This window comes from Thermobia domestica, chromosome 10, assembly GCF_964235325.1.
Source record: "Thermobia domestica chromosome 10, izTheDome1.hap1.1, whole genome shotgun sequence".
Lineage (NCBI taxonomy): Eukaryota > Metazoa > Arthropoda > Insecta > Zygentoma > Lepismatidae > Thermobia > Thermobia domestica.
This window is the reverse complement of record NC_137463.1, coordinates 34,169,020-34,303,923: the sequence shown is the minus strand read 5'-3', so window position 1 is coordinate 34,303,923 and position 134,904 is coordinate 34,169,020. Positions and strand designations below refer to the sequence as shown.

General features: G+C 35.3%; 1 protein-coding gene across 4 annotated transcripts; it reads right to left on the bottom strand.

The window, feature by feature from the left end:
- Window positions 1-16,011: 16,011 nt before the first annotated feature.
- Cndp2 (Cytosolic non-specific dipeptidase 2) lies at window positions 16,012-97,826 on the bottom strand. 4 transcript variants are annotated; one of them, XM_081727992.1, is made up of 11 exons: window positions 97,728-97,826; window positions 62,555-62,611; window positions 50,336-50,510; window positions 48,746-48,865; window positions 46,888-47,043; window positions 35,905-36,134; window positions 32,236-32,434; window positions 31,199-31,420; window positions 29,473-29,622; window positions 28,119-28,220; window positions 16,012-16,475 (listed from the first exon to the last, which is right to left on the bottom strand). In XM_081727992.1, exons 2-11 carry the CDS (start codon window positions 62,587-62,589, stop codon window positions 16,431-16,433), a joined length of 1,434 nt encoding a protein of 477 aa, XP_081584118.1. In that variant the 5' UTR covers window positions 62,590-62,611; window positions 97,728-97,826; the 3' UTR covers window positions 16,012-16,430. The 4 variants fall into 4 exon arrangements, with proteins under 4 accessions (XP_081584118.1, XP_081584115.1, XP_081584116.1 ...); XM_081727989.1 differs by lacking the exon at window positions 97,728-97,826 and adding an exon at window positions 77,919-78,154; XM_081727990.1 differs by lacking the exon at window positions 97,728-97,826 and adding an exon at window positions 77,818-77,938.
- Between the last annotated feature and the right edge of the window lie 37,078 nt (window positions 97,827-134,904).

Sequence of the window (134,904 nt, the reverse complement as noted above, 5' to 3'; positions counted from 1 at the left end):
GGCAATGATGTCCAAGTTCAGGATCAAAACAATGCTTATCATCTTATTTGACAACAAAGGGGTACACAAAGAATTTCTGCCTCAAGGGAAGTCTGTCAACGCGTTTACTACGTAGAAGTCCTCAGACGCCTGCGAGACAGAGGCAATCGGTTCCAACCGGGCCTTGTTTTCGAGACTTGACTGGAGGTAGAGGAAGGAGATAGTTTGTCGGCCATCTAATAGATTCCATGCTCAGAAGAATGGTACGTGTAATAAATGCAGAAGGGTCTTGGACACAATATTAGTGTCCCCACCTAAACTCCCAAAACAGCCTTTTTAAAAGAGCTATCTAAACTTTTCTAAAAATGTTTTGCGTAGCAACCACCCCTTGTATTATATTTTTATACAATTCTATTAATAATGAAAAAGTCTCTGTTGAATTTGAACTCGAAACCTGATGTTTGGGAATCCTGCGCTCTACAAGTCAGCCAACATAAACACATATAAACCCATTTTGAAGAAACATGACTGTATTCCCTTTGTTCGATGACAATGTTATCTGTTGAAAATATTGTATTAAACTTGGAATATTCCGAAATTCTGAAGTCTCGATACAACAAATGTTGGAACGCACTTAAACAACAAATGGCAATGAAAATATTCGAATTTACTTTCATTACTCAATTAGTGAAAGTGTGGATTTTGTCACCGTCATCTGAGGCTCATTTATTACTTTTCATCAAAGTGGAAAAAACAATGCTTACTTCGAACTTATTAAACAAGTCTCGTATATAAAAGAACTGCTTCTCTCACAAGTTTGGTATGTTTTCCTATGTGTTTGTGCGCTTAGCTCTAATCTTAAAACCTATGGCCAGGAAACAGGGAAGTCGCCCACGCAGTGTCTGCATTCTTTGTGACTGTTTCTCTGGACTTGGCCCCTAAACTGCGACTTTTCGGGACATTTTCCTTCCACCCACGTTCTAATATGTTAGAGATGGTTGGAGAAACGAGTCATTTGCGCGCTCGCTCGTTTGGACGTAGGACTCTTGTCTTTGTTTAGAGCCACCCATAAGTAGAGTTCCGGTATGCTGTTCCAAGTTAATTCGCACCATTGTACTGAAGTGTGTTCCCCTTGTCTGGATTGAGCATTAAGTTGAGAGATTATCTAGAAATCGCATATTTATATTTGAGTGCTAAAGATTTAGTGTGCTGAAGCGGACTTCCCCGCCTATCATTAGTGTTGTAATTAATTGAGCATCACGGACAGTGGACTGTTCAGTATTCGTAGACACCTTGGGATTTGCCATACTTTTACATTTGGTGCAACGTTGTGCCGTCTAAGACACCCATAAAGAAGATTCAGAGCATTAATTGTGAGAGTGTAAACGTATCGGCGTAGATGAGCGTAGATTATCGTTTACGGAACCTGTTGTAGACCCCTGATTACCCAAAGCTCGGCCCTGGGATCACAATGACCTCCAAGTGGATTGACATGTCGAAGATCATAGTGAGTACTACAAACATATTTCAATCGATAATTAAGCCACCTAATATATAAAGGTTGAGTTTACTAAAGGCTGTAGAAAGCAAAAAATAGTAAGTTCTGTACACTAGTATGTTTGATGTTATTTTGTATGTAGTTTGGTTCGTATTGAGTATCATTATATGTGTTATACATTATAAAACAGGATTTTATTTGTTTACAAAATGAATTTCAGATTATTGTTTGCGTTCGATTAACATATAGGCCTATACTTATTTGTATCTTTTACGGTACTTATATTAGCATCCACCGCTCCCAGCTCCAGTCGTGATAGAATGTAATTATGACTGAATCGATCTTCGTTGCGGCATAGCTGGGAAACGAGAGAGAGAAAAAGAAAGATACAGAGAGACAACAGAAAATTAAGTAACATATCTGTGTGTTTACAGGAAATTTCAACCACAACGAAAAACCACGATTTCAATTTATACGGTTTATTTCCTACAACCCTGTCCAAGGGCGCCGTAAAGAAGTGTTTTACACTTAATCCTCAGATTTTCTTTGAAAACAAAATTCCGGCATAAATGGGTTAACATAGCTATATTCGTAAAACAGTAGTAAGTTAAGTTAATTTTTAGTTTAAGGTCCTTTTCAGCAGTGAGGCTATGTGAAACAGAACCTGCTGATTAATGTGGAATCCGAACTACATGAGCTTCCGCCGGGAATCGAACCCCTATCTCCCACGCCAAAGGCATAACAGTAGTAGTTTTACTAAAGGAGCAATAGTAGTAATATTTGGAACATCAATTAAACAATAGATTATCCAAACAGTATGTATGAGGGGCTGTCAACTGAAAACCGAACAATCTCTGTAAAACACATTCCTCGCAATAGTTGGCAACATAGTTCTTAATAATCGATAGTTTCATCTCTCAGAGAGGACAAATACATAGTGACAATTCACAGGAAAATACAGTTTGTCTATTGGTCTATAGATGAGCGTAGTGAAAATTGTGTTCGCCCAGCATTAAAATTGGAGGCAAGCAAAAAAGATCAAAGAAGTATGGTTCGTTTCTTGGTGGTTGAGGGTATTGTGACGCGAAACTCATCGTCGCATTGCTGTTGTGTATGACAAAAACAACATTTCACTGATAAGTGTGCAGGAGTGGCATAAGATATTCCAAGAAGGACGTGCATAGCTGCAAGACGATTCGAGCCCAATGTCTTATACAACCCTCCACACTTGTCAGTGACATGGGAAAACGACAGCCTGAAAAGTCCGTATTCCGACGGATTGCCGCGGCTTTTTTTCTCCGAAGAAAGCGTTTGCAACGAGCAAATTTTGAGTGCATAGAACAGTGGTGTTCCTAGTGGTTCTGATAGTGAAAAATGTGATTTCAGGGGGAAAATGTATTGACTGTTATAAGTTTTTCACATTACGCACACAGACGTGTTGATTGAATTTATTCTTAACGGGCATTATTAGCTGCTTATATATTTTTAGGTCGCTTTCAAGCATTTGTAAGTCATTCCCAGATACTTTCCCTCTATATGGCCACTTAAATCGTACTGAGAGTTGTAGAAATGTACTGCGTATGTACCGAGTGCAACATTATTGGTGGGAATCCGCCATGATTTTCATTGCATCGCTACGCACCTTTTCTGCTGTTTGCCGACTGCTCTGAAAGGCTACTATCCCGAGGCGGTACCGGCGCATTGTATGCGCCTTTCCGGCTGTTTGCCGACTGCTCGAACGGACCTCTTTTCGATGTCGGCTTCCCGATTCTCCCACAGGTGGCATCCGACCTCTTGCCGCAGTCGAAAAGTAGCCCTTTGCCGACTGGATATCAACCCTTCAGGAATGCAAAATTTTCTCCACGATTTTCGACCTTCCTTATGAGGATAATATGTGTGTCTAAATTTATGCCGCCTTATGCAGAGTCGTTTTCACCAATGATTAGCATCCTACTAAAAACCTGACTACTACAGGAAACATATGTTAGTCGAACTCTTTAGTATGACACTAATCACGTTACAAAACGACTCTGCATAAGGCCCATGATGATTAGTTAATGAATCAAGTTGTTTATATCTTCTGTCTCCAATCGTTCGTACTGCAACACCCGAGACCAGCTTTCACCGACCACCACTGAAATGAATATATATAATAATTATATATTTATATATAATTATATATTTAATAATTATACACTGAATAATTATATATATATATATATAACTGTTTCACTGTAATATAATTATTTTAGATATTCATTGAGGTCTATTTCATTACATATATAAATGTTCGTTCCAAACGGAATGGAACTTACGATTAGCAGTCCAGCAATTTACCACTGAACTAACATGAATACCCCTGCTGCTCTTCTAAACAAATGTACCTAAATTTGCAAGACAATGAAATTTATATTCAAGTAAATGTTTTTTGTTTCCTTTGACTTTTTCATTCTACTATGGATGTGGGAACTATGTTCGCTCTTTCATTTCATTAGAAATTTCCTTTTACGTATGGAAACGTAGGTGACAAAACTATAATGTGCTCTCATGTATACATACGTTTCGAAATACTGAATCACTACGTATTTCAATGAATATTGCTTTTATTACATTTTAGAAAAAAGAAAAACATATCTGCACAATTTTACCCGATTGCAAAGGTTGGCTTTGCGGTTCGAACCTGGCATTTTTTGGTTTTCTGAAGATACCCGAAGTTAGAGAATATTCAGCTAAAAACAGCCATAATCAACGCTGTCGTTCTGGAAGGATGTACTGTGCCAACAGCTTATCCGTCTTGTCACACTATAACAAACTGTCAGCTAAAAATCATGTTACTCCCTTCTTACTAAATGACGTTGCACTTCCTCTTCCAGCTCTTGGAATACTATTTATGATGGAAGATGTGACGCATTATACACAAGTAGCAACTTATTCCTTAGCCTTGGGGTTTCTATTCAGATTCTACTCGCATGTGAGTATGGGGGCACATTCCGTATTTGTTTGCGTCAACGCAACGCAAACTTCGTGTTTTAGTTTCCGTTAGCAATCATATAGTTGTTTATAATTCAGCCCCTTGGGGCAAGAAAATGGTAACCCTCATGGGGCGTTTACACTTAGTCGATTTGCGTTCGATTCAGTTGAATTGACGTCACTTTCAACTTAATCGACCGTGTAAACGGGACTTCAACTTAATCGCTTGTTGATCGAAGGCGACTAATCGACTGGCAACTGAATTAAAAGACGTTCTATTTTCTGTGGTTGAAATAATTGAACACATCCATCAATCTGATTCGGCCTAGTTGCTTCGATTTAGTGGCAAATGCAGCGAGTCGATTTAGTCGTGCGACTAAATCGACTAAGTGTAAACGCCCCATCAGTTGTGCACTTTCGAGAAAACGCGAATGAAAATTTCAAGATTTGCTACAATTCGTAAATATGACTGTCAGCTATATTTATCACTGGAAACTGCATTCCTGATATATTGGTAACTTAGTTTAACAATATGAAGCACGTGGGTTACTTTAGAGAAGGACAATAAGTATATATTTGGAAGCCTCAACAAATATTCCAAATGTTGGTTACAATTATATTGCAGGAAAAGTGAGGTATGCCATTTTATTGCAGAAATAAAACAGATTAAATATGAAAACGAAAGTGAAAATATATAAAAGTATCTAGTAAATAATAAATGAAAAGTAACACTATTGAGTATGCTCTTAACTCTAGAAAATCATGATTCTTTTCCCATCATTGTTTGTAATGAAAAAGAACACTATTGCTTATTGATTCATAAGCAGAAATACTTTCAATGTGTCTTTGCACAGAGTTTAAGGTTTTATCCTCCAGTCTATTTGATCTAGTTTCATGACGCTCCCTTTGATTTTTCCGTACATATGACTCCCTTTCATGACCATACGCTTTTGAATATTTTCAACTCTTCCCCAGTGACATTGTAAACCGTGTATTAATAGAAATGCTTTCTTACATACATATATCACTCCGTCTTTCGTTTTAACGAAATATTGGAACGAGTGGCTTCTTCTGTTCTCTGCTTTAATGTATGTTCTTTTCGTATTACACACTTTCATTATGCCGGTCAAATATGCAGTTTGGAGATCAAAGTCTGATAAAGCCTAAAAGTCTTCAAACAGTTTCTGCTGCTCGTCATCCGATATCTTGGAAAATATTTTCTAGCACAACCATATGTTGGCCCAATGCTAGCTGTTGCCACTTCTTTCCCTGTTTCTTGTTTCTTGTTTCAAGTTTCTAGAACCACTTTTGTGGTTATATATAGATTAAATGCCGCAGCCATTAGCCATGTCGACTATTACACTTTAAATTGATTAAAAGTAGAAAATTGAATTAAGCGAATTGATATACACTATATATTGTCTTGGTAATAACCGAAATTATTAAACCAAAATGGCGCAGACATGTTGTCCGAAATCGCCCGTGTTAAACTAATTGTTATACAGCTTAAACATTGTAAGTAATAAGATTGTCGTTGTCAGAAATGTCCACACTCATTTAAAATTTGTTTCACACTAAAAAGAACTACATAATAACATTTATAAAAAATTAATATTGTATTAAACCGGGGCTCGAGGTAGATCATCCTCTATCGGTGCCATGTAATCTCGAACCCCTTCTTTCCCTGCTGTGGCCCTGTAAGACATCCCACTTTTTTCTCCTTTGTTTCCTCTCATTACATTTCCACAGTGTTCTTGATGTTGTTTTCTTTTTCTCTTTTTGGGAGATTGACGCTGAAACTGCTGAGCAGTACTTGCTGTGTCGGAATTGGTGGATACTTACCATGGTTGTTTTGCTTCTCTTGGTCATTATTTCCGACCGAAATAAACAATAAGGGACGCTTTACAACACTTTGTGGAATACCATGAGCAAATATAGGATACCATGCTGTCAAGACAATGCGCTCCAATGCCAAAACCACGAATGTGGAAATTTTGTTATTTTCACCTAAGTGCAGTTTGATGTTTTTGGGACACACAGATTCCAATACCAAAGTCCCATTTGCAGTGACGTATTTAGGGGGGCTTCCGGGCTTTAGCCCCCTCCCGAAATATTACTTACTATAGTAAAGTATATGAAATATCTTACAGAATTTTCACAGTTTCAGGCAAAACCCACCCCGAAAGTTAGCAAAGCCCTCCCCGAAACAAAATCGTAAATACGCACTGCCCATTTGTGAAATATGAGTACGGTATATTAGAAGTTATCGTCAATTCCTGAAACATGTACCTAAGTTTATATACTGATTATTCGGGGTAAGTTGAATATTAAAATGCTTATAAGTTTTAACTCAAAGTCAAATTTAGCACATTCGCGGTTTTGGCATTGGATCGAGTAACTCACATGAATATATATATATATATATATATATATATATATATATATATATATATATATATATATATATAATGTCCGTGCAATATAACGGTAACCCACAGTATACACACGTATTTCAAGACTATCTACTTTGTATTTTGGAAATTTCGTCAATCTTATTACACTATAATAATCTCTGTTCCATATCGAATATTGTACATAACGTCTTGTATTTATTATCCATGCATTTATCCGATGGAATGTCATTGAGAGCTTTCAGAAACCTACCGTTTCTGTATCAGGAGACAACTCTGACGGCTTATAGATACTTCCACTGCAGGCACTTAAGTCATTCTGTTCATAGTAAATAGCATCTCCAAGAGTCGCAGCGTCCCGAGACACAGACGTCTTTTCGGCGGCCATTTTGCTTTGTGGCTTACCATTGTGTTGGCAGTAACATGTTGGGGTTACCATAATGAGTACCTTCGCATTTTCCCATTAGTTATATTTTTCGACACAATGTTAATAGTTGATTGAGTAGCCACCTATCACCAGATACTGTAGTTGCTGTATCTCAAAAATTCGAATTTTGTGGGTATTATCTTGCCCCAAGGGGCTGAATTGATTTTTCCAATTTAGATGTAAACGTAAATGTAAATGTAAAAGAAAAACATTTAAATTTAAATCTGCATCTTGCTTCTGAAATGTTTTAGTCAAAAATCCCACGTGTAAAAGGAAACATCATACCTTCAATGAGCTAAAACAGACTCTGGAAAACACGAAATGTAACAAATCCTGAGATTTTTTTTTTTAAAAAGAAGACTAAAAATGATTACATAATACTTGAACAACTCTATGTAATGGAAGATAGTAAATTAGTATAAAACATTTCTTTTCATTTTAAGCATTTCAAAAATTCTCGCAGTTTAGTAGCGTCTCGGATTTTCATTTTTGAAATATGGCAACCCTATGCGTTACATTTCACAATTTCTGTGGTAGCTTGTAGGGAATAAGGCCCCATGGCTTCTCTCCCCATTCCATGGATATTGAAAACCAAGATGGAGATATTAGTGTTAGCCAAACATAGACACGCATCCAGAAATTCTAATTGCTTTCTTTTTAGTAATTGAAAAACAATTCTTGCATAACAGCTGAGAGTTCAATTTTAGGCGTCGCGGACCATCTGGCTACGTCCCACGGACCCCATGGGTCCGCGTACCCCACTTTGAGAACCATTGCAAAACATTACATCTGTGTAGTAATGAGTCAGTGTTATTCTACACCCAGAATGACACTAAGAAATTGTTTGTTAGTACCAACTATTAAAAAAAATCGTTCTTATAAGAAGAGTACGGATGAAGTGTAAAATTAAATATATATGCTAAATCAATCATTTCTCTGCTAAACCACGGGTTAAAGGGGGGAACGCCATTACCCCACTTCCAAAAAATTTCTATGGCGTCCCACTTTATTAAAAAATACAATGGGCACGGAGGACAGCGTGACGTCATGCGTCCCCCTACATTATCAGATGTACTTTTACCCCTGTGCTAAACCAACATACGTTTTATTAAGAAAGTGTACAAATACACGTCGTTACAAAGATTTATTCTTTTTGTGACGGGGGAGTCCTAACCTGGTTGACCCTCCCGCATGGGTGCGCCTCTGACCAAGCATATAGATGATCTGCCGCCTTATCATTAGTAAAAAACACGAGTTCAACTATGGATAGGCTTACAGCTTACGCTTCTACGAGACCTGGATAAATAACAATGAAACTGGTGCCAAAAGTACAGTTTGTCATAAAGTTACAAATTATAAATGATCTTCAACATATTATCCTGCCCTCTGTACGCATATTTGCATAGTTTCCATTGTTGGCAGCCGTTGTGCAAATCGTCATGCATCGCCGTCCTGAGTACTTCTGCCGTTTTCTAATTCACCTTTTCCACAATCTGAAAATGAGTTCCCTTATGAGTGCCAAGTCCAGTGATTAAGGTGGGTGTTCCAACACTGGAGTCTCCTTAACTGCCAGACAGTAGAGTACGTAGGAATTTATTTTGAGAGGGATCCAAACTCAATATGAGGGTATTTTATATTAAAATTCCTAAAATTGCCCCTAAAATTAGGCTAAATTTACACAAAAGTCGAAATTTCGGGGGGTCCGGACCCCCTTCCCCTGCGTACGTCCTTGCTGCCAGAAACTGCTTAACAGTCAAAGTAGTATGCGAAGAATTATTGTCGTGATGCATAATCCATTCCTGTTCTTCCACAAGAGGATCCTTTTCTTTCTCACGCATTCTCGCTGCTTTACCTAAACCTGTTTATTCACTGTCTGACCTGATGGTACTCATTCAATCAGGAGCAGAGCATTGATTGATCAAAACACACAATAAGCATGACCTTCGATTTGCCTTTTCCGTTCTGGATCATACTGAAAGATTCGCGTCTCGTCACCAGTGACATTTTCGTTAACAATTCCGGTTAACGTTAACAATCCTTCTGCTCCTATGTTTTTTTTTTTTTTTGTGCCATTTTAGCGAAAAGTTAGCGCATGTTCAAATAGGTTATGCAGAATTCCGTGGACAGATTCATTATTGATGTCCACCACGTCTGCGATCTTTCCGGAAGTCAGTCACTTCTGCCACATTTTCCTGTTGTTGCTGTAACAGGAAGACCCGGTCTTTTATCACCATCAACGTTCTCGCGTCCCTCGCTGAAGCGTTGGTGCCACTAAAACACTAGCGAGCGTGACATCATATTATCACAATATACACTCAGTTATTTCTTTAATTTCACAAGGAATTTCAAGTTAAGAAACCTAATCAATGCGAAATTAAAATACCGCTAATTTTAGACTAATTATGTGATATTTTCACATAGATAAAAGAAATGCACTAGACAATATTATTTTGTATGAAGTATCTTTATCACGAGTCACCTAGTAGCTTTCCGTTTGCAGACATTTAGAAACGTAAAAACAAATGCCGATTTTCTAAATGGCTGGAAATCGAAAGCAGATAAGTTAGTCGTGATAACGGTATCTCATGTAAAATAATATTGTCTAGGGAGCTCTTATTCCACTTTTCAATCATCTTTTATCTATTTGAAGATATCACATAATTACTGTAAAATTGGCGGTATTTTAAGTTTGCCGTGATGGAGCCTCTTAATGCGCTGCTCAATTTTAATTAATCGTAACTTTTTCTTCAATTATTGCTCACAGACTAAACCCGACTGACAGGTGTCAGTATATCATTCTCTTCGCGAAGGTTCAACGTTGCTCTATGCTCCCCAGTGCTCCACATATACTGACACGGTGCCCGTTTTTATTATTATTATTATTTTTTAGCCAAGCCTCGTAGGATGTGGAAATACAAATTGGGTTTTTGATGGTCCGATTGGTTCATTCATCCTTGATTGATCTTAGATTTCCGATTTTCTTCCGATTATACACCCGAAAATACTTCGAAATGGAATACTATTTCAATAGTTGTATTTATGAGCATATATTGTATTTTCAAGTTTTATGAAAAAAGTTACTGTTAATTTAAAAATAAACTACCTCCTTGCCAAGATGGTGAATGGACACAAAGAGATCACTTAAGAGAACCCTAGAATCAGTACCCAGCAATTAGGAAATTTATGTCTGGTTCATCACCTTTACCTGCTTTGTTTTCGCTCCAGGTGACCCCGGATGGTCTCCCATGTATTGAGCCTACAGCAAGCTTAAGAACGACATGTCACACACTTTTGAAAATTGCTGCAAAATCTTTATAATAAATCTTTCTAGAATTTTGAAATTACTAGTGTGAATGGCCTTGGCCAGGTTACGGAATTCGTAGTGGTTCTAACACCTTATTGTGTCCATGTAGAAATTAGAGGAATACTGTCTACTGGGTGATGATGATCATCTTTCCCATGGACAGTTATTTTATTTTACATCCCCAAGTTTTTGTACTGTATGTTAAAGGAGACACATGCCTAACGGAAGTTAAATATGGGAGGAAAACGGGAAAATTCAGAGAAAACCTACGGACACGTTATTGTTCACAACAAATCACAACTTGGAATCGAACCAGGTAGAAAAGCGCCTGATGATAGCACTTTATCATTGAACCGTTGTTAGTGAATAGGCTTTTATTATAACCAGGGTGGATTGATTTAAATCAGTCTGATTTAAATCACGATATAAATCAAGATTTAAATCACTTGATTTTTTAAATAAAAATCGTTGATTTAAATCGAATTCCGAAATAAATTAATTTAAAGTGAAAATAAGTAAAAATCCCGTTTGTTCTGTTATTTCGATTATGGAAGTTAATAATCATAATACAATGAGACTCAAATGTACAGTATAGTATGAAAACAAGTGTCATGCAGGGGATGATTAGGGAAAATCCCGTTTTGAACAGGTAACGGAGCAATTCTACTTTCTTCTTTTCGTAACATTGGGTTTGGGTTTTAAAATCGTTAACTATTCCAACGGGGAAATCACCATCGACATTTAAGATAAAAATTCCTTTTTGTGAGTGTCTGTTTGTTCCCAGATAATAGGGCGTATTTAGAGGGTTCCTATCCCCTCCATTTTTTTTGTTAATTTTATAGCTTTAGGCGAAATTTGTGTATTTCATGCGGCAAGCTAGTTCCGAGTTTTTAAAGATAGGCCCTTGCCAAATATCAGTAACTTTTGTGATAAAAGGTGTCATTTTGATAAAGTTGTTGTGCTTTTTCCTTAATGCTTAACCTTTTAAATTATATCGCCTATTTTTAGGTGATAGGGTAGAATCTTCATTATTCGATTAAAAAAGTACCAATAAGGCTTTTTGCTTCGTTTTCTTCAAGACTGGAGGCATTTTAGAACACGTTACATATGTTTTCACGCCTTTCGGCGTTGAGGCATAGTATGTGATGACGTCATAAATTTAAAAAAATATTTTTTGTTATGCGTATTATTGTTTTTTGGTGGCTTACATTTTGCATTCAGAAGACTGAAATTTTGCACACGCGCTCAGCGCACCCCTTAATAATTTTCAGAGATAGTTTTTTTTCGTGATTTTCCCGCCTCAGATGGAGACATATGAATGGTACCGTTTGAAAGGCTGTTCTGTTCTGAAGAATATGATGTAGTAATATGCTCCTAGGATAAATAGGGATGTGTCAGGAAACTGTTACCTGAGATCCTGTTTTATACGGGAATCTGGGATATTTGGAGAATACTATTTTTCGCGGGCTTACTTTTGCACCTACAATTGAAATTTGCACATTTACTCAATGCACTCAGTGTTTTTCAGATTTGTTTCAGATCTCTGCCTTAAAACAGGGGAGGGGTCCACAAAGGCAAGAATTTTTTAAAAAAATATTTTTAACAGAACATTCCTTTTTTCGTGATTTACCCGCCCCAGATACACGATGGAGACATTTGAAGGGTACCGTTTGAAAATTTGTTTTATTCTGAAGAGAATAATGTACAAATCATGATCCTAGGATAAATAGGGATGTCTGAGGAAATTTTTATATTACATCCGGGTTATCTGGAGCATTGTGGGGATGTTCTTAGCTCATTGTTAAATAGTTTCCTTACCCTTATTACTCAAGATAGAAGCTTGAAATTTTGTACACACATTTAGTACATCCCTTAGTATTTCCCAGTTGATTTTGAGATCTGTGTGTTAACACAGGGAAATCCAGAGGGGATAAAAAAAAAGTTTTAAAAAATGCCGATTACTCTCAAAATTTCTCGCTTCAGGTACACGATAGGGAAATGTGAATGTTACCGTTTCAAAAGCTGTTCTATTCTAAAGAGAGTGATGTATGTACCATGATCTTAGGATAAATAGGGATGATGCTGTAGCTGCTTGACTGAAAGTCTATAATTTACCTTTGAAAAGAGCTTTAATTTAAAAGAGTTAAGAAACATTCTTTGGGATTGATATAGGTTAACGATTGGGGATAATTCAAAATTCAACCCCAATACTTTCACTTAAATGGTATAATTAGCATTTAATACTAACTCCTAATGCTTTTTCTTCAGTTCGCAACTTGTATTATACGAGAAGCAAGATTTGATTTAAATCAAAAAAATCAACGAAAATGATTTTTTTTTAATCATGATTTTTTTCCACCCTGATTATAACTATGAAATAGAACACGAGAGTTGTGCTCTGAAACGCTGACCTTATGATTCAGTCTAGTATTAGATAGGTGCAGAAGTTCTACTCGTGTTTGGTATAAAAGCGAAGTACACAACATGTAACTGATCTAGAACTGTGTATGATCACCAGCATGATCACTATCCTTTCGCCATTTTTCTGCTAGATGAATCATCCCATGCCAATAAAACTCCGCAGGTTTGGAGTTGAAGAACTCACATGATGCAACTTTCACAGCCTCCACATCAGCAAAGGTCTTCCCAGTGAAGATTTGCAAAACCCAAAAAAGGTCGCAATCAGTAGGGACCAATCAAGAGAATAGTGCATGTGAGGTAAAACCTCCCAACCAAAGTCTATTAACTTATAACGTGTCATTTAGTAGTACCGTATGTGGCTTAGCGTTATCATGTTGGATGATAACTCCTTGGCAATTGGCAAACTCTGGACGCTTTGTCCGCAATGATTCCTGTCTGTATATCTAGTGACAGAAGAAGGACGCGTTAACGGTTTGATTAGATTCTAGGACTTCCCAATAAATGCCTTGAACACCCCACTATTACTGTACAGCTTCGCGCGGCCCGGCATGTCCCATCATTAGACGGTTCCCGCAGAGTACGCACAATTCTTTACCTCCAAGTAATACAGCTTTGCACTATATTACTAGTAGGTTCAGAAGGCTCGTCTCTCCGTCAATCGTCCAACGATCCAGGAAGGCGCAGTTTACTTTACCGTAACGGTCCAGATTCGGACGGTTTCACCTGTGAGAAGACCTATGATGTAATAAAGAAAATAGGTGAAAACATCACCCACTTTCACAAATCAGTTACATGAAATATTACAGTCGTTTTCCCTAAGTCATGCTTCCTGGAAAAGGAACAAACAAACATAAATGCTTTCAGTGCCATTTATTAATAATAGTTAAAGGTACCTGAAACACTGTATAAATTTACGAAGTTACCTTCCCCAATATTGTTGTCGGTTCGTAAAAATACTTCGAAATTTTTTGCAAGAACAAAGTCTTAGTCCGACGAAGCACGCGAATGTTCGTGATCATACGGTGAGAGTCCTCTCATTTTCTAAATCTGATGAATCTTCTCACAATAATCGTTCTTTACGTCACTTCTGACGATTTATGAAGCGATTCGTCCCAAGAAACCTGATAACTGTAGTATTCCACAATTAGGTCGAAGAAATTCGAAAAATTCAGTGACTTTGACGGAGATTTGTCTATCGTACACCTTTTCTTAACATAGTATACCCGCCGATTACTTTGTTCACCAAAAATTATCTCGTCCTCCACCACTTTCTACCACGAAGTACGTTGTGGTATAATTTTATCTTAGCAATAGCTGATAAAGCAGTTGGCAATATACGTTAATATTTTTTAATCACCACTTTTGTAAATGACTTGTAAAATATTAAGTATAACTTCAGCTTTTTAAAGATATTACGTAGTTCACATTTTGAATAGGTTTTGGTGTTAAGATGTAGTTACGTTCAAAAAAATTCTGCTGATTCATCATACGCCCTAACACATCGACAGAAATTCTTCGTTTTTCTACATAGACTTCTCACAACTTTCCTTTTCCTTTTCTTCTACTCTTCTTTCTTTCACTACTACCAGATGGCAGCACAATTATCTGAAGGCACACACAATACGAACTGTACGAATCCAAATGAACGTCACAAAAGTACACTAACGCAGAATTTGCGTTGACGCGAAAAAATATATCAAGCAAAAATTTGGATCAGTTACATCACTACATACTCACGGATGACGGGATGAAGTTCTTGTTTAGACGTTGATGGAGGCAGTTCAGAAAAGCGCAATACAGTTCTGTGATGCGTCACGTACCGGTACATAACCCACTTCTCATTTCCTGTGAATATCCATGTCAAGAAGGGGACATTCTTGATCAGGAAAGTAAGGAAACATAAGGTGACACGTTCCTCTCGTTGAATTGCACTCAGCTGATGTGAAACCTAAGATAAAACTTTGTGGTGAAACCCAGCATCAGATGCCTTCTTTCCACTGTGTACCTGAAGATTTTTGTTAATTCCTCTTCTGTTGGATTCGGACTGACTATTACAGTTTGGTCCAGATTCTCTTCAAAAAACGCTGATGGAAGCCCAGACCATGTTGAACTTAACAGCTTCTGTCGTCGTTCCTGAATTCTCGCTTTTAGCAATTGCATCCTCACCATACACTTACCTAATGTTGCGGCAGACCAATACCGCACTACTGCCCTTATCGAACTCAGAGTAAAACTGTCTGATGTGTTTCTTATTGGTGTCCATTTGATCGGATTACGAGCTACTAGTACACGCTCACTGCCTGCTGCTGCTTTAATATTTTTCCGATATGACTACCGATTCCAACTCTTGAAGCGCTATCATTCGGGGACATCTTTTACCAGCGACCTACCACAAACAGGTAGAACTTCGGCACGTACGCAATAAATTTTACTATATATATATATATATATATATATATATATATATATATATATATATATATATATATATATATATATATATATATATATATATATATAAAGCCATTTCTTGTATCGACCAGATGATTTTAAAAACTATAAGGTTTTAGAAGCTGTTTCCCAAACTAGAAAGGCAAGACAGTAAATCAACGCCAGGCAACATTTTGTAGTTGACGGGCCAAATTAAGATTTGTACAGCTTTTGAAAGTACAGTTCTTCACTCGGCATATTTTTAAGATATTGTAACATTCACAGAAAATGGATGCATGTTGTCATATTATAATCAAATAATGGCTCATTTATATATGACACATAATGAACTTCTAATTCAACTCAAAACTATTCAGCTATGATGTATAGCTCAATGAATTTTCTTACTCTTTCCGGTACATTAAACTTCAAAGATTCGGGGCATTGCAAAATATCGGTCGTTCGGCCGCCAATTGGACATTTCCTTGACTTAGGCATACTTTCTGTTCTCATACTAATAGTGAAGCAAGCATGATGTATTGAACAGAAAAACACATGAAATAAAACAACATTTTGCAAATTTGTAACAATTTAATATAAAAGAACAATTACCAACATTTGAATATAAGCTTTAATTATTATATGGTAATATAGCTCGTTCCAGTAAATAATAAAATTAAATCAGAACACCAGTTGTTGTAACTGCTATAAAAATATAAATTCATTCAGCAGATACATGAACCACAAACAGCTGCAATATGGTCCAGAAAGTTTAAAAATTGGCACAAGATTATGGAAATTTAAATCAACACAATCTTCATTCAACATCATGATATTTAATTAATCCAAATGTATTACTTTCGAATCTTCCACCATTTTTATTTATTTTCAACGCGGATACATTTCTTCCAAGCTCTTCATATAAAGCTGATATAAATCATTTATAGACACCGTTTGATTTGCTTCGAGACCTTGAATACTGGTACCTGTTTATAACTGAGCAACTTCATACAGATAGGCTCCCAGAAGTTTGGACTAAAAAGAAGACAAATTGAACATGTTAAAAGCAATACAGCTTTTGGTATGTTAACTTCTTAATGTTAATGAATTATGTGCTTATATTCCTATATAACGGTAACCAAGAAAGGTCTGTCGCTTTTTGTGGAGGTCTGTGTTTCATCGACCGTGAATTGAATGCGAATGGAGATAAGGCGACGGTCAGTTTTTGGTGTTAGTATATCCGACCTATTACCTGGTTTTGAAAGTTCAGTTACACCGTGAACTTGCGTAAGGACAAAGTGAACATGGGATCTCCACAGAGCGTCATAAGGGCGTATATGTTGTGGATGGGAAACATTATTGCATCCGCCATACTCTCTGAAGACACTGCACTGTTCGATTTTTACTTGTTTCATTCCTTGCACAATTACCTTAGAGGACGTCAATTCAAATCCCTAGTAGACGTGCAAAATGCACTTGATATCTTCTTCGCTTCACGGCCCACCAAGTTCTACAGCGATGGAATACATGGCCTTCCAGAACGTTGGCAGAAGGTCGTCGATGCTGATGGAAACTATTTCAGTTATCATTGTGACATGGATTGATGAACAACGTGCAGTTGAATTTTAAGCGTACTTTGAAAATGATAATTCTAGGAATAATGGAACTTCTTTTTCTTGTTTTGTAGATTTACTTTTTTCCTTATATTATTATATATACACACAAAAAATGATGTGAACGATAAGGAAACATTCTATAAGTGATAATACTCTATCAACAATGAAATCTCTATGGAAATACTTTCAATATTATCCTCAAGTTTTGTTTGGAACGAGCGTAGTAGTTTCGAATTTATCCGCTAGGTGGCAGTGATTGCAGAGAGAGCAAGATGGCTGCCTGTGGTGCAGAGAGAGCATTTTGCGTTTTACAGTTTCACGTTTGTCGGTCTGTTGTTAGTGTTCAACGCGAGTTCCACACAAAATTTCATGAAGATCCACCATCAAAGAATTCCATACGTAAGTGGTATGACAAATTCAACAGAACGGGATGCATTTGTAAAGAAAAATCGCCTGGCAGGTCGTCCACTTCTGAGGCAGATGTCGAAAGGGTTCGAACCAGTTTTCAACGCAGCCCACAAAAGTCAACAAGGAGAGTTAGCAAAGAGCTTCAAATGCCTCAAACAACTGTTTGGCGTGTAGTGCGTAAAAATTTAAAGATGCATCAGTATCGAGTGCAGTTGCTACAACACTTAACACCTAATGATCACACGTGTCGCAAGATTTTTTTGTAAGTCATTTCAAGAGTTGTGCAGTGTTGATGATTTTTTGGACAAACTTTGTTTCAGCGATGAGGCTACGTTCCATGTGACAGGAAGAGTGAATAAACAAAATGTTCGCATTTGGGGAACTGAAAAGCCTCACCAAATCTGTGAAATTGTGCGTGATTCACCGAAGACGAATGTGTTTTGTGCAATTTCATCTTCAAAAGTTTATGGTCCGTACTTCTTCGACGAAGGAACTGTGACTGGACAAACATTTCTACAAATGCTTACTACGTGGCTTAAGCCACAGCTCGAACATGACAGTGCAAACTTCATCTATCAATTGGATGGAGCTCCATTTCACTTTCATCACAATGTCAGAAATTTCCTCAACATCAGACTGCCACACCGCTTGATTGGGCGGTCAGGTAAAAATGATCATCAGCTTCTACGTTGGCCACCAAGATCACCGGACTTAACCCCCTGCGATTTTTTTTTTCTGTGAGGACATCTAAAAGACATTGTCTGCAAACCCCCTCTACCCCAAGATGTGAATGAACTGAAAGAGTGCATCACTGCTGCAGTGCAAACATGTTGAAACGGGTCTCGGCGGAATTGGAATACCGAATAGATGTTTGCAGGATAACAAAGGGGTTCCACATAGAACATTTGTGATGTACTATTTTCATTTTCTATCACAAAAACTTGGAGAGTTTTAGCATTTAACTGTAAGATTTGAAGCTATTTGGATGATTAATAAAAAAAGTTATAAGAAGTTGTAATCGTTCACATCATTTTGAATCACGCTGTATATTACTGTTGGCATCATCGTCGGAGTACCAAAATTCCTTGGGGTAAAACTTTAAGTTTCTACTTTTTATGCATCCTAGATTTTCAATTTCTTACGCAGGTAAGTAACCATTTCTTTATTTCATTATTTATACATAGTAGCGTAGTAGTACATGTATGGTTACAATGGAGCGATAATTTTTTGTACCCATTTTAGGTAGGTCGACACGATTTATGGTGGGAAAATAATACTGTTATGTGTAAGAAATTTCAGGCAAACAGGTTCAATTCTTCACAAAGAAATTGCCCGGTAGATATCGCAGCGGAACCAAATGAAGTCACTGCATTTCTAAGAGGAATATTTTAAGGACTCTATATTTCACTATGTGGTAACTTCGCACAGGCAGCATCTCCCGCCAATTTGTCCTCTTGTAGTTTTTTACCCTTCAGAAATATGTAAATACTGAAGTCTTTGAATAACTTAAAACTGCTTTTCGTACTGAGATTGCGACAAAACCAGAGGTGATGTCTATACTTCTAGATGAGGATTCGGGAATGCACACATTGTGAGGGCAAGCACGTAAACATCGTGAAACATCGTTAAAAACCACTCATTCTGACGGTGGTAGTGATGTGAGGTGGAACATTTTCCATTTCGGAAAATTTTCCTCTATATTTTTCCGGAAAATTTTCCGTTCTAAAAAAAAATGTCAATAATCAAGTAACAATTCCTCAATAATCATAAAATGGGTTGAATTCATGTATAGAAATGTTAAAAAGTGAAAGATCGTTTAAAGAATCTGAAAATTTTCATAGGTCAGACAATTTTCAGTACTATGTAGGAACAAGTTAAACAATTTTTCATGAATCGAAATATTTTCTGTTTAATATGGGAAAATTGAACTTTTTATGAGTCGGAAAATTTTCATCATTTTGAAGCAAAAAGTAAAACAACTTTTTGTGAATAGGAAAGTTTTATTGCTCTGTAGAAACAAGTGAAAGGAATTTTCATAGATCGGAAAATTTTCATCACGATGTAGAAACAAGTGGAAAAAACTTTTCATAATCCGAACAATTTAGGATATTATGTATAGTGATGTTTGGTGGAAAATTTTCCACTATGTTTAACTGCACACTGAGCTACAAAATAGAATTTCTGTGGAGGAAAGTTAGTCAGCAACCAATTATAATTTTCCAATTAGCTTTCGGGAACAAGAATAGTTTCTAATATTTCATGTTGGGAAGTAAAATTTTACACAATGTTTCTCCGTCTCATCGGAAAATTTTATGAATACTGAGGAACTGTTACTTGATCACTGATATTTGTTAACAACGGAAAATTTTCCGGAAAAATATAGAAGAAAATTTTCCACCTCACATCACAGTTAAACAACGATGTATGAATAAGTGGAGTGTTTTTATAAATCGGAAAATTTTCCGTTTCAAAATTTTCAGGAAAATTTTCATTACTGTACAGAACAAACAATTTTTCGATTCATGAAAAATTGTTTCACTTGGTCCTACATAGTACTGAAAATTGTCTGAGCCATGAAAATTTTCAGATTCTTTAAACAATCTTTCATTTTTAACATGTCTATACATGATTTCAGTCAATTTTATGAATACTGAGGAATTGTTACTTGATTGATATTTAAGAACGGAAAATTTTCCGGAAGAATATAGAAGAAAATTTTCCACCTCACATCACGGCTAAACAACGATGTAGGAATAAGTGGAGTATGTTTTTATGAATCGGAATATTTTCATCACTGTAAATTAAAATTAAATAAATTAAAATTTGGTAAATTAAAATTTGTAATATGGTCTATTTTGCCATCTAAAATTTCCTGTTATAAATTTGGCAGATCTTTCTGCTAAACTCTACATACAAACTTACTAGAAAACAAGTAAAAATCACAACATAATTAACAGTAAATATAGCTTCATCAGATAGGGAGAAGAAAGGTATTGAGAAAAGAAATATAGGTGTGGCATCTACTATGCGTACGAAGCCTTGGAGAGTTATGTTGCGATACTATTTGTCCAGAATACCCAGCATTCTCATGGCATATAAATGACATACAGACTGTAACTTAATTAACGTAAACGTCAGGAGGCGATTCCTGACGCCGAGATAAGCAAAGAAAGGTCCTATAAACATATAACATATCGGCATATTGGCAAAGTTGGCGAGGGCCAATAGCTTGGAAACTAGTGTTGTAAAAAAACGTTTTTTTTTCTGTGAAGTTTTTTTTTCAATAAAAAACGTCGTTCTTTTTCATGTTTTTTTTCAAATGTCTGTTTTTTTTCTGGCAACTATTATTTATTGATTTACGTTGCAGATTATTGAAATAATCAACAGAACTTGAGTCGAAGCCCTCGTAACTGACAAATCTTTTGTTTCTTTGTACCTATATACTAGCAAAATTGTGTGATTATTCCTTTCGGCCCAAGGTCATTTTTGGCGTTTTCCTACATTTCCAGTTAGTGACATATTGCTAAAAACCATTCATTTGATTGATATGGTTAAGGTCTTGTTTTTTAGAAAAAGGATGTGACTATTTTTTGGTGTAAGTTGTATTGCAGTGTTGCCAATGGGCGGGAAATTATTGAGGGAAATGTAAGGATGAAAATTTACAAAAAAATCCCTAACCGAATTAAATTTTTTTTTGTATCTAGTACCACTCCTGCTATATGGGTTCAAATCACCTAAAAGAATCTTTGATGCACTTACAAGGTACAGTGAAATCCTGAAGTCGCTTGCTTCCATCCAAAGAGGGAAAGAAAAAATTATGTCATACACATAAAATTTTGACACTTTTTACGCCTCACAAGCAAAAATCAAATATGCCGGGGCTACAGTTTCTCTAATTATCCTATTGAAACTTTTTATGGTGCGTTCTGTAGGCCAAAGAGGAAGATTTCAGGCAGTGGTACGTCTATTTCAATATAGCCAGCAAGAGGGTGATAATAGAGGGGGAAAGGGAAATTTTCCGAATTTTTCACCTAAAAGCGGGAATGAATTGTTTTGGCTGGAAACACTGCCATCAGACAGACGAAAACTATTTGAAAATAAACCTTAGTACTCCAAGAATATATCCTACAAGTATCATGGCGGTATATAACAAAGTAAGCATGAAATTAAAAAAAAAAAAATCTCATTCTACCTCAGAAATTCACCATTTTCTTACCATTTACAGAACATGGTTTATTATAAACCTCAACTGTACTTTCCCTAATTATTCTAGTGAAACTTTTTATGGTGCGCTGTGTAGGCTAAGGATGAGGCTGTTACACACTGTTACGTTTGTGCGAATGTAGCCAACAAAAAGGAAATAATAGAAATAAAAAAGGTATTTTTTTTCCAAAATTTGCCCCTAAAATCTGGAATTAAAACTTTCTGTAGCTGGCAACACTACTATCAGACACACACAAACTGTCTTAAAATAAGCTTTGGTATCCCTCTAATATATCCAACAAGTATTGTGACGATATCTAATAAAGTAAGCATGTCAATAAAAAATATCTCATACTACCTTTAAAAAAATCACAGTTATCTTCCCAATTAGAGAACAAGGTCTACTGTAAATCTCAACTGTACTTCCCCTAATTATCCTATTGAAACTTTCTATAGTGCGTTGTGTAGAGGAAAGACGAGACTTCCAGATACTTGTACGTTTGGTCCGATATGGCCAACAAGAGGGAAATAATAGAGACAAAACAGATATTTATTCCAAAATTTCCCCCTAAAATCTGGAATTAAAATTTCTTGTAGCTGGTAACACTGCCACCAGACAGACGTAAACTATCTTAAATTAAACATTGGTACACCACTAATAATTTTGACGAGATTTAAGGAACAAAACTTCTAATTACCAAAAATATATTACGGTAAACAGAAAAGTAAGGAAAAACTAGAAAAATCAAGGGTTAGAACCTAAATACGAATTTTTCGTGCGTTCCCTAATCACCCCATTGTAACGATCTGAACTTGCATTTGTTAAGTAAGGACAAAGTTCGATTGGCGTAAGTTGACTTGCACTCGGACGTATAGATACGGATTTATAAACAAAAATTTCTTATTTTTTGCCCAAATTTAGGAAAATTTTAATTTCCTTAATTGGCAACACTGCGCGCAGGCCCGTCTAATTGATGTCAACAGTTAGGTATCCATCCGAGGTATCTACCTGGCAAGTCTAAAGGAGGTCTTTCTACAACAAAGGAAGCCACAGGGAAAATAGTAGTAAAGGAAATTCGAAATCAGAAAATTCTCGAATTTTGACTGGGGTGAAATTTGAGAAGGAAATTCGACAGCAGAAGAAAACAAATTAATATGATAAACTATAGTCCAACCATATTTTGCAAGAATAATATCCCGATATCTTAATTAGTATCCACACAGGAGTGGATTAAACAAATGACACACCCGTGTGTGCCACTTTAGCCACCTGGGCCACCGAATATACATTTGATTACATTTTTTTGACTACTAACTCGTGTTGTTGTTAAACAATAACTTTATAAGGAAAATTTTCTCTCCTTTTTACATCTTAGTTCCAACACTGTTGGTGAGAAATGCAGGGTGTTTCAAAATGAATTTTGGGGTTTTAAGTCTTCGTAGTACTTATTACATTTTACGTACAATTATAAGCAATGCATCAAGTAAAAGAGTACCTCAAGCAGTCTTTGCTACAAGTGTTCAATGTGAGATTCATTCGTCACACGGCACACATCTAGTGGATAGGCGAGAAAGGCCCATAAACTTTTCGCCATATGGCACAAAACATTCAATTTAGGGGAGTCTCGTTTCAAGTGTATCATCTGAGGATTTGCTGACGGCCAGATACAAACATTATGAGTGTTCACATTAGCTCTTAGGTGAAATGTCGATTTATCACTGAAGACGACACGATCCAGAAAATCTTCATTGTTATGCAGCAATATTTCACTTGCGAAAGTGGGCGCAAACCGTAGTCTGTAGGCTTTAGACCTGTAGCAACTGCAAACGATAAGGACGTAGTTGCATGCGTCCCCTTAATATTCTTCACACAGACCGTTGCACTGTACAGATTCAGTCCTTATTAAAACACAAAAAACTTTCTGCTCTCTAGTCTACATCTTTGCTGCTTGCTCTTTCTAACGGCAGACAGAAGAAACAATGCATGTGCATGCGTGCGTACAAAACTGCTTGAGTTGCTCTTTCATTTGATATAATATTTATAATTGTAAGTTAATTGTAATAGATACTACAAAGTTTCAAAACTCTAATATTAATTTGAAACATCCTGCATTACTTCAAATTGTGTCATCCTATATTCATGTCTTGTATATACATATCATCAGGGCCGGCCCATGCAATGGCATAATTTGCCGCCTCTCCCTTTCTCCAGAAAGAACAAATCTTAAAAGTCATGATTTTAAGTATGCTACTCCAGCATGAACAACAAAGGTGAGGGTAAGTGCAGTTGCACTCATAAAGGCTTAAATAGGCCTACTTACTAAAAATGCAATCTCGTTGTGTCTGTTTTTTTTTTTTTTTTTTTTTTTTTTTTTTTTTTTTTTAATATTAATCTATTATGTTAGTGAAAGATAAATCAAACACACCTGCAGAGGAAAGATCGTAATCCTTTTTACAGAATTCACTATCGAGCTTCAATCTCAATGTATCAGTTTGCAATTCCAATGCAACTAGCTCTTTTATCTTTATTTCTTGATTTCTCTTCTATATCTGTTAACATTTTTTTAAAACAACTTGTTTCTATCTTCAATGATAAGGAACTTGTTTCTGACAAAAACAAGACTAGTTGTCATATCAAAACTGTGATAACTTACTAAATGGAACAGATATTCACTACTATTCGAGAATTGAATTCTTGCATTTGGCAACAATCAAGCAATTTGTGCTCGGATTTATTCGACCATTTGCTTTAGCATTGTCCATGTGGCCATTGTGACTAATGCAACCTAAACATAATTTATGAATGTAGTATTCAAATAGAAGGTCAGCTTAGTAAATGTAACTACCATCATCATGAAGTCTGTTCCCAACAAGAAATATTTAATTTAAATAATATACTTATGACAGATTTTGCCGGACCATCCAAACTTGCCGCTCTACGCAAATGCACGTGTTGCATATATGGTAGAGCCGGCTCTGTATATCATATATTTTTATTTTTATATGACATTTAGAAAAATACTATTAGGCAAATTAGTATTAGTTTTTACCTTTAGACAACTTATTGGAGTTTTATACTGTTCGTGACATTATTTTCGTACTTATTAAAGGCCTGCGTTCACGAAAAAACAAAATTTCAATTCTACGTTTATTTCTTAGTTGATATTGATGAAAACTGCTGAAACCCGAATTGTTAATAGGTATGGTATTCATGTAAATTGTAAAATATTTGTAGCGTATCAGTATCTAGCGTTTAATTTATGTTGCATTTTACGGTGATCATACCTACATAAAAATATTTAATACTTAAATAGACGTAAGATGCATTACAAATGACTATTTGAAAAAAAAAAAACGAAATTTAGAAAAAAAACGAGAGGCAATGTTTTTTTCTAAAAAAAAGTACATTTCTGAAAAAATACGAACGTTTTTTTTTCTATTTACAACACTATTGGAAACAGTTAGTTCGAAAAGGTAGATATCAAAAATTTAATAAACTTAGAGATGGCGCTCAATATGTAGTTGCTCGGTTCACACACAGAGGTGGTGTTTGTGTTCCAGACGGTACAGTACAGGAGTGCGGGCAGTGTGCTGAGAGGGTTGAATAGGACACATGGCAGTGCTCGACTAAGACATGGTGCGTATTCAAACCGCGAACAGGTCGACATGCTATTCATATACGATCACGCAGATGGCAATCTGACAGATGGCGCTTTCCTAACATATGCCAACCACCATACAGGATGTTTGTAGCAATTTATCGGCGCGTGTATGAAACAGGAAATGTACTACCTGCCAATGTCGATGCTGGTTACCTCGTCGTGTATGAACAAACACCTGTATTGGACTAACGTATTAGAAGCTGTGGACAATGAAGCGTAAGAGGAACTTAGCCGTCAAATCGATATTAATCACATGGCCGTGTGGCGTGCGTTACATCAAAATGCCTTGTACCTATACCACCTGCAAAAGGTACAAGGATTGACAGAAGCGGATTTCCAACCACATGAAGCTTTCCAGCAGCGGTTCACTCTTCATACCACTAGGCATCAGTACTGTTCAATGACAAGGTCACGTTTGCAAGAGATGGCATCGTCAACACACACACACACACACATATTATATATATATGGACAGATGCACATCCCCATGGTACGGTTGTCACTCATCACCAACATCAATTTGGACTCAATGTATGGAGTAGTATTGTCCATGATCAACTGATCGGCCCATACATGCTACCCCGATGACTGAATGGAGCACAGTATTTTATCTTCCTGCAGGATACATTGCCCGAATTACTGGAAAATGTTCTTCTAGCGATTCGTCGCAATATGTGCTACATGCATGATGGAGCTCCAGCGTACTTCAGTGTGAATGTCCACTCGTGGTTGAAAAACAACTTCTCAAGATGTTGATTCAAGGGTGGGAGTCCAGTACATAGATCTGTTCGGTCTCCGGACCTGTACCCACTGTATTTTTATCTGCGAGGACGTATTAAAATTGTCGCTTATACTATTCCCGTCGACGATATCAACGACTTGAAACAACATATCCATAACGCCTGTGCACCTGTTCTCCATGACCCAGGTATCTTCGAACAGGTTCACCAATTCATGATTTGGTGTTATCATGCACGCAATGCTGTCCTGGCGGACGCTTTAAACATCTGTGATGTGCCCAACGAACGTACGTCTGTCTCTCTCGGCGCGTCGATATCTGCCGCTTTAAACGTACTGTTTCCACGTTTTCAGACCTGGCTAACTCTGTTAATACTCATAGGACCTTTTTTGCTTATCTCGGTGTCAAGAATCACCTCTCGACGTTTGTTACATTAAGTTACAACCCTGTATACGTAGATAGAAATCAAAACCCAGCATACTGGGTAATGCGGGATGATTCAAGCCTATAAGAAGCAGGATACACACAGATGGAGCACTACCGAAGTCGTGCTTTCGTGGTTTGGTGGTTAGCGTCTCTGAACTCCGTAAAACTACTTATTTTAGCATAGGTTCGGTTCTTGTCTGCTAGGTCTTTTTTTAAAATTAAGAATCTGCATTTTATTGCAATGAACATACATGTTTCATGTATCATCTACGGATACAAGACAATTATAAATACGTCACAGCTACGTAATACAGGAAATTAATCATATATATTAATCCAAATTACAAATCCTTCTCGTCTTGTTTCTAATGTGCACGTGGTTCCGGGCTTGATTTTCGGTAAGCAGGAAAAAAAATTACAATCATTTACTTTCATTAAGCATCCGTCTTCTTAAGTATGAAGGTCGTAAGTACGGCACGTTAAACTAAATAATAATAATAATTTCTTTTTTACTTTTTTTTAACATATATTCTTGAACAAAAAACACTATGGAAAGGCGTTAATTAAAGAAACTACTTGTTCAGTATTTCGAACAATTGTTCAGAATTTTATAATGTAAGAAGATAAATGGTCACTAAATTACATCTATATTATAGGTTACTTTAGCACTACGAAACTTGTTAGTTGCGTTTGCTAATAAAACACTGGCGTTGCTTGCAATCTCTTAAATACTTGTAAACAAAAATAATTTCACCTAAATTCGATGAGAGGTGGTAACGTAGTGTTGTTCTTTATGGTTGGTTTACTAATAATAGGAAAGATGGTTTAGTAGTTACCATTTGATTTATCAGTGCTTATTATTATTATTATTATTATTATTATTATTATTATTATTATTATTATTATTATTTACAAATGGAAGCAGTATCATCAGATATTTAACATGCTAGAAAACTTTAAATTCAAGGAAGTTTAAAATCCAGCGATATTATTTAACTTTTTATAGCAACGAATACGATAAGTCTGAAAAACTCTAGTCGTTAATCATGGTCTTCTGTAGCGTTCGACTGCAGATTACAAGGCGCAGTTCATCCTGAGTTCGAGTTACACTGAACTTTTTTTTTTTTTTTTTTTAACTGTCTTCGACGTTTCTGTGATGTCTCAGTCATTTGCATAATATGAAAAATTACAATAAAGATAAGTCAAGTCAATGTATTAAAAGAAAACATGAGAAAAAATGTTTCTAAAATAAAGACAGAAGAAAGAAAAGACGGGTATATTTAGTGCTTAAAAATAAAAATAATGCAGAAAGTGGGTAATGCGCATATCCCCCAGTGAATGAGGTTTTGAGTTCAATTCCTGGTGTTTGCATTGGAGTAAATTGTATAATGGGTTTTGAAACTTGAATATCAGCACTGGTTTCATTTTGAAAATCATCAAAAAGATGGCCACAAACCCTTTCAAATTTGTAACAGTATCACGATTTAAAAATTTATTACTTCACCGTTCTGAGTTACATGTCTTAAATTTAGATAAAATTTCTGCGTCAATGTCACGTGACACAAATTTGTATAGTTATAAAATTAATTTAATGAGAAGCTATTAATTATACAGTTTTACTTACACCTTCGATGTAGTTTCTAACATCGATTTTCTCATTTTGAGAATGAGCTCCATCGTCTCCTGCACCCACAGGAAGCAGGATTACATTCTTCCCTGTAATTTCCTGGAAAATAAGAGCAAATGTAATTAGAAAATACAATAATATGTAAGTGCATTATATATGTAATTGGAAAAAGTGAATCTCGACGAGGAAACGAAAAATTGCAGAGAATTGTGATAATCGCACATAGCGCTCATCTGAATGCTTCACAGTTAATTTCTTGTTCTTTAATTTTTTTTCTCTCCATTTCTTACCTTCCGTATCTAATTGTGAATAGCGGAAGAACGTATACTGTACTGTTAACATATTAATGTTTTTACCGTTTTTTCACGCCTTGACGATTTCGGGAAAGTCATGTGTTCCACCATATTGTTCTCAACAATTGTCTGATGATCCTCTCGCCACCAGTCTCCAATAGAGAGTAGTTTCTCAACAGCATTAGCAAAGAATTCACTAGTGAAAAAAGAAGAAGAAAAAAAAACTCACCGAAAAAAAAAAAAAATAGTGATCTCCAAACCGTAAAATTGTTTACTCCTAACCTCCTTACCCCACACTATCCCAGCCTACATTTCCGACAGAAACTAATGAATCATTCTAGCGCCTTACCACCTGGACTGAAACAAACAAACAAACAAAAAAGTTTCTTTGTCCAAACCTAAATACCACCTCGACTGTATCAGAAAAGCTTTCTTGGACCAAACTCAATTACAACTCGACTGAATCCAAAAACACTTCCGTGAACAAACCTAAAATCATTTACCAAAGGGCTCCAACTCTACACCCTCATTACGAGAAATGGTCCCTTGAAAGAGTCCGCACTCCACTAATGAAAGAAACCCATACATAAAACCTGTTCTATGTTTGACATCAATTTAATCTTTCAATACCTTATAATAAAGATCATAGACAGTTTTATGACTCTGGTAATGGCAATTCTTCCACACTAAATTCCCCCACTACCCAGTCCTCTACATTGGCGAAACTAACTCCTTTAAATTACAAAATCGAAGAAATGTTCGAAGTATTTGCCCTGCTGATAAATACACAATTGATATTAACCATGTTCTCAGACACCATGCGCAAAGTTACAGCGTTTATGATTTGAAAATCCCAAGTAATACTTCTTTCTGGTCCCCAACATATTTGTATCATTTTTTGTACATTTTTAAAATTGTAGTTTTGTAATTGCCATTTTTGTCGCTTTTTCTAACATTGTCCTCTACATTCGAACGAAGATTATACTTTTTTTTTTATATTCCTTTACGGTATTATATTTATACGAAAAATACTCCATTGAATTTGTAAATATTCTTACCTGTAAAGTTAAAGTAACTGGAATGGATCCACCCTCGCGAGTCAAATCCGGTTCCACTCCATATACATGTTTAGTAGCCCTCCTGCCAGCTAAATAATTAGGGTGATTTGGATCGGATAACCATGGGGAACCACCATGGTTCATGTAAGCCTGAAAAATAATTTCCGTAAAATTATAGAAAGGACATATAGAAACAAAAGTTTCAAAAGCGTTAATGTAACATATAGCGAGTTTATGAGTTTGGCGTTCCAAGAATAGTGTCTATGTATTTCCTTATCCCTTTATTAAAATCGGTTCTACGAGCATATTGGCTCGTAATTTAGCAAAACCATATGGAACAGCAAGAAATGGTTTTTAAACACCTATCCAACGTCCCCAAAATAGGTTTCATCTCCGCCCTTATGTACTAAAAGAAGAAGTACTACAATCCAACACTTATGTTTTCAAATAATGAGTTTCCAAAATAAATAAATAAATTTACCTCTTAAAATAAATAAATAAATAAATAAATAAATAAAAAATAAAAATAAAATAAATAAATAAAAACTAAATAAGATTAGTTAACTATCAGTCAGTTAAGATCATATAATGCTGCACAAAATTTGCCGCACGAAAACTATCTTCCTGCATAAAGCAAAGACCGCTTTTCAGCTGTTCGTTATCTGACGATGGAACTTAAAAAGGCAAGTTAGTGAAAATTAAATCTCTCAGTTTAACGTCTCACGATTATGTCCTTAAGGCTAAAGGAGACGGATGATTAAGGCAAGTGAATGATGATAGAAAAATACTGGAATGAGAATGTGGGAGGAAACGGGAGTACTCCGAGAAAACCCACGAACATAATGTTGTTCATCACAAACTTACTTGGCCGGGGATCGAACCAGGGGCCTTACACACCAGAGGTAAGAGCTTTACACGTGAGCCACCGTGCTCCCTGGAAAGGCGAGTTAGTACCAACGTAATATTTTTATTTATTTTATCTTGCATTACAATATGCAATATTCACCATTTATACTTTACTTGGAACACAAGTGTAGCAACTACATTCTGAATACGTGAAAAAATACTACTTAGTCTTTGAGCTGATGTAATACCTCTTCACTTTATATCGTATGTTTTTTCCAAGAGGACTCAAACTTCGAAGCGAGGATTAATTTTACCTATTTCTCTTGAGAAATGGAACTACAAGGTAAGGAAAGAATCCACCTACACGGAATGTAGAGAGCAATAGATTACTTTAGACAAGTTGCCAGAGAGCAACAAAACCGTAAAGGAGACTCTTCTCCCTTCCTCACCTCCCCTCAGATAAAAGATAAGGTCTTTTTTTTCTCATCTCTAAGTAAGTGTGTACATTGCTATGTATTAGATAAATTAGAGAAGTAAGTAATAATAATAAAAATTGAGAACACAAAAATGCTTTGGTATTAACAATTAGTAACTAGTCTACACTCCAATTAATGAGAAAATGTAAAGTGAAAAGACAAGAGGGTAAGCAGTAGACAAAATAGATTAGAACAAAGCCTAGGACAGTAGACTGCTAATTAGAAGATAAGAAAGAACAAAGGCTTTAAGAATGAGGAGACTTACAAGAAAAGAGAAAAAAGCTATCCGATCTAATATTTTACCTTCATCTTTACTCAAAAGTTCTTATCACCGATAAACATTTACAGTAATAGATCTAAATGTATCTTAGTATTAATTAATATGAAATACTAATTATGCTAACCCTCATTGTGTTGTGGCTACCTCTCTCCTGCCATTTTCTATTCAAATACGCCAAGACGCACTTCTCTACCTTTTCTGGAGTCTGATTAGGAACTATTCGAATAGAAAATTTACCCATTACTTTACATGGAATGACAGTCTTAAATCCAGGTTCACTGAAAGCTCCTTGGATACCATGGATTGACAAACTAGGGTTACGCCACCTGGACATCAGGATTTTCACCTGAAAGAGAAAAAGATTTATTACGATTTATGACAACTACTAAAAGGAAGCTATAGGCTGAAAATTGTATATTGCTTTCAGATAAACTTTATTGTGATAACTTTAAAATATATGACTTAAATTGCGCACTTTTCTGTAACTTAGGCACAATGTTATTTTTTTAATGAGTAAACTACCTTCATGAGTGATTATCCTTATTCTATACTGCGAAAGATTCGATGAACACTATCACCTTTATTAATCGCCGAATCTTCGTGCAATTATTATTCACATCTTTGTATTTTATGTTATCTTCCTCATTTCAATTGTGCATTTTTATTATTATTCTGCTAAATGTGTAGAATTGTTCTACTAAATACTAAACCCTGTGAGTAAATTATTCACATCCTTCTAATTTACGTAAGGGGCGTCTCACTTGTAAATGTTTGTTAAGATGAATGTGAGGACTTATTAAACTAAATGTTAAATATTAGACACTGTATAACTAAGAACGTAAAATACTAAACATTTACATAACGTTACTTAAAAACATTACTTTTTCTATTGTTTATATAATTTTTGATTGATAAAGGTGGTAGCGCTCACCGAAATGGTCTTGGAATAGAATAAAAATAACGACGCATTAAGTTAAGCATCTATTTTCTTAATGTTAAGAAAATTACGAGCTAGAAGTACACATTTTTTGACTCAATATTCTATCAAATAGTGAATCCTAGTATTTCTTTTGTCTCAGGTTTCATATTATAAAATAGACGTAATTGATGCAAAACTTCAAACAGAAGAAATCAGCTTATATGAACATACTGAAAACTAACCTTATCTTCATTATGACACAATCTTGAACACCCGATATCACATTTGTAATCGTTCACATCGAAATCTATGTCTTTGTAGAGCTTTTCTTCCTCTGGTGTCACAGGCAACACGTCATCCAACAAACCTGTGATCAGAATGTGTCCTTCTTTGTCCACAAGAGTGTTCAACATGTAGATAAGGTCGGCCATTGCTTCGTAGCTGTAAAATGTGTGTTCGACTTTATTACAGAATTACAGTTTGATATTAATTTAACTCCTTTAGCACATATATATTGTATTAAATTTTTGTAAATTGAACATAATACAATTACGGATCATATGTGTTTTAGATGACAATTTGACATAACAAACAACAATTTAATTTCAATTATTTATATAAGATTTACTTTTAGACGTTTCTGTTACAATCATAAATCTGTCACATCGAATATTTGGATTTCCTTATTTAAGTCCTCACTTAAGATCAACAATTAAACTTGGCTATGCTATTCTCAAATTTATTATAGAAACTTAAAAAGCTCACAAAAGCAAAATCTTACATTGGGTTTACTGTAAAACAGCTAATAAACACAAAAAAGTTTCAAACACGACTTTGTTGATCACGATTCTCACTTTGGAATCTACAAAACTAAATGTGTTACCACGTAATTAATAATAACTAAGATAACCTAAGAACCAGAGACAAAGAACACATTACATATTGAAAAGAAGGTTAACGCAGCCCCACTGGGATGGTCGAACATTTATTTCTTAATAACCACAACATCAAGAATATTACATACAGATACTACACAAAGAGAAAGAAAGGTATTTGTACAAAGAATCCAGGATCAAATGCTGATCAAGGTTATTTGGATGAGGATTGGAAACTTACATAACCAACTTCATAAAAAACATACAAAATAAAATTGCACGTTTTTTTTTTAACATCAATGTTGTACATTCGTGGCCGTTTTAGAAATATATATAGAGTATCCCAAAAGAATTAAAACCCAAATTTTGATGGAGTATATTTTTTGAAGTAAGAATGATAGAGACATGATTTTTGTGACAAAAGTCAGCGTTATCTATGGAGACATTTTGAGAATAAAACCAATGAAACAAATCGTAACGTTGAATTTCCGTAATTGTTTAAATGACCAGAAGTGACATTTAAAAAATTTGCAAATTGCTTAATCGATTGCGATGAACAGAGAAAGAGAATTAATCGCGGTAACTCTTAATGTAAATGTTTAGTACACATCAATATTTATCTGATGGAATAAAAAATGCATGTTGTTTTGCAGCGTTGACAGTTGTAAAGACTATTTTTTACGTGCGCATCCTGGCAACAATGTTTCAGCAAAAATGCAACCCAGGTATAACATCCTCGGCAATGTGATCTATCAATAAAATAATAAATTCATTTTTTGCACTAAATAAATAAATAAATAAAATACGATACAAATCATTACTCACTTGCAGCTGGCAACCCGCACTGGTTTGAAGAAAGGAAGGCCCTTTTCAGTAAGGGTTCAAAGTGGCTCCCACGTTCTTGGAGACAATTTTACGCGCCCTATCATATTCCGTGAAACTCTCCGAAGGGTGACCCTTGTAATTGCTTCCACTTCTGTTTCAATGTTTCTTTTCAATTGTTCTATCGTTCTGGGATTATTTTCGGACAACTTTCCCTTCAAGAAACCCCTCAGAAAAAAGGCTATGTTAAGTCTGGAGTGCGGGCAGGCCACAAGTTTCTGAAACCTCTGTTATCACCAAAGAACTCTGGTAACATTTCTAACGTTTCATTACAGGTACAACAAGTGGCCCCGTCTTGCTGGAACCAGCAGTCTCGCTTATCGTCTTTTAATAAGTAAATAAATTGCATAATTAAATCTCGATAGACAATACCATTCACAGTTGTATTAAAAGAGGGTATCGCGTCATCGCACACCAAATACTAACTTTCTGGAGGTGAAATGGAACTTCATGTAACACACGTGGATTCTCGGTAAACCAATAACGAGAGTTCTGGCTACTTACCTAACCATTCAAATGAAACCATGCCTCATCGGTGTAAAATACTTTATCCAATATATCTACACCATTATCTCTAATTAAGGAATTGAACCAATGACAGTACCTCACTCGTAGTTTATTATTTTTAACTTGTGTATGACTCTGTGGGTGTTAGTTTTAGGTAAGCCGGATTGGGTTGCAAGTTTTCGAACAGACATCCTGGGAGAATTTGTCATTTGTACCTCTACCTTGTGAAAGGCCTCTTAGTAGGTCTTCCTGGGCGAGGCTTCTCACAAACAGAACCAGTCTCACGAAATCGTTGCACAAGTCGCCATATTATGCTTTTGTCTGGCACTATTGAAGTGGGAAAGATTTTTTTGAAATCGTACTCTAACCGCTTCAAGGGAATAGGTTTGAAAATTACACTCAATAATGCGTGTTCTCTCTTCGACGGAATACAGCGTTGTACCAAAACAATGAAAATAATCATCAACACAACTCAACACACAATGAAATTCGATAATAACTTGACCCAAAGCAAAATTCCACCGCCAATAGTTATATATTTTTCTCCCTACCAGTACAGGTAGCCAGCCCAGGTAAGTAATTATTTTATAGTTTTTTTTTTTCAAAAAATCCATTTATTATATTATTGATAAACTACATGTCTAACATGTGCGAGGATGAATCACACCTGTAGTAGTATTTTTACTGAAACATTGTTGCCAGAATGCGCTATTTTATTTTAAAATTTTTTTTTTCTGAATATGTAAAAAAAATAGCCTTTACAAAACAACTAGCTGTTTTTATCCCATCAGATAAATATTGATGCGTACTAAACATTTACATAAAGAATTACCGCGACTAATTCTAATTTTTTTTTTTTTTTTTTTTTTTTTTTTTTTTTTTTTTTTAATATTCCTCGCAATTGATTATAAGCAATTTGTAAATTTTTTGAATTACACTTCTGGTCATTTAAACAATTGCTAAAATTTAAATGTTACGATTTGTCTCATTGGTTTCATTCTCAAAATATCTCCATAGATAACGCTGACTTTTGTCACAAAAATCATCTCTCTATCATTCTTACTTCAAAAACTATACTCGATCAAAGTCCGGGTTAATTTTTTTTTTGGAACATACTGTATATATAACACGATTTGTTAATACTGCTGTAGTCTTTTGTGTATCCTTTTCATATCACTAATCGTCATAAATGACTGTTCTACTTAAATTTTACAAAACCTCACCAATTCCGTTGACGAAGACTACACAGAGGTAATTGAAACTGTCGAATCAAAATCTAAATTAGGAAATAATAATATCACTATCAATAATTAAGGCTTACAACGTGTTCCTTGAGTACAGTATCTAGTTAAAAAGCTTCAAAATACTAGTAGTTTCATTAGGATGTTTTCTTACATTATTTGTCTTAGGTTAAACCTTAGCTTAGCATTTAATGAGCCTACCATTCTACGCGAATCTCAATCGTATTCTTTGTAAGGGACAGTAGCTCCTTATCCAATATTAGCAAACTTATGCACAAAGCGAAACAAGTGAAACATTAACACAGTACAATGCACGATCAAGACGACAAAATAAAGAGGGTTGGTAGAACTTTAAGGATTCCATTACACCGATCATCATGCACAAAAGAATTACCCAACAACTTACACAGTTCCACCAAATACTCCGCTATGGAGATCCTTATGAGAGCAACTTATTTCAATCGTGAATCCACATACTCCACGTAAACCGTACGTTATGCATGGCTTCTTTTTACCAAGCCAATAATTGTCTGATATGCACACATAATCAATGTTGCTAAGAAATGTGTCCTTTTTGGAAGCAAGGAGATCATCTAATCCTTCGCTACCAGACTCTTCCATGCCTTCTAAAACAAACTGGAAACAAACGCTACAAGTCAATAGAATACAAAGTAATTCATCGAACAAATATTTCACCATGTATAAACCAGGAAACAGTGTTCGGTCAGATAGAAAACAGGTAAAGGGAGATAATCTAACAACATGGCGGCTGGCTAAGTTTAATATAATTTTCACTATTTAACAATGTTTATATTATAAACAGTTTACGTTTTGTTATTAATTTTGAGGTTAATATGAAGATTGGGTGGAACATATCCGACGTAAATATCAATAATTATTTATAACAATTTAAATTATAAAACATTTCAACTTATAACCAGTAAATCTGGATTTCGTCCGTCCCATTTTAATTGCAGCATGTCTTGTAGAAGTATTGATGCTTTTTAGTCTCTAATACAAACTTTTTTTTTTTACACAACAAACTTAGTGATATCATTGATGTGACCTTAGAGCTGTGAATTTAAATTTGGTAATTCGTCAAGGTTGAGAGAAGAAGAAATAAACACATGTAAATACACAGAAAAATGAATTAAATATTGCTAGGTATGAATATCGTATGTAAATTAATTTTCCCGAGAAATTAATATATTTTTTTTTAAAAAAAAAGACAACTTAGATACAGGATTGAATCTAGTAATTAGAAAACAATTATTTAATTAATTAATAAAGTAAAATACAATAAAAAAAAACAATGTAACAGTTATATGGAGAAATTTACTTCCAATAAACGAAGAAACATGAGTGAAAAATTAGACAGAAAATAAAATGAGGTCGCAACGAACAGGTACAATTTTCCTTTCCTTATTTAGAACTTAGTTGTGTAAAACATAAAATACTTAAGATATTTTGAGTTTTTCATTTAATACAACAATCGAGAATGATGATACTTATTGCAATTATAATGTCCAGGAAATTATCAAAAACAAACTTAAAACCTTGATCACCTGCGTATCTGCAAAAACGCCACTGCTTTTCTTCAAATTTATACGCGTGTATTAACACAATTTTCGAGGGGAGGGGGAAGGTCAATTTCTTTCTACGGTTATGGAAATTAGGTAAGTAGAGACAAACTTCCTTTTACGTGAAAAATATAACAGGGTGTCTACTGAGTTTCATTTTCAAAATTCCAGTATATTTCCAGTATATTCAGTATAATTATCAGCAAAATTTCAATACCTAATTTTTTTGTAACGTTCTTCAGGAATGATCACACTCTTGATTTCAGGTTTGTAATTGTTTTACCATCAAAAGAATTTTTAATAAATTTAGTTAGCCTCGATTTTCTGAAATACTTTAATTTAAAAGAGCCTCCCAACTCCCCTCACAGCCCTCTACTCCACCCATTGCTTTAAATGTCTAATTACAAAATGTATACAACTCTTGCTTTGGAAAAATTTATAATCTCAATGGATACAATTATTGCTAAGACTATTAAAACAATTACAAAAAAAAAAAAAAAAAAAAAAAAAAAGGACTGTTGACAAATTACCAGTTTTATGATTTTTCCAGTATGTGGATCAAAATTCCAGTATATCTCCAGTATTTACAGTATCAATAGACACCCTGTATAAGACAATAATGGACAGAAAAGTAACAATATTTTCAAAATTTTTCTCTTTGTGTAGATACAATCACGTTTAACTAACCATAAACAATCTGAATAATTTATACGCAAAATTGCAGTTCATTTAGTGTACCTGCTGACTATTATTTTGCAAATCTAATAAAAGACCAAAAAACTAGCCTACAATTAAGGAGAAAAAAAACTACAAACGCCATAAAAGTACACATATTTGTTTCAATTCTTAAGGAAATGTAATACAAATCGAAAACAAATTTCATGATTGTAGGAACGGAGTTTCACATTTTACTCTGGATACCACGGAATCGCTTCATACTATGGTATGTACAAATTTATTTTTTTTCTGGTCTACTTATTTTCAAACAAAATTTTTATTAATCACTGAAAAAATTCTATCTGCCAACATGAAATACATTTTTACGATACTTTTTAATCTACTATTATAATTAACAACATACATAAGTACCACTTAACATATCCATCTACGTACTATAATAGTTGTTCCCTCAGGTCTCTAAAGTACGTGCACAATAGCGACATCTCTTGACATCAGGTAGGACGCAGCATATTGACAGCTATTAGTCTGACTATGAGTGAACTATTGGGAACTAGCGAGATTGAGGCGTTGTGTGTTCATAACAAGAATTAAAAATATCTAAATGTTTTCGCCTAGATGTTTATGTAACCTGGAACTCTTAAACGTTTTGAATTTCGCATATTAGTGTAACTCACAGACTGATATGTTTTTGCTTTAGAATAAGGATATAAGTCAAAAAAGAAAATGGCCAATTATTGTGATTTAACGACTCCTTTCAGCACTGAAATTACGAGGTGTAATAAAAAAAGTCGGTGAATAATTTTATTAGAATCAAAGTAATAAGATTACATGAAATTTGATTTAACTTCCTTCAAAGTATTGTCCTTGGCTAACAATGCACTTATTTCAACGTTGAATCCATGACTGGAAGGGCGTTTCAGCTGCTGTCCTAGCTCTCTCAATGTCAGGAATGGTGTTAAAAAGTTTTCCTTTACGCACGGTTTTAATTTTTGGGAAGAGCTAGAAGTGGCATGGTACTACATCCGAAGAATACTGTAGATGTGAACACACACTAATATTTTTATCGACCAAAGACTCCTGTTCATCACTCGAAAGTCGGGGAACGAGTTTCGCACCCACTTTTCTCCTTTGCAAATCGGATGCTAAAATGCTTTGCACGGACTTAGACGAGATGCTAAGTTCTTCGGTAAGCTCTCGAATAATTATAACGCCTGTTTGAATGAACAATTTGTGATTTTTTGCACGTTTTCTTCTGCTTTAGAGGCTAATGGACGTCCCGAACGTTGCTCGTCTTTTACCAACTCATTTCCGCTTTTAACTCGCTCATACCACTCGTAAACAGTCTTCAGAGTTACAGCATACTATCATACACCAATTTCAACATTTCACGAGTTTCTTTGGCACTTATTTGCAACTTGAAACAGAATTTAATGCTCACGCGTTGTTCGATATCCATGATGTTCGACAGACACGGTAAACACAACTTCACTCTGGTGGCTTGGACGCTGACTGACAAGTCAGAACATGTTCCAACTTGACGCTGCCTGTCTTAACGGATCAGGCTATCGGACAAATTACATCAAAGGATTGTAGCGTCAGCAGTTGCTGCTTAAAAAAAAAAAATATTAACCGTACTTTTTGATTACACCTTGAATATGAGAATGGATCTAGCATTTACCATGAGAAGTTCATACATTTTAATCTGAAATTTAAGCCAGGTCTTCCGCATCAACGAGGAGGGAAAAATTTAATCAAATTTCGTTCTTTAAATGACCAATCTGAATGATAATTACAAGCCTTCATTCTGATAGTGCCAGTTATAAACCAAAGATTCTCTTCTTTTGACTAGACTAATAGAGTGCGAGTAAATTTACAATTCGTGCAAAAAATCGAAAAGAATAGTGAAAACTAGAGACCCATGGATCACAAAATAGTTACGTACAATTCACTTATCCACCAAAATTATTTCTGAGGCATTATTTATTCAGCTAGAGATTTATTTATCCCTAGCTTCAATGTTTTAGTTTATATTCTTGGACAATAATTAGTCTCTAAAGACAATATGTACGATGGATTGCCGGTAACCTACTTGACCACGTTCAGAAATGCTCGATCACTTGTAAACAAGTTCAATAATTGATGGTTTGGCTTCAAGTCTAGCTGAGCTGGTTTGTAGTAATTAATCCCTTGATGTAAGAAGAACATATTCGCTTATCTTTCTGCTGATAGATCCGTAAATGAAATGCAACTGGCGCGCAGGTAACATACTTGTTTTCTTAGAAGTTTCCTGTTTATATGTTCTTACAAGTTTCATTTTATTCTTCTCAGTTAATTTCTGTTTGAATCACTCGATGAAGATTGATGTAAGTTTTTGTTTGTTTGGAGTTTAACCTTCCTTATTAACACAGAAGGGATTAAAATCTACAGTTTAACGAGGAATCCGAATCATACGTACTTTCCCAATGATTTAGCTATGAGGTAGCCAGTGAAGTAACTTTGTACCTGGAATATTACACACACACACACATATATATAAACAGTTTACAAAGTCAGTCCAACTTTTGTTGTGCCTAAGCTTTCGGCCCGCTGTATACTAATTATGGATGGGCAAAACCGGTTTAAAAAAAATAAAAACCGGAAACCGGTTTCTAGAAAAAACCGAAATTTCGGTTTTCTACAAAACCGGTTTCGTTGAAAACTTTTGGAAAACACATAAAACTATTTCTGTGGAAACGGAATTGCTTTCCGGAGAACGAAAAAATATTCTGGTCAGAAATAGAACAAATTTTGAAAAAAAAAACGGAACCGGTTTAGAAGAAACCTGAAACCGGTTTCGGTGAAAAACTGAACCGGGTTTTGGAGAAAACCGAAAAACGGATTTTTGTGCCCACCACTAATACTAGTAGATTACATCGTACTTAATTAAAAATTTTAATTGTTATGTTTAACAAATTTATTTTTTCTGAATTTGCCCATTGATCACCCTAAACTTCAACTATATTTTTCATGTAATTATTCAAGGACTACGTTATAAACAATAATCCAAACAAAAATCCAACATGAAGCGCCATCTATCAGCATCAGGCAGGCAAGTGATAGATCATGTAACAACAACTATTAGTGTGACTGTTTACTATAGGAATCAGCATGACGCATTGAAACGTTAGGCGTTAATTATAAGGAATTCTCCCTCTACCCCTTGTCTTTCTACAACCAACATTACAAATATCTTAAGCAAGGTGGCATACCATTCCAGGATAGCATGCTCCCCTTTCATAATTAGAATTTATACGCGATCTATGCCAGGTCCACTTAACAATTATACAGGGTGACTGAGGAGGAATGTCACAATCTGTGAGTTGATTCTACATGTGAAAAACCGAAAATGTCTTATGAACATGTACCCGATTTTCGATCGTTACGAAATTGGAGCAGATTGAAGCGACACCCATCCATGAATGATTATAAAGACAAGTGTGAATATTACTTACCGAAATGCTGTGGTGAACAGAATAATGGTGTGACAGATGATTGATCCATCCTATAAGAAGTTTTCACGAAGTCCCTTACCCACCTCAATGCACTTGTCAACGCATTGGAGGGTGTGTTGTGTTGCACATCGATCATCACCTCGGCGGGCTTTAATGTGGGCAACAGCATCGGTAATGCGAGCGACAAGTTCTTCACGTGTATCCACCTTCGCAGCCTACACATCCCCCTTTAACCAGCCCCATAAACAGAAGTCTAATGAGGTTAGGTCGGGTGATCTGGGAGCCAGTTAATGGGTCCGCCATGGCCAATCTACCGTTAAGGAAATGTGTGTTATTCAGATATTGGGATACTTGTCAAGTACAATGAATAGGTGCAACACTCAAACACGACATGCACACGGCCTCACGACTGCTCACTGATCCAACCCACGATTGCACACTGGGTACGCTTGCAGCTGTTGCCTCGGTGCGACGTCACAGTGCTGCCATCTGTTGAACCCCCATACCTCTTGTAGAACGGATCAGTCATCTATCTCATCATTATTCTGTCCATCACAGCGCCCACACAGTATTTCAGTAATATTCACACTTGTCTTCATAATCACTCATGGATGGGTGTAGTCTTCAACCCGCTCCAGTTCCGTAACGATCGAAAACCGGACACATGTTCATAGGACTTTTACGGTTTATTTTCACATTTAGAATCACCTCACAAATTGAGTGACATTCCTTCTGAATCACCCTGTATATTAATACTATTTTTTCTCTTTTCACTGTGAACTCGTAATAACTGATTTAGAAAAGAAAGACAGAAAGAAAAAAACTCGTAATCGATGTCAAGTTGAACTGACCCAGAAAATCGTGAATAGTTTGAAGAAGTTGTGCTTAAACGTCTATAAAGCCATACTTGTCTGATTCTACACAAATTATAATTTAATTTTACTAGCGAATATACATTTTTGCAGCGTTGTACTTCAACTTACACAGATCCGCCAATTACACCACTGTGAAGATCACATTTCGCACACTGTAATTCAATTATAAATGCACAAATTCCACGTAAACCATATGTAATGCAAGGCTTCTTGGTTCCTAGCCAATAATTATCTGATATACATACATAATCTATGTCGTTTAAGTATTCATATCTTTTTAAGTCAAGTAAATCATCTAGTCCTGCGCTTCCCGATTCCTCCATACCTTCTAAAATAAACTAACAGAAATTACAGAAGTAGAATGTTATATATTACTACACACTTGCTACGTAGTTTCACTTATTAAGAACTATATTGTAATGAAGCACACTGTATCTTACAGAACAGCTCTTAAATAGCACATTACGTAGACGCAAGATTCTGTCAGAGTATCTTCTTTAATGACAAGCAACTGATCACATATGAAATTAAAAGGAATCTATTTGTTCCTGGTTTGAGATTGTTGATTAATTTGAGTAACTATCACAAGTATCAACAATTTAATTAAGAATAAGAAAAGTTGATTTAAGAATAAGAAAAGTTGATTTGGCAATCATCTCTATTTAGCATTTCAGGTCTGGCGAAACTTTCTATAACAGTGGTGTCCAATTGTAGTGAGCCTGAGGGCCATCACCGCCTTTATTAGTAAGGTGGAGGGCCGCAGCTAATAATAATAATAATAATAAATAATAATAATAATAATAATAATAATAATAATAATAATAATAATAATAATTATTATTATTATTATTATTATTATTATTATTATTATTATTATACTACAAAAGAAAAGAATAAAAATGTATTTGAAATATTACATAGGCCTATCTATTCAGTGTGACAAATGAGGGTGACTCGCAGCGTTAACAAGGACTGGAATATCTACATCCATTCCTGTTGTTGCGAGTCGAAGGAGATGTAGAGAAGAATAATCTACAAGACAGCTTCTGAAGCGATTCTTCACAATCTTGATGCTGGAAAATGCACTTTCACAGAAACAAATGCTACCAAACATTGACACTGTTTTCCGACCAAATTCACAAAAGTAAGAGAAACGTTGCGGCGGATGCCCGCGCCTTTCTGTGGTACAGAAGCGCTAAATGAATGCCTTATTTCGAAAGAAGAGTGGAAACATTAAAAGAATGAATATATGAAAATAATATCAGTAATAACAATCGTAAATCGCGTAATCTGTGGGCCGCAGTAAATGGTTTGGAGGGCCGCCATTTGGACAGCACTGTTCTATAACATTGAAGGGTAAGGGGAAAAAAGAAGGAATGTCACAAAATTGCATTTTCAAGAAAACGGCGTTTTAATATTGAAAACTTCGTACAAAATGAATAGGGTTATTCAAATCTTTTGCCCTTTTTAGATGCACTTTTCTACATCTACGCATGCATGGTGTATACAGAGAAATAGCACCAAGAGTGATCAACAGATAGGACAAAGCACACGTTAAAGCACACACATGGACATTCCTTGTTTTTCCCCCTTACCCTTCATTTGTGATTGAAAGTAGCATGTCCTTAGTTATTACCGTAATCTCAATTCCGACCGCTTGATTCCATTTGCTACCTCCTCTGACTACACTAATCTCCTCCCTGATGAATCAAACAAAACCATTTTCCAACTCTTATGTAATATTTCCTGTGACACTACTTTGGTATCCCTGTCTTTGCAGATTTTTAAAGAGCATGTGAATAGAAGAATTAGGTGATCAGAGCGTGAGTGACTATTTCTTCAGTAAAGGTTCCTATCCTATCTAATGATGTGTTGAACATCTCAAACCAGGAATATTATTTATTAAATAAAATTAAAATATATATATTGTAACTTTTTTGTAACTGCCTAAATTTTCAGCTTGTAAAACCAACTGCAATTTCACGATTAACCGGCCTAACTTTTTAATCTAGCATTGCCCTGAGAAATGAGAATCATTAAGAAATATTCCTTTAGGACGAAACAGTGTCTAAAAATTATGGAAAAAGTCGAGAAACGTATGATGTATTGATATTACCTGAATTGTAGGCATTTTCTTGCTCCTTTTCAGTCACGATATCGCTAATGCACCAATAGTACTTCATATAATGATAAGGATTACCACCTTTGTGAATATATTTAAAAAAACTGACGCAATGCAGATCTCATTAAAAAATTGCTTTTATTGAAGAGAACTGAGGTCACTAACTTGAAACCAGATTATCTAAGCCAGCGTTTCCCAACCGGTGTGCCGTGAATGGGCCGCTGGTGTGCCGCGAGGAAATCGAAACAAAATTATTAATTCTATAGCAGTCAAATTACAAAACGTAGGGAAAAATGTGCATTTCTATTTCACACTACTATGAACCTCTACTATGAATCTAAAATTTTAAGTTTCATACCGTGTTACTTTTTGTACATTTTTAATGTTGAAAGAAGTATTTATTATTGTTATTACCATTATTGCTTCTTTATTGTTGCAGACTATTTCGTAACTTGAAAATTTAAAATATCATTAAATCTCTTCGTCAAAGCAAACATGCATACAAATTGTTTTAAAAGTAAAAGAGATTTGTTTGTTCGTTCGTTATTTAGTGATCTTCCTTCTTAGTGAAAGGTTGGATACAGTTTTCTAAAAAGAAAGCGTATTTTTAAAAACCAGAGTCCAATATTTCATTGCAATTGTTTTCTATTTTTAAATTAGAATGAAGAATAAGCATAATGATTTACCACTAGGGAAAACTAGTGATCGAGCTTTCTTCTCTGTGAGATGGAGATTAGTAATCACAAAAAAACACTGTTTTATATTTACAAATAATAATGTCTATAAGTGTGCCGCGAGAATTCAAGTTATACCCGTAGTGTACCGCAAGTTAAAGAAGGTTGGGAAACGCTGATCTAAGCTGTTATCTGTGCATGCAAATTAGAATTTTCATACATTTTTGTTAAGAGATACCAATACTTTTAATATCTGAAACCTCTCGTTATTCCTTACAGATCTCACAGCAGGCCGATCTGACTCTTGACTCTGACTTAAAATTCGCATAACCTTATTACCTACGCTAACTTGGCCATTTCATACTTGGGCTACCTTCCTCTGCAGTTTATTTACATGCAGCTCACCCACAAGACTTATAAAATATATTATGCAATATAAATAACAAAAAAAGTTGAAAGAAATTCTGCTCTTAATATCTGAAGTGGGTAGGGAAAGTTAAATCATCGAAATTTAATTTCACGATACATTGATCCACAAGTTCCTACTAGCTGACTGGTTAGGACGCACGCTTTTGAAGTATGGAGTTCTGGTTTCATTTTCCTGATCTGTCAACTTCATAAAAATAAAGGCACATTCATGAAAAAATAATTCAATAGAGTACAATGAAACTGATAGAGGTAACATGCAAAATTTATTTCACGTTAAATTTGTTTTCCACAATTGAGTTTGCTAAAACATATTCTATTTTTCTGTACTCTAATATAATGCTAATGAATCTACAACTCGTACAAAATCGAATACGATACTGTACTGAAGAAAAATAGAGGTCATTAGATTTTTAATTGAAACATACAATTCATTTGTGAATGAATTCTGCAGCAAAATTTATTTAGCTTAACATCGGTAGTTTTAATATTTTAGCCTGCCTAGCTAATGATAAGTTTCTACACACGATATAGATACCTGATTGTGTATCATTAAACTGAAAAGCCTCTATTCACGGTAGCACCTCTGACCAGTAATAGGTGTCTCCGCTTATACACTGAGTTGATTCGTGCCTATGCATTAAAAAAGATAGAAAAAAATGCACGACTAGACCGAAACAGAACCTGAGTCTTCTGTCTTACCGTCTCGTGCAGTAATCGCTACACTTCTCAGTACGCTTCCTGAACACTCACATATCTTATAATTTTTAAAGTCGGTTATTTCCTCCAGTTATAAAATATAATTCAACTATTAAAGGTGTTATGGTAGACACTTGAGACACTAAATTATCGAACATAACAAGAGTTGTGGCACAGTCCATGTGGCTGATTGGCTGGGCACAGACTTCAAGAGTGACAAAATATATGATTATTCAGAGAGAAGACTGGGTAGCATAATAATTAATAGATCAACACGGTTAAGTCACAGAATTAATTTCGATTAGAGGTCTAGTCGTGAATTTTTCTCACTGTCTGTATTTTTTTCACTGAATTCGTACCTATAGAGGAATTATTGTGCTATACAATCGGTTAGGTTTTTCATTTTAACCCTGGCACTACCTAGGTGTTTTCTGTAATGTGGACTACCACGGGCGGGTCATTTTGTACCCACCTGTTAAGAGATTTCTCGCAAAAGAAACGAATTAGAAACTCTCACAAAACTCTACATTGATAGAAGTGAACAGTACACGGTATAAGACTAACAACTATTTATTATACTGCCATCTAGGAGTGACACTACTAAATGTCAGTCACATCTCCTACCAACAGGGGGTACTTTGTGCATACTATAGTGGGCATAAAGTACTCCCTATTGGTAGTGCGAGGGTTAAATCGAAAAAAAGTTTTTTCGGGAGAAGGATTGGGGAAATCGAAATATCTGACCACCCACTAAGTACAGTTATTAATTTCCTTGTATTCCTCTCGAAGACACTTTGTATCATCGTATTTTGTATAGCGGCTTAAGTGAATATGAATTTACCTTGAGGTTAACGGGAACGTCCACCCCTGTTGCAGCATAAGCATCCAGTGCATTCAACCATCCAATGACAGGCCCTTTGTCATCAGTAGCTCCTCGACCATATAACTTCCCATCTTTCTCTGTTAGCTCAAAGGGCTCAGTATTCCATCCATCTTCCTGCAGAAATAGTAAATTTATACATTAACCACCAGTTAAGCATACAATAAAACATTTACTGTCCATTTATAATGCTTTATTTAAAATTATTAAAATATCAAATATAGGGTGGCCAGAAAATCTCTTTACACCCAAACTAAATGCGTGTAACAATGTAAGATGTTACGATATTTAAGACTTAAACCACTGTGGCCCAGGTTACTTATCTGGAGATGCTGAATGACTGGCTTCTTTCACAGCTATAAAATCTGGGAGTCAACAACATGGTTGTTTACCAAGACGATTGAGCTTCCGCCCACTTCTCACTTGCTGTTTGTGAATATCTGAATGCACTTTTCCCTGACCGGTTGATAGGACACGGGTCCCCAAATTCACCAATCCCTTATTCTTGGCCACTTCGAAGTCCGGACCTTACGACACCAAACAATAATTCCCGTAATAATATATCTTGCAGACCAAACATAAATAAAATAAATTTTAAAAAATGATAAAAATTTAAAATAAAAAAAATGGAGGTTTCTGTTAAGGGGAATTTCACTGTATCACTAGTGTAATTGGAAAAATAATATGAAACAGGAAACACATCTTATTGTTTGTAGTTCCAGTAGTAGAACATTTGCCCAGGGAATGAGAGATTGACGTTTGAGCTTCATCAATTCAATGATGAGACTTTTGGTAGTTCCAGCTTAAATACAGAGATTCTGAAACATATATTAATTGTAGTACAATACTGACAATTATGGCGACGAAAACAAAAAAAATTGCCCCCAAGCCTAAAAAAAAGTGAATAGATTTTTTTTTAAGGTTAGTGGCACATAAACATTTAGAATGACCCACAGAAAGTAAACATTGCAAAACAAAGGAATATACGAAATAATACGGTAAAATCGTATCAAAATGTATATCGAGTCCGTCAAAAACTGTATACATAATTTTTAATAGATAGTGTTTGTATATTGTTTTCTAAGTCAGATTTGAATTAAAGTCCATTGTAAAATGGTATTTGAAATTTAAAAAGTCGATGAAGTTCAATGTCAGTGAAGGCATGAGTTTGAAATAGAACCTCCTACACTACACACATGACAATTACTTGACTTTGTGACAAGTCTGAGAAGAATGGTATCATTTGTAATGTGCACAAAGGAAGTTCCGGAAGACCTCATACAAAAAGCAGCTGTTTCCGGACGAGCCCTACTTCTTGACTACAGAAGTCTGTAACACAATGTTCACGTGAGACCTATATTTTCCAATATATTTGTATGTATTAAACTTGGGGTGTTTAAATAAATTTAGTATTAAAGTTTATCTTTTGTTGAACTGTGTTTACATTATTTTGAAGGACTCTACAAGGTAATCAGTACTTCGATTACCATGAATATGAGAAATACGAATACAAACACAGACTAATGCCCACCTGCAACATGTAATATACCATAAAAGACTGAAAAGTTGACTACAAAACTACAGATGATTCATGCGATGTTAGAGCAAAACTAATAACGGTATTATATCGAGAAAAATTCAACAAGAAGGTCAATCACTGGCATTGTACCGTGGAGAAGTTGATTTACTCTCTTATATTCGGTACGCTCCAGTTTACCCCAATGGAAGACCTCTCACTTTCATATTATGCGAAGTTCTCCTGTTTCGTTACGAAAGAATGTTCACTGAGTGCAGACTCGGAAAAGAAACTGGTACTTACTTTCAAAGCTGGCTGCACATCCAAGTGACCATATACGCATACAGTCTTTTTCTTTGGGTCGCTTCCTAAAGTAGCTAAAAGAACAGGTGGCAAATTAATTTTTTTTCCATCCGGGAGTGTCTGAAAGAGAAAAAAGATAAAACGGAACTTACTTTTCATTTACCATACTTTCATCCACACTAATATGTATAACAATAAGTCTATATTATATACATATTTTATATATATATATATTGATATACATACCGCACTCATATATAAATGAATGAGTGCGGTAGGTATTTGAGAACACAGTATCCTGTACGTCATAGTAACAACTCCTTTCTCTTGCAGGTAAACATGGAAGAATCTAGATTAACCCGGGAAATGAAAAAACACACTGTCATCGTCTCCTTGGCTACAGGCCACCCCAATTCACAAATCGCTACATTCCTAAATTTCGCGTGGTCATTCATCCTCAAAATTCGAAGAGAACTGGGGCTGTCCGAGGTGATGTGGCCACATTTGTACTACACGAAACAAAATAGGACAATACTAGAATAATATAAATTTATATAAGTTAGAAGAATGTTCCTAAATATCTGCATTTCAATGGGATCAAACTTGATCATTAGTATCACTACGTCCATATATAAGCTAGTTAACTAACATGACTAATTGACATAAACAAAAACTTGGAATAATTGGTAAATAATAATTATTAACATATGATATTGGTAACAAAACCGGATTATATTATTAAAAAAATAAATACTATAGTTAAAATTAAAAATGAGATTCCTATAAGAGTGCGCAGAACGACTATCAACATCTAGTACTGCATAGAACATTTAGCTGGCGAATGAACTAATCCAAGTGAACAAGAGGTTTCAGTCGATGAAATGGCCGGGGAGCTTTACATTAGATATCCACGAACACATGCAATCACTCATGATATTCCGCAGCACCAGAATGTTTCGGTGTGGTTACTGCCTCGCCAGTTGTCTCCCAATAAATCAATGTAGGTCATCTCCCTACAGAATCAGCTGCGTTACGAGCAGGAGGACAACAGGTTCCTTAGTCAAACTATCATAGGAGAGAGAGAGTGTTTTACCCACCACTCCATTAGAAATTCAAGGTAGATCAATCGGCAGGTAGTGCTTCTCACCGGCTTCTAGCACATGAGAGGCGATCTTTTGCTACAGTTCCTTATAGAAGGAACCTTCAATGCGCAGCGGTAATGTGAAACTATGTAGAGATATGGAGAATATATATACTTACTTCTACACAAAATGCAAACGTTGTAGAATAATTACATGAGCAATACAAACATCGGGAAACTTATTCATGAGCTAACCCTCGTAATAGTGTTGTTTTACTTTCTTTTATAGTAATTGAAATGTATTTTCTACAAGTGCACTTTCAAAGGTTACGTTTCTATTTTCACAGAAAGTCCAATACTATGTGTACGCATGTGTTGAAAAATAAAAATCACCATATTAGAAAATGCATCTTGCCCTATTGCCTATTCGATCGAACTCCCTAAATAAGTTTAATATCGTCACATCAAACTACGAATTGGATCTAAAACAAAAAGAAAAAAATTCATACCTGTAGTCCCACATCACACAATTCAGTCTGAGCACCAAACCCTTTGAGCCGGTTCTCCGTCCACTTCACCATCTTCACGATCTCTGGTCGCGTTTCCGGCCATGCTGACACAGATTTGATTGCTACAGCTTCTTTCAGCGTCTGAATGTATTTTGCTTGATTGCTATCAATATGTCTGCAGAAAGAAAAAACAAAGTATATAAAATACGGTAAAGAGAAAATATAACGAGAAATTATTTAAGTACAGACAATACATTTCTTTGAGTTTCAATGAAACATCTCCGCTAATTGTTAAAAAAAAAAAAAAGTTCTGTTGAAAATACGTATCTTACATATACACCGTACCGGTACTGTTGAGGGAACATTTCTTCTAACATAGAAAGCTTATTTTAAGATCAATTCACTACTAAATTATAAATTACGTTCCCACACAATTATATTACTCATTTATAATATTCCTTGTTACAACGACATTATTTAACATAATCTTATTTTCTTCTATAGTTAGATATCTTCGAAAACACAAACCAAACTAAACTACTTGGAGTACCAGCCCATATGAGGGCTTGAGCCGCTCCAACGCCATCTGTTAGCGACCGGTTGAACTACGTCTAGCCTAGCGACGAGCACGTGGTCAGAGCTACGTCGACCTGTCACATCTTTCATTCACGTGACTCCCCAATGCCGAAAATTGGGAAGCATCGGCCGGAAATCGAACTCGGGACCACGTGCACTTGAGTACACCGCTCCAACCACTAGACAACGGTATCCCCTTCTTCGGAAACATAACAATATGATAATAACAACTTTCTCTTTTCTATTTGAAGCGTATGCTTCATTTTTAAACATTTTTTTTTTGCCTAACATATACATCACAAATTGAGTTTCTTTTTTTTCTTTTTTTGTACATAAATTTAATAATATCTAAAGAAAATTTTTTGCGGGACCTCAAACGAAAACGTTTTATAACAAATCGAGTTTCCAGGAATAAGAACATCTCGGAAATAAATCAAAGATCCTGGATGGTATCGCCAATTATAACAAATACGTTTTTACGGTATTGAAAAAAAAAATCAAGGTTATATTAGATTTAATGTTCAGTTTGCATTAGCTTTAGCAAAAGAAAAGGAAAACACAACGATAAAGCTATTATTTATCATCAGAAGTTTCCAGATTCTTGTTTTGTGGCCAACCAAGAATAAGAGTCAACATTGTTCAGCTTAATTAGTACTTTTAAGAAGAGAAAAAAAACTTCATAAATTCTAATTGTATAGATTATATTTGAAATTATAGAGCTAAATTTTTTTATGACTATTTATTCGTGCCAATTTATTAACAATTTACATCATAACAGATTGAAAGAGAGAAAAAAAAAAAATTAAAACATTTGCCTCCATTGTGGTATCTCTAAGATACTTTATCAACATTTTATAAAATGATATTGTTATATTGTTTAACATATCTAGTCTCCAACATGATTCTCGAACATATCTCATTAATACATATAAAACTCATTATCAATCAAAGAATTGGCGATCCATCCACTCTACTTATGTAGTTACAGAAGATTCTTTTACTTGGGCGTTCATTGCTTATAATGTCCCTGTCATTCATCAAACAATATGCAAGTTATGCAGACATAGGCAGTATCATCGCTACTACAATTCCATTTTTCAATTCAATAAAAAAAAAAAAAGTACGAGTAGCATCATGTATTACTTTACGTTAGCCTATGCATCATTCGCATAATACATCTACTATGAAAGCACTACTATCAATGAAAATGATATATATATATATACAAATGTCTAGCGAGAACGAAAGAAAAAAAAAAACTTCTACATATGCTCGACGGGGTCCAATTACTGAAACGCCTCTTTAAAGGATTATTATTATTTTTAACTTATTATCTCTGTTTACAACTAATTAAACTTATAGAGGGATGGATACGCTCTACTGGAGAATAGCAAGTTGAAAAACATTCCAACGTTATTGGTTTCCAACGAGGCAAATATCAATGTAGGCACGAACATTTAATTCTGCACTGTAATTATGGCACGTTCAAAGTAAATATCTACCTAACTGAAAATAAACAAACATAGCACGAAATAGTATTTTGCAAATAGTAATGTCGAACTCCGGAGGTATGTCCAGAGTAAAGTTCTCCCACATCGGCACAGATCTATTACTCGCACTCATCAAGATACGATATTAACATCGGAGGATATGTTATATTCAATTTTTCCTAACCTACAAAACTAAATATATGGTGCAACGAAATGAGATCATACATACGAAATAAGATTTTAAACCACTAATGTATTACGAGATACTATAAAAGGGCACACGACAAAATAATAATAATAGACACGTTTGAAATGCAATTTTATCAACATTACACGTCTTGAATATGCACATGACAAAATATGGCAAACACGGATACAAAATACATTACAGATTAATATCAAAGGGACACACGACAAAATATAGGAAAGTACGCTCACATCACAATTGTTACCGGTTCTACACGTAAGAAATGGAAATTTTATCTAACCTACATGCATGTATTACAAATACGATTAAAAGACACGTTAATATATATATATCAGAGCACTCTCAAAGAAATTTCATCTTAATGTTTACGACTGACATATGAAGCAATATTGAAGCGAATAAAATGAATTAAGAAATACTTAAATTTCTATTAGTGTAGACTTACACGTAACAAAACTGGGCACAGTAATATTATGCGGGAACCAACTTCGACTTGCGGGAACCAACTTCGACTTCAACCGGTACACATAACAATACGGATCCAATGTAAACAAACCGGTAATTGGTTTGTTACATTTTTTCCCGGCGGCTTAGCAAAAAAAATTTTTTTTAACTATTTAGAACATTAACAATTTTTTTTATTTTATTTTATTTATTCATTTTTTTTATGACTGTTTAAAGTCTTTTAATAATTCTTCTCTCTTTTCCGGAGAGCAATTGAACAATTTTACATTCGATAAATTTTGAGTCGGCACTTCTCTCCCCTCCAAATCTTTTAAAGAAACGGAGTTGTGATGCACTCGAGTCACAACAAAAGGCCCCGTGAACACAGGCATGTACTTGTGTGTGACCTTCTTAAATGCATCCGATTGAAAATGGGTTTTAACCATAACCAAATCCATTTCCTTAATTTCAATCACATTATTTTGCGACTTTCGTTTTCGTTTTGATAACAAACGGGGTTCCACCTGAATATGCCGTTTAGAATTTTCTGTTGTTTTCAATTCAGAAGGCCATGGAAATTTTTCTCGAAATCTATCGGCAGCTGAAAAAGAAATAAACACCTCAGCAGGCGTACATCCAATGGTGCTATTATGAGAATAGTTTAGCAGATCTTGTGCCGTCTTTAGCACTGTTTTCCATTTAGTGTGATTATGGCTGCACAATAATCGAATAATTCGGTTGAGTTCTCGATGCGAACGTTCGATGATGCCATTCCCAGAAGGGTTGTATGGCGAGACCAAGATGTGCTGAATCTGGTGATCATTACAGTAATTCTTCCACGTGTTCGAGAGGAACTGTGGGCCCTGGTCGGATACGATAAAATTTGGATAAGGGAAGAGATAGAAATATTCCTTTTCTAGAGTCCGAATAATCTCAGCAGCTGTGGCAGTCCTCAACGGCAGATAACATAGAAACCGTGAATAGACATCAACAATTGAGAGGATGTAGTAGAATCCATAACTACATGGCAATTTTCCCACGAGATCTATGCATAATTTGATATGTGGCTTATCTGCCTCAATATGTAGATCCTCACGAGCTATAATTCTATTGGAGAACTTCGTCCGGGCACACAATTCACAATTATTGATGAACTTTTGGAACGTACGTTTTTGTCCTTTCCAGAAAAACAATTCCTGAACTAATTTCAAACATTTACTAACGCCAAAATGCCCCGTTTCATGAACCTTCCTAATCGTCCTCCCAATCAATAACTCTGGGATTACTAGCAGCCAACGTTTCGTTTTCGAATTTTGAATATAGACCAAATTATTCACTATACGAATTCGAGAATCGGCACTGTTTGACATTTTCGCTTTTAATTCGTTACAGTACTTATCACCCGCTTGCATTTGCATTAACTCATTTACAGTGAACCACGTACTCTCATCATAACAAACAAAATTAACAAAATTAACAGAATTAACATGGTATTCTTCAGGTTCGGCAGGGAGTTCCGGAGTATTGCGACTCAATATGTCGGCTATTTTATTGTCCACCCCTTTTATGTGCTCGAACCGAAGATCGAACCTCTGTAACTTCCACAAAATTTTTGTGGTTCGGGGATCTAGGTTCTGTAACGTAAAAGCGTATGTCACTGCGCTGTTGTCACAATGAACCGTGACTTTTCTACCTAAAATGTAATACGAGAAATGCTCGCACAGAAACAATACTGCCAGCAACTCCAATTGGAAGATCGAATAGGAAACATCATATAACTTTAATTTTCTACTCGCATAGCCGATAACAAGAAGTTCTCCAGTATCATCATACTGAGCCAGATAGCCAGCCAAATTTTCTAGTGACGCATCCGAAAATAAGTGAAAGGGTTGATCGAAATTAGGTTGACTGAGCGCTGGAGGCTCACTCAACAACTCCCTCAATTGTTGGAATCTATTCAGCAATTCCTCAGTTAGACAATATTTCTTGTCTTTCTTCAACAAATCGAAAAATGGCGCTGTTAAGGCCGCAAACTGAGGAATGAATTTCCTTCGCCAAGAAAGAATGCCTAAGAAAGATCTAAGTTTCTTCTTGGTTTTCGGTATCGGAAAGTACTTTATCGCTTCGTTGTGTTTGGGATTCGGCTTTAATTCCTTCCCATTCACAATGTGTCCCAAAAATAAAATTTCAGACTTGACGAACTGACATTTCTTGAAATTTAGCGCAAAATTTCCAAAGGTTAGAATTTCAAAAAGTTGTTCTAAATGAATGAAATGCTCATCGAAAGTAGAACTAAAGCACATTAAATCGTCAAGATAGACTACAACAAAATGTCTAGTATCTAATCCAAAATATGAGTTCATCACGTTTTGGAAGATACTAGGACTCGACTTTAGACCCATTGGAAGGACACATAATACATATTGTCGACCTAAATATATAAAGCTTGTGGATGCGAAGGAATCTGGATGCAGTCGAATACCATAATATCCCATTGTAGCATCCATGGAGCTAAAAATTTTAGCTCCAGAGATGCGAGTAAGAATTTCGTTAATGGGTTCGACCTGTATTTTAGGACTTACGACCTTTAAGTTCAGTAATCTCAGGTCGATTACAGGCCTAACACCCCCTGAGGATTTTCGCACGCAATGAATTGGGTTGCGATAACTGCTGGGATGTTCCTTAGCTATCCCCAACCTCATCCATTTCTTCAATTCTTCCTCAAACTCTTTTTGCATAGCTTGAGGGATCGGATAGATTTTTCCGACCACAGGTTCTTGGTCTGTCAGTTCTATTTTATAAGGTTCGCATCGGATTGGCTTAGGATATTCGCAAAATAAGTGCTTGAATTTAAGGAGCAAATTTTCTAGTTTTAATTTTGTATCATCATCCAAATCATCACGACCTTTAATATGTTCTTTAATTTCTAATTCCGAAATCTCACCATAATCCTTACATTGTTCGCTAGAAAAAGAAAGAATTTGGTTAGGTTCACATGATTCAGAATTAGTATCTAAATGAACAAGGAGTATCTTTGGATAAGAGATATCCAGAGTTACTTCTTCCTCACTATTATTTTTCAAGATTAACTTTCTGTGATGACTATCCAAAGTAACTCTAAACTTAGCAAAGAATGGCGAGCCCAATAACAGTCCAGCTTTCATGTCCTTCACTACAAAGACTGGGACATTAAAAAGATTATCTTGTATATTTAAGGTTAATTCAAGCAATCCCTTAACAGGAAAATTATCTTTGCCTGCAAACGCAGTTAAGTGTACACTTGGCACTGGTTTGAGTTTTGCCGAACGAAAGGAATTTTGTAGGTTCTGCCAAATATTATAATTTAAAAGATTTAACTCAGCGCCCGTGTCAAGGATACACTTAATTTGCATTTCCTCCACCTTGCAATCTATAGAAGGGGAAGGAAATATCTCGAAATCTTGTTTGGACATATTCCCTTCTTCCTCTTTTAACACAAAATATGTTAGTAATTTCAAGGAAGACTCATTTTCAATCGACACATTTTCTTTCTCAAAAGAATAAAGTTTACTAACATTTTGATTCGGGGAGAGAAGTTGGTTGGAGCAGCCGTCGTCTCCCCTTAGTGACGACTGCTCAACATGTTTTCCGAAACAGCTACCGGACTTGTTGGTTCCGCAGTCACCGAAGGGTACGGTGGACGTAAAGCGGAAGTGACAGTAGTCACAACAGGTAAGTTTTGGGGAAACGAAGAAGTTACCATAGTAACGGAAGGACCTGGCATCATAACCGGTTTCATATTACTAAAGTTATACATGCCCGGTACCGTATATGGTACTGGCACTGGTACACCCCCATACATCGGAACCGGCTGAATACCGTTCATGGGTCTGAAGTTATTATTTCTATTTTTATCCCATCCTTGTTTTTGGTTCCGATTTCTTTTCCAGCTATTACGGTATAATTTCCCGTTAAAATTTTGAGGTTTATTTCCAAATTGTACACTACCTTCATTGCAAATCGGCTCGGTCTGTACTGCATTGTCAGTTCGACTAGAGCTATTAGGTAAAAAGAATGTTTTCCTAACCTGTGGTTTCCTAGGTTGAAATTTTTGATTGCCCTGATTTCCTAACGAGGGAGTCGGACTACACTCTAACTCAGCTATTCGTAACATTAAGTCTTGCACCGTGCTAACGGAGCCTAGTTTCAAAATTTTTGCTTCTTCCTCAGGAAGGCAGTCTAAAATCAGATCTTTCAACTCTTGATCTGACGGCGAAGTTACAATTGAATTATATTTTTCTACAATGTGCCTCACAAAACCTAACAAGGAAGCATGTTTTGACTTATCATACCGTAACGAGTAGAGGTGGCGCTTTTGTGCCCTCTCTAGTCGTTCCGATATGTATTGGAGCTTGAAAAGCCGCACGAAGTCAGAGAAAGATTTGATTTGAGAGGCGACACTACGATACCAAATTTTAGCTGACTTTTCTAGAACTCGTCCCACTATATATACACGATCTCTATCCGTGAGAACGTACATACTCATCGTTTGTAAAAGATCATCTAAGAAAATTTGTGCTACCCCTTGCGTCAATTGACCGTCAAATTTTGGGAAGTGATGAATTTCTTTGAGATACGTGCCAGCCCCCCTTTTATAAGAAGGACTAGTTTCCCAAGGCTTAATCTTTTGATTTAGCTCCAAACTTATTGGATTGTCCTGATCGTTAATGACCAAATCTCTATGACCACAATGATTCTCACTCATACCCGTACGAACCGATTTCTTTGTCTTTTTCATCTTTTTCAGACGATTAGCCCTGCGAAATTCCTTGCGGCATTTTTCAGAATCCGACGAAGGAGATGAAGAATAATTCATGTCATTCTCGGTATCATTTGCTAAAATTTCATCAAGTTTGAATACCGGAGTTCTCGGAAGTGCCTTATCATCTCGAACCGATCTACAACTTTCAAAAGGAGTTTCAGTTAAATTTAGATTACCACGGTTTTCGATCAAATTTTTCAAGGTTTCGGCATTTCGTTCACATCGATCACGACTATGACGATACGCATCAATTACATCTTTTTCTATCGATTGTATCATGTTGACTGTCTTTTCATTAGTTTCCCGAAATTGTCTATGTTCCTCAACTTGCCTCTCTTTTACATTTTGAAGTTCACTATTTAATCTTACATTTACTTTGCTAATGTCACCTTTCAAAGTTTCGATATCTTTAGCCAAAGTTTCAACCTTACAATCTACAGTTTCGGCAGTTTCTTTACAAATTTTACTTGTATTTTCCAAGTCTGACCTAACTTTGGTAATTTCAACATGCAAATTATCTACTTCTCTACTACAGAACTCTTTGACATTTTCTACAGTTTGGCCTAAATTTTGATTACTCTCCTCCAATTCAGTTCTTAATTGTGACACCTCACGTTTCAATTCACGTTTGACAGTGGATAAATCCTCCTGTACCACGGACAAAGATTCTTTAATTGTGACAATGTCTACCTTCAATTCATTTTTGTTAGCATCCATTTTATTATTCATAACTAACATTTCAGTTCTCAAATCTTTAATGATCCCAATTAAGGTTTTAAGTAATGGTCCCCCACCAATTTCGATTTCGGGTACACCTTTCTTTTTCGGATTTCGCACCACAGGTGGTTCAGTTTCTGTATCCAACGCACCATCCAATTTGCAGTCAAAACAAACCCATTTATTGTTAGTGGTACGTAACACTTCCTGTTCCTCATCAGGAATGTTCAAACAACGGATGTGGAACCATTGATCACAAGTTTCACAGCGTATGGATACACTGTCACTAGTATTACACTTATTATCACAACATTTAAAATGTTCGGTAGAACCATCTACACTAAGACTTTCGTCACTCATTTTTGCATTAATTGGGTCACGCGTCTAACAACTTGTCATCGTCATATCCACTCATTACTCTATCCACTCATTACTTCACATGCTTATCTCAATTTGGCACACAAAACAATAATTATAAAATATATTAAGACATACACAAATTATCAACTTAACAAATATCCTAAAGCTGAGGTCGCCAATTATAACAAATCGAGTTTCCAGGAATAAGAACATCTCGGAAATAAATCAAAGATCCTGGATGGTATCGCCAATTATAACAAATACGTTTTTACGGTATTGAAAAAAAAAATCAAGGTTATATTAGATTTAATGTTCAGGTTGCATTAGCTTTAGCAAAAGAAAAGGAAAACACAACGATAAAGCTATTATTTATCATCAGAAGTTTCCAGATTCTTGTTTTGTGGCCAACCAAGAATAAGAGTCAACATTGTTCAGCTTAATTAGTACTTTTAAGAAGAGAAAAAAAACTTCATAAATTCTAATTGTATAGATTATATTTGAAATTATAGAGCTAAATTTTTTATGACTATTTATTCGTGCCAATTTATTAACAATTTACATCATAACAGATTGAAAGAGAAAAAAAAATTAAAACATTTGCCTCCATTGTGGTATCTCTAAGATACTTTATCAACATTTTATAAAATGATATTGTTATATTGTTTAACATATCTAGTCTCCAACATGATTCTCGAACATATCTCATTAATACATATAAAACTCATTATCAATCAAAGAATTGGCGATCCATCCACTCTACTTATGTAGTTACAGAAGATTCTTTTACTTGGGCGTTCATTGCTTATAATGTCCCTGTCATTCATCAAACAATATGCAAGTTATGCAGACATAGGCAGTATCATCGCTACTACAATTCCATTTTTCAATTCAATAAAAAAAAAAAAGTACGAGTAGCATCATGTATTACTTTACGTTAGCCTATGCATCATTCGCATAATACATCTACTATGAAAGCACTACTATCAATGAAAATGATATATATATATATACAAATGTCTAGCGAGAACGAAAGAAAAAAAAAAACTTCTACATATGCTCGACGGGGTCCAATTACTGAAACGCCTCTTTAAAGGATTATTATTATTTTTAACTTATTATCTCTGTTTACAACTAATTAAACTTATAGAGGGATGGATACGCTCTACTGGAGAATAGCAAGTTGAAAAACATTCCAACGTTATTGGTTTCCAACGAGGCAAATATCAATGTAGGCACGAACATTTAATTCTGCACTGTAATTATGGCACGTTCAAAGTAAATATCTACCTAACTGAAAATAAACAAACATAGCACGAAATAGTATTTTGCAAATAGTAATGTCGAACTCCGGAGGTATGTCCAGAGTAAAGTTCTCCCACATCGGCACAGATCTATTACTCGCACTCATCAAGATACGATATTAACATCGGAGGATATGTTATATTCAATTTTTCCTAACCTACAAAACTAAATATATGGTGCAACGAAATGAGATCATACATACGAAATAAGATTTTAAACCACTAATGTATTACGAGATACTATAAAAGGGCACACGACAAAATAATAATAATAGACACGTTTGAAATGCAATTTTATCAACATTACACGTCTTGAATATGCACATGACAAAATATGGCAAACACGGATACAAAATACATTACAGATTAATATCAAAGGGACACACGACAAAATATAGGAAAGTACGCTCACATCACAATTGTTACCGGTTCTACACGTAAGAAATGGAAATTTTATCTAACCTACATGCATGTATTACAAATACGATTAAAAGACACGTTAATATATATATATATCAGAGCACTCTCAAAGAAATTTCATCTTAATGTTTACGACTGACATATGAAGCAATATTGAAGCGAATAAAATGAATTAAGAAATACTTAAATTTCTATTAGTGTAGACTTACACGTAACAAAACTGGGCACAGTAATATTATGCGGGAACCAACTTCGACTTGCGGGAACCAACTTCGACTTCAACCGGTACACATAACAATACGGATCCAATGTAAACAAACCGGTAATTGGTTTGTTACAGTTTGAGGTAAAATTGTAAAAAATATAAAATGAAAATAAGTGTTAAAGAATAAACACTGGCCCTTGAAATAAGAAAACGAAGTATACACTATTCAGAAGTTAAAACATTACGAGAAAGCGATAGAAATTAATATCAAGTATCTTTGACATTCTAGCTGTGTGGGACAGAAAATACCGAAGTCTTGGTGTACACAGAGGAGTGAACGGCAGTACTGAAGATAATTAAAAAGAAAAGAAAGAAAAAAAGAGGTGTTTTGAGAGGAAACCATATTCTGAGGAACGTGACAGGATATGATTAAAAAAAAAAAAAAAAAAAAAAAAAGGAGAGAAGTATGGCAACAATTAAGGAATCATATTAAAGAGGAAAATTCGTACGTCAAAACAGACAAATTTAATGGGGGAACTGTTGTGGATGAAAGCGTTACAGTTGGGATGACAAAATATTTATGATGTAGTATTACGAATTAAAATTATAATAGTATAAATTTAATTGAGGGACAGCGTAGTATAGTGGTTTGAGCGTTGGACTCAAGCCCATGTTATCCCGGGTCCGATTCCCGGTCGGTGCTTCCCAATTTTCGTCATCCACCCAGCGTCGTGAGGCAAACTGGGGAGTCACGTGAAAACAAGACATGATGGCCACTTGGTCTACAAAGCTCCTGATGTGTCTGTTAGTGACAGGGCGTCGTAGCGGCGGCTCAGGCCCTCATATGGTTTATAAATTTAATTGCTCGAAAAAGGAACACTAAAATACTTGCGGAAAGATCATTACAAGTATATCCTTATAGGTCATCAAATTTGAAAATAGCCTCCACGAAAACCCTTGGGCAAGATGATGTCTAAAATGCATAAGGAACAAATGTGTGGTATGTAGTGATCTGCAAATAATTTAGGATGGTATTTCTCAATTTTTCCAATCTGGAAATTATCTTCAACGGTATTAAACTCCGGAAGTATACAGAAATTCCTATATTATTCCAGAAACTACAAAAAAAAGTCAGGGAATAAGTGACCGATTATTCATTTACGAGGTATTTATTAGCCAGAAGGTTGCGAATAACAGTGAATCAAGCCTCTTTCCGTACTTGGTTTTCCCTCGACTTCACTTCGTCTCAACACAATCATAACATGAGTTAGCTAAGCTATTCATCCGAAAGTCCACAATACTCATCCCTTAATTAAATCCTCAAACTGTAAGCTGTGAGTAACAACAGCTCAGTTTGATACAAGAATATTGCGACCCACAACACATTCGTACAGGATCTACGAGTGGATCGCGACCCATATGCTGGGAATCGCTGATTTACCGTATCGACAACAGTATTAATTTTACCCAATGCTATTCGTATATACGCATACGAAATAAGAAAAATACAAAGTAAAACCATGGACTTGGTCTATTATTATTATTATTATTATTATTATTATTATTATTAATTTGATATTATTGACGACGTGTAAACGTTTGAGATAACGAAATACTGAATAAACATTAATGTACATGAAATTACATATTCCGTAAGAGAGAAAAACTATAAGTAATATTCTAATTAATTATCTTACTTGAAGATTTTCTGCAGAACCTCTGGCACACCCATACTTGCTGGTGATTCAGAATCTCTGAAAATAAAAATGAAATGAAATATTTAAGTTTAACGTCCCACGGTTATGCCGGTTAGGCTAAAGGAGACGGTGATAATGAGAAATGAGTGAAATGGTGGAATGACGACAGTGGGAGGAAACGGGAAAACCCCGAGAAAACCCACAAGCACGGTGTTTGTCCACCACAAAGTCCACACGGCGCGAGCTGGAATCGAACCAGGGACCCCAAGCACCGGAGGTGAACGCTCTACCACTGAGCCACCGCGCCCCCCTCTCTGAAAAGAGATGATTATTTCATTTATATATGTTTCAGAAGCAAATTATATACTTTTACGAAAACAGCGTAATTATACAATAGCTGATTTTATATATACACACATATATATATATATATATATATATATATATATATATATATATATATATATATATATATACTCATCGCTGAGAAGCATGTACTACTTTTTAACGAATATTTAGAGATTATTCCGCACAGGTGTCGGGAAGAATTTTCTGTATATATCGGTAAGTGCGATGTGTGTAATGTTTGTAAAACTCACTGAAAATTTTCAATGTAACTGAGTCCAGTTTCCTTTTTTCATACTTGCAAAGTATCGTATCGAAATATTAAAATTACCATAAGACTAGGAAAAATAGACTTACCTAGTGCCTCCCTATTTACACAAGGATTAGGATTAGGATTTTAGGGATGACGTCCCTTGGCGAGCACACAATCCAGGGAAAGGGAAGGAAGAAAGGACTGGGGAAGGAAGGAAGCGGTCTGGGACCTATAAGTTAGGTACCACCCCGGCATTTGCCTGGTGTGAATGAGGAAAACCTAGGAAAACCTCATTCAGGGTGGCTGGCCTGAAAAAGCGTGTTACACTTTCTCAACCGAGTGACCCCATCGGGAATCGAACCAGGGACCGCTCCTATTTACACAAGGTAAGCCACTTTTCGTATGAATATGTGCCCTATACCTGTCATAAATAGATACTTGTAAGACTACTTAATCCCAAAACAGTGATAAATAAGGATTAATAATGTTTCTTTTGGTTTCCTGAAATTTTAGTTTTTTGTAAATGATATTGTATTGAACTTTCTAGCACCACGAGGGTAGGTTGATAAGTTCTCAGACTACCCAGGTTCAAACAAACCTAGATATAAAAGTTATATACGTTTCTGAGGCTTATAATTTCTGAAGCTACTGTGCAAAATTTGGTTTCACTAAACCAATTTAATTTTTTCTTTTCAGGTCCAAAGTGAGGATGTCGGCCCACGTCCCAGAAATTAGTAAATTTGAACACCGTGCATTCATCAAGTATCTCTTCCTAAAGAGACTCTCGCAGAAGGAGATCCACAACGACCTTCTCACGACATTGGGGGACAAAGCACCATCGTATGCCACTGTGAAGAAATGGGCAGCGAACTTCAAACGTGGGCAGTTTGGTCTGAACGATGATCCAAGGTGTGGCAGACCAATTTCAGTGACCTCTCCCGAGATGATTGACGCCATTCACCGGATGATTCTCGACAATTGCGGAATCCCGCTCAAACAGATAGAGAACATATTGGGCATTAGTCATGAACGGGTGTGGAAAGTTATCCATGAAGACTTGGGTATGAGGAAGGCCGCGGCAAAATTGATTCCGAAACTTTTGAACGCACATCAGAAGCGTGAACGGGTGGAGACAAGTAAGGCAGTTGTCCCAACTTCAAGCCCTTTTTTTTTTTGCAACGACTGGTAAGAGTGGACGAAACAGCAATTGGCGGAATGGCGCCAAAGCCATTCTCCACGTCCGAAGAAGACTAGGACGCAGCGCTTCTCTGCTAAGGTCCTTGCTACGCTCTTCTGGGACTGCGAAGGAATTCTATTGTTGGATTATCTGAAGTCGGGTGAAACCAGCAATGCAACTTATTATACATCTCTTCTGAACAGCACTGAAGAAGAAGAGACGTGGAAAGCTGACAAAAGGGGTAATCTTCCTCCAGGACAATGCACCCTCATACAAGGCACGTCTGACATTGCAAAAATTGGAGGACCTACGGTTTCAAATACAGGAACACCCACCTTATTTGCCTGATTTGCCATCAGACTTTTATCTCTTTCCTAAATTGAAAATATTTATAAAAGGGAACGCATTTCAATGGCGCCGATGACGTCATTTCTCAAACAGAGGCCTGGTTTGCAGAGCATTGATCCGACTTCTATTTGTCTGGCCTGCAAGCACTGCAGCAGCGATGTGAAAAGTGCATTGCACTAGAAGGGGAATATGTTGAATAAAAACACCAAGCTTCGCTTCCTATCTACTTGTTTCCTTGGTGAGGCTGAGAACTTATCAATCCATCCTCGTATATAGAAGAAATGACTCAACAGAGCATAGAACTTCAAAGCACTTAGAACTGCTTAATAAATATAAATGGTAAAACGTGCTGTTGTAATAGCCAATAGCTAGTCAAGAATCATGTAATCAGGTACAACACTTACTAGCAGAATACTCGTTCTTCACATGGGATAATACGTATCATTTTGGACGTAAAGGGCTGAATATGAATGTAAATGGCATTGGACGTGTCACTGTTCTTCTTAGGACTTCGAAAACTACGATTCGACACTAATATCGGTCATTTTCGATCATTTTAAAATATCTCTCCCTCCTCCTTCCCTACGTTGCACCGTGAAAGTTATACGATAAAACCATGAGAGGCTCGAATTTCATCTATGTTGAAAATTTTATCGAGATCGGTCTGGTGGTTGAAGCGGCAGGAAGTCACAAACATAATTACTTTCATTTATATACTAGCAGCGTTCACCCCGCTTCGCTGCGGTCACCCCGGAACGCAATAAACTTTGTTACTTAGATAATTTTTACTTTTTCGCTTTCAAATTGCAGTAAATGTTAACATTATAGCGCCTGTCATTTATGTTAACCCGCCGAGTGACACGGTCATGCGGGTTGCATATAAATACGTTTATTTTTATACCTATGATGAACTAACAAAGGATTTGTACGTTATGGACACTTGAATGGTCAATTATCTCAAGACACTGGTAATTAAAAATTAAAGTGATATGATAAAAACCATCTAGGGTCCAAATCCTAATAACCCCCCAAAAATAAAAGAAATTGGTTCAGCCGTATTAGCGTGATGAGGGAACAAAGGATTTGTACGTTCTCTTTTATAATATAGATATAGATAGATAGAGATAGTATCCAGCAGAGGAATTGGGTGGTTTCTGAAATGACATATAATCAACCTAAGGACAGTAATTGTGATTCAATTCCCACCTGAATATTGCTCATTCTAGCATTAGAACTACGTGTAATTAAAAAATCTGACCAAACCAACCACTTATAAGTAACTATGGTCAGTTACCCGTTTTGCTGGGTTAAAATAAGAAAAAATAGTGATATGTTCCGTTAGTCAGTCACTTTTACTATTACTGAAGTGCTCTCTGATACCGGTCATTTTCGGTCACTTTTAAATATATCATCCTCCTCCTCCCCTAAGTTGCACCATCAAAGTGAAATGATAAAATCCATCCCAGTACCAAACCTCATTTATGTTGAAAATTTGATGGAGATCAGTCGGGTGGTTCAAGAGTTATTAAGTCACAAACATAGTCCCTTTCATTTTTATTTATATTACAATCTCGGTATTACATCATTGTCTGCATCCTGATGATGTATCTGATAAAGGCAACGATGTACTGCCGAAACTAACAGATTCGTAATAATAAATTGTTGTAAATAAATTGTAATAATAATAATAGAATAAAAATGATATCATATAATATTTGTCGTTGCATGAGTACGTACTGGTTGTCCTCCAGTGGAGTTAAAGCTGCAGGAATTCGGTTTGAATTGCCACGGAAAGAGTGACGTAACTAGGGGGGCAAACGGGGCTTGTACCCCGGGCGCCGGATCGGGAGGGCTCAAAATTGAGTAAATATTTGGAGAGCGTTTTGGTTGGTTGGTCAGGAGGACGCTAAGGCGGGTTCTTGCCCCGGGTGACAACTAGCGTAGTTGCGTTGCTGAACGAAAAATGGCCCAAAAATTACCCTATTGGAGCGCTACAATTCCAGCGCACTTTTACTTCTTCTTACAAGGGCACGATATGCTAGTCAGCCGTTTTGAAAATAATGGAGATAACATTTCGAAAAAAAAAGTTATTCTTTAATTGCACAAAAACTGACAGTTTCTAAAATGTCTTTTCTTCTTTCTAATAGGAAGGAATACAGAGTATTGATTAAAGTGAAGTGGTGTGTTTAGGGGTGTACGAGTGTATATACAGTGCAATTAAATTTAGTGAATTCAACATAATTCTGTTTTAGGATTATTTTGTATAACTGGAGTGTGGAGTGACTAAGTATTGTTGAGTTTTCCAAGAAAGTGAAAACTGCGCCTAATGGCAACGAATATTATGTATTGTAGAATTTAAAATTGTACATGTATTGTACAAGTTGTTCATTAATCCCCAGTTTCAATATAACTTCTGCGAAATACGGCTCATTATTCATTACTATCACTAATATTATCCTTTCTATTTATTTATTTTACAAATTTGTTATTAAATAACTTGATCACACAATTTTCCAGACAGAATTTTTGAGATGTACATCAGCAAGGAATCAAATCTCTTGTTACACTTTCGTTGTTTAAGACTACAAAGGACTAGTACCTACTTGAGTTGCTCTTGTCAATTTACTTAATAAAATATGAAATTCGATATACGGTACTTTAACTGAAAAAGATAGTATCTTATTAGTTATACAACCTTTCGTCAAACAAAGTGTTAGAAACAACCAGGAAAACTAACAATGATATACAAATATTCAGATCATGTCTTCCCTCTCCCCCCACTTTCAACGTTCAATCGCCGCCACTGATTAGGTCTTTCTTCCGCATTATCGTCACAAGTAAAATAATTAAATTCTCGCAATGAACCGTATATACTATAAATCTGCACAGCAAAAACTTCAAATGTACTTATTTATTCTTTCTTTCAATACACGGAGTAAGTTTACTACAAATCTGTAATACCTCAAAATAAAATTTTTAATTTAATGTCCCGCAGTTATGTCCTTTAGGCTAAAGGGGACGCATGATTAATGAAAGCAGTGGGGTATGTCAGGGGAATTTTAACCTCTCCTGGAACAAGATATTATACAAAATTAAACACTTATTATCATAAGATAAGTATATAAACAGCTGAAATATGAGTGAACTTCGGATCGTGACCCTCCTCCATCCCCCGCTGGCGACCGCCTGCGAATACGTCATTGAATGAGTTGAGTTGATTTTAAATTTAACGTCCCTTTCAGCAGCGAGGCTATATGAGACATGAATCTACTGATTAACGTGGAATCCGAACCATATGAGCTCCCGTCGGGAATTGAACCCGAGTCTCCCACTTCAAAGACGCGTACAGAAACCGCTTGGCCATGAAGGAGCTCACGTCATCAAATGAATGTGAACGATTATGAAATAACTGGTGGAATGGGAATGTGGTAAAAGCGGAAGAATCCTAAGAAAACCCAGGGACATGATGTCCATCACAAGCTCACTTGGTCGGGGAACGAACCAGGAATCTCTAGCACCAGAGGCGGACACCCTACCACTGAGTCATCGTGGTCATATATCCAGCTATTACGTTGAAAAGTTGACAGAAAATTAGTCCATAGAATAGTAGAAAATGAAGCCCGGTCTCAATATATAAAACAGGACAATTTAAAATCTGAATTACAAATGTGTTCATTACATTCTCTTTCTAACATAACTTGAAAATGGATTATCAATCTCCTTACGAACTAAACGTCATTCAGCTGAGGCAAAAGAAAAATTAATTTAATTACCTTTTTTCAGTTTTATACTTTGCTCGATTTTGTTTAGTATTACCGGTACGAGAAACCTCACTGCCCATTTTGTCTCCTTAATTAAAAGCCCGAGTTGAGCAAGTTCTATCAAACAACCAGTTTCATACTTCAGCACTCTTAAAACACTGTTATTATGAGTTCTTACTGGAATGGCTTCAGTAAATTTTAGCGTAACACATTCTTGTAATATTTGATCCATGGCTTTTCAACTGTATGTAAATAAGCCTTCGAGATAGAAATACGGAACTTCACTATGTGCTAAGATAAATTTATATAAGAACTGACCATCGAAATCTCATTGCGAGTGTGTAATTGTTCTTCGCTGTTGATTGTTCTCACATAGGAAGTATATTATGCAAATTTCATGGCTTAAAACGTGTAACTAATCAGCGAGTATTCTTTTATTTAAGCGTTTCGAAGACAGGAAATAGAAATAAAATATATTTTCATTTTTTCTTCTATAACGATGACGTACTCTACAGTCGATTCAATATAAACAATAGTGTTTTCAGCTCTGCTGCAAAGAATTTTTGTTGTCTTCCGAATTATTTTGTGCATCACCTTTAAATAACTGCCTAGTAGGAAATTTAATCTTTACATTTATCCATACACACTTGCATGTATCAAGTTCGTCAATACTGCCTATCTCGTTTTGGAACTATCCTAACTTAAATAAAAATAAAATTTGATAATAGAGGATGTGTCTGATGAAAGCAATATATTGCCAGTGACGTAACTAGGAAGGGGGGGGGGGGACGGGCCGGATTGGAGGGCGCAAAACTGGGCAAATATTTATTTTCACTATAAGGCAAGGAAAGGAGTTTTAGCAAACTAAAGATCATAAAAAAATACCTCAGAAACTTAACAGGACAACAAGGACCCACCAACCTTAGGATCATATCCATAGACCATAAGTTAGCTTCAAACCTATCTTTTCAGAACATTGTAAAAACCTTTGCAGCCAAAAGAGCCTGCAAAATTAATTTTAGTTACATTTTTGTGTTTTCGTTTAACTTACATCGATTTAAGACATCTGCAAAATGTCTGAGTATAATATTCGAGACAACAGCTTGACTGTTTGTCATAATTAAATATTTTATTCTAAAGCAGCAGAATGTTGAATCATCCTACACATATGCACATTCCGATATAATTCCAAAAACATTGTGATGTGCAGTTATTGTAATAAGACTATAAGAATGTCAAGCATGCTGCTCTCACATTATTTGGCAAATAAATACTAATTAGTTTTGTTTTATCTTGTACTAAAAATCAAATTATGTACTGCAATTTCGAAATCAAGCTTTACCACTTGAAGAAAAATGGATACTGTGTGATGCCAATATCAAGTGTAGTTGAGGAGCGTTTTGGTTTGGTTCGTCAAGGAGGGGGAGGAGTTGAGTTGAGTTTAACGTTCCGTTCAGCAGCGAGGCTATATGAGACGTGGACCTACTGATTAACGTGGAATCCGAACCACATGAGCTCCCGCCGGGAATCGAACCCGGATCTCCCACGCCAAAGGCGGGGGGGGGGGGGGGGAGAGCTAAGGCGAGTTTTTGCCCCCGACAATTAGTCTAATTGTGTCGCTGAATACTGCGAAAACTGTAACACAGATAAGTGTTCGCTTTGGTCAGACTTTATTCATATGTAAGTCACGTACTTATATATTTAATTACTTCAAAATAAAAGCCCTGTGTCATATTAAGGTTGTGAAGTGAATTTGTAAGTGCTCGTAACACAGTGAAGTTTGACTACCAGCGGAGTCCAGATTACTTGGTGTTGATTTTTTTTTTTTTTTTTATTTTCATCCATTGGGAGGTTATCCTAAGCTTTTTCCAGAGCTCTTCCTTTAGTTTCACTAGACGAGTGGTAAGAGAGTACTTTAAAAATATGGGTTCTGTTCGACCTCCTTCCCTATTACTCTCATTGCTTGACTTCTTGTTAATTTTTCCAGTGTAAATTGGCCGAGCAGGCTGTAATTGAATGTTTGTTACCGTAATAAATAAACATCGTGAGCACTCACAGAGCAAACCAAATGTGCACGTAGCGAATGCAAGTGATGGAATTTAGAAGTAACAGCGGGAACAGCTGATATGCCGACCATCCATCTTCGAACTAAAAGCTTTTAGTCATTCACGGCCTCTCGTAAGCAATAATATAGGGTAGCTTTTTAATTTCTACGAAGCGTAACGTCCCCTAAAAGGAAGGTCTTGTGCTACTATTACTGAACTACTACGACGTTCACCTGACGATAGTGAATCGCATTCTAGCCACAATAACATGCACTGATGGTAATTACCAGGAACAGATGTGATTTGAAGATTAACGTTCCTTTTTCAATATCCTTTTCAAGACGTAGCCCTAAGTTTGACGAAAGATTCGCATGGTACATTATGCAAAGACAAATTGCATTGCTCATCTAAAGCAAGGTTTCAGAACACAGGTCCACTTCCCACTTAGCTGTAACAAAGACAGAAAACAAAGTGCCCTGCGGGACCCTAACCCGCCTTCACTCGCTAACGCTCGCTCGGCAATACTATGTGAATTAAATATTAAACTTTGGTACAGAAAAGAACCAGCCTACAGTGCCCGAGAATTATCCTGGCAGTGACGTAGACTTCGCTCTTGCTCAAATGCCATCCCACTGGTTAAAGCAAACGCTTCGTTCAATTCAACGTCCAATCCCAGGAAAGAGAAAATGCGCGAACACAAATACCAACTTAAAAAGCACGCTGCGTTCTCTACAACAGGAAAGCGAAAGGAAATGAACCGAAATGGGAGATTCGTTTTTGATAAATATACTTGTCCTCTTTGTATAACGATAACTGGAGTTCGAGGAGATATAAGTGCTACATTTTTTTTTTTTTTTTTTTTTTGCTTTTATATTTACATAACTTTCATGAAGAATATGGTTATTTTATAAGTATGTGGAAAATAATTTTAAATGATAGCCATTTATGTTTATTCTGTTCTAACAACACTCAGATTTAACATGCTATTAACTTTCGTTTTATTGACGATAGACACAAATATGCAGTGGACGAAATGGGAAGGGAAGTCCAAAGTTTATTTTAGGGAAACCCCCATGTCTTTACCTATCACGGTCCTTGAGTTAGAGGATGATATGTGAACCTGTTTCCTGGTCGCGGAAGCAGAGCGTGGGGGCTAGTGAATGTAGCTTCGAAAAGTATAACATTTGTCAATAGGACATAAGAACAGCACTTCCAGGAAAAACACACAAACAAATTAAAAAACAAAACTGAAATTAAATGAACTGAAAAGCGCGTGTTTTCTTTCTGTAGGGCTGTAACCTTTCTTTCTCTAAGGTTAGGTTGGGGAAACCATGGGTCACTATAGGAATTAGGACTTCTAAACTCAAACTACTTGAGTTATCAGAAAAACTAAAAACGTGTAAAGATGTAACACCTCAATTTATTGAATATGTAAAATACTATAGGAAGACATACAAAAGAGTCATACGAACAGCAAAACTTTTACACAGTACAAATTACATCTTAGCAGCGAGAAACAAAAGTAAAGCTATGTGGAAATTAATTAATGGTAAGATGAATAAGGCAAAAACAACAGGAATCGATGCAATAAAAGTAAACTCTCAAGTAGTATGTAACCCAGATAAGATTGCAAATCATTTTAATAAATATTTCTTAACTTTAGAAACATTTAACCCAATCAAAATAGCTCATCAAGAAAATAACTCTAAGCTACAGAGCGGAATAACTAAGTCGCTTTTCCTGAAACCAGCTACACCAGAGGAAATTTTACAAATAATAAAAAGCTTAAAAAGCTCCAGCTCTCCAGGTTGGGATGAAGTGCCATCCATGATTGTAAAGGAAAGTTCTCTTCTTATTGCACATCAACTCTGTCATATAATAAATCATTCATTTTTGACAGGAATTTTTCCTACGCGGCTTAAGTTAGCTAGAGTTACACCTGTGTATAAAAAGGGAAGTAAATTGGAGTTAAATAATTATCGTCCTATTTCAGTTTTGTCGTGCTTTTCTAAAATATTTAAGTTAGCAATGAAAGCACGACTAAATAACTTTTTCCTTTTAAATAATATAATATCCACAAGTCAACACGGGTTTCAAAGCCAGAAGTCAACCAACACTGCAATCTTTAATTTCATCTCTGATGTAGCAATGGATATAAATAAAGGAAAGCATGTAATTGGTATTTTTGTTGATTTATCTAAGGCGTTCGATTCTATAGACCATGGTATTTTGCTAGAAAAATTGTATTCTTATGGCATCAGAGGTGTGGCAAACAATTGGATAAAGTCGTATTTATCTGAACGTAGTCAAACTGTTGGCATCTGTAAAGAGGTAAATGGCAGAAGAACAATGTTTAAATCATCTTTAATGAAAGTAACAAAAGGAGTACCACAAGGATCAATATTGGGACCTCTTTTGTTTGTTGTATATATTAATGATTTGGTTAATAGTCTAGGCTGTGTGAAGTCAACATTGTATGCTGATGACATAAATGTTCTTGTCAGTGGAGACTCAGTAAATGAAGCAGAAAGGCTCACTACAAAGACGCTAACAAAAATTATTAGTTGGTTAAACATAAATAAATTAACTATGAATTTAGGAAAAACTAACATTGTCAAATTTCGATTCCCGGGCCAAAGAAATGAACTTGTACCAATAACTGTAGGCACTGTAGAATTATGTCAAACACCATCTATTAAATTTCTAGGAGTATATGTTAATGAAGATTTAACATGGAATACTCATGTTGAATACATTAATACTAAACTCAGTTCACTCTGCTTTGCATTCCGTAGGTTGCAAGGTAGTTTGTGCAAGGAAGCTGTCATGTCCTTATACTATAGCAAAGTTTTTTCAATAATAAACTATGGTGTTATATTTTGGGGGAATTCGAGAATAAGTGCTAGTACATTCCGAATACAGAAAAAAATTATTAGAATAATGTTAAGTATGCCTGAACGATCCTCATGTAAAAATATTTTTAAAAAGTATAAATTATTGACATTACCTAGTTTATATATATATCGCACAATTATGTATGTAATCGAGCACAAGGATTTATTTACTTTAGCTAATACGATTCACTCATACAATACTAGGCAGAATTGTAATATGTATACTATCCAACAGAATTATGCAAATTTTAGCAAAACTGTGTATATGAATTGTATAAAATTATATAACAAATTACCAGCAAAGTATAAGAACATTAACGAAAAACGGATATTCAGAAATACTCTGTTAGAATTATTGTTGGAAAAAAGCTATTACTCTGTGGAAACTTATCTTACTGATAATATATAGAGAATGTAAATCATATCTGACAACTGTAATGCTTAATTGAGGATTGTCCTCATTTGTAAGCTATAAACAGGCAAATAAATATGAATATGAATATACAGTCTGTGCTGACTGGTGAAAAGTTGTCAATCCTTTGTTTTATTCTCGCTCACGAAATTTTGTGTATAAGAATGGGTGATAGTACCTTAAAGAAAGGCAAGCCGTTGCATTGTGATGCAGGAGACATTGTTTTTAATGTTTACAACTCTTCTTGCAGCAAACAATAATAAATCTGACAGTGTTCATGAAACCTCCCGAGCAACATGTGTCAGTGATAGATCCGTGTGGCGAATTGTGAAAGAGAAGGAGTAAAGTCTGGTCAATCCGTCGTAACACCCTGTAAAGCAAGGCCAAATACACAGAAAAGACAAACAAACTAGATTCTTTCGATGAAGTAGTAGTTCGTAGAACAATTCACAATCTCTATGCTGAAGGCATTGTCGCTACCTTAAATAAATTATTCTGTAAACTTAAGAAAAGCACTGACTTCAAAGGTTCTGAGTGGGCAGTACAACAAATACTGCGCAAGTTTGGATTTAGGTTAAAAAAAATTCTATTGGAAATAGAAAAATTATTTTTGAAAGGAAAGATATTGATATTGTCGTTTGACGACATAAATATAGGGTCTAATCTTATTTTTTCTTTCTTTGTCGTAACAATGCATATATATATATATATATATATATATATATATATATATATGCTAGTATTATTCAAATACATTATCTAAATTCTCTCTAGTTCGCTACCAGCATTATTTTAAACTGCAGTTACGACGTGACGTGCGAAGCGTTCGGTGTGCCATCTAAGCACTATTTGTGAATAGCGTAAATTGGTAGCCTTGCAACTGAGAGTGTTGACGTCACTGCCAAGATAGTTCTCGCCGACTGTAGATACTAACCAGGGTGGAAAAAAATCATGATTTTTTTAAAAAAAATCATTTTTGTTGATTTTTTTGATTTAAATCGATTTTTTTGATTTAAATCAAATCTTTTTCCTCGTATAATACAAGTCGCAAACTGAAGAAAAAGCATTAGGAATTAGTATTAAATGCTAATTATGCCATTTAAGTGAAAGTATTGGGGTTGAATTTTGAATTATCCCCAATCGTTAACCTATATCAATCCCAAACAATGTTTCTTAACCCTTTTAAATTATGGCTCTTTTTAAAGATAAATTATAGACTTCCAGTCAAGCAGCTACAACATCATCCCTATTTATCCTAGGATCATGGTACATACATCACTCTCTTTAGATTAGAACAGCTTTTGAAACGGTAACATTCACATTTCCCTATCATGTCCCTGAAGTGGGAAATTTTGAGAGTAATCGGCATTTAAAAAAAAAAAAGATCCCCTCTGGATTCCCCTGTGTTCCCACGCACAGATCTCAAAATCAACTAGGAAATACTAAGGTCTGTACTAAATATGTATACAAAATTTCAAGATTCTATCTTGAGTAGTGAGGGTGAGGAAACTATTTAACAATAAGCTAAGAACATTTCCACAATGCCCCAGACGACCCGAATGTAATATAAACATTTCCTCAGACATTCCTATTTATCGTAGGATCATGATTTGTACATTATTTTCTTCAGAATAAAACAAATTTTCAAACGGTGCCCTTCAAATGTCTCCATCATGTATCTGGGGAGGGTAAATCACGAAAAAAGAAATTTTCTGTTAAAAATATCTTTTTTCTTAAATTTTTACCTCTGTGGACCCCTCCCCGTGTTTTAAAGCAGAGATCTGAAACAAATCTGAAAAATACTGAAGGGTGCACTGAGTAAATGTACAAAATTTCAGTCTTGTAGGTGCAAAAGTAAGCCCGCGAAAAATAATATTCCCCAAATACCCCAGATTCCCGTATAAAACAGGATCTCAGGTAACAGTTTACTGAGACATCCCTATTTATCCTACGAGCATAGTACGTACATCATTTTCTTCAGAATAGAACAGCCTTTCAAACGGTACCATTCATATGTCTCCATCTGAGCGGAAAAATCACGAGAAAAGCTATTTTTGTTAAAAAATATCCTTTTTTAAAAACATTTTTGCCCCTCTGGACCCCGCTGTTTCCACGCAGAAATCTGAAAACATCTGAAAATTATAAAGGGGTGCACTGAACGAGTGTGCAAAATTTCAGTTTTCTGAACGCAAAATGTAACCCGCCGAAAAATAATAATAATACGCATAACAAAAAATATCTTTTTAAATTTATGACGTCATCACATAGTATGCCTCAACGCAGAAAGGCATGGAAGTATGTGTAACGTGTTCTAAAATGCTTCCAGTCTTGAAGAAAACGAAGTAAAAAGCCTTATTGTTACTTTTTTAATCGAATAATGAAGATTTTACCCTATCACCTAAAAATAGGTGATATAATTTAAAAGGTTAAGCATTAAGGAAAAAGTACAGCAACGTTTATCAAAATGACACTTTTTTCACAAAAGTTATTTATATTTGGCAGGGGCCTATTTTTAAAAACCCAGAACTAGCTTGCGGCATGAAATACATAAATTTCGCCTAAAGTTATAAAATTAACCAAAAAAAAAAAAAAAAAAAAAAAAAATGGAGAGGTGATAGGACCTCTCTAAATACGCCCTATTATCTTGGAACAAACAAACAGACACGCACAAAAAAGAATTTTTGTCTTAAATGTCGATGGTGATTTCTTCGTTGGAATAGTTAACGATTTTAAAACCCAAACCCAATGTTACGAAAAGAAGAAAGCAGGATTGCTCCGTTACCTGTTCAAAACGGGATTTTCCCTAACCATCCTCTGCATGACACTTGTTTTCATACTGTACTGTACATTTGAGTCTCATTGTATTATGATTGTTAACTTCCATAATCGAAATAACAAAACAGAAACCGGAATTTACTTATTTTCAGTTTAAATTAATTTATTTCGGAATTCGATTTAAATCAACGATTTTTATTAAAAAAATCAAGTGATTTAAATCTTGATTTAAATCGTGATTTAAATCAGACTGATTTAAATCAATCCACCCTGATACTAACCTATATGGGGGACCTGTGTTCTAGAACGTTCCCCTCATCAACACAGATGAGAGTTTACTGATTTATCTTCGTTTAGCGCAACTCAATGGTGCTAATGTGCCTAATCCTTTGGGAACAGCTCCATGCAGGCACTCCTCATTTTCACCCTGTCTTGAACAGGAACAGACGCAAAATTAGCTTCTCGTGACGACTTAACACACGTTACACGCGAGTTAATTCAGAACTTCTTTCATTTATGCACATTCCCACCGTCGCAAATGAGTGTGCTCCCTACGGAGGCATCCACACGCGTGATCTTCCAGCTTCACCCTGACCTGAACTAGATTAAATATAACACTACCTTATAATCACCACCTAGCACAGGTTGGGTCAGTGGTTTTGGAATAAATATAAAATACAGGTTAAGTACTCGGTAACTCTTTAATTTGGGCAAGGCAGTGATATCGTGTTAGTACATAGTGTTGCCGAGCGAGCGTCAGCGAGTGAAGGCACGTTACAGACAGGGCACGTTGTTTCCTGTCTTTCTGTCTGTCGTTCGGAACTGTAACTGCAACTGCGAGAACCAGTTCAGATGAGTTGGTTATTAACTCTGCCTTGCCTAAAGTAAAGACTTGCCCAGAGTATATAGAAATATTTGTCGGTCGAAATTAACATCTAATACAGTCCGGTTTCATATACAATCACAGTCATTATTTTTATAGCAAAATTACAATTTTCATGAGTTCTACTCTCAACTTGCACCGTAAGCTGAAATAAGCATTAGGCAATTAGAATGGTTTCATTGGCGTTTCTGTGAATCCGCTTTATCCCTGAATATACACCGATTTCTTTCCTTGTACTTTTGCCGGATACTTTCCACAAACTTGTTACACACCTCTGTTTCATGTTACAGAATTTTCTAATAGTTTAATACGTAAATACTAGTATTTCTCATTATCTTTCCTAACCTAATAATCCAGAAAAATACTGTACCTTTGGAATAAAAAGAACTTACGGAAATGCTGACAAAATAGACACTACCGAAAGAGATTGAAACACATACACCTTCTACTTCCTCCCAAACCCCTCCTCACCTGCACAGGCAAGCACGAATGACATCACTGGCTTCCATGTCTCCTTCGTCCTATTAGCAACGCACTCGCTAAGGTTAACGCCTCTTTAAAGTGACATAACTATCTCCCACTGTTAATAACCTTTGCACATGGTAACCAATTATCAAAAGTATTTTAAATTATCAGAGAACAGAATAGTTGAAATTGTTTGTGTAAGTATGATTGAAACTTCCAACCAAAACACATAAAATCTCGAAATGATTAACTATCAAGTTAGAATCCTTCGACATCGGCATATACTATTTTTAATGTTTACTATTTAACCCACAGCATCCTGTTGTTTTATCAAACAGTAACATTTAGAAGAAGAATTGTTACTTTCAAGCTAGTATATGATTGTGAACATAGCATATTCCATCAACGCCGTAACTTAAAACTTTTTCCTGGGGAAAAGTAACGTGGCTAGGATTATTTTTAAGGCGAGGGCTCTAAAATTTTGAGGAGGACCATTTGAGTTTAAAGCGCTTAGCGAAAAAATGAAAAATAGCTTGAAAGGTTTTGACAATTTACTTCCGGGGACCTTCAGGGTAGGAATCAGGGGCGGACGAAGGCAAAATTTTCACCCAGGGAACATGACTTTTTGGCGGCCCCTAGTCAGTGGCGGCCAGTGGATTGTGGTTTCGGGTGTTGCAGTACGAACGATCGGAGACAGGAGATATAAAGTGGACTCATTGACAAATCAGCATAACTTTAGATGCAAACCCAGATAGCACGAATACTTGCGGCAAATTTTTGCTTCGTTTAGTGGAGCAAACAATCTGAAAGTTTGCGAAGGCAAAATTTCTTAATATTTATTAAAAGCTTTCAATATGATCTGCAAATTTTCGCTGATTTGTAAAAATAAATTCACCACTGCAATTAACTTGCATCTTTTTTGAAAATATAGCGTTGAAAGTTTGCCGTCGCAAACAGTTTGCAACTCTCTATAAAGCTTGTTTCGAAAAACTTGCTGAAAGCAAATATGTGATGATATTACCGAGTGCGCGCGCATCGTACCCAGAATTCACTGCGCTACATCAACTGTGACAAAACAAGCGGGAAGTGAGAATCGAGAAAAACCAATACACCAGAGGACTCACTGGACTCTTATCTGATGTTTTTATTGACCCAGGCAGCCTGACGTTATTTTGTAAATGTGTGTGAGAGTAAGTACAGGGATATGATCGTTGAGTAAGTAGATAAATTGCGATATCCTTTGTCTGTGTGTTTATCGTTCGTAAGTTTCTTATCTTTGGCAAGTAACTAAAGATGTTTAATGCTTGCCACTAAGAAAAGACGGACTCACATTATAAAAATTTTGATGTTTCATAAAGTTAGGTTTCACTTTATAAATTTGCAGCAACTATTACCTGATACATTTGCAGCAAACATGATCTTGTGATCGTGAAAACTCTTTCTGCAATGTTGCTGCAAACCTTTTAATATTTTCACCAAATTTATCAACTCATTTTCGGAAATTTTGTCAAAGAAAATTTGCACAAAATATTTGCAGCAAAGTTCTGGCAAACTTTTTGCTGTGCAGTCGCAAACATTTCGTTTGTATTGGCAGATGTTTTCATTTTCTGAGGCAACTTTGCTGCAAACTCAGCCAGCGTCAACTTCGTTATTTGCATTGAACTTCCGGCAAATTTTCTCATTTGAAAAGGCAAGTTTTTTTGCAAACTTTTAAACATTTTAAAAAAATTTTCTGTGCTATCTGGGAATGCTATGTGACATGTTAAATTATATATCTTTTTTTAAAAAAAAAAATAAAAAATGTAGAACATTTAATCCGATAAATCACCTTATTTAATTAGTAAGTTCATTCTCCTCTCTTTGATTGGAACAAATCTGCATAATACATGTTGCTTGAACTCTAGTATTCTTATTGTCAGGTCTGTTTCGATGGAAAGCATAACCCATGGTGATAGATAACCTTTCTTGGGACATTCAGTCAATTCTTTTTGATATGAAAAAAGAAAAACTTTTCTTCTTTTGCTGACGCCATAGGTACAGTGTTAATATTAATTTCAGAAGCTTTATAGATTCATTAAATATTTTTTTCTAGATTATTGCGAACAATTCATTCTAGCAAACTCAGACCCTGACAGTGATCCGAATTCCTCTTCAGTGTAGACTGAAGACAATTCGTAGCAGAGATTAGTGTTATAAAAACTCTACATTGAACACGCTTTATTCACAATTTATCTAGGAAAATTTAAAATAAATTGTAGAAATATATTTAGTGCATACAAAATTACTGCCATAAGATGTCCTATAAATTTAAACTTTTTTTTTTTGAACACTCTCCTGAATTGCACTTTGCTTGTTTTGTCTAAGCCTTAATTGCAAGTTTTTCCTCAGTTGAAAGCTGGGCAATTTTTTTGTAAGTTATTTACAGAAGTCATGATATGCAATTCATTCAGAATTTGTAGGTTATGTACAGAATTAAAGCACACCAGCAATTTTTCCGGCCAGGCCAATGAAAAGCCGGCCAGTTGGCAGCCCTATGTATGAATATGTGATATTCAAAATCATATACCAGTAGACCCTCCCTCTTTTGTATAAGCTGTTTTGGTTATTAGTTACTAGATTTAATTTTATTGTGTATTTTGATTAAAGCCGATGACGGGTACAAACTTCTCACTAGCCTCTTTATGACCGTTTTTTTTTCAAATTCGTATCTAGTTCGAAGTATAGATATTGAAAAGTAGCTGTCATTCTGTAAACCCATAACTGTTACCTTTTACCATGTATCAACGATTAATATATTTTGTTCTCCTGTTTAGATAATTTTAGAGATATGGCAGGGACTGTATCAGGGAAATTTTGAAGTTTACTTTCAAGGAATTTTATACATTTATTAAGAGTGGGAAACGACTTCTTAAAGCAATTTCCTATACCGTCAAATGGGGTGAATAGAAACACATTTTTGGCTATATGAGTTTATAAGTTTGGTGACGTTAAAGATTTCGCGAATCAGATTATTCCAAAAAGCCGGTCTTAGTATGTTAATGAAGTTAAGTAAACGTCATACTAATTTATCAACTCCACTTTTCTTCATCTTGATTTTTCTTTATGTTTCTATTCACCCCATGGGTAGGGGTGAATAGAAACAATGACTTTATTTTCATTGTTGTTTCTTTTATACTATTGGAAAGGTAAAAAGAAACAGCGTATTTGTTGAAACGAACTATTTATTTTATATCTACAATATATAAGTTCAATAAGACCAATATTATCTAAGTTACAAACTTATAAAACGATACAATGTACAAAGTAGGTACAAACGACCATACAGTTTTGATGATATTTGAAAAAAAGACTTAACCACTGAAATCACTAGGGAAACTTATCATATACTTAAAGCGTGCTGACGAACTCCTAATAGCACCCGACAGTTCCGTCACAATATCCTCATGTAGTAAGAACGATTCTTTAGAAGTTTCTGAAAATTTCATTGTGTTTGGTGCTCTTATAAAGCACTCCCATATATCTACCATGTTCACATTTTCCCACTTGGGTAGTGAATAGCCACACCGAGTATTTTAGCTTCCCATAAACCTTTACCACAGCAAAATCACCCGCTTTAGAAAACCATAATCTAGTTCGTGATCGTCTGGAATGTTGTCTTCTGGAGTGTTGTCTTTCTCCTCTTCCGACAATACACGGGTTAAACTTAAACCTTTGTCAGCTCTCTGATGACGAGTGTTCTACATGTATCAACTTTCTTGTTCGTGAGACATCCGTTCCGTTGCTGTCGGAGTAAGAGAGCCCAGGTTGAGTTTCGTTGTGATTTGATGAAAGTGTATCATTTTCAGAAAACAAACCAAAATTCATACCAGAAACAACATCTATTCGCACTCTCTTCTTTCGTTTATTTTTTTCATTTTCTCGCATGCTCTTGAGAAGACCCATAAGGGAACGGTCTACAGTCTGAGATGTTCCTTGCTGTTCTGTTTCTTCTCGTTCAGTCTCTCTTTTTGGCAGCATTCTCACTACTTGGTCTCGAGAAAGGGGAAAAATTCCACACCTTTCAAATCCAGCTCTTATATTTACCTCCTTCAGTTCGTCACACTTTTTTTTTTTAAAGAAGACTTGGAAATTTGTTCTTAAAGACGGTTGATTCATTCCTATCAGGTCCTTTTTTCCGCTCCTCAAAAATTTTCCACTCCTCAAGGAGTGTTTCTATTCACACCATTAATTAAAAGTCATAACAATAACCCAATAAAATTAAATTTCGGTTACCAATAATTTACAAAAGGAAAACTTTTACTAGGAACCTCATTAAATGAAACAACAAACTACAAAATAGACATATCTTCAAACGCAACAAATATGAAAATGTCATACTTACCAAGAAAGTTTGCGGAGCGCCAAAATACCATGTAGGATTTCAGTAACATGTTAACGCTGCTGCCGTCTACCTCAGTGTTCCCAACTCAGTTAAACATTTTGTCTCTGCTGTGAAGACTTTAGCCATATAAGACTATGTTAAGAAATTTCAGTTCTGTTGGTTAATTTATCGTCCAGATAAATCCAAAACTAATCTGGGAGTGTCTGTTTCTATTCACCCCATTTGACGGTAGTTGAAGTAAAGACTATATGTTTAAAGAGTGAATTTCATTTTCCAAATCCAAAATTGTCACGTAAAGATTATTATACTTTTGTTCATCTATTTTGATAATTTTAAAGAAATGGTAATTACTGGTAAATACAATAAATTAATCAATGCCGATTGATCAATTTCAGTTTCTCATTTATAGCACAATGTATCTATTAAGCTTATTAGTGTATGTTCCAAGGATATACAGAATATATGTGTTAATGTACTTTTGTTCACGACAGTACATTTCCTTTCCATGGATAGTTCCGAACAGAGATACTTCACGCTTAGACCTATATCATAGGGAATTTTGAGGAGGTGCCGGTTTTTTATTTTACAGAGTTGGCAATCTATTCATACATCAACGCACACACACACACACACACACACACACACACATATATATATATATATATATATATATATATATATATATATATATATATATATATATATATGTGCGTAAAAGAAAAAAAACTACATTCCACATCATCCGTCTTGGTTATTACGCAATGCACGATGAACACAATATACTTCCACATGAGGCAAAACAATGTTTATCAATGTTATACGTTCTGGAAAGCAACCTTGAAACCCGCCAGATGTAGGAACAGCATGTTAGCTGGGAGGGGTCCGAAGTATTTGAGGGAGGTCCAATACGTCTACGTAATATCGAACCTGTCTTACACTGCACCCAAAAAGACAATAAGTAATTCTTAATTACTGTCACCTATATTTTTAGAAAAAATGATAGAACGATTATTTTTATAAGAAAAGAAAAAGTACATGATGAGGCTAAAATAAAATATTTAGCCTACGTCAATCATTTCTCTGTTAAACAAGTATAATTCGTTAGGAAAGTCTACAAATATTGGTCAAGTTTCGAAATTTTTGGGAGGTCCGGACCCGGTGGACCCCCCTCGTGGTTACGCCTCTGAGCATTGCTAACTAGCCCCAAATTCAATGTGGCGTTCCCGACCATACAGTTTTATCAAGAGTATAAAATATACTTATTTTCTAAAATAAATATGTATATACTAAAATACTATCCACAGGGGGGAAGATTCTACATATTGACTTATGAATACTTGGTTCACAAATTACTGTAGAATTAACTTGTAAATGCGGGTCTACTTTCATTTGTTTTCTGTTCTACTACATATTATCTTTCTTATTTTGTAATTCTGCTATCACTTTTTTTAAATTGTCATTATATTGATTTGCTTCAGTATAAGTCCCGTAATTTAAAAATATGAATGCATAAAAACAAATTCCATTTGTTAATTGCTAGTGAAATAAAATTCAGAAATCTTATTTAGCGCGAAAATCCTTCTCATTCACTGGAAACCGTGCTGTGTTGCAGAAGCACTGCAATGACCAGAGAATTTAACTTCTGAGATATTACAAAGGAGACTTAACATTTGCTCCAATTGCCGCGCTAAAGGAATCTGGTCGTTGTATGCTCGCTGCAACACAATATAAATTAGAGACTCTGTGACGGATTATTTTTCGCTTTTTAAAACTATACGGATCCATAGATTGTAAAATGCACAAAAAATGTGGGGTTCTGATCCGTTTCTACTCCTACTGCTACCCCTACTCCTACTTCTACTACTACTTATACTATGGATCTGTATAGTAAAACTGCACTGAAAAATTAATACTCAAATACATGATATATTTAGTACTTAAAACTATACATATGGTATCAATTACATTGTGTTTTATTATTATTTATGTAACGATATATACAGGCCAGTAGTACTCCCCCGCGTATATTGCGCCGAGTCAGCAAAAATTTTTGTGACGTCATAGGTCAAAGGTCAATGACCTTGGCCCGGGGTCAATGACCTAGGGGTACCTAGGACCACCCCCTCTAAATTTTGGCAGGGGTACCTTGGCCCACCCCCTAAATTTTGGCAGGGGTACATAGGACCACCCCCCTTAAATTTTGGAAATTGTCAAATCTAAAAATTTGGTATGGTAGTCTAGGACCTTAGTATGTACCTCTATCAGTATTGGGTGTCTATGTCGTTCCCTTTCATGGGTAAAAAATTGCCAAAAATTCAAATTTCGGGGGTTTTTGACCTAATTTATCCCCTTGGATGAGGTGTTATTATCCTATATAGTTATATGGGCGTATACAGGGGTCCATTACCTTTCATAAGATATGGGTATATTAATGCACCCCTTGAAAAATTTGGGAGGGGTACCTTGGACCACCCCTTAAATTTTGGAAATTGACCAATTTAAACATTGGGTATTATAGTACAGGACCCTAATATGTATTATGATAAATTTGGGCGGTCCACCTCGTTCCCTTCTAGGGGTACAAAATTGCCAAAATATAAACGTAAGCAAAACGTTATACCACGTGTTTGGGTTTTGATCGGTTTTATCCCCTTTGATGAGGTGTTATTAACCTATATAGTTATATGGTCATGTATAGGGGTCCATTACCTTTCATAAGATATGGGTACATGTGTGCACTCCTTTAAAAATTTGGGAGGGGTACCTTGGCCCACCCCTTAAATTTTAGAAATTGCTCATTTTATATATTTGGTATTATAGTACCGGATCCTAACATGTATTATGATAAATTTGGATGGTCCACCTCGTTTCCTTCTAGGGGTACAAAATTGTCAAAATATAAATGTAAGCAATACGTTGTACCACGTGTTTGGTCTTTTGGCCCAATTTATCCTCTTGGATGAGGTTCTATTACCTTATATGGTTATATGGTTATGTATAGGGGTCTATTCCCTATCATAAGACATAGGTACATTTGTGCACTCCTTTAAAAATTTGGGAGGGGTACTTTGACCCACCCCTTAAATTTTAGAAATTGCTCATTTTATATATTTGGTATTATAGTACTGGACCCTAACATGTATTATGATAAATTTGGGTGGTCCACCTCGTTCCCTTTTAGGAGTACAAATTGCCAAAATATAAACGTAAGCAATACGTTGTACCACGTGTTTGGTTTTACCTAAGTTATCCCCTTGGATGAGGTTCTATTACCTTATATGGTTATATGGTTATGTATAGGGGTCTATTCCCTATCATAAGACATAGGTACATTTGTGCACTCCTTTAAAAATTTGGGAGGGGTACTTTGGCCCACCCCTTTAATTTTGGAAATTGCCCCTTTTTACATGTTTGGTATTATAGTATAGAACCCTAATATATATTACTATAAATTTGGGTGGTTTACCACGTTTCCTTTGATGGGTACGAAATTGCCAAATTTTAGTACAACCACGTGTTTGGTTTTGGCTCAATTTATCCCCTTGGATGAGGTCCTATTACCTTATATGGTTATATGATCATGTATAGGGGTCCATTCCATATCCCCTTAAATTTTGGAAATTTTCCAATTTAAGCATTCGGTATCATAGTACATGACCTCAACATGTATCATGATAAATTTGGGTGGTCCATCTTGTTCCCTTTCATGGGTAAAAATTACTAAAATATAAACATAAGCAATATGTTGTACCATGCGTTTGGTTTTTGGCCCAATTTCTTCCCTTTTGATGTGGTTCTATTACCTTATATGGTCATGTATATGGGTTCATTTCCTATCATAAGACATGGGTACATTGACGCACCCCTTGAAAAATTTGGGAGGGGTATCTTGGCTCATCCACTCGGTTTTAGAAATTGTTTTAATATAAGCATTTGGTATTATAGTACAGGACTTCAATATGTACCACTATAAATTTGGATGGTCCACATCGTTCCCTTTCATGGATAAAGAACTACCAAAAATCGAATTTCGGAGGTTATTGACACCTATTTAGCACGTTATATGGTTTATTACCTTTATATGTTTATGTTCCCTTTTAAATTTGGGAATTATCAAATAACAAAATTCGGTAAACGTTTTCTAGGACCCATTGGTGTTCCTCTTATGGCCAAATATTCAAAATTTAAATGTTATTGACCGGCTTTATTATTGAATAAGTACAGGATTTATTACTTTTTCATAAGACACAGATGTATTTGTGTACCAATCTTTAATTTTGGGAGGGGTACATTTCTTATTGTCATATCAATAATTGGTAATTGTTCTTTGGGTAAATCATTATGATCACGTGATCAGTTATTGACCTATGATGGGATTAGGAGTCCAGGACATTGGTACATTGAAACTTTGTAGGATAATTTGAGAATGCGTCATTGGTATTGATTATTACAGCCAAATATAAACGTAAGCAATACGATGTACCACGTGATTGACCTTGATGAGGTAGTGTACAGGGATACATAGCTAACCTTATTGAATCTTATGACTCATAGTCTTAAGGGAATACATGCTACAACACTGGCAAAGTTATTGTTGATGCAATTTGATTGGTTGATCACTATCTTTCGTGCAATCTGATTGGCTGATCACTATCTTTCGTGCAATCTGATTGGTTGCTGATTTTCAAATCTTTGCTGCATTCAGTTTTTAAGTTTTGTTTAACATTTAAAAATCTTGGTTTCGTTCAACATTTTGTACTCACTGATAAATATAATCAAAACCGTTTATTTGTTAATCGAATAGTTAAAAACCGGATAAAGTTTGGCGGTTAACCGTGAAACGTAAAATTTTTTTAGTTTGAAATTTTTTGTTTTAATTTTTTGTTTCAGAATTTTGTTTGAAATTTGTTTCAAAATTTTTTGTTTGAAAATTTTTTGTTTGAAATTTTTTGTTGCAAAATTTTGTTTGAAATTTTTTTGTTTAAAATTTTTTGTTTGAAATTTTTCGTTTCAGAATTTTGTTTGAAATTTTTTTTGTAAATATTTTGTTTAAAATTTTTTTGTTTGAAATTTTTTTCGTTTCAAATTTTTGTTTAAAATTTTTGTTTGAAATTTTTCGTTTCCAAATTTTGTTTGAAATTTTTTGTTTCAAAATTTTGTTTGAAATTTTTTTTTGTTTCAAAATTTTGTTTGAATTTCTTTCGTTTGAAATTTTTTTTGTTTGAATGTTTTTCGTTTCAAAATTTTGTTTCAAAGATTTTTGTTTGAAATTTTTTGTTTCAAAGTTTTGTTTGACATTTTTAAAAGTTTGTGCACTCATTAGTAAAGAACCGGAACTGTTTAGAACTAAAACCTCTGGCAACATTGTGGTGCAATAGTACACGTTAGGACATGATGCAATAGTACACGTCAGAATATGGGGTTGTACTTGAAATGAAAAAACACAATTCATTGAAATGGATCATTTTATTACACTCCACATACATCCATACCAGATACTGGTTCTGGATATTGTCGATACAATGTATTTTGAACTTCTTGCACTAGTTTGTCTTTAGCATATAATTTTAATTCCAATTGAAGTCTTTTAAGGTCTAATGCAATATCAATTGGTGGAAACTCAATGTCCATTTGATCACAAATAAACTGTTTATCAATACAGGTATGCACCCACGAACGATGTTGACAACCATCACAATATCTAGATACATGTTGTACAATATGCATAAATAGTACTTTTTTCAGGAATATACTTGTTTTGTTGCACGCTTCCACTGCATGTTTCACACACTGAAATACACTGATGAATTTGTTCCATTCTGTTTCCGTTAGATACACCATGTTACGAGGGACATGGAATGTACTCTTTTTACGTAACAGCACCATCTTCTCTTCGAGGACTGTACGCAGCACCACTTCATGATTTGAGCCTAATGATTTGACTATGGTCACATTTAGCTCATCGTTCATTTGGTCGATTCGTGCCATTCTTCACAGGTCAGTTGTACACCAAATTGTTCTGCTTTGCCCAATCGAATCACAGGGTCAAATGTTCTAGCACTGATACCAATCATCACATGTTTTGTTTATTGGATAATAGCTTGCGAAGATGAATTCTTTATCGTTAGAAGTACACATCTTTCCTCCTGAAAAGCACTTGCTCAAATGATTTCACGGTATTGGTTGATTTATAGAACTACGGCTGACGTCATGTGCTGACGTTTGAATTCATGATTTCATCACAGTCGCTGACGTCATGCCGACCAATCAAATTCATACAACTATGTCTGGCGTGTTGATGTTTGAATTCATGATTTTGCTGACGAATCCGGCTGTGTACTGATGACTTCGACCCAAGAATCCTTTGTAACATAAAGATACAGATCCAGTATTTAAGAAACGCAGCAGTTCTTCTTGTTTTGATGCTTCCATGGGTAAATATCTTGCTGGTAAAATTATATTCTTATCATTTTCAAGCTTCACTACGATTCTTAATCCAAACTTTGTAGGGATCATTTGGCTAGCTAAGATTCTATAAGGTACATTCTGTTGTAAATCAGTAATCTTGGTAAATGATTTCATCACATCACGTGTGTTTAGAAACTGCAGACAAGTAGCCATGATGATGTTATCATGAATACTAACGCGAACGATGATGCAAAACTGATGACGTTTCATTATCATGTTCTGACGTGTACTATTGCACCATGTTCTAACGTGTACTATTGCACCACAATGTTGCCAGAGGTTTTAGTTCTAAACAGTTCCGGTTCTTTACTAATGAGTGCACAAACTTTTAAAAATGTCAAACAAAACTTTGAAACAAAAAATTTCAAACAAAAATCTTTGAAACAAAATTTTGAAACGAAAAACATTCAAACAAAAAAAATTTCAAACGAAAGAAATTCAAACAAAATTTTGAAACAAAAAAAAATTTCAAACAAAATTTTGAAACAAAAAATTTCAAACAAAATTTGGAAACGAAAAATTTCAAACAAAAATTTTAAACAAAAATTTGAAACGAAAAAAATTTCAAAAAAAAATTTTAAACAAAAAATTTACAAAAAAAATTTTCAAACAAAATTCTGAAACGAAAAATTTCAAACAAAAAATTTTAAACAAAAAAATTTCAAACAAAATTTTGCAACAAAAAATTTCAAACAAAAAAATTTTCAAACAAAAAATTTTGAAACAAATTTCAAACAAAATTCTGAAACAAAAAATTAAAACAAAAAATTTCAAACTAAAAAAATTTTACGTTTCACGGTTAACCGCCAAACTTTATCCGGTTTTTAACTATTCGATTAACAAATAAACGGTTTTGATTATATTTATCAGTGAGTACAAAATGTTGAACGAAACCAAGATTTTTAAATGTTAAACAAAACTTAAAAACTGAATGCAGCAAAGATTTGAAAATCAGCAACCAATCAGATTGCACGAAAGATAGTGATCAGCCAATCAGATTGCACGAAAGATAGTGATCAACCAATCAAATTGCATCAACAATAACTTTGCCAGTGTTGTAGCATGTATTCCCTTAAGACTATGAGTCATAAGATTCAATAAGGTTAGCTATGTATCCCTGTACACTACCTCATCAAGGTCAATCACGTGGTACATCGTATTGCTTACGTTTATATTTGGCTGTAATAATCAATACCAATGACGCATTCTCAAATTATCCTACAAAGTTTCAATGTACCAATGTCCTGGACTCCTAATCCCATCATAGGTCAATAACTGATCACGTGATCATAATGATTTACCCAAAGAACAATTACCAATTATTGATATGACAATAAGAAATGTACCCCTCCCAAAATTAAAGATTGGTACACAAATACATCTGTGTCTTATGAAAAAGTAATAAATCCTGTACTTATTCAATAATAAAGCCGGTCAATAACATTTAAATTTTGAATATTTGGCCATAAGAGGAACACCAATGGGTCCTAGAAAACGTTTACCGAATTTTGTTATTTGATAATTCCCAAATTTAAAAGGGAACATAAACATATAAAGGTAATAAACCATATAACGTGCTAAATAGGTGTCAATAACCTCCGAAATTCGATTTTTGGTAGTTCTTTATCCATGAAAGGGAACGATGTGGACCATCCAAATTTATAGTGGTACATATTGAAGTCCTGTACTATAATACCAAATGCTTATATTAAAACAATTTCTAAAACCGAGTGGATGAGCCAAGATACCCCTCCCAAATTTTTCAAGGGGTGCGTCAATGTACCCATGTCTTATGATAGGAAATGAACCCATATACATGACCATATAAGGTAATAGAACCACATCAAAAGGGAAGAAATTGGGCCAAAAACCAAACGCATGGTACAACATATTGCTTATGTTTATATTTTAGTAATTTTTACCCATGAAAGGGAACAAGATGGACCACCCAAATTTATCATGATACATGTTGAGGTCATGTACTATGATACCGAATGCTTAAATTGGAAAATTTCCAAAATTTAAGGGGATATGGAATGGACCCCTATACATGATCATATAACCATATAAGGTAATAGGACCTCATCCAAGGGGATAAATTGAGCCAAAACCAAACACGTGGTTGTACTAAAATTTGGCAATTTCGTACCCATCAAAGGAAACGTGGTAAACCACCCAAATTTATAGTAATATATATTAGGGTTCTATACTATAATACCAAACATGTAAAAAGGGGCAATTTCCAAAATTAAAGGGGTGGGCCAAAGTACCCCTCCCAAATTTTTAAAGGAGTGCACAAATGTACCTATGTCTTATGATAGGGAATAGACCCCTATACATAACCATATAACCATATAAGGTAATAGAACCTCATCCAAGGGGATAACTTAGGTAAAACCAAACACGTGGTACAACGTATTGCTTACGTTTATATTTTGGCAATTTGTACTCCTAAAAGGGAACGAGGTGGACCACCCAAATTTATCATAATACATGTTAGGGTCCAGTACTATAATACCAAATATATAAAATGAGCAATTTCTAAAATTTAAGGGGTGGGTCAAAGTACCCCTCCCAAATTTTTAAAGGAGTGCACAAATGTACCTATGTCTTATGATAGGGAATAGACCCCTATACATAACCATATAACCATATAAGGTAATAGAACCTCATCCAAGAGGATAAATTGGGCCAAAAGACCAAACACGTGGTACAACGTATTGCTTACATTTATATTTTGACAATTTTGTACCCCTAGAAGGAAACGAGGTGGACCATCCAAATTTATCATAATACATGTTAGGATCCGGTACTATAATACCAAATATATAAAATGAGCAATTTCTAAAATTTAAGGGGTGGGCCAAGGTACCCCTCCCAAATTTTTAAAGGAGTGCACACATGTACCCATATCTTATGAAAGGTAATGGACCCCTATACATGACCATATAACTATATAGGTTAATAACACCTCATCAAAGGGGATAAAACCGATCAAAACCCAAACACGTGGTATAACGTTTTGCTTACGTTTATATTTTGGCAATTTTGTACCCCTAGAAGGGAACGAGGTGGACCGCCCAAATTTATCATAATACATATTAGGGTCCTGTACTATAATACCCAATGTTTAAATTGGTCAATTTCCAAAATTTAAGGGGTGGTCCAAGGTACCCCTCCCCAATTTTTCAAGGGGTGCATTAATATACCCATATCTTATGAAAGGTAATGGACCCCTGTATACGCCCATATAACTATATAGGGTAATAACACCTCATCCAAGGGGATAAATTAGGTCAAAAACCCCCGAAATTTGAATTTTTGGCAATTTTTTACCCATGAAAGGGAACGACATAGACACCCAATACTGATAGAGGTACATACTAAGGTCCTAGACTACCATACCAAATTTTTAGATTTGGCAATTTCCAAAATTTAAGGGGGGTGGGGGTGGTGGTCCTATGTACCCCTGCCAAAATTTTCAAGGGGTGCATTAATGTACCTATGTCTTATGAAAGGAATGGACCCCTATACGTGACCATATAATCATATAAGGTAATAGGACCTCATCCAAGGAGATAAATTAGGTCGAAAACCAAACACGTGGTACAACGTATTGCTTACGTTTATATTTTGGCAATTTTGTACCCCTAAAAGGGAACGAGGTGGACCACCCAAATTTATAGTGATCCATATTAGCGTCCTATACTATAATACCAAATGTTTAAATTGGGCAATTTCTAAAAATGAAGGGGTGGTCCAAGGTACCCCTCCCAAATTTTTCAAGGGGTGCATTAATATACCCATATGTTATGAAAGGTAATGGACCCCTGTATACGCCCATATAACTATATAGGGTAATAACACCTCATCAAAGGGGATAAATTAGGTCAAAAACCCCCGAAATTTGAATTTTTGGCAATTTTTTACCCATGAAAGGGAACGACATAGACACCCAATACTGATAGAGGTACATACTATGGTCCTAGGCTACCATACCAAATTTTTAGATTTGACAATTTCCAAAATTTAAGGGGGGTGGTCCTATGTACCCCTGCCAAAATTTAGGGGGTGGGCCAAGGTACCCCTGCCAAAATTTAGAGGGGGTGGTCCTAGGTACCCCTAGGTCATTGACCCCGGGCCAAGGTCATTGACCTTTGACCTATGACGTCACAAAAATTTTTGCTGACGGCGCAATATACGCGGGGGAGTACTACTAGGCCTATATGAACAAAAACAATATCGAACAGCATTTATTGAATACTGCTTTATTAATGTTTACTTTTGATTGTTATTTAATCTTGTAGTTGAAGTTATGATACAATTAAAATTTTTAAAAACGCATCAGCTGATTGTTTTTACTTTTCTTCGTATGTCGTGAGAAGAAAAATCAGCTGGTACTGCATCACGCTGAATTTAAGCTGGCGTTTACGAACTGCCACTGAACAGCACCAAGAAATGAGTGTAACATTTTTAAATTTTTGGGCACTGGTAACTTCTCGATTGCTTCAGCTGATTTCGGATCCTTTCGTATGCCTTCTGAAGATACGTAATAACCTAAATAGTTAATTTCACTTACGCCAAAAATGCACTTCGATAAATTTAACGTTATGTTCGCATCATTCAATAAACTAAGCACTTCATCTAACTGCTGTAAGAATTCTGGTACGGTTTTACGAGCAAGAGCTACGTCGTCCATATACCTGAATAATTTCTCTTGTAATGTTAATGGGAACACTTTATTCAAGCACAATTGCAATCCAGACGATCCATTTTTTACACCAAACACCATGCGTGTGTACTCATATAATGTTCCTTCAAACAAGAAAGCTAAGTATGGCATAGAATCTTCTGTAATTCCACATTGTTGATACGAACTAGTAAAACCAAGAGTTCGTAGCACATGTTTTCCACTAAATTTAGCAAAGAGGTCGGACAACTTTTCTACACGCAGAGCTGGATTCTTAATGTACACATTCAAAGCTCTACAATCTGTTACTATTCTCAACGCTCCACTCTTTTTCAAAACTACGTGCAATGGTAATAAATGACATGATGAACTAGGTCTGATTACACCCCACTTTAACAATTTTCGAACCTCTTCACGCACTCCTTCCTTATAATTGTGCGGAATATCATAAGGACGAGCAATTATAGGTTCATTTGTATCCACTTCTAATCGGTACTGAAACTTATTACACAGGCCAGGAAAACGGGCGAACACTCTTCTGTTTCAATAACGGATTGAGTACAGCCCGCTCCCCCCAGTGATTTTTAACGAATCATAGTGATTCTAACGATTCATACTAGTTCATAATGAATCGGAATCGCATGTTATAAAGATTTAAGATGTAAATCTTGTGGTAAGGAAGCTTTAGTATAAGTAGTAGTAGTAGTAGTAGCGGTAGTAGTAGTAGTAGGAACGTGTTAGAAGCTCCGCAGGGGTTGGTTGGGTTCTGTTCTCGATATAAATAGTAGTAGTAATAGCAGCAGTAGTAGTAGCAGTAGCAGTAGTAGTAGTAGTTACTCTTCCAGTTCCCGTGACAAAGAACTGGGGGGAGCGGCCCCCTCAATAACAACTGAAATAATTCTTTCAGTAAACAGCGTAGCGCGCGTAACTGCATCCCTTATTTCATCTACTTGAAATATAGACCGGTGGGAAGTCCTCCATTAAGTCACTAGCTTCATTTTTCTCTAAAGGCTCCGCGCACCCACTGCGGAACACATTCACCGTTCTCGCATAGAACTCATTAAGGTCCTTTATTTCGGACAACACAACAATAGGGGCTACCTTGCACTTAACTTCACTTACATTATCTACAATGACACTTTCACTATTTCTCTGTATTAAAGGCACTTCACCACTAATTCCTTGAAATTCAACACGCAAGTTACTTCGCTTAAAATCAATGACACTGTTTAATTTCTCAAGAAAATTCGCACCGAGTATTACGTCTTCGTGCAGTTCTGGTAACACAAGAAATTCAACTGGCACTCCCACATTTTCAACTCGTACCGGTAAAATAACTTTTCCTTTTACGCTCTTTTTCTTTCTTCCAAGAAAATCGCACAAAACGATATGCTCTCCTTTCTGTAAATACACATTCGTCACACAGTTACTTCTCGGAAAATATTGTACCGTAATAAGCACAATTCTGATCCACAATCTAATAGGCAAATTTTGGGTTGATCATTTAACAAAATCTTTACTCTCATTGTATTATGACCTAATTCGCATTTGATCACTTCTTCTTCATTATTACCTATATCATCTTCCGCTTGTAAATCTTCCTCGTTGCACATATGTGGAAAAGTAATCCGGTTTACATTACTGAAATCTCTCCCCTTTGCGTCGACCGACTGCGAGGGCGATACTAGTTTAAAGGCACAGAACTCTGCGGATAAAACCCACTTTGTTGGTATGTATATTGACGTTGCTGATTATTACCGTTATTTACATTAGGACCTCTATTGAACGTTGGAAACCAAGTATTGTTTTGATTCGAACTACCTTGAGAATTCGACGCACTACTTTGGTTTTCGTTTGCCCTTGCACCTTGCGTTTCATTTCGATTCTCACTTGCACTCGTGTTTTGTCGGCTATTGCCTTGTGACTGATTACCACCGTTCGAGTTATTATTATTTCTATTAAAATTACCTCGCCGTCCACGTCTATGAAATTTCTTCTTCCATCCTTGTTTGAAATTCGACCGCGCACTATTATCACTGCTCACTTCACTACCGTGTTCTACTTTCACATTGTTCACGCTAACACCGGCACCACCTTGCTGTTTCTGTTTATTACGCTGATTGTCGTATATATTCGTTATTCCCGACAATCCTTCAATCGACTGATTTATATTATCAGGCATAGAGCCCATCATAGCTAATTGGTACCGCTTGGGCAGGAGAGTGATGATGTGTTACAACGTAATGCTTGGATTTTTATATTCTTCCAGAGCTTGAATTTGACTAAAACGCTCTGTCACGAAATCAACAACACTACTATAACGTTTTGGGTCAAACGAAATAGAAAGCAAATTACGTAGACGCGTGGCTTTTACTAAGGGACTCTCAAATGCATTCTGAAACTCAATCACAAATTCTTGGAAAGTTTGACACTTCTTACCGTGCAAATCATACCATTTAAGCGCATTATCCTTAAGAATCAATGGCATAATCGTCAAATATTCGCTTTGAGGCACTCCGGCGAACGACATTTCTCTACCGAAATTTTCTAAAAATGCACTTGCACTTTCTTTCATCATGTCGCCAGAAAATGTAGAGAGTTGCTTAATGTCTGCCAATCGCAATGAACAACGCCTTGCACGCTTAATATGCGGACTTTCTCTTTCGGTTTTGATTCTTGACACGGTCCTCCTTATTACATCACTTTCCACCTCTGTATCGGACACCGTCTGGGACTCACTGTTCGATTTTCTCTCACGCTTCACACTGCGCACGGAACCTGTGTTTCTTTGTGATATATTACTTCCAGTATCATGGTGCTCATTTGCTAATTCTATACGATAATCGTTGCACACGCTCTGATAATCGTTCCACATCTTGCTTGGTTTGTTCACTTAACTCACTAGCGCGAAGACATGTTTCAAAACACTGCTGGTTAAATTTACTCTGCTCGTGGCACACTTGAATACACTCTTGTACTGCTACACCATATTCACTTTGTTTAGTCTCGCATTTCTGAATTATACTTTCGCGGTACTTGTCGAGACTTTCGACCAAACGCAACCTTTTTTCGTAATCACCTACTCTACTATAACATTCACTTAACTGACGTTGTTGGTCGTTTACTTGGCGCGTATTTTCTTCAACTGTGCCCCGTATATCTTGCACTGCCTCTGCTAATTCACGTACACTTCTACGTATATCTTCACTCGTATTAAAACACTTTGATTCCACAGCTTCAATTCGCTCTATTAATTCATGTCGAAGTGCACTAATACACTCATTCGAATTTTTGATTTCATTCTGCATGGTAACATTCACGTTGTTAATTTCACCTGATAAATCTTCTTTACACTGGGATATATTTTCACGGCACTCGCTACGTAATTCCTGCAAATCACTTTTGATATTACTTTTCAACTCTTCATGGCTTTCATTCAGCTTATTTTGGTTTTCACTTATAGACACGACACTTTCATTCAATTTATTTTGGTTTTCACTTATAGACACGACACTTTCATTTAATTTATTTTGGGTTTCTTTAACTTCGTTTATGGATGCGGTTAATTCCCGCTGCATGGCGAGAAGTACCGTTCTAAGATCTCCTTCAGCCATGATGACACAAATAACACAAATTCACTAACACAAATAACTGACTAATTTCTTCAAAAATTTAGGATTGCAAATAATTAAAAAAAAATAATTCTCTAATTTAGACAGGATTTAGGCTTCAATATGCAAGGATGAATGCACTGGATAAGGATCAAATAACACGAATTTCATGTGTCTTGTAGCACCCTGAGATGGCGGCAAAAATTACGCAGTAAGTTTTGAACATCAAGAATACCTAGGCGTATGCTCGTAAACACAAAAACTGAGCATTTATACAAAAAGAAAGGTTCCTGCTTCGACACATATATCCCGGCACCATTTTATAATGTTTACTCCATAGGATGGTAATCCAAATAGAGCAAGCATTACATTAGATAGTCGTAAGTAGGACGTTTGCTCGAGCGTTGACGATGAAACAAGTTATTATGAGTAATAGCTTCTTTCAACGCCAACTACACATAAGCAAAAATTCTAAATACAACCTTTAAAAACACCAAAGATTCAGCATCATATTTTGCGAAAGACAATAAACGCCATGAACAAAAATTATTATCAGTACCGTGCATCTAAATGGATGACCACGAGGCTTGAAGACCCAACACGCAAATCACAGTCAACACTTATAAATAGACTTAAAATTTTAATAATTGGTTACTCATACTTACATCTCTTCCGTTTGGTATTGGCTATTACATTGAATTTTAGGTCGATCGCATATATATGATAAACTAAATGTGGATACAATTGAAGTTACATTATTAAAATAAAATACTGTGCAGCGGTGTTTCGTAAGCTGTCTTCTTGATTCTGTCTTAGCGCCGAATACTGTTGCCTACCGCCAAATCTGTCTAGTTCTCGCTGTTCGCGTGAGTTTCTCGTGTTGGGTGAGGTAAGAGCGGACAGAGCGATGATTGGCTGGAGAAGCGCTAGCCAAGGTCACGCCAGCCGCCTGCATCCTCTGAGTGAGAGAGCGCACACATAGAAACGTCGTCTGCTAGTAAGTGACAGTTCTTTTAAATAAAAAGAGAATTAAACTGCTTGAACTGCATACAGTCAAAATAATGAATAAATGAGTTTCTGACATAGTATAGCCTATTTTTGAAGTTTTGGCTTAAGTTAAAGTTTGCAACCCTACTCTGATTGGATCGACGCAAACTAACATCGGTCGAATTGCTTTTAATGAATTCTAATTTTATATTGGATGAATATAATTCGATAAGTTTGCCTCAGTTCATGAGAAAATTAACTTTGCGTTTGTACGAAGAGTAGTCACAAAGTAAGAGGACACAATTTCTCGCACTAGGGTTTGGTAACACTGCTAGTATCCAGCGCTGAATTAATGTCATCAGCAACACTTCTATGCAACGTGTCACTCTTATTCCCGCGTTAGTCGTTGGAGTGTAGTATACCCAAGGATGTTATAAAATAGAGGATCTGCCCATACGTATCTTTATCATATGAACTCAGTGAAGCCTAAAAACAACTTAGCATCATCTGAACCGGCACGTTTGATTGGCTACTCTCGTTTCCGCCATAATTGTTGGCTCGAAACAGTGCGATCTTAGTGGCGCGGAGTGGGCAGAGTAGGTGTGGCGAAACTGTGACGTATGGCTTCACGATTTTCTTCTATGGGCAGATCCTCTATTTTATAACATCCTTGAGTATACCGTTAAACATGACAGCTTCATTGTCGTTCTGCACTCAAGGAGGAAATGAGGGCAGTGATTTGCATTTTGTTTGCGGAAGGTGTTAAGCACAACAGGAACGTTTATGCAGGGTGTTCCGAAAGAATTGTCAGCGCAACATAAGGCACAAAGGTTGGACATTTGGTCCGTTATTGTCGCTAGTAAGAAAGCACATCGTTATTGTAGATGAAACTTGGGTACATCATCACTAACCGGAAAGTAAGGCTGCGAGCATGATTTGGAAACATCCATCATCACCAGAAGTTAAGAAATTTAATCATCAACCATCATTGATGAGGTGCAAAATTGGTTACAGGTGCAACCGAAAAACTTTTTTTTTTTAATGGAATCAAGAAACTTATGAAAGGAGGGAAAAATGTGTTGAAGTACAGGGAGATTATGTAGAAAAATAATGTATGTTTCAGTTTTTTATCATTAGAATAAATGCACCTTTTCTCTTCTATCATTAGAATAAATGCACCTTTTCTCTTCTATGATTAGAATAAATGTATATTTCTCAAAAGTACCTTTACTTTTTGACTTCTCCTCGTATTTGTCAAATAGTAATTCTACACTTGCCCTTGCACCCATTGTTTTTATTACACCCTGGATAATATGCACTAAACTTTCTATGTTAGGATAAGTACCACTTTAAAAGAGTAACATATATAAAATCTAATAACATTCATTCCCTGGGAAAAAGTTCACAAAACACATTATCCGCTATGAACAATACCAACTTCCCCTTCACTCTTTCTTCTACATACCATGTCTCCATTTGTCGATACAGCCCTCCTAATACTATAAAACTCTCTTTTTCCATGATGGAATGGAAAAAGAGGGTGTAATTGACACTTCTTTACAATAATATAAACAAAAAAAGTCAATAGAAAACATGTTATAAAATTTACTTTTAAGGCTCGTTTCGGCACTCCCTGACTGTGTTGCCCCGGGCAGTCCCCAGGGTTGCCCGGCCTTTGGTCCGCTCCTGTATGGAATACCATTCAGGTTTAGCGCGATAGGTCCGGGGACCCATTTCGTATTTTTTTAAATGGCCCTCTTGATAGTACAGTTTTACATAGTTTTGAATGAAAATGGGCATTTTTCATGTTAGTTATCTTTTTCTCTCAATAAAATTATGTATTCTTGAATGAGAGCATGGCGGCGAAAGCAGGGAGATTCTGGAGTTCTAAGATTCTAACCCTCGATCTAAGTTCCTTTCAAATCCTTTTTTAACGTCGACCTCTAAGAAATGAGAAAAAATGTGGTTGAAAGTAGCATGAAGAAACGCATGTTCAACTTGTCACTTAAAAAATCCTCAGCGAAAAAATTTCGGAATTTTATGTGTTGTCACCCATGTTAAAGTCTGTCCAAATTGTACAAAAACGTCTTACTTTATCTTGCTTGAATGTGGCTAACCTAGCGTTATGTGGGATGCCATTTTAAGTCTATCATCCGCTTTACAAAAATATCGTTCCTACTCAAAGTATGATTGAAGAAATGTGAATTTTCCCCTCTTTTCCCTTCCTTTTACATTTTCTTCTATCTTTTTTTATGTGGATACTGAGCGATAGCATAATTTCAGATTTTGCCAGGTGGGAGGAGACAGTTCACCGACATAAGAGTTTTACTTTTTTAAATTGATATATTACATGGTGCGGCACGTAAAACCGGCCCGTCGTAATATTCTGGTATATTGTGTTTTTGGCAACACTTAAATAATCTACCTTCCTACCAAGAGATGGCGTGTCGAGGTCGGGTCGACTTACGTGACCTGCAGCAGTCACGTGCAGCCGCAGCCAGTGAAACTTATCGAAACCAGTTGAGAAAAAGGCCTCGTTGTGTTGCTCATCATTGTCCCTTGTGCATGAGATGTTTACACCAGAGAGGACAATCAGCAAAGGCTTGTGGCCTCCTCGGTCACCAGACTTGTCCACGTGTGACTTTTACTTATGGGGACTGTTAAAGGGAAGAGTATACGAAACAAATCCACACACAATTGAAGAACTCAAGACCAGGATCCAGGATGTCACCAATAGCATTACAACAGAAGAACTGACAAGGGTATATATGAATCTCCTCAATCGTGCTCACATGTGTGTTGAAGTGGGCGGAGGACACTTTCAGCACCTGCTGTGAAGGCTGCTGTGAAGGTGAGTAGTCATATTCAATACATTACATTTTATTTGTGTGTTGTAGTTAATCATATTCAATACATTACATTTCATTTTATGTGTTCACTTTACGGGCCGGTTTTACGTGCCGCACCCTGTAGTATAGGTACACTTTAGCGAAAACGCATGTGTTTTTTATTAATTCAGAGGGGGAATTTCTCCTGCCATCCCCAAATGACACCCTTCTGCTGAACATCCATAAACATTTTCGAGGATGATTGAGCAACGGAGTAGGACCGAAATCGGCGCCCCTGTATGTATATACAGAGTGATTCAAACTTATGAAAACACCCTAATAAGCAAAAGAACACTGTAGGTGAGAAATACGGATAAAGAAAAATGTTTGAGGTCACATCAGAATGACGTTCACCAGATTTACCACCAGTGCTGAAGAAATTCCAAGAAACCAGAGTAGTGGCAGATCGACCTGAGATTGGTACACTACGCACTGCGACCAACGAGATAGGAACTGTTGTTGGTCGACATTGTTCAGTAAGGCTTGCTATACACGTATCTCGTAGAAAATCCTGCTCTTTTGTGCCACACACGTAAAGATTTTTCCTGTTTCACATCCTCCGAACAGGTGCCAGGTCTCACAACGCATACCCGGCCAGCATACTCCAGTGCCTTCTGCCTTGCGTGCCTGTTGTGTTAGAGCGTTGACTTCGTATTATATAAAAAATATATGCTCTCGCATACACTAATAAAGTACGCAAATAGCATCTTTGCTAGCGGGGAGAAAACAAATTTGTTTTCACTTTCTCTCCTGATTTCTGAAATTTGTTTTCATCTGATGTCGCTTAAATCGAAATCTTACGAATTTTCTTTCTGAAATAGATTGTGCTCTAAACAAGATAAATATCATAGGATCGTTCAGAACATAGGAAATGACATGCAATCTGATGCCATAGACGTTGAAACTTTGACTCTAGAAAAAATCGTAACGTATTTCCTATGATTTATCTCATAGTGTGCAGCATGCCTAACATTACCAAGAGAAGTGCCCGTGTGTTCTCAGTGAAAGTGGTGTTACTCGCACCTAAATCATGTGTGTTATGTCAGTGAATAAGTGACACTCTTGTAACTTCACCAACACCTTACAGAAAATGATCCAGATCTTCATCTGGAATTTGCTCAATGGGCCACAGAGCAGCTACGACAAAAGCCTACATTCACCTCTGACGTATTGTTCACTGATGATGCAAACTTCCACGTGTCGGGTGAAGTTAACAAACAGAACGTGTGATACTGGTCGGATAGTAATGAAAATTGGTTTCACGCGTCCGCGTATGGTATCCACAATCATAATTCTCAGTCTATTCATTAACGTTAGCTCACAATTTCCCGTTTTTCATATATCATCTTGATCTGAGACATTGAAGGAACTGACCATCATTCATCTTCCGTATTGCGTTAATGGCTCACCTAGCTACTACGATGCAGAATTATAGATTTCCCCGGGGGAATTGCCGTATACAAGGAATAAAAGTAGCAATACTCCTCGATCGGAGATACATTCCGGAGATACTTTTCAACTGCGTCACACCCTGAAATCATAAGTGTTTCCAGCACTTTCGATTCTGTAGAAGGATCAAGCGAAAGATCTATTGCCGCCACTGACAATGAGCAAAATGTAATAAGTTTCATAATAACAGAGAGATTCATCCCTGTGCTGATGTCTATCTCGTAACTATGATGCAAGAAGATCCAAGATTCTGAAATTTTGTAGTTATGAGATTAAGGGATTCTAAAATTCCGAACTCCAAAATTCATTACTTCGTAATTTCAATGACCACGAGAATCCGATATGCTAGATCAACGTGTCGTCGTTGCACATTCCGAAGTTTCAAGATTCGGAAGTGGTGAACCGAACTTCCCATATTCTGGAATGCTGAAATTTCGAACTACAAAACTTGAGATTCTGAAATATTGGGTTGAAGTTCCCATATTCTGGAATTTCGATTTTCCTAAATTCTGAGATTGCGAAATGTTCGGCTAAAGTTTCGAGATTCCGAAATTCCAAGATTCCTAAGTGGCAAGCTAAAGATTCGAGATTCCGAAATATCGAAATTCCGGAATTAATATATTTTAATTCCGATTTCGGAATGTAAATTTCCATCCCAAAGTATTTGGGATATGGCTGGAAGGAGGGAGGGACTCGAATGAGGAATGTTTGTTCTGCTTCTCGCGGAGAAAGAAGTGAGTCATATTGTTTCAAAGATGATTGTATTTACGTCCTTTGTCAGCGGCGAGTCTTTATACTTTTCAAGGAAGAGAGAATGCTCCGCAGTAGGTTTTCAAGAGAAGGATTGTGTTTACTTTACGACGCTCATATACAAATTATTATGAAGAAAAGAAAGAAAAATACTTTCTTAATGCACTTTAGGATATTGAAATTTAACACCTATTGTATGTAACTTTTTAAAAAAAAAAATAAGGAAGAAATGAACATTTATTAAATATATTTTAAACTGATTTAATTTGAAATGTTATTGTGAAAGCATGCATGCAGAACCACAGACGGATATAAAGGTGTTAACACTTGTAATTCCAATAAATAACTTAATAGCAAAATGTCGTAAAATAAAATTTCAAACTTTACAAAGAAATGGATGTGTGAAATATGTATTTCTATTGTTTTCACTAGCTTGAAGGTTAGAATTATTATGGATTTGGTTGGATCAATTGTCATGTAAGGCAGTGGTTCTCAATATTTTCGAGTCGTCGTCTCCTTAAGTGAATGCAATTGTCCGGTGCGCTCCACTTCATTTTAACTCAATCCACCTTTACACCAGGCTGAACATAAGGCCTAAACGAATCAGTCTATAAGAACCAGAAATAGGCTTTATTTCTTAAAATTAGCTTTGAAGAATAGCTTGAGACAATGGAATGTCTCGAGAAATATACTTGTAATTTAAAAATCATTCTAAATCATCATTCAATGTTTCTGAGAGATTTAGTCGACTATAGTAGAGTATTGGCGCAAGTTTGTCTCACTTTTGTGTGCCCCTGGACCTCTGGCTCAGGGTCCATGGTCCAAGAGTATGTGGAACCAGCATTCTAAGTTTTTGACATGGTATCTGACTCACCTCTTAATTTTGGGACAAGTGCATAGGACCTCCTTAAATTTTGGAAATTACCAAACTAAAAAAAAAAGTGGTATGGTAGTGTATGACCTCAGTTTGTACGTTTGTAAGTTTTGTTGGTTCACTTTGTTCCCTTGCATGATTAAAAACTCGCCAAAAATGTAAATTTCGGAGGTTTTGGACCTAACTTATCCTAATTTAAGAAGGCTTTATTAATGTATATGGATATATATTTGTGTGTAAGGGTCCATTGTCTTCATAGGACGCGAGTAGCTTGATTCTTCAATCTTAAATTTTGGGAGGGGTACGTACGTAGAACCATCACTTAAATTTAGGAATCATTACAAAGTTTGTAAATATTCTTTAGAACTCGAATATTTATTTCTGTAAATTTGGGTAAATCTGCTTGTCCCCGCCTATGGGTTAAAAAAGGTATTCGTAAATAAGCATAAAGGCTTAATGTTGTAAAATTCTTTCAAAATAACCTTAAAAAAAGAGAGAACTTGTACACTTATGCATAGGACCATTTGTTTAAAATATAATTGACTGCTCTGCTCATTCCAAATGTGCAGAGCCGCCATCTTGGGATAAGTGACGATCAAGGTTGGAAACAGCCTTACGCAAATTAAATAAAAAAGTTCTAACTACGAAATATAATATAATACAGACCCTGTCCATAAGACCCGTAGGAATTTTGAGGTGGACTAAGTTTCTCTTCAGATCCAAGTAAGACACGTCTCAGTGATGTAAAAAATCTTGGGTGATCATCTGGCAACCCGGGCATAAGTTGGCAAATTGGAAATTCAATATGGCGGCCATGCGAAAATGCCATATTTACCTAAAACACGAATATCTCATCATTAAATGAAGCTAGAAACTTCATTCTTGTACCGAATTCAAGATAATGAACACTGTAATCAAGAAACAGTCGTAACGTCGAAACATAGTGCCGCCATTTTTAAATATGGCGGCAGGTTTTTCGAAATTTCGATTTTTTTCGTACAATATTATAATTTATTCGAAGATAACTACGAAACTATAAGAGATACCATAAACATACCTGAAATAAACGGGATAGAGCATAATGAGAGCTTTCCAACGGTACCAATATCTTTCCTCTATCTTTAAATTTGACGGAGTTATTTGAAATTTTAGTAGCTCAAGGTGTTTGGCTTCAGATTAAGTTAAGAAAGGTTAAGCGCTAAAGCAAAACTATCCATGATTTTTCTGCACAAGTTTTAATGCTGATAAATTACTCTAAGATCTTACAGTGAGATTTCTAGGTAAAAGTGCAAATGGTTAATAATAATAATAATAATAATAATAATAATAATAATAATAATAATAATAATAATAATAATAATAATAATAATAATAATAATAATAATAAATCGCGCTTGCTAAAATAATAATTCAACAATTTTAGTAGAAAAAAGCAATATAATTAAAAGTGATGTAAAGTTAGTACACTAATACAAATAATAATAAAAGCACCATATTTATAATATAACAAAGCTTTATGAAATTACTTGGTTTTGGTTTTCTTACAATCCTGTGATGAAATATTTTGATCGGTCTTGTTGAGGGCAACTAATTAAATGTTATTAATAAGTTCGTTGCATATTTTGTCTACGTGGATTGAGTTACAGTTCGTAACGTTACCGATTATTACAAATCATTTTGCACTTACAGAAGGTCGTACAACTAACAATTTTTTTAGGCATTTGCATCGTCTTGTAGAACAGCTCTTGCAAGTACATGTTCGAATAACATCTTCTGGTAGCTCATTAATGCTAGTATCCGGTGTGAGCGATGAATCATCTGCATTGTATGTTCATCCAAAATCCGTTGGATCTAATGGTTCTTCTACGCCTAACACTGTAGAATACGAATATACCATGTAAAAGGATCTTTTCAGGTGACCCTGTAATGACGAACTGGTGCAAGGTAATTCCTGTAAGCTATGAAGACTACTTTGATTCATAATTTCAAATCGGAGAGTGTCAAATGTCTTAGATCTTGAGCCTGATTTTACAACCCTGACCAAATATTCTTCAGCAAGTTCCAAGCACTCAGCACTTGGAGGAAGACTTCGTCTAAATTTGCACAGATACTTTTCCGGTTCTGCCTTAAGAATATATACCAAAAAACAGAAAGTCAATTAATGGAGGATAGTCGACTACTTTTTCAGAACATTCTAAATAATGGTTATGGCCTAACCCTTTCTGAGATTCCTGATTATGTTAACAAGCAGGCTGGAGAGAATTTAATTACTAATAAAGATGTCAAACCATACATGAAAAATATATTTGGAGATTCTATTCAATTTTGCAAACCATTACAAAGAAACCAGTCCCAACTTGTTTGTTCATCAAACCTCACTATTGATGAAATAGCTGACAAACTACGTTCTGTTTCTTCTGTCGGAGAGGCTGGAAAGCTAATTAGAAAATCACTTCTGGAAATAGACTTCAACCTAGACAATGAATTTGAAGATGCGAATCAACTAGAAAAATCATGGAAGACATCACCTATTCCCCAACCGCTAATTGACTTTTTCTCTCATGTATTCAACGTGGATAAATTGACACTGTTTTCTCACATCAATGATAACAGTCAAGCATTTATGAGCTCAGACGAAGAAGCAGAATGCAGTGAAATTGAAGACAACAACGATAGAAGTGAAACTCCTATAACAAATCGAGTTAAAGTCCTTTTCCAGATAATGTTTTATAATGTTCATAAGGGAAAAAGGAAAACCCCTTTGCATTTAGTGACTGGCCATTCAATTCATGAAAAATGTAAGAGCAAACAGCTGATAACATTATTCAATAAAGCTGGGTTATCAGTCAGCTATAATGAAGTTATGGAATCTCGTCATAATCTTGCACAATACACTATGATGGCATGCTCACAGAACCTTGCACTTCCAAGTCATTTTGTCAGTAGTAACTTTACTGTAGGTGCTATGGATAACTTTGACCACGAAGAGGCAAGCTTTTCCGGTCTACAGGGTACGCATTATACTGTTATGGTATTATTCCAGAAAACTCCAAGTGTAAATCCTAGTAAGCCACCACTATCTGAAGTAGCTCTTAACAAACTCAGAAAACGAACTGGTGTCCTTTTACCATGTCAACAAATTAGAGATTACCAGAAACCATCAACACCGCTGAACATTCCACAGGATCTTAAAATCATTGAAGATGCTTACACTTTGCCGTGTGATGAGATCAAGAAAGAAGAGGTAGTGATAAGTATGTTGCAAGCTGTTGAAGGATTGACAAACAAAAAAACATTTACATGGTCTGGAATTCATGCTGTTATTTCAGAAGTTGATGTTCCACTACAACAAGTTGGTTTTCTCCCTATTTTGCCTTATCCAGTAACATCTTATGATACTGTATATTCATGTATGAAAAACTTTCAAAGCTTGCTTTCAGTTCTCGATCAACCAGCTTTGCCAATTTCATGTGATGAAGGCGTTTTTTATATTGCAGCAGAAATTCAGTTAGTTTCAAATGAATTTCCAAACCTAGTGCTGCTCTTGGGATCTTTCCATATGACCAAAATTTTACTTTCCTGTATTGGTAAGTACATAAATGGGAGTTGATTAGAAAATGTTCTAATCGAAAATCACGTGTTTCGTGTTAAAGTTGCTGAAAGTGTCCTTCAAGGGAGTTGAGTTGATTTTAGTTTAGCGTCCCGTTCAGCAGCAAGGCTATATGAGACGTGGACCTACTGATTAACGTGGAATCCGAACCACATGAGCTCCCGCCGGGAATGTCCTTCAAGGGAGTAATTATGTAAGGTCACTCAAGGGAATGTTAATGTTAGCAGAAGTTGTGGAGAGATTAAAGTGGAAAGCATTTTTGCATACTTCTGACGATGATTATCAGCTATCTACAAGAGTTGCAGAAGTTCTTACTGCTATGAATCACTCAACAACAGAAGATGCGCAAGCAAAGTTTAAAGAGCTGATTGCAGCATCACAGGAAGTTTTGGAAGCCTCAAATGTTTTCACTGAAGAGCAGATGAGGATGTCTGAGCAGTGTCAATTCCTTGAGGGGTTCTTACATCTAATAAGTGTTTTAAAGAACCTCATAAGAGCTGACAGAGAAAGTAATTGGAGTCTCTATCTTCAAACACTAAAAGATATCCTTCCAGTTTTTCAGGTATTTGACAGAATAAACTATCTGAGATGGGTTCACTATTCTTTGAGCAAATGCTGAATCTTGAAACACGCCATCCTGAAATATATAACAAGTTCAAACAAGGACATTTTTTTGTACGAAGGACAAGTGGAAAATTTAACGCTGTGGGTATTGACATGGCTCTCGAACAGACAATAAATCGTTCTCAAAAATCAGCTGGAGGGATTATTGGCCAAACAAAAAGGAAGGAATATATTGCAGAATGGGAGCTTGCTTACCATGAAGTACTGCTCATACGAAAAACATTTCAGTCTGTTCTTAATGTTATACCGTGTGATTATGAGTTAAAAATGCATCATGAATTAATGGGAAGGCTCAGAAATAAAATGGAAGAAAGCATCCAAAACATGTTCCAGTACATTGAGAGCAGAAAAAAAATCATATATTGTAAATGGCGAACTGAAGCTTCACAACCTTCTAACCAATGAGTGTGTCCCGGAATCGAGTGCTAAGAAACTTTTACAATTTTTGATGACTGCCGAAGAAGCTTTTGCCACATTCCGACAGGAAAGGTTTATATCTCGCTCGAAATCACTGATGGCACCCATTCACAGAAAAAATCTTCCTACATTTCGAAATATAACACAACCTAGCATGCAGATGAAAAAGAAAACTGTGAGAAGCGTTATTAAGGATAAATTACTGGTTCAAAGAAAAGTAGAAATTGCCAAGGAGAGAGGATTGTCGATGGCAGAAATTCTTTGTTATGATATTTCACCTTCACCCTTACTAGATGAGAACGGCGCCACTACGAAACCCTCAAAGTCTCAGCTTATGAATATTTTGATAAAAAGATTAGATACCACGGCCATAAATTTCCAGAAAAATGATCCTCTCGAAACCTGTGTTGTAGTTATGTAATGAACCAGTTTCGAAGACTGAAAGTTAAAGGAAATGTTACATTTAAAGACTCGTTCACATCACTTGATACCATTGTAAATAATGCCTGCAAATTCAGCCGTGTCGACTATGTGTTTGATAGCTATCTTCCAACATGAATCAAAAGTGCTGAGAGGGAAAGAAGATCTTCTGTACAGCCACTACCATTGACATCAATAAGCACTACCACAACACTTCCTGTACAGATGGACAGATTTTGGGCATCATCTGAGAACAAAGTTTTGAGTCAGGCTGCTCTGGCTGAATTTTTGAAGACAGTTACAATAAATCGAGATTGGGAAACTATTCTCAGTGGCGTCTTGCTTGTCGGTGGTCCTACTCCAGCTGTATCAATCAAAGATAAGAGATTCACGGAAATATCAGGAACTCTCAAAGTAGCTATTGAGGAGGCTGGCATACGCATTATTCCTCACGTTTTCCATGCGGTTAAGCATGGGATGCAACGCGTTGCAGTGCTCCCAAATGACACAGATGTGTTTGTTTTACTGATTCATTTTTACAAGATCCTACATGAAAATGGACTTTCAGAATTATGGATGCAAAAAGTGAGATCCGATATTATACCAATTCACACACTTGTCAACGAAATATTTGCAGCAACAGATGCCCTTCTTGCAGCACACTTTCTTACAGGGTCTGATGTTACCAGTAAGATAGGTAACAAAATATCCGCTCTTAAGGCAGAACCGGAAAAGTATCTGTGCAAATTTGGACGAAGTCTTCCTCCAAGTGCTGAGTGCTTGGAACTTGCTGAAGTATATTTGGTCAGGGTTGTAAAATCAGGCTCAAGATCTAAGACATTTGACACTCTCCGATTTGAAATTATGAATCAAAGTAGTCTTCATAGCTTACAGGAATTACCTTGCACCAGTTCGTCATTACAGGGTCACCTGAAAAGATCCTTTTACATGGTATATTCGTATTCTACAGTGTTAGGCGTAGAAGAACCATTAGATCCAACGGATTTTGGATGGACATACAATGCAGATGATTCATCGCTCACACCGGATACTAGCATTAATGAGCTACCAGAAGATGTTATTCGAACATGTACTTGCAAGAGCTGTTCTACAAGACGATGCAAATGCCTAAAAAAATTGTTAGTTGTACGACCTTCTGTAAGTGCAAAATGATTTGTAATAATCGGTAACGTTACGAACTGTAACTCAATCCACGTAGACAAAATATGCAACGAACTTATTAATAACATTTAATTAGTTGCCCTCAACAAGACCGATCAAAATATTTCATCACAGGATTGTAAGAAAACCAAAACCAAGTAATTTCATAAAGCTTTGTTATATTATAAATATGGTGCTTTTATTATTATTTGTATTAGTGTACTAACTTTACATCACTTTTAATTATATTGCTTTTTTCTACTAAAATTGTTGAATTATTATTTTAGCAAGCGCGATTTATTATTATTATTATTATTATTATTATTATTATTATTATTATTATTATTATTATTATTATTATTATTATTATTAACCATTTGCACTTTTACCTAGAAATCTCACTGTAAGATCTTAGAGTAATTTATCAGCATTAAAACTTGTGCAGAAAAATCATGGATAGTTTTGCTTTAGCGCTTAACCTTTCTTAACTTAATCTGAAGCCAAACACCTTGAGCTACTAAAATTTCAAATAACTCCGTCAAATTTAAAGATAGAGGAAAGATATTGGTACCGTTGGAAAGCTCTCATTATGCTCTATCCCGTTTATTTCAGGTATGTTTATGGTATCTCTTATAGTTTCGTAGTTATCTTCGAATAAATTATAATATTGTACGAAAAAAATCGAAATTTCGAAAAACCTGCCGCCATATTTAAAAATGGCGGCACTATGTTTCGACGTTACGACTGTTTCTTGATTACAGTGTTCATTATCTTGAATTCGGTACAAGAATGAAGTTTCTAGCTTCATTTAATGATGAGATATTCGTGTTTTAGGTAAATATGGCATTTTCGCATGGCCGCCATATTGAATTTCCAATTTGCCAACTTATGCCCGGGTTGCCAGATGATCACCCAAGATTTTTTACATCACTGAGACGTGTCTTACTTGGATCTGAAGAGAAACTTAGTCCACCTCAAAATTCCTACGGGTCTTATGGATAGGGACTGGACTAATAATACTATTTCCCTCTGTTTATAGAAATTAGTTCTTATTTATATTTTTGGGAGAATTAATAAATTACGTAATATAAATTTAAATACTTGCGACCTTCATAGAAGGGGTAAGTTCAGTATCCGAAATGGATGAAAGATGTATTTAGCAAGTCGGGAAAAGTGTCCCATAAAATGTGTGTTTTGTGTGTATAAAATTTGGACCTTAAAACCTCTTATAAATGCTGTTTAGACTCACCTGTCTAAAATTACGTATAAATTGACTCTTCTGATTTTCTACGTGTATTTAACCATTTTTACGATAATCCCCAGTGCCGTGCCGTGCCGTGAAAAATCAGCGCGTGGGCGTATGATGTGCCCCTTCCTCCCATACATATGAGTGAGGTCGACAGACCATCCGGGAAGCGTCATCATGGTTGGCGCGAAGCATAAGAAAATTTTCAATAATAAACCCTGCTTTTCCTTGATTTTGAGTACGTTTTATTACTTCCATTTTACCTATATACATGTAACTTTTCTTTTCTCCCGAATTTTGCGCTCTCTTATTTCGGCGCCCGGGATCATCGCCCTTCACGGCAGGGCGCTGATAATCCGGACTGATAATTCGGGGGCCTATACTGGAATAGGTACCCAAATGAAATCCTGAATCATAGTACGACCTACAATGGAAGCTGAAAACTTAAACGAAGGTTCTGGTTCCCAGATTCAATAATTGGTTGTACTATAAGACATTTGTACTATAAGATCCTCTAATACAGAAGTATGTACAATAATAGTTTCCTTTAAATACTTTAGGTTAGAGTGTGGTAGGAACCCGATGACCAAGCGTCGTGGGCTTTGAGGTGAGGTAACTCTCCTTGACCGGCCGTCGTGAGAGGGGTAATGTTTTACATGATTTAGGTGTCTCCTTCGGTGACCGGGCGTCGTGTGAGAGAGAGCAGCAACCCAATGGCCGTGCGTCTTAGGGCTTTAGGATTAGGTGTCTCTCAATTGACCAAGGGTCGTGAGAGGGTAGGGTAACCCAATGGCCGGGCGCCTTAGGGCTTTAGGTGGTTTGATCAACCTGTGTTGGTCGAGGCATGCAGCTCCCTTTTATCCTGTAGGGTCGGCTTCTTTCGTTGATCCTCGTCCTTCCGACTGTTGGCGATGGTGGGCGACTCCTCTTCGAGACCGTCGTCTGTTTGTGTTTATTTACTACTAACACATGTAGTTTACACGTGGTTATTGCATGACGTGTAGACATGCGGAACCTTACAATATTGTCAAGTACCAGAGGTATACATCATGCATCTTTCTAAAATACGAAACCACATAATAGGATATATTAAGTATAAAAACATGACAATTTACATCGTAATTAGGTAACTGTTTATACCACATCAGGCATGTATTCACGAGTAAGTATCTGTTACCAACTCTTCACTTAATGAGTCATTTATATTGTTTAATGGTGTAATAGCATTTTTCAGCGAGTAGATTATATAACGTCTTACCAAGAATGGAAACATATTGTACATAACACCTCTATATTTTTCAAATACAGAGGAAGTTTATTATGCAACCCGATGCAATTCATTTACACGGTTTTGTTTATGTTTTCATCACAAATATGTCACTATCTTGTCTTGTATTATGCAGGGGTGCCCACAAGGGGGGGCTATGACGCAAACTGCGTCATTGAAATATTTGGGGGGGTTAAAATCTATATAAATATGTTTGATGAGGGGGGTAAAATTAATCGAAAAGAAGATTTTTTTCATGGAAGAACACCTACGGATAGACAATTGGGGGGGGGGTGCGTCATAGACATAAGGGGTGGGTGGGTGGGCACCACTGTATAATGGCTATGAACATTTTTGTTAAAGAGAAAAAGATGCTTGTTTTTCACAGTAAAAAGAATAGATTTATAGATGTATAAAATGGGGAGTGTTAAAATTTTTGCTTCTATGAAAATCTTTTTACATGTCGATTTTGTGGGTTATCCAAAAATTATTCTAATTGCTTTCTTTTGCAATCGGAAAGTGCTTAAACTATTTTCAGCAGATCCCCAGTGTATTATGCCGAAGTTAATTAATGAATTAAACTCGGCGTAGTAAAAGTTAAGAAGTGTTTCTCTCGACACAGTACCTTGAAGTTTCTATAAGGCAAAACACACGCTACTTAATTTCTTGTTTAAAGTGGAGATATGAGCAGACCATGAAAGATCGTCACTTATGATTACACCTAACAGCTTTGTCGTGCAAGAATATTGGAGTAAATGAGAAGATATTTTAATTCTAGATGATATACACGGTTTACCTGGAAAACGAAAATGTAAGAGAATCTATTTATCGTGATTTATAATTAACCTATTCGCTGTTAACCATTTTACTGATTTGTCCGTAAAAATGTCAGATTTCCTCTCAACTTCTTCTATTGATTTTCCTGATATTATCATACTGATGTCATCAGCATATAGAATACATTTCGCTGGATGCATAAATTCTAACAAGTCATTTATATATATCAGGAAGAGAATAGGACCCAAAATGGAACCTTGAGGAACACCTCTGACTACAGTTGATAAAGACGAACAAGTTGTTTGAAACCCATCTGCAGCTAATTTTGATATTTGTACCGCTTGTTGTCTATTGGATAAATAAGAGAGAAACCAGTTGTGAGCTACTCCTCTAATAACATAAGCATATAACTTGCTTAAAAGAATAGCATGATCAATTGTATCAAAAGCTTTGTATAAGTCGATTAATAGGCCAACAACGTACATACTGTTTTTTAAATTCAAGAGCTATATTGGACATGTAATCAAACAAGGCTGTTTCAATACTTTTCTTATTTTGGAAACCTTGTTGTGATGGTGACAGTAAGTTACATGACTTCAAAAAATTGCAGAGTCGTGACTTCATCACATATTCAAAACTTTTTGAAAACGTGGAAAGAATGGAGACTGCGCGATAATTTCTTACATTATGCATACTGCCCTTTTTATGGAGAGAAATTACTTTTGCCACTTTTAACACTGATTGAAAATATCCTTTCTCATGAGATAGGTTTACTAAATAACAGAGATGATTTACAATGATAGGAAAACAAAATTTAATAACAGTCACTGGAACTTCATCAAAACCTGAAGATCCCGAATTAGACATCCTACACAATATTTTCCATAACTCCTCTACTGTCGCTGGAATTAAAAAGAAAGTATGTGAATGCATTGTAATTTTCATCGAGTCATCATAATTCGCTTGTATGGGGTTAGGTAATAATACACTATCTAGAAAATAATCATTGAAGACATATACAATCCGCTTAGATTCTTTAATAATTTCGTCTCTAACTTTAACATACTCAAAGTCACTCTTTTTGTTGTTTGTTCCACCATTTAAGATTTTCCACATAGTTTTAGCTTTATTAGTAGAATTAAGTATAGTGGAACTATTTGATAGTAATTTAGCTGTTTTAATTACTCTTCTGTATATATTCCTGTACTTAAAAATATAATTTCGAAACCTGTGAGGAAGTGATGTATTTATTTTAAGTAATCTATTATATCTAAATAGGTTACTTTTAGAAATTTTAATACCTTTAGTTAACTACGATTTAGTGGACGACGTCTGGATTTTACGAGTAACTTTTGGAAACGCCATATTGAAGTAATGTAAGAAAGTTGCAAAGAAGTATTTAAACTTATGTTGAGTGTTAGACGTATTATATATGCCGTTCCAAGACTCGTGAGAAAGTAAGAAATTAAGATATTCATTATGACTAGAGAAAATTCTCTTTGTAACTGTGTATATTTTAGACTTAAGAACTGTGGTATTGTTTAAAGTGATTTTTAAAATAATCGCATTATGATCAGAGAACCCGGGATCAAATACTTCAAGGTTATAGGCAAATTGGTTTTTACTAATGATGAACTGATCTAGGGCATTTTTATTATGGCGTGTCGGTACATCCACTAGCGCTTGGAGATTGTACACATTCAGCACATCTCGTAGATTGGATTTCTGTTTTGCTACCACTATCCAATTTGCATTAATATCACCACAGATAATCATTTTTTCAAAGTCTTTTCTTATAAAACCCAATAGACTTTCGAGTTTCTTTAAGAAAACAGTAAAGACTATTGTGAACAAAGGTGCATATACCTCCACGTTCGTGTGAAACACGAGAGAATTTAGTGAGAAGATTAAAGTTTTCAAAATTGACCTCCTTAATAAGTGTATCATTAGCCAATGTTCACCAAGACAAATAACATTCTTTCAAGTCATCAGCTAAAAGTACATATTCCTATTTGAAATTATGCTGGATCCCTTGTACAGCGGGGGACACTTCTAAATGGTACAGCCATATGGAGATTTACGGCTAAGGTGTACCATTTAGAAGTGTCCCCCGCTGTACATTCTGATGAAAAATACTTACTGTTTTTTTCTAGTTTTCCTCTTTCTTGCATTTGAACAGTGATCTCCTTTTGTTGCGCTTGATTTTCCGTAATGTCATGTATGAAAATGAATTTTAGTTAATTCGGCCTCGCATCTCCACATATATATCCCAACAAATTACAAGGGAAAGGTATTCTAACCAAGAAAGTAAGATCGTGTAGTTTACCCACCATGTATTCTCACATCTTCTGAATAACTGTTCATGATTATGACTGAGCCAAAGAAAATTATTCCTGAATAGGCAAGGAAAATTATTCGTGATTATGATTGAGCAGTTAAAGTGCTAGTTCTGCTAATTAATCATGTTCTGCTATTTCATGTAGCAGGATGACTTTTTACGTCGTCCGTGTGGCTATCTAGCAAGCTCATTGCGTATCTACTACACTAATCTTATTACGATTTATGTATTTTCTGTTGAAGATTTTTTTTGTCCTTGCGTAGATTTTTTCTTTTTCTTTCATAAGCCCTTTCAGGATAATGCTTTCAGTTATTGCTATGATTTTTTCTTTTCTTCACCAGAGGCATTATCAGAGAGAGATGAATTTAATGCGCCTCATTTGCCATCCTTTAGATTGTTTATTGAGTTATTCTTAAATTTAACTATGAAATTGACTCCATGAGATTGAGATTGACACAGACGTATGGAGCCTAATCTCGGAATGTTACAAGCTGAATATATATATATATTCAGCTTGTAACATTCCGAGATTAGGCTCCATACGTCTGTGTCAATCTCAATCTCATGGAGTCAATTTCATAGTTAAATTTAAGATCGACTGGGGCAGATCGACTGACACGGACTGCATGAACTACTGGGAACACATTTACTCCAGTGGCATTTTTCTGAAGCCAAGAAATTCAAGTGAAAGATGTAATCATTTTTTCCCCTTCCTTTTTACATTCTATAAATGTATTCAAGAATTACCAGTACTTGTGCATGAGTCTTGGTCTTGGTCTTGCATGTAAGATTTGCACAAACTGCAAGACCAAGATTCTTGTGCTCATCACTACATATTTATAGAATGTAAAAAGGAAGGGAAAAAATTATTACATCTTTCACTTGATTTCTCGGCTTCAGAAAAATGCCGCTGGAGTAAATGTGTTCCCAGTAGTTCATGCAGTCCGTGTCAGTCGATCTGCCCCTGTAACATATAGCTATAGAATGTCGTTTTCTGAATCGGTTCGCGTTTTCTGTAGTTATTACTCGTTTTCAAGCCACACAGGTGTCATCTTGCTCCATGTGAGCTTTTTGATGAACAAACACCGTCTGCGTGGGTTTTCTCGGGGTTTTTCCGTTTCCCCTACTTTCTTCATTCAACCATTTCATTCATTTCTCATCATCACCGTCTCCCTTTGCCTCGGTGCTTAATCGTGGGATGTTAAACTAGGTATTTCATTTCATTTCAAAACTTATTAATGGTGTTCTTCTAAAACCATAGAGAAATGTAGTATTGAACATCGGTAATTCCGTACACCACAAGTGTCTTGGCTCCGAGGCTCAAGCATCCGTTGGAAATTTGTAATGTGTGCTCATAAAATTAATATTGAAATAACATTTTCATGACATTGACAAAACTTAGTGCATGTGACCGCAAGTTTGATTTCATGGCCAGATGCTTATACATTGAATAATTGTTTATCAATATAATTTTTAGTCTTCTTAGGTATACGGCACATCAAGGATTGAGCGATGTAACATTATACAACAATAAATAATTCATATTCACAAGTGAGAGTGATTTTGTGCTATTTCAAATAACATGGAGTTTGAGGTCGTTATTTTGTATTTCTAATATAGGTCAAAAGTATCTAAATTGATTTTACATAAAAGACGCAAACAGTTGAGTCGTTTTCAGTTTTCACCAATTTATTCTTAAATATTAAGAGGCTTGATTACAATCATTATTCTTTTAATTTTCTCTCTCTTTTTTGTCCAATATTGCTAAACATATCACCATCATCATAGCTATTCTGCCATTATTGGCAAGTCACTTGCTGGGCCATTCCACGCGAAAGTGAGCCTGAACCCAAATTTTCGAAAACTGTCAAAATCAATGAATTTTTACGTATATATGAAGTGAATAGAACGAAATTTACTTTTTCACAAAGAAAAACTTATTTATACTTAGAATTCACGTAAAATTTTAAGTCTGAGTTGTGAATTTGTAACATGTCAGCTGGGAGGAAAATTTTTATTCTTGTTATCGGCCACATTTTACGGTATATTGTGCATGTTTGGCTGAAGTAACTTCGAGCTATTCAAGATGCTTCTTTTTGCTACAAGCTGCAGTTGAAATAGTGTTTACAGGATAAAAATTGTTTATAATATCATTAAAGATATAAACGTCAACTTGAGTGTCCTGCCCGTGACAGAAAACTACCAAAAGTTATTGTACTGAATTACTAAATTTGTGAATGTGGTTCGAACTTAGTAGAAGTAAGAATTTTCTCGTGAGTAGTAGAAAATGGATCGATCTGGAACATATGAGGACAACCTAGGACAACTCACAAGCCCCTGAGAAATTGAGCACCGTACACCGTGAGCCCACGGTCTTTTACGACCTCCATTTTAGGGGTGAATTTATTCCCTTTTATGAGCACTTTTTAGGGGGTGTACTCGTTCCCTTTTATGAGCACTTTTTAGGGGGTGAACTCGTTCCCTTTTATGAGCATATTTTCCAACCCTTATTTTAACATAGCAGAAATTACACTGAGATAGAAGAGCACATAAGATTATGAACACACAGCAGATACATAAGACTCGTTCCACCCTTATTTAGAGTATGGTATATTTTCCAACCCCTATTTGAACATAGTACGTGAACCCATGGTCTTTTACGACCTCCATTTTAGGGATGATGACCACTTTTTAGGGGGTATACTCGTTCTCTTTTACGAGCATATTTTAAGGGGTGAACTCGTTCCCTTTTTGAGCATATTTTTCAACCCTTATTTTAACATAGCAGAAATATAGCGAAGATTAAACATAGTCCATTTTAAAGGGTGTACTCATTCTCTTTTATGATTACTTTTTCAACCCTTAATTGAACATAGCGCATCAGACAGAGACTACGAAACATAGCAGGGGTGAACATAACGAACATAGCAGAGAATATGAAACATAACAAGGGTGAACTCGTTCCCTTTTCCAACCCCTATTTGAACATAGTAGAAATTACATAAGACTACGGGGGGTGTATTCCACCCCTATTTGAACATAATGAACATAGCAGTTGGCCTATTTTTCCACCCTATTTGAACTCGTTTTCTTTTCCAACCCCTATTTGAACATAGTAGAAATTACATAAAACTAAGACAATAATGAGGGTGTATTCGTTCTACCCCTATTTTAACATAGCACATCAGACAGAGACTACGAAACAGTGAAGATTAGATAACACATAAGAGTACATAACATAACAAGGGTGTATTCATTCTCTTTGAGACTACGAAACAGTGAAGATTAGATAACACATAAGAGTACATAACATAACAAGGGTGTATTCATTCTCTTTTATAACCACTTTTTAAGGGGTGGACTCGTTCCCTTTTATGAGCATATTTTTCAACCCCTACGTAACACGTAATATAACAAGGGTGTACTCGTTCTAACCCTCTATAACAAATAAATATAGTCATTTAAGGAGTGAACTTGTTCTAACCCCTATTTGAACATAGCAGAGATTATTTTCTTTTACGGGGGTAGCAACACCCCCAACCCTCCCCCTTTCTCATCCAGGGCTTGGGACCGGCAATGGCGGAGTTTAAAAAAATAACATCATCATACTCTCATAAATGAATAAAGCATAATATCATTAGCATCAATAGTGGTAAGTGAGAATTTGTTTAAAAAATCGTGCAGTGAATAACCAGATGCACGACATGCTAGATATAAAAAACAGTAATGTCCACAAAATTGAGATAAATCACCTTGAATACGTCTATTATTCCATGTATAATACAGATAGTTTCGTTTTAAAAACCTTATATGATGTTGTATATAGGGAGGTATACCATAGCTATCGAAATACTCTCCCACACATATATTAGATATATAAACAGCAACCCAATGTTCACCAGGCTTATCACTAGAATCAGTGTTTATAATTATAGCGGCTGGAAATGTATGAATAAACAAAGGTAACTCATCAGCAGCATATACACCAATAAAATGATCTTTAGGCAAATTTCGTTGTAATGCTTCATAAAGTTCAATTGTATTTAACATTTTTTTCTTTAATTAATATATATTTTTCTCTGGAAATCAATTTCTAATTCTGAAGAGAATTCACCATAAATAATTGTTGTTACAGGAGATGGCAGTGCTTCTTTAAAATGGACCTCTAAACGTACACTTCCTTGCCGTTGTGGACTAGTATGAAATGCAGCACTTGCGCTTGAATCAGGAGTTAAATCAAACACCAGTAGAGTATAACCATTATGATATTCAGCGAGTGAAATATTATTACCTTGATTAGAATAATAAATACCTGAACCTGTAAATAACGTAGAATATGCTTGTACATATAGATTATTATCAAAATCCGGTTGTAAAGGTTTGAAGGGCATTGGAGTTCCATCAACATACAATGTAAAAAATGACATACTAAAATGTTGAAAATTGAATGGATTTATTTGATAAGTACCATTGAAAGCAGTATTAGTAACAAAACCAATAATAATACGTTTAGGCACTATGCCTGAAAACAGATCTGGAAGTGTACTATCCATAATTCCTTGTGGCAGAGTTTCTGTCTTCACCTGCACTTTTGTTATAGGATATTTTATTCTAAATTTAGGATTTTGTAATACTTTATTTTGTGCTATTTTAACTGCTGGTGATACATCAACCTTTTTCACAAGCAATGTTGCATCTGTAATTACAACTTTTCCATCAGCATCTGCGTCACCCATTAGACAAAATGTAGGTTTAGCTGGAATTAGTTTAATACGCAATTGTACACCATTCAGTAAAAATTTCTCCTGATTGAAAATATCAGCATGAATATAACCCAATAATTCAAATGACTGACTTAAAGTAGTGAGAAGAAAACGTTGTTTAAATCCTACATTAGCATCGGCCACACTGTCCATATGCCCTGCAGTATCTTTAAACCACATTGATGTTTGAAGATGCGTTGTTTTAGCTTCAGCATTATAATTTAGTAGTTTTTCAATATACGATCGATATGGATATGTATGTGAAGAGTAGGAAATTATTTGATTATTTAAATATAATTGCACTTCACTGAACATTGCATTGAGAAAATCATTTACAGGGCCGATTTTCTTATCGGCAGAAGTTAAATTAGAACCATCTGATTTAGTAATTTTACCTTTAACATATAACATTGTGTGCGGTAAGTCAATATAGTCATCCCGATGACCGGGGACTACAAATTCTATTGGTGCATTATCAGCTATTGAAGCCACAGGCTTATATGGAACTTTTTTATTACCTATAATACTGGTTTGAGTGGGTAAACCAGCAAATAAATCTAATTCTGATTTCATACACTCACACTGCATTTTTCTCTTTTCTTACTATTAATATTCACACATGGTAAAATTTACAATATCATATTACGTCTACGAAAATGTTATTTTACACACACTGCCATATTGGAAAGGAAGTGGATTACCTGTACTATCTCTTAAATCAATAATAATTTGATCAAATTGTTTACGTTGCACGGTGACATAATGAGGATTATCAAAAATATGTAGATTATTAATACCATGCTCTGTAATATTTGTATTTATAATACGTAACAATGGAGCTACGATGTCACCCACCATTTGTGGCTCTACAATATCACTGTAAATATACATAAGTGTAGGTAGCGCTTTTTGTAAATCAGGTGGATAACGAGCATGATGAACAACTGCAATATCTTCTTGTTGAATATGATCAAAACCTAGTATTCTGGCTAGTTCAGGAGATAGGCGTACTTGTATATGCTTCTCTTGATCTTTTATTACTCTATTAACCTCAATTCGTTTCACTGATGCTTTGACTTTTAATTGTAAATTTAATATATCACTTTTATGATTAATTTGAGATAGAATATCATCAACATGATAATAGTAACCTGGTAAGATTTGAGTTATGTTCCAGTTTTTTGTATTCATGAGACGATAATAAATATTATTTGTATATTTGGAAACATTTTGAAATGAACTTGTATAATGTACTTCAACAACAGCTGTTTCCCACACTCCCTTCTCCAGTACAATAGGTTGATATAATTTAGTAGTATAACAAGCAAGAGTATTTTGAGGAAAATATTTCATAGAACTATTGCTAGGAAGTGTGAGATAAAAACTATCACTTTGCTCCATAATCAATCAAAAATATCTTTGGATCTTTTTATCCGTTTCACACCACCACCACCACCACTAAAATGAACTTTCTTTCTTTTTCTTCCAGATCCTTCCAAGACCTGATTTAATTTATTTTGAGCTTTATTTTTTAAATTTGTTTTAGCTTCTTGCCATCGATCATGCAAAGACTCTTCAATAGGTCTATTATTATCTAGTACATCTCCTGCTACATTAATTCCTGTACGTATCAATTCTTTACCAACAGTTTTTGCACCTTGTTTTAATAAAGGAAATACAGTACGAAATAAACCTTCTAGTAAACTACCAATGCCATAACCTTCTTGATATGCTGTACCTCTATACACGTTATAATCACCTCCTGCTTGATGTGTGTAATAATTAAAGTAGGGCTCATTCATCTTTCTTTCTTTCTATATACTCAAAAATATCAATAGATTACAATAGAATATTAGTATTATTGCTTATAAGTACACCATTTGCGTTTACGAGGTGGAGGACCATCCTCTTCGTCCTCTTCGTCTTCTGTTAGTTTTCTAATATAATCTATTCGTTGAGGATTACCAATGTACTCTAAGGGTATATTGGCTTTTGCTAATAATGTAGCAAAAGGTTTCCAACCGGCAACTGAAATATTTTTCTTACGACATCTAACAAAATCGGATACCAAATCCACTATATTTGCACCTGGAATTAATTTATTATTAATATTCACATTTCCATTATCGTCCCATTGAATATTTGGATTTTGTTTCAATTTACGTAATAAAGGTCTTGCTTTACGTTTACAAATTTCAGGGAGAGTAGATATTATTTCATCCTCCTCCTCCTCATCCTCTTCTTCTTCTTCCTTCGTAGTAGTAGTAGTAGTAGTAGTAGTAGTTGCTGTTGTTGTAACTGCTGCCGGTTTTTGAATAATATTTAAATATTTTTGTAAGACTTCTCTATATCTTGTCCATTTTTCTTCTGAATTTAAACTTTTATTATTTAAAATTTCTTTCATTTCATCATCAAGATTAGATATCGTTTGATAATGATGTAATTTTTCTGCTGAGATTAAAATAAGTTTTTGTGCGTTTTGCATAATTATTTAATTAAACTAGATAGTATACCTCCTAAAATAGGTGCAAGCAATGCAGTAAGAAAACCACCTTTTTGTATAATTATTCGTTTCTTCTTTCGTTTTAATGACGGACCTTTGTTCACCAAATATCTCAGTTCCTTTTTATATTTTTTAGCTTATTTATCTCTGTTTTATTTAATGAAACATTTCCCTGTAATACGTTATAGGAACATTCACAAATAGAGCGAATTAAATCAGGATCTGCATTTTGTAAAATTGCCTTACGTGCTTTCGGTTTTGACTTTGCTAAAAGTTTTAACAAATGTGCATTTTCCTTACTAATCATTTTTTTACGGCTATTAAAGCACAAATAGTTGTTAGAATATAAACCATATTACAATTATTTTTTTACAGGTACATAAACATAATTAAAAGAATCTGTTGGAAAGATATTTGTTCGAACTCGCTGCTCATCAGGAGTATTTTGTTTTAAATCAAAGAGTAAATAACCATGTGCAATTCGAGTTGCATCTTGATATGCTTCTTGAATAAATTCTGTATTACCTGGATACAATTGTCGTGCGAGATAATTAATTTGAGCTTGGTCTCTAGGATTTTTAAAACAAACAATATAATGACAATTTAACGAAATATCCCGCATTCCTTTTTGTTGATGGAAAATATTCTGTGTTATAAATATTACACTTATATTTCTATGATGGCTACCCTTAGTAAAAATATCTACAATCCGATGGTCACACTCACGCATTAAATCATCAATAATGACAAGATGTGGACCTTCGTGTGCTTGAAATTCATTATTTTGAGGTAAACCTTCTTTAAACGTGCAGTCTGAAAGAGTATCATACAACGGCTGCCATTCACCATAACACCATACAATATTTTTAAATAACTTACTATAATGGTCAAGAAATGTTTTAACAAAATATGATTTTCCACAACCTGTAGGACCTGCTACCATACATGTAAAAGGAATTTTCCATTCCATCTCTATTAGAGAAATTTTGCTTTCTTTTCTCCTTTACATAAAAAAACAGCGTTTGTTGAAGAACGAAAATTTACAGTGTTGCTAGAATTTAAAATACTTGTGACGACATGCTTCACCTATAAATTCTTGACTTCTCTTTTTTTTACAATATAGTATGTTTTAAATCAATCCAAGAATTTTCACTTTTTGGCAGACCTAACCATTTCACATAGGCCTTATTATTTTTCTTTCGCAAAACTTTTTCAATTAAATATGTTTTTGGAAATTTCGTTAATTGTAATTCGTGTCCGTAAAATCTTCCTTCAATAGGTTTATTATTTGAGTCTATTAAGTGATATGTCGGAGGATTAGTGAAGAAAACTTTAGCAATTCGAAAAATTTCTGTACTCCAATTGCGTGTAAAACCTCTATCAAAACCAGGACGCTTAAGTTTACTAATTCTTACATATTCACCTATCTTAAATTTACTTTTTCTTTTTATCACAGAAAACTTTTTGCAATAGATGTTTGTCAATAGATGTTTTTCATTTTCTTTTTTAATAGCGTCGATAGGTTTCATTTTAATAGTGGAATGAATAGTATTATTATATTTATGTAGTAATTCCGGCAGAATGCCAATCCATTTATAATTTCCCTGCAGTGTAAATTGTCTCCACATTAAATTACGTAATGATCTATTAAATCTTTCAATAATACTTGCTTTCACATCACTGTACGTGGAATAATGTTTAATGTTATTTTGGTTCATTGCCTTCTGAAACTCTGAATTATAAAATTCTCGACCCCTGTCAGTTTGTAAAAATTTAGGGCTTTTGTTTGCTTTTCTCAGTACTGTTATAAATGCTTGTGTAATTTCTTTCCCAGTTTTATTTTTCACAGGAATAGCCCAAGCATATTTAGAGAATGTATCTATCACAGTTAATAAATATTTGTAATTTCGATTAATTTTTGCTAGACCTTTCAATTTTCCACTATTCATTTCAACTAAATCAGCTTGCCATAAATCATGAATCCCTTTCGTTATAACGGGTATTCGAGGATAGTTTCGTCTTGCACTTTTATGTAATTCTGCAACTATTTGTTCTCGAACTGATTGTGACATCATTTCTATATATTTCTCCTAAAATATTATTTACATATTTTACATTGATTATCATTATGCTGTTTTCGATTGAAAAACTTTCTTTAAAAAAATTATTTTACATTTTACACTTATCACAATATTTCAATGGTAACTGATAATGTCCCCATGGCAATGTATGAATGTTGCAATTAAGAATACATCGCTTGTCATCATGAGGATCTAAAGCAATTTTATTAACAGATACTGTAAAGATTTCATGTTCTTTAGATTGCAACTGTGTTTGTTTCTTTCTAATAGTTCGATTATTGTTTAAGCAATCCTTAAAATCTTCGATATAAATCATACTAGTTACATTTTTTCTTATACCCTTAATTTTTTTATTTCTTTATGAGATTTAGTGCGAATTCCATAAGTTTTTGCTCGTAAACCAACATATTCAATAATGGGAAGTCCACCTAATTCGTCTTTCATTTTACCTAAAGCTTTTTTATTTTTCCATGGAATATCATACGGATTAGGTTGAGAAAAATTTGAGGTATCAAAATACTCAATCATGTCTTTTATATCTTCATAAATATTGTTGGTTTTAATATAGTAAATGAAAGAGTCAGTATCCATATAAGTAATGCTAATCTTATCTCTATATCGAGGTTTCATTATATTGTAATGGAATTCATACATTGCTAATTTTGATAGTTCCAAAACTGTAGCTCCTACATAGATCGGTTTATTTAAAGTTACAGATTTTTTTAACATATGGAATAATGCAAGATTATCTCCTAATTTTACCCAATTTTGAAACTGATTTTGCGCTACTAATTTTTTACACTTTTTTCATTGTTAATTAATTTTATATCAATGCGTTTTCGTACATTCCCCATTGTCTTTCCGTATACAGAATTATTTAATAACTTATAGAAATCTTTTTCAAATTCAATTGTAGCATTTGCACGGCGTTGAGTATTTTCTTGTATATAAGATGCAAGCCATTTAGATTGACGAAACCATAATATTTTATGTACTTTTACCAATATTAAACCTTGTTTTAGATAAAATTGTAATACTCTATAATGCAAGATATAATTCGATTTCGATTTAAGTGTCAATAGTAATTTTGAGTATTTACCATTTGGTGGAACTTCATTAGTGGGAGCACACGGAAAGTCAGAATGGTATTCGTGTAAGTAATTTGGATACTCTAAGTCCACTTCTAGAAAAAAAACCCATTCACTATCCGTGGGCCAATTGATAATTTTATTTTTATCTTGCCAATTCTCAATTTTATCCTCCCACCGAAAACCACCATATGGTAAATAGTCAATCATTGATAGTCCGTACAGATTGTTCATGTCAATATAGAGTAAATAAGATTTTTCCGCATGAAAATCATGTACGTAGGGATTATTAGCTTTGGCATACCTTAACACAGCTTGAGTAATACCTCCGCGAATCGATTTTTCTACAAACATATACATATTGATATCTGATAAAAGTTGAAGTTCAATTTTTGTTCTATATAACATGGCTTGCCATGCCAACCCAGGTGCAGTAAAACAATTAATCGGATCAATGCAAAAAGCATTTAAACATGTCTCTAAAATTCTCCAACACATCTGCTGTGAGAAGTACATCACATTTTAAATATAGATCGTGGTAGTCCCCTAAATTTTCACATTTAAACACACGCCAAATCAGTTTTGCATATTGATAATCAGTCTCGGAAATTTGTGTTCCATTCAATTTGCTATTAAATGCCTCTCTTTCAGGAAATTCAATTTCATTAAATGTATCTAAATTTGTTATGTAATCGTAATAATAAATTCCCTTACGAAGAATTAAAGGGAACTTATCATCAGAAAAATATTGCTTTGTATAGACAAATTGCTCAGGTTTTAATTTTGACACCAAATTTTCGAGACTGTACGGCAGGAATTTAAATAGGTCTACAAAACGTAACTCGATAGGTCTACCATTAAAATTAAAGTGCTTAGAGAATGTGATGTATTTCTCAGTGCCTTCAGCAATTACAGAAATATTGCCAGGGGTGCAACCTAATTCTTTCACAAATAAATGTGCATCATACCCAGACAAATTATGGAAGAAGACAGGGATAAAATTACTTTGACGTTTAATTTGTAAATTGCAATTGTTGCACACCGTGGCAATATACTGACCAGTTAAATGGTTATGATGTTTAACTTTTCTATTGTTACTCGTATATTTACTATCACAAACTGAGCATTCAGTGGATAGATTAAACTCCTGTAACTGAGAACTATTTAATGGTATTAATGGTTTTTGTTGATCTAATATGTTTATGATTTTTCTTAATTCATTCTCCATAGCAGACATATACTTCATCGATACATTTTCTCCCCGATAAATAACTAAATCTGATTTCATATAGTTGTTACTCCAACATACAATATAACCAAAACTGCATGGTATATGTTGCTGAATTTGTATTGTATGAGATCCACTTTGTTTATTTATAGGTTTTAATAAACTTTCAAAATCTGCAACTATTATCACATCATTCTGTAATAACAATTTCAAGTTTCGAAATTTTAAAACTTCTCCTTGTTTCGGCATGTTAATTTTGGTTGGAGTGTGTTCTTTACGTAATTTGACATGTTCATCTAATTTTGATTTGTTATAAAAAGATACTAAACATCGTCTACAAATAAATGTTTGATGAGTAGCTAACTGATGTCTAACCATTTAAATTTGTAATTAAACAATAATGAGAGTTTAAATATAATAAATCTGTATGTTTAAATACACCTGTATTTTTGCTTATACGTAACGGAAAAATTGTTTCATTATCATAATCAATGCCATATATATTAATAGAAATTTGTTCCTTAGTAAATACGGAATTATACATATGTTCAAATTTGCTTATGTGTTGTACTTCAACTGGAAATTTTATATTTGTTTTTTGAAATAATGGTAATAAAGTATTAATATATTGTATGTAATTATTTACACGATGTGGATTATCTTTTGCGGGATGCAACGCAGCTAGATTACTATACATAAAACATCTATTATCGTTATTTTCAATATTTATAACACATTTTGTGGATAAAATCCATTGAGGCAATTTTACATAAGTTTTCTCTTTATGATTTTTTAATAACGCATTGAGATTTTTTATAAGACAATAATGACTGTTGCAATTTTCTTCACAATACAGTAAATCTATACGTTTATCTACACATGTGTTTTCGCTTATACGTAACGGAAAAATTGTTTCATTATCATAATCAATGCCATATATATTAATAGAAATTTGTTCCTTAGTAAACACGGAATTATACATATGTTCAAATTTGCTTATGTGTTCTACTTCAACTGGAAATTTTATATTTGTTTTTTCAAATAACGGTAATAAAGTATTAATATATTGTATATAATTATTTACACGATTTGGTTGTTCTTTTACTGGATGCAACGCAGCTAGAATACTATACATAAAACATCTATTATCGTTATTTTGAATATTTATAACACATTTCTTTTTGGATAAAATCCATTGAGGCAATTTTACATAAGTTTTCTCTTTATGATTTTTTAATAACGCATTGAGATTTTTTATAAGACAATAATGACTGTTGCAATTTTCTTCACAATACAGTAAATCTATACGTTTATCTACACATATGTTTTCGCTTATACGTAACGGAAAAATTGTTTCATTATCATAATCAATGCCATATATATTAATAGAAATTAGTTCCTTAGTAAATACGGAATTATACATATGTTCAAATTTGCTTATGTGTTCTACTTCAACTGGGAATTTTATAGTTTTTTCAAATAATGCTAATAAAGTATTAATATATTGTATGTAATTATTTACACGATTTGGTTGTTCTTTTACTGGATGCAACGCAGCTAGAATACTATACATAAAACATCTATTATCGTTATTTTGAATATTTATAACACATTTTTTGGATAAAATCCATTGAGGTAATTTTATAAAAGATGAAGCTGACAGAGGATCATATTTACTGATTCTAATTTCTAAGTGATGGTTTGGTTCAGAACATAAAGACCACCCTGATTTTTTAATTGCTCTATTTTCTTGTTCAACTAAAATTTTATTAAATAGTTTTTCAATTATAGAATTCACATCTGTACTCGGTAAAATAATTTCGTTACCACTATTTACAAAGAATCTACATGTTTCTAAATCTACTGGTTTTACAAAAGTTGTAGCCAAAGAAAAATTTACTTTAAACGATTTATTAGTTTGTTCTTATTTTAATATATCTAAACAGTCTTTTCTTTTATTATTTAAAAAAACATCCACTATCCTCATTTAAAACAGTATCACATTTTAAAATGATTTTTTTTCAAATTATTATTAAATAGAGTATCAGTTGGTGAATTGATAGTATTTGGTTTAACCTTTTTTGTTGCCATTTTTTTAAAAATAACTCAAAGTTACTATAATAATTCTGAAGTGAGTTTTTATAATGTGATATTATTATTATAAAATGTCTTACCTAAAAAAGAAAACAAAACCACACTAATAATATAAACACACACAAAAAATCTGAACTTTACACTTCAAACACCAAACAGGAAGTGATTACAAAAAAACATCTCGGTCAGTCTTTTATACCTGTGTGATCGCATTACGTCATATTGCGCAATAGGTATGAGTCACTGTCGGGGATTCCCCTCTTTTTTTATCCTATCGTTGAATGACAAGTTATACCTTTGTAATTGATTGCATTACGTTCAGGGATTCCTTTTTTTTCAATCCTATCGTTGAATGACAAGTTATTGTCCGTTGAAGAGAAAACTAGCTCAATGTTTTTAAAATCCGGATGAATGACGTAATGAGAATTATCCACATATGGCGAAAGTTATTATGTAACTGATAACAAAACACGGAAGTTCGCATTCCTCTGCAATCTTTAAATATAGGTTAGAAGAAGTTCACTTCTTAAAAGAATCCTTGCTATAGGGTTCGAATGTATTATCTGTTATGTTCAAATAAGGGTTGAAAAATGAGAACGAGTACACCCCCCGTAGTCTTATGTCTGCTAGGTGTTGTTGAAAAATGAGCCATAGTCTTTTACTAGTTGTGTTATGTTATGTAGTCTGATGCTAAGGGGTTGAAAACGAATACACCCTTGCTGTGTGTTCACCACCCCTATGTTCGTTATGTTCAAATAGGGGTTGGAAACGAGTTCACTATGTTTCGTAATCATACTCTTTTACTAGTTTTGTTATGTTCGAATAGGGGTTGGAGAACGAGTTCACCCTCATTATTGTCTTAGTTTTATGTAATTTCTGCTATGTTCAAATAGAGGTTGGAATACACCCCCGTAGTCTTATGTAATTTCTACTATGTTCAAATAGGGGTTGGAAAATATACCATACTCTAAATAAGGGTGGAAAAATAGGCCAAGGGGTTGAAACGAGTTCACCCCTGCTATGTTTCGTAGTCTCTGTCTGATGCGCTATGTTCAATTAAGGGTTGAAAAAGTAATCATAAAAGAGAATGAGTACACCCTTTAAAATGGACTGTGTTTAATCTTCGCTATATTTCTGCTATGTTAAAATAAGGGTTGAAAAATATGCTCATAAAAGGGGACAAGTTCACCCCTTAAAATATGCTCGTAAAAGAGAACGAGTATACCCCCTAAAAAGTGGTCATAATCCCTAAAATGGAGGTCGTAAAAGACCATGGGTTCACGTACTATGTTCAAATAGGGGTTGGAAAATATACCATACTCTAAATAAGGGTGGAACGAGTCTTATGTATCTGCTGTGTGTTCATAATCTTATGTGCTCTTCTATCTCAGCGTAATTTCTGCTATGTTAAAATAAGGGTTGGAAAATATGCTCATAAAAGGGAACGAGTTCACCCCCTAAAAAGTGCTCATAAAAGGGAACGAGTACACCCCCTAAAAAGTGCTCATAAAAGGGAATAAATTCACCCCTAAAATGGAGGTCGTAAAAGACCGTGGGCTCACGGTGTACGGTGCTCAATTTCTCAGGGGCTTGTGTGTTGTCCTAGGTTGTCCTCATATGTTCCAGATCGATCCATTTTCTACTACTCTCGTGTACTTCACATTTACCAAATTTTGGATTAATGCTAACAATATATTTCGATTTATTTCAATTTGAAAACTTGTCCTGCCCGTGACAGTGGGCATGCCACTGGTGGGATAGTTTGTGTACATTGGTTATTCACGATAGAGAATTATTCCATGTGTACTAAAATAAAGTTTTCTAAGCATGAACATTATTTATTTAATTAGAGGATTATGTATTACTGTCAGTATGATGTTTTAACTTAAAATAAATGTCATATAAATATTATCATTAGTGTCACCTTTCTGTTCGTTTCAAGAGAGCAGTAGATGGGATTGAAGTACGTACAAAACGGCCAGTATGGAACTTTGTGAAACAAAACAAAGTAATTGTAGAATGTGCTGCTAATTTCGTAGCAGCTCTAAACTCTTCGTTTCAAAATATCTGTTTTACTACTATCATCAGCAGAAATTGAGAAAAAAAAAAGACGTTTGAATAAAAGACGGGAAAATGCTCTTGTCAATTGAATGTCCCCAATCAAAACAATTATTCCTGCAATTTGACAGCGAAAATTTGGTAGTTCGTCGAACTTTTAAATTAGAACTTCATCCGTATAAAATCTTAAAATTTCTAACAGACTTTTATTCAGATTCTGAAAATGATGATTCCGAAAGCCATGAAGCTATCCTGAGCGACGACTTAGGTTTGCATGTTAACAAGGCTTGTGTTAGACCAGCTGTTGAAGATATAACACAATAAACATTTTTGTTGATGGAATTTTTCTCTAGTGGACAGAAAAAAAAAAACATAGACATGCAACTATCGCACAAAGCCCAGTGGAAGAGGACGAAGAAGTCAAGGAAATTCGTATGAAGACCGTAAGCGATTGCGGTAAAATTTGCAAGACTGTTGAAGATGTGTCTTACGTGTATTTCGATCAAATAATACCTTTGATACCAGCAGTGCTGTGCCCCGGGGAAGGGGAGGGGCGAGCGTGGTTACGGCCCCGGGGGTCAAAGTAAGGGGGCGCAAAATTCAGGAGGAAATATATACATATATATATATATATATATATATATATATATATATATATATATATATATATATATATATATATATATATATATATATATACAGGGTGAGTCAAAATAAGTGTTACAAGCCAATATCTCGCGAACTATACATCATATAAGAAAAATATTAAGAGACAATGTACAATACAGAGGGGCCTAAGAAATGAGTCAAACATTAGATTTCCCCCGCCCCCATTTTGGGGGGGAGGGGGTGAACGTGAAATTTTCAAATGGGAACATAGGTCGAGTGATACCTCGTTCGAAAGAGCTTGAAAAATTGAACAATTTTTGTAGAAAACAATTTTTGATATGGGGCACCGTTTTCAAGATGGGCCCCAAAAATGGTACTGTATCCGATAAAATTTCCAGTACTTATAAATAAGTGTTACAAGCCAATATCTCGCGAACTATACATCATATGCGAAAAATATTAAGAGACAATGTACAATATAAAGGGGCCTAAGAAATGAGTCAAACATTAGGTTTCCCCCGCCCCCCATTTTGGGAGGAGGGGGGTGAACGTGAAATTTTCAAATGGGAACATAGGTCGAGTGATACCTCGTTCGAAAGAGCTTAAAAAATTGAACAATTTTTGTAAGAAACAATTTTTGATATGGGGCACCGTTTTCAAGATGGGCCTCAAAAATGGTACTGTATCCGATAAAATTTCCAGTACTTATAAATAAGTGTTACAAGCCAATATCTCGCGAACTATACATCATATGCGAAAAATATTAAGAGACAATGTACAATATAGAGGGGCCTAAGAAATGAGTCAAACATTAGGTTTCCCCCGCCCCCCATTTTGGGAGGAGGGGGGTGAACGTGAAATTTTCAAATGGGAACATAGGTCGAGTGATACCTCGTTCGAAAGAGCTTGAAAAATTGAACAATTTTTGTAAGAAACAATTTTTGATATGGGGCACCGTTTTCAAGATGGGCCTCAAAAATGGTACTGTATCCGATAAAATTTCCAGTACTTATAAATAAGTGTTACAAGCCAATATCTCGCGAACTATACATCATATGCGAAAAATATTAAGAGACAATGTACAATATAAAGGGGCCTAAGAAATGAGTCAAACATTAGGTTTCCCCCGCCCCCCATTTTGGGAGGAGGGGGGTGAACGTGAAATTTTCAAATGGGAACATAGGTCGAGTGATACCTCTTTGATAGATCGTGAAATACCAAACAGCTTACTACAAAAGTTGTTTTGATTTCAGACAAGCCTGTCACAACAGCATTACCACAACCTAATATCCTGTAAAGTAGTAGGATAACGTTTAGTAATTCTACGGGTATGTGCGATGTTAAAAATTGTAATTTCAATCACTGTAAAGCAAATAATTTCAACACTTACCATGTTACAAATGATGCTCGATATGTCCTCCATCCTGCTCCACACACCTCCGTAAGCGGCGGCATAGGGATGTTCGTACATCATATAGCATCTCTGGAGTGATAGATGCACACACACCTTGGATACGCGCCTTCATATCATCAGTAGTTGTTGGTACGTTGGACATTACCCGATCCTTAACATAACCCCAGAGGAAAAAATCAAGTGGGGTTAGGTCAGGAGATCGTGGAATCCAGTGAATAGGACCTCGACGCCCAATCCATTTATTCGCCATACGGTGGTCCAATAAGGCTCTGGCCTGACGTGCGTTGTGTGCTGGAGCACCATCATGTTGATACCACATTCTTATACGTTCAGCGAAAGGAATATTCTCTAACAACTCCGGGTATAGTACATCACTGATAAATGCGGCACAGGTATCACCAGTAAGACGTCCATCAAAAAAATATGGCCCAATGATATGGTTACCAAGGATGCCACACCATACATTAAGAGACCACCGATGCTGATGAGCAACTTCTCTCTGCCATAGTGGATTTTTCCTAGCCCAATAATGCATATTATGTCGATTTACGTGTCCTGTGTTTGTAAATGTAGCTTCATCGCTAAACAAGATGGTGGATATGAAGTTGCGCTGTCTGTTTTCCATACCTTCCAACCATAGACAAAATTGCAATCTGGCAACACTTATTTATAAGTACTGGAAATTTTATCGGATACAAGACCATTTTTGGGGCCCATCTTGAAAACGGTGCCCCATATCAAAAATTGTTTCCTACAAAAATTGTTCAATTTTTCAAGCTCTTTAGAACGAGGTATCACTCGACCTATGTTCCCATTTGAAAATTTCACGTTCACCCCCCTCCTCCCAAATTGGGGGGCGGGGGAAGCCTAATGTTTGACTCATTTCTTAGGCCCCTCTGTATTGTACATTGTCTCTTAATATTTTTCGTACATGATGTATAGTTCGCGAGATATTGGCTTGTAACACTTATTTATAAGTACTGGAAATTTTATCGGATACAGTACCATTTTTGGGGCCCATCTTGAAAACGGTGCCCCATATCAAAAATTGTTTCTTACAAAAATTGTTCAATTTTCAAGCTCTTTCGAACGAGGTATCACTCGACCTATGTTCCCATTTGAAAATTTCACGTTCACCCCCCCCTCCCAAAATGGGGGGCGGGGGAAACCTAATGTTTGACTCATTTCTTAGGCCC

What these genes read in the sequence shown, in the direction of transcription:
- Cndp2 (XM_081727989.1), bottom strand. Translation starts at nt 77,956, where the DNA reads ATGGAAGCCAGTGATGTCATTCGTGCTTGCCTGTGCAG. An exon ending in ATTCGTGCTTGCCTGTGCAG is followed by an intron (nt 62,612 to 77,918) that starts GTGAGGAGGGGT and finishes TTTTATTTTCAG; the next exon opens with AGATTCTGAATCACCAGCAA. An exon ending in ATGTGCAGCCAGCTTTGAAA is followed by an intron (nt 47,044 to 48,745) that starts GTAAGTACCAGT and finishes CTATTTCTGCAG; the next exon opens with GAAGATGGATGGAATACTGA.